General features: G+C 37.4%; 2 protein-coding genes, 1 long non-coding RNA gene and 1 other non-coding gene across 12 annotated transcripts; 3 read left to right on the forward strand and 1 right to left on the reverse strand.

Moving 5' to 3' along the window:
- Positions 1-35,953: 35,953 nt before the first annotated feature.
- Positions 35,954-44,509, forward strand: LOC104093589 (transcription factor EMB1444-like). The gene is made up of 11 exons (XM_009599353.4): positions 35,954-36,249; positions 37,868-38,408; positions 38,955-39,158; positions 40,382-40,475; positions 41,072-41,113; positions 41,213-41,272; positions 41,575-42,810; positions 42,894-42,995; positions 43,571-43,717; positions 43,866-43,991; positions 44,161-44,509. Exons 2-11 carry the CDS (start codon positions 38,311-38,313, stop codon positions 44,248-44,250), a joined length of 2,199 nt encoding a protein of 732 aa, XP_009597648.1. The 5' UTR covers positions 35,954-36,249; positions 37,868-38,310; the 3' UTR covers positions 44,251-44,509.
- Positions 44,510-61,139: 16,630 nt separating this feature from the next.
- LOC138896559 (uncharacterized) lies at positions 61,140-77,805 on the forward strand. Its single transcript, XR_011409919.1, has 2 exons — positions 61,140-61,298; positions 77,277-77,805. It is a non-coding gene; the product is annotated as an uncharacterized lncRNA (long non-coding RNA).
- On the reverse strand, positions 77,358-90,504 carry LOC104086268 (ultraviolet-B receptor UVR8-like). 9 transcript variants are annotated; one of them, XR_011409918.1, is made up of 11 exons: positions 90,142-90,490; positions 80,954-81,030; positions 80,778-80,862; positions 80,464-80,598; positions 80,124-80,357; positions 79,713-79,952; positions 79,382-79,425; positions 78,917-79,105; positions 78,457-78,611; positions 77,882-77,925; positions 77,358-77,808 (listed from the first exon to the last, which is right to left on the reverse strand). XR_011409918.1 is itself a non-coding variant. In XM_070181824.1 (11 exons), exons 1-11 carry the CDS (start codon positions 90,365-90,367, stop codon positions 77,686-77,688), a joined length of 1,485 nt encoding a protein of 494 aa, XP_070037925.1. In that variant the 5' UTR covers positions 90,368-90,504; the 3' UTR covers positions 77,358-77,685. The 9 variants fall into 9 exon arrangements, 8 of the variants coding, with proteins under 8 accessions (XP_070037925.1, XP_070037927.1, XP_070037926.1 ...); XM_070181824.1 differs by having other exon boundaries at positions 78,457-78,547; positions 80,954-81,027; positions 90,142-90,504; XM_070181826.1 differs by having other exon boundaries at positions 78,457-78,547; positions 80,778-80,859; positions 80,954-81,027.
- A 44,807-nt stretch (positions 90,505-135,311) lies between these two features.
- On the forward strand, positions 135,312-135,415 carry LOC117276712 (small nucleolar RNA R71). The gene has a single exon (XR_004506983.1). It is a non-coding gene; the product is annotated as a small nucleolar RNA R71 (small nucleolar RNA).
- The last annotated feature ends 8,764 nt before the right edge of the window (positions 135,416-144,179 follow it).

Raw genomic sequence — 144,179 nt, forward strand, 5'->3', positions numbered from 1 at the left:
ATCATATCCTTCTCTTAAACTATATCTGCTAACTCCTATAGGGCAAAATTAAGATGAGTGTGGCCAATTGTAAATAACTCTATTACTGTTGAAAGTAACTCATAATGCTTGTATTTCTCTGTCTGAATTGAAAATACTGATAATCTTCATTAACTAGGTAACTCGTGCCCTTCTTCATCTTGTTTCTTTTACTTGCCGAACTTGTATCTACCTTATGATTCTCTTATTTCTTTTTACCATATAGATGGATAGATATTATTGCCTTAACGCTCCTTATCAAGAAGCTTACACATCTTAGTACACATATGATCTGCTAAAGACCTCACATTTACTCATCATAAGCATGATGCAAAATCGAATTTCTCTGACTTAACTCTTCCACATCCACATTCAATATCTTACCAACCGTCTTTTTGGATGTAGGTATCGTTGTATTACGAATAAAATAAAATTTAGGAGTTTGAATTCTTACAACTGAGCTCTACCACACGATCTAGAGTAAGAAGAAAGAGTGACAGTCCTAAATGCCCCATAGCCTCCTGCCTATAAGTGTGGTGCACAATACACCCATAAAAAAGACTCTACTAGACAAGACTTGTAGACTCTCTAGGACAGAACTGCTTTGATATCACTTTTGTCACGACCCAAACGGTAGGGCCGCGACGAGCACCCGGTGCCTAACTCAACCGAGTACCAATGTAATGTATCCTTCTTATCATACTATCACGAGTAAATGAACTGGAACGACCGTCATGAGATAACTAAAATTAAACATAAGAGAATACTCGACATGGGATGGCCCAACATGATATAGAAGCTTATGCATGCGACATACGGGCCTATAAGGCCGACATGATCATTTGTATACTCAAAACATAGGCCGACAAGGCCATACAAGTATCAATATACATGACATCTATCTACAAGCCTACGAGTACATAAATGTCATAAAGTTTGAGATATGGCCCTTCCATACCAATCAATATATGTCCAAATCATACTGACCAGATAGGAAACTCCGGAGCAAGTGGAGTGCACCAACACCTTCCGCTGAGCTGATAGCCTACTAGGAGGACTCTCAACCTGTCTATCGGGACCTGCGGGCATGAAACGCAACCTCCCCAGGAAAAAGGGATGTCAGTACAAATAAAGTACCGAGTATGTAAGGCATGACAGTAGTATATAAAAGATATGAAAGAAACATGGAGTAAAGAACTCAACCTGTAATTCTGAATAGCTCTTTGAATCATGAAAAATTTATAATGTCATGTATGTGCATATAAATTCCATACCATGAATAGGTATATGCGTACATAACATCATCAAGCCTCTGAGGGCATCCCATCATATCATCTCAGCCACTATGGGCGAAATCATCAATGTATACTAGCTGATCAGGTGGTGGTGCGCATATAACGCCATAACCTTTTTTCATATCCCATATACATATAATATACGCGTATATAACACCATCTGATCATGGGCCAACGTACATGTATAAATGAATGCAATGCATAATGAAGTAAGTCAATAAAATTTCTCGGAATGTCATAAGATCAATATGCCTTTGGATAAACTTTAGCAACTTACGTATTTTTCTGATACCCATGAAGAAAAGATACATTAATAGGACATATGGGGAATCAAGAACATAGGCACCCCTAGTACTTCTATGAATAGAGTCATTTATGAAAGTTCCGCGTTTGCACGTTTTATTTGTATCATATGGATCATGCTAAAAGGAAAGAATGGATAGCCTTAACATACCTTAACTCCATTGAGTCCTTAATACCTTCCAATTAATTCTTCAAACAACTCAACTCAATCTACCATGGCATAAAGAGATTCAAAATCAATGTTGAGTAAAGGCTAAGTCCGCAACTTAAACTAGTAGCTCGTTTATGTAAATTTGGGCAGCATCTCCCCTGTAACAAGAGCCTACTCCAATACCATATACCAACAACAATGGCCAGAGCAATCCAGCAATACATAATTATTAATAACAAGACACCATATAACAACAACAAGTCACAACTACTTCACGATGAGCGGCAAGTTTCGATTGAAACCCGTATACCCCACATTACCCCTTATAGACTTCTTAACTTAACTTAACAGTATCATTAACATGATAATTAAGTAATTCGTCAATGATTCCAGTCGTATACCATATATTTATAACAAAGAAAATAATTCACAACTCCAACTATCCTCAATTAACAACGTTATTCACTAGTTCATGTCTAGTCCATCCATTTAACTTAATCAACATCAAGATAACCTTAAGCACATGAAAGAACACAATATAATTACCTCCTACATTAGATTCAAGTCGAGATCCATGTTATATATAGCTTACAGCAGCCCAACACACCCCAATCACTTCATACCCAAAACGATAACTATAGTAGTGTCAAACACCCCGAAAATATTACAAAGAACGACTAATCTACCATTTTGCCATTATATGGTGTTTCTCCACACAATTTCTCCTCCAAAACTCCATTAAATAGTAGCAAAATATACAGCCCAAAAGCAACACGAAACAGCCCAGAAAATAGTCCACTACAAGTCAAATAACTCAAACTCACGGCTTTCGATCACCGTCCCATGAGTTCTAACTATTAGGAAACGAATTTATAAATATTCCTTGATATTTAAAAGCTTAAATACAGAAATTAGGAATTTTCTTAACTATTAAATACATTTTACAACTCAAATTACAAAGAAAAAGAGAGGCGATATAGTGATACTTATGTCGTAGGGATCATTTTAATGTTATCTCTTCTTGATTTCGTGCCCGTGATGATAATCTTGTTTAAAGCCCTTGTAGAGAGCTTAAGGGTAAGTTTAGGGGTGTTATTTGGCCGTGCTCCATGGAAAAATGGAGAAAGAGATGAGATAAGGGATGTAAATATCCAGTTTTGTTTAAAGTCAAAAAGGTGCTACTTGGCACCCTTGCATTGGCCCTTCTTCCAACGCTTATATCTTTTTATCTGTATGTCATATGAACAAATGGTTAAAAGCATTGAAAATTAAATTACAAGAACTTCAATTTTTGGTATATAATATATCCCAAAAACACCTCATATAACACACGAAAGGTATTGCTCAAAAAGCTTTAGTGATCCACCTACTTGTCACCTATACAGTCTGCGCAGTCTCGCGAAACTGAAAATATATCTCTACTCCAATGTCGTATATATGAACGGTTTAATGAGTTAAAAACTAGAATAGTATATATTCAATTTGATATGTGGATCATCCTGTAAATCCAAGAATATTAGTAGAAAAGCTCTGCTACATTTGACCTAATATTAAGTACATTATGAATGTAACTTGTGATGACCTTTGCCAACTTTTGTTCCAAAACTCGCTTGACTTCAAAATGTAACACACGACTATCATACGACTAAAATAACTCATAACATAACCTCTTTATCATGTTAAGAACCCTAGTATCACCCCAAAAGTACATGTTATAACACTCCCAACTTGTCGACATTCGACGAAACTTATTTTCTTCAATTTGCTTAGCTCCTAAGCCTTTCAAACCTCATGGTAGTTGTTATCCATGATCTTAAAGATTTGTAACCTCCAAGGTAACATTATTAAATTACTTTATGTACTTTCAAATACGATCTTATTTCTGCACTTACATCAATTGACTTATGATGTACTCTCACGTACGAAAATATAGAGTGTAACACCTGTAAAATCCTCCGGAGCGGATGAGTCCACATCGTCAAAAAAGCCTCGGGGGGGATCATCCGCCCCATGGACCCCTTTATGGGATCGCTCCTTCGTCGTTCGGGCTTCATCAAATATTGATTTGGTGAATGAAGGCGACCCCGAAATATCTATAACGCTGGGTGGGGTAGGGCCGGCGTCTCGCGAGTCTTCGGCCCTTACTTCGGCATTAGCCTCGTGAACTTGAAGGGGATTCCCTTCCTACGTTTTCCCCTAGGCTGCCACCCGTTCCTCGGGGATTGATGGATCATGGGCCATGAAGATTTCATCCTCCCCAGGCTTATCTCTGAGCCGGAGGAGTGATTCCGAGTCAAGCACGCGAGAGCTGGAGGTTTCCTTTAGCTTACGAACCAGCCTCCATCTCATTTTCTTTTTCTTCGAGCTCGGTGAATTCGGGCCCTTTTTCTTTTCTTCTCCCCTGCTGTGGCTCTGGGCTATCCCGAAGCGGAAGAATCGACAGGTAAGTCCTCGTTCCTAACCGAGGGCCTAAGCTCGATGTTCTTTGGCAAACCTGCAAAAGAGAAGTAAATAAATAATAAGAATGTAATACTAAGAGAAGAAACCTAACTCAACCTACTCAGGAAAGAAATCTTACCATGGGAACGGGCCTCCCAACGTCCCTTCGAGAGTTAGCGCCACGAGCGCTCGGAGTAGGGCATTTGTAAGACAATACCTTAGACCCACTCCTTGAGTCGAGGGACGGCATTTGGAACTCGGGTGACACCTGCACCACCACGAATACCAATGAGAAAAATTAGAGATGAACACAAAATTAATATTCGAGGGAAAGTTTTGCTTACGTGATCCATTCCACTTCTCGGGGAATGGCCTGAATTCGGCCGGAATCAAATTTAAGGTCTTCACCGGGACAAAATGACCCTGCCAGCCTCGTTCCTGGTCCTCGTCGATACTCGAAAATGAGACTTTGCTGGCCCGGCGAGCAAGCTTTATCAGCCCCCTCCCCCCGGAATATTTGGGGACTATATAAACGGAGCAGATGATCGAGGGTAAAGGTCCAGGAATCGATTTTATTCACAAAAAATTAGAGGAGGATCACGATCCTCCACATTGAAGGGTGAATTTGGCCGAGACATACCTCGTACCTCTTGTAGAAGTCTATGATGACCGGATCTACCGGGCCCAGTGTAAAGAGATAAGTGTAGACACTTAGGTATCCCTCAACATGTGTAGTAATGGGCTCCTCAGAGTCGGGGACCACTATGTCTTTATCGGCCCAGTTGCAGTCCTTTCGGACTAATGGGGAAATCATCTTCGGTGATCGAGCAAATAAATCTCGATGCCTCCTCATACCGACCCTGCACCAAGGAGGGTTTCTCGACCTTGAAGTCATCAGCAACCGAACAACCCCCGGGAATGAACATCTTCAAGGGAGGTTCAGAAGCCGGTTCATCGATGACCACATTAGCAGCAGATCTCCCGAGGTCGACCACATTAGAAGTGGTTTCATTGGTTCCGGAAGTCGTTTGGAAGGTAGAAGCAACCTTTTGGTGAACATATTTTGAGGTTTTTGCCATTGTTATAAGGGAAAGCTTGAAAGAGATAGAAAAAGGTTGAAATCTGGAAGCTCAGATGTGTTGCCTTGAGTGGATGATGAGTAGAAATTTCAAAGGAATCTCGAATAACGGAGGTAAAAATGCTAGAATGTGAAAAAGAGTAGTGAAATCTTGAGGGTACGAGGGTAGACGGTTTGATGTAAAGTAAAAAAATGAACAAAAGAGGGGCCATTTATAGTGGTTCCGCGACATTTCGCCTCCAGGGACAGCCGATCGGCGGCTGACACGCATTTAATGCCATTATGACATTACTGACGAGACATTTCGGTCTTTTTGTCATTTATGTCACGGTGTATTGAAGAAGGAATAGGGATGCTCATGTCGTTTCTCGTCAGCTTGTTGTCCGAGAAATGAGGGGACTATCTGTATACGGGTAAAAACCGAGCTCGTGATACACTCTGGCCTCCAACAGTGTAAAACGAGCTCGAGATATGATCGCGAAGGATCAGAATCGAAGCAAGGGTCTCATCGAGTCAGAGTCCGGGGGCTGATTGCCTGCCCTCGAGAATATCGGGGTCATGATTCGAGATCGATCCAAACACTGAGAGACTTCGGAGAACATTGTCGGGCAATCAAGCACGACCAATAGAAGGGCATAATATCCGCGACCGGACGGATATCATGGCGTGGATCTCGATACGTATCGATGTAAAACCAGCAATCAGTTAAACAGAAGATTTTTTACCTTTTATAGAGTTGTACTTAGAGTAAGATTCCTCGACTATATAAAGGGGGTCTGATCATTAATTAAACACATTGTAACATGCATTCCAAGGCAATATACTATTATTTTCACTGTTATTCTAAGATTTTTCTTTCATTCATCAATATCGCCCACCATGAGCTCGGATTGAGGGTGAATATTTCAATAAAGCTGGAATTATCCTCCTCTCGTGGTTTGAATTTACTGTATTTCTATTTGTTCATTCTAACCTAATTTATCGTATTGTATTGCATCCTTAAAATTATATACAAATTTAATTGTTATCCGATTTTTAGGGTAAATACTTTTACTGTGCTATTTTTGGTGTCAACTCTCTAAGTAGAACCTCCTTGTTCACAAATAACTATTACTCCCATGTGATAAGGGCAAAAAGAAGGAAACAATAAAACTTAGAAGCATAATATATGTCTGCATATAGATTTCTCTCGTTTAATTATAATTAATTATTATATTTTTTGTCATCAAATTACTTAACTATGATAAATTAATATGATATGATATAATTGATCAATGCCGATAACTTTTTTACTTATAAAATGCTACTAAAAATTATCAGTAATAGAGTACGTGGCACTACTTAAGAAGTTCAGCGGTAGAGTAGGGCCATGGGAGTCCTCGGCAAACATCCAATAATTAAGACATGCTTTTGTTGCACCTAAAATGTCTCTAGGTTTAGAGTCTAGACATAGAATTGAGCTAAGTTGAATTTAATTGAATTTACTGGTAAAAAAATAAGGTAATTAAATTCATTTTCTCTCACCAAAATCTCTGTTTGTCCACATGAACACTAAAAATAAGTGATTAGTCAATACTAGTTTCTTCTTTGTTTTTATTTTCAATTTTCAATTTGGTGATTTTGTCGGTGAACGTAACTATAGGAAACAGAAAAAAGGGGAGAGGGGATAGGGCAAGGAAGGTAGTTTTCTACTTGGTAATCTATTTTTAATTGCTATCGGTCAGTTGCCAATCAGGAAATACGAATTAAATAAATCACATCATTAATTATTGTTTCAATCTATTTTGTCGGTCTAATTCAATTTTATCGAAACAAAGATGATATGAAATTGTTAATAACTTTTTCTCCAGTCTCTTTCTGAGTTTCCGTCTCAGAAACTCAGAAAAGGAAGCAAAATACACGACAATAAGGTAGAAGTGTAAACAATAAATTTTAGTATTTGGTACATTATTTAAGCTGCAAATTGAAATCTAATGACGCCACAACTTAATTATTGACCTTTGGTTATGCTTTAAACAAACTCTGCCTTTTGAGAAAAGGGGATCCGAGGAAAGAGTATAAGAAAATAGAGAAAGAAGAAAAAAGAAATGTAAAACAATTTGGACTGGGTGAAATACATTGAACATGTAGTGATAAGGTCACTTTCACCCAAATATTTAATGGAAAATGGAGTTTTCTCCCTTAATTTTTTATGCCTTTTGGCGATAGCTTTTTGTCATGGTTTTTTGTTAATATTTAGCTTTCAAGAAATGTATTCCGTAGAAATCCCATAAAAAAGAATCATTCAAGTCGTCATCCATTTTAGCATTGAACTAAATTTTTATGTGAATTAGGTCGGGTCAATTGAATGGTTTGTTAAATAACCCAAAATTAAATAAAAAAAACAATTAAAAGAAAAAGAGAGCAGCCCATTAGCTAAAGTGTATGCGCTCAAATGGTCGTAAATCATCGTTTATTTTGAAAAAATATTTTGAAGATCAATTGCGATAAATGTTATGAAAACCTAGTGTGGATAGGGTTTTAGGTTTTGGAAATGGTTTTCAAAATAACTTTTGCAAAGTAGTATTATATCTATCTATCTATCTATACTATATTAAAAGTACGAATTGTTCGCTTTTTTTATCATTTTAAATAGAGTTCACAGTTGACAAAATAGTCATTTTATTATTTTTCTAATATTTAAGATTTAAAAATTAACTAATAATTTTTACTATCAAACATTTCCTTATTTAAATACAATTTTAAGTTTTTAAAAACATTTCCTTATTTGATTTCCTACATAAAAAGGAACCATCCAAGCATTTAAAAAAAAAAAAAAAGGTAACGTGGTGTTGACCACTTTCTTTTTTAACCACTTCTATTTCTTCTAATTTTTTAAATACGAATTATATTTGACACTTTTATATAACTTCTTAATGATCGCATTGTTTTAGAAGATGGTGATAATAACTAAATTCAGTAAGATATTGCAAGAAGATCAAAATGAGATCTCTATTCTTCTTTATATTCACTTAATGATATTAAGGATATTATAACTAATACATAGGACCTTGAATTGGATAGGAATTTTGATAATTGGTCGTTATTTTTTATTGAGCGACAGAGTTTTACTGCTTAGCTATAAAATTTATCTGTCGCAAATTTTCTTTTAGTTGGCATGTCTAGAATATACAGTACCTATAAAATCCTTTTCATACGAAGTTAAGACAAAAGAAGGGGATACATGATAGATCATTAAGCATTTAAAATTATTTGAATTATTTTTAAGCTTGGCTAGGTCATCCGTTATTTTCTTAACTAAATAGGATTAATATTTATCATTTTCAAAAGTTTATATTTTTTAAATTTTAGTTTATAACTCATATATACTATTTAATATTAATTATTAAATTTTTAAAAAGTTATACTAATACATATAAGATATACGCACATCGCGTGTATCCTAAAACTAGTGAAAACTAAACATGCATACATGTCAGTTCGTAGCTGGTTTTGGAAAGGTTTTATCAATAGAAAACACAATTATTAGTACAAGCTAGAGAGTATATACTTTCCCCAGCTAATGGCAAAATATAACATGCAAACCAATTGATTTTACCAAATTCATGTAGCTTATTTGTTGCAGAAGAATGTGTGTTAACTAGCACAAAATCACACACAAAGTTAGGAGAGAAAAAATAACACAAGAATTTAACAAGGTTCGGCTAAGTCTAGTTCTTGGGGAGAAGCAAAGAAAGTTTTTCACTATAAATGAAAAGAAAAACACAGTACAATAAGTTTCCAACTACGACCCCAATTATGTATAGGTTCCAAGTAGTCTAAACTTACAATAGAAAAGTTTTTCCAATCCTACAAGGACAATAAATCTTTTTTCCCCAAATCTATTAGAACAATGGATTTTTTAAACCTATATGGACAATGAATTTCTTAAAAATACAAGAAAAAAATTCAAGACATAATTATCATTATTGTTGTTAGTGATGCATGCTATTAATCTTTTTTCTCCACTTACCCGAACGTTAAAAAAAAATAAAAAAGTCAACTAACATTTGCTCAACAATTGCCAGCCAATTTATTGGTTGGAGTTGTATTACAATGGTCGTAACAATGCCAGCCAATTTACATAAAGCTAAGAACTTGGAATCGAGATTGGAGTTGTATTACAATGGTCGTAACAATGTCAATACCTTGTACTAATTAGGTGGATAGATTTCAACGTTATTGAAGTTCCTTCTTTCATTCATTCCCTAACTGCTTACAATTATATATAAATCACGGCAGATGCAGTTCTTTGGCGACAAGTTCATTCTAATTAAAGATTTTCAATATAAAACACATGTATAGATATGTGAAAACCCGATAAAATTTTAACAAATATTAAATATGAACTCATAATTTTATAAGTATAGTAAATTTGGTGTCACGAACATTAAAAGTTAAACATATCAAATTTAAACTCTTGAATTCACCTCTAATTAAGTGGATCCATAAATTCAAGTCAATTAATGCAATCTGCAGATATCATTGTATACTACTAATTATGTACATGTCTCATATGCATTTGAAAAATTAAAATTGTGTAACCATAGAGTATAGATCCATCAACTATTGTATAGCATCGTAAAAGAAACTAAGCAAACACAAAGAAAATATAAATCACACGCTTGGAAAGATATTAAGCAAGATGAGACTCAAGAATAAAGTTTATAGAACATTAAATATTTAAAAATATAAATTTAAATCATGCGAAAAATTCAATACATTGTAGTTTGCTACTCATAATCGCTAGATTACCTTGTATCTTGCTAGTGAATATGCTGAAAATAATTTAGTTTCAATAGGAGTAATATAATAGGTTTGGGAATTAGAATTTTGGGTTTAATTAATTGTTGGCTTGTAACCGTTTTTATATTTTCAAGGCCCAAGGAAAAATTTAATGCTTTATTATTTTTAATATTAATATATAAATATATTTTTCCCACTAAATTTATTCAGTACGGTTCGGTATTTTTTTAATTTATTTTCATAAAATAAAAAACTTACCCTAATTATCAATACAGTTATAAATTTATATAAAAATCTATGATTTTATTAAAGGAAACCTAAAAATCGATTCGGTTGGTTTATTCTGTTTTTAAATATCCATTGACACTCGTACTTCCTAGTACCGCGTTGGAGCAAAAACAAAGACTACGGAACTGTTATTCCCGGTCAATATTGCTGTGTTTGTAAATATTAATTCTGCAAAATATAAGTTAACGTAATGAAACAATAATAATAAATTCGAGCCCACTGAATTCACAGTGTTTCCTTAAAGAATTTAATCCCCTCCTAGTACCCAAGGTAATGGATTATTTCCTCCCAGGATAGAACGAATAACACACTGGTATAGCGGTACTTCAAACCCCAGTGTTTTGGCGAACACAAAGTTCGGTAGCAAATCACACTTATAGTTGCTTTGTTTGAAGTTAAAAAACAATGCAGAACGAAGGAGTATATACTCAGAAAAATATATGGAAGTTCTGAGAGGAAGGAGTGCAATGTATAGCCAATTTGTTGAGCGAATTGTATGTTGAGTTTAGTATTTCTTCAACATTTGCTGCTCATATATATAGCAGCCAAGAAGGAGTGCAAGACCAAACGTCCACCCTTTATGGTGGATCAAGCATTACATATTTGTGGAGCAAGCACTTCATATTTGTGGAGCAAGCACTTCATGGTGGGAAGACCATTATCCGGCTGCCAAATTATCAATACACGGATTGAAAAATATCCGTTTACAAATACGGATAATCTTACGTTAATATTTACTATTAACAAATAAATTTGGTCCAAAAAATTAATCAATCAATCGATCATTTGACCAAATCCAAATCCAAATCCGAAGCCGAAGCCGAAGCCGAAGCCGAAGCCGTAGCCGAAGCCGAGCCGAGCGAGCGACGACGACGACGGCGCGAGGCTTGCTTTCTTCTTAACTCTTTAAGAGCTACAAGAAGAGCAATTATATATATACCCACCAAAAATATCTTCCACTTCCAATATGGGACAATGTCTCATTGTTAAGAGGGGGAAACTTAAAATTTTACTCAAAATTTCATTTTCCCTCCATTTCCCATTCACCCTCATTTTAAGAATATTACATCTTAAAAATAAAACCTCAACAATCCCCCACATGAATGGGGAATGGCTATATCACGGAAGTATGCATGAAAAACTGTGTGATTTACAAGCAAGGATTAATTGCATCTGGATAAGTAGGTTTCCCTTTGAACTTTCCGTAGTAAACTTATGTCGGATATACTCGGTCAATCGGTAGATTTGATATCTTTGAACCGTCGATCTTTGGTGTATAGCTAGACAACCATAAGTCACACAATCAACCCTTAACCGTCTTTGGTTCTCATTGTTGTGTTCGTTTCAGCCATGAACACCGCCTGGTTTCATAAGTGCGTAGAGAACTGGCCTTACAAAGTTCTCCTTGAAGCGGCTCACACTTCACACTTAAATAGGTGATTCCTAAACGTGTCATCCTGTAGATACACTATTTGATATACCCCGTATCAAATTTAGAAATTATTAAAAAGCCTTAATGCTTTATCCTTGGTACTGAACATTGTCTCATCACGAGAATGGACTAAAATTTTATTTGACAATGTTGAACCGTCATTAATGACTTTGTTTGATCTCTTTGAACCTAGATCTTGGGATCTCCAGTCTTCTAGGTAGAGTTACCGCCACAATGACTTGTTCTCGGCCATAGCCCCATTCCCCTTGATGATTTCTCAACTACCTCTCTAGTTAGGCCTTTTGTAAGTGGATCCGACACATTATCACTTGACTTTACATAGTCAATTGTGATAATTCCTCTAGAGAGTAATTGCCTAACGGTTTTATGTCTTCGTCGTATATGACGAGATTTACCGTTATACATGACGCTCCCAGCCCTTCCAATTGCCGCTTGACTATCACAATGTATGCATATTGGTGCCAACGGTTTGGGCCAAAATGGAATGTCTTCCAAGAAATTCCGGAGCCATTCAGCTTCTTCACCGGCTTTATCTAAGGCTATGAATTCAGCCTCCATTGTAGAGCGGGCAATACATGTTTGTTTGGACGACTTCCAAGATACCGCTCCTCCACCAATAGTGAATACATATCCACTCGTGGACTTAGAATCAGTTGAACTGGTGATCCAATTTGCATCACAGTATCCCTCAATCACCGCAGGGAAATTACTGTAGTGCAATTCAAAGTTCTGGGTATGTTCTAAATATCCCAAAACTCGTTTCATTGCCATCCAATGAGATTGGCCTGGATTGCTCGTATATCGACTCAGTTTACTTATAGCACAAGCTATGTCTGGTCGTGTACAATTCATGATATACATTAAGCATCCCAATACACGAGCATAATCCAATTGTGATATGCTTTGGCCTTTGTTCTTTGCTAATGCAAGATTCACGTCAATTGGAGTCTTTGCAACTTTAAAGCCCAAGTGCTTGAATTTTTCAAGTACTGTCTTAATATAATGAGATTGTGACAATGCCAGACCTTGAGGAGTCTTATTGATCTTAATTCCCAGAATTAAATCAGCAACTCCCAAGTCTTTCATATCAAACTTGCTATTGAGCATACGCTTAGTAGCATTTATGTTGGCAATATCATTACTCATTATCAACATATCATCCACATATAGGCAAACAATGACTATGTGATTTGGAACATTTTTAATGTACACGCATTTATCACATTCATTTATCTTAAAACCATTTGACAACATTGTTTGGTCAAATTTCGCATGCCATTGTTTGGGTGCTTGTTTTAGTCCGTAAAGAGACTTAACAAGTCTACATACCTTCTTTTCTTTACCTGGAACCACAAACCCTTCAGGTTGTTCCATGTAAATTTCTTCCTCCAACTCTCCATTTAAGAAGGCCGTCTTAACATCCATTTGATGAATTTCAAGACCATACACTGCAGCTAATGCTACTAACATCCGTATGGACGTAATTCTTGTAACTGGAGAGTATGTATCAAAGTAGTCTAGACCTTCTCGTTGTCTATACCCTTTGACTACGAGCCTTGCCTTGAATTTATCAATAGTGCCATCATCTTTGATTTTTCTCTTAAAAATCCATTTAGAACCCAAAGGTTTATTTCCAGGAGGAAGATCAACCAATTCCCATGTATGGTTGTTCAATATGGATTCTATTTCACTATTGACTGCCTCTTTCCAAAACAATGATTCCGAAGAAGTCATAGCTTCTTTAAATGTTTGAGGCTCATTCTCCAATAAGAAAGTCACAAAATCTGGTCCAAATGAAGTAGACGTTCTTTGACGTTTACTACGTCTTGGATTCTCCTGATTACATGTACTTTCTTTTGTTTCTTCCCGAGGTCGTTTAGATCCTTCACCAAACGACTCACATTCCTTTTTATACGGATATATATTTTCAAAAAACTCAGCATTATCTGATTCTATAACCGTATTATTATGAATGTCGGGATTTTCTGATTTATGAACCAGAAATCGATATGCTTTACTATTTGTCGCATATCCTATGAAAACACAATCAACGATTTTCGGTCCTATCTTTACCCTTTTGGGTTTAGGAACTTGCACTTTTGCCAAACACCCCCACACTTTAAAATAATTCAAGTTGGGCTTCCTTCCTTTCCATTGTTCATAAGGAATGGAGTGTGTTTTGCTATGGGGCACTCGATTTAATATTCGATTAGCCGTAAGAATGGCTTCCCCCCACAAGTTCTGTGGCAAACCAGAACTTATCAACAACGCATTCATCATCTCCTTTAATGTGCGATTCTTTTTTTCCGCAATCCCATTAGATTGGGGCGTGTAAGGGGCTGTTGTTTGATGAATAATTCCATATTCTAAACATATTTCTTCAAAAGGAGATTCATATTCACCACCCCTATCACTTCTTATCATTTTTACTTTCTTGTTAAGTTGCGTTTCAACTTCATTTTTGTATTGCCTGAATGCGTCTATTGCTTCATCTTTACTATTCAGTAAGTAAACATAGCAATATCGAGTACCATCGTCAATAAAAGTTATGAAATACTTCTTTCCACCGCGAGATGGTATTGACTTCATGTCACAAATATCTGTGTGAATTAAGTCTAAAGGATTTGAATTCCTTTCAACTGACTTATAAGGATGTTTAACATACTTAGATTCCACACATGTTTGACATTTTGATTTTTCGCATTCAAACTTGGGCAGTACTTCCAAGTTAATCATTTTCCGCAAGGTTTTATAATTGACATGACCCAAACGTACATGCCATAAATCATTTGACTCAAGTAAGTAAGAAGAAGCTGAAATATTATTATTATTTTCAACAACCATTACATTTAGGTTGAAAAGGCCCTCGGTGAGGTAACCTTTTCCCACAAATATTTCATTCTTACTAATTACAACCTTGTTGGATACAAAAACGCACTTAAAACCGTGCTTAACAAGAAGTCCAGTAGAGACTAAATTCTTTCTCATTTCGGGAACATGAAGGACATTGTTCAAAGTCATGACCTTGCCAGAAGTCATTTTTAGAAATACCTTCCTATATCCTTCAACTTTTGCTGTTGAAGCATTTCCCATATAAACTGTCTCTCCGGGTTCAGCAAGAGCATAGGTAGCGAAAGCCTCTCTAACTGCACAAACATGGCGAGTGGCTCCTGAATCAAACCACCACAGTTTAGGATTTCCCACCAAGTTACATTCAGAGAGCATGGTACACAAGTTATCAACATCATCATGGTTTACTACCATGTTTGCTTGACCCCTTTTCTTGTCTTTCTTCGGAGCACGACACTCCGTAGATTTGTGTCCGGTTTTCCCACAGTTGTAGCAGTTTCCACTGAACCGCTTCTTACTTGGGTTGTATTTCGGACCAGAAGCCTTCTTCCTCTTTTTGTTAGCTTCAACAATATTTGCTCCCATTATTGTTGAATTTCCACGGCCTCTCCTTTCAGCAGCTTTATTGTCCTCTTCGATTCTCAACCGAACAATGAGATCTTCAAGGGACATTTCCTTTCGTTTGTGTTTCAAAATAATTTTTGAAGTCCTTCCACAACGGAGGCAACTTCTCAATCATTGCTGCTACTTGGAATACTTCGTTGATTACAAGACCTTCAGCAAGTAGATCATGAATAATCACTTGCAATTCCTGGACTTGAGTAATAACAGACTTGCTATCTATCATTTTGTAGTCCAGAAATTTTGCGGCAACGAATTTCTTCATCCCGGCATCTTCAGTCTTATATTTCTTTTCAAGCGCATTCCACAATTCTTTGGATGTCTCCATGCTACTGTATACATTATACAGATTATCATCCAGTCCGCTAAGAATATAATTCTTGCATAAAAAATCAGAATGCTTCCACGCTTCAATCACGAGAAAGCGTTCATTATCTGGAGTTTTATCCGGCAGATCAGGAACATCTTCCTTGATGAACTTCTGTAAACATAACGTAGTTAAGTAGAAGAACATCTTCTGCTGCCAGCGTTTGAAATCAATCCCGGAAAATTTTCCGGGTTTTTCTGCCGGTGCCAACGCCGGTGTTCGGCTTGTCGTTGCGTTGGCAGTCGCCATCGGAACAGCTTGGTTTTCGTTTTCAGTCATCATCTTTTATGTAAAAGAATGACACAAACAAACGTTTAATACACGTTTTCAAACTGGAGTAAAAATCACGTAGATTTTAATATCCAACAAAACGCCACGAAGGCTTAACTCTCCAAAACGGGAGTACACAAACCACAAAGGTTTTAGTTTGCAGAATAATAAGAATAACACAAGTACAGAAATAAATATTAAATTCCTTAAGATTGTTATTCCCGGTCAATATTGCTGTATTTGTAAATATTAATTCTGCAAAATATAAGTTAACGTAATGAAACAATAATAATAAATTCGAGCCCACTGAATTCACAGTGTTTCCTTAAGGAATTTAATCCCCTCCTAGTACCCAAGGTAATGAATTATTTCCTCCCAGGATAGAACGAATAACACACTGGTGTAGCGGTACTTCAAACCCCAGTGTTTCGGCGAACACAAAGTTCGGTAGCAAATCACACTTACAGTTGCTTTGTTTGAAGTTAAAAAACAATGCAGAACGAAGGAGTATATACTCAGAAAAACGTATGGAAGTTCTGAGAGGAAGGAGTGCAATGTATAGCCAATTTGTTGAGCGAATTGTATGTTGAGTTTAGTATTTCTTCAACATTTGCTGCTCATATATATAGTAGCCAAGAAGGAGCGCAAGACCAAACGTCCACCCTTCATGGTGGATCAAACATTACATATTTGTGGAGCAAGCACTTCATATTTGTGGAGCAAGCACTTCATGGTGGGAAGACCATTATCCGGCTGCCAAATTATCAATACACGGATTGGAAAATATCCGTTTACAAATACGGATAATCTTACGTTAATATTTACTATTAACAAATAAATTTGGTCCAAAAAATTAATCAATCAATCGATCATTTGACCAAATCCAAATCCAAATCCAAATCCGAATCCGAATCCGAAGCCGAAGCCGTAGCCGTAGCCGAAGCCGAGCCGAGCGAGCGACGACGACGACGGCGCGAGGCTTGCTTTCTTCTTAACTCTTTAAGAGCTACAAGAAGAGCAATTATATATATACCCACCAAAAATGTCTTCCACTTCCAATATGGGACAATGTCTCATTGTTAAGTGGGGAAAACTTAAAATTTTACTCAAAATTTCATTTTCCCTCCATTTCCCATTCACCCTCATTTTAAGAATATTACATCTTAAAAATAAAACCTCAACAATCCCCCACATGAATGGGGAATGGCTATATCACGGAAGTATGCATGAAAAACTGTGTGATTTACAAGCAAGGATTAATTGCATCTGGATAAGTAGGTTTCCCTTTGAACTTTCCGTAGTAAACTTATGTCGGATATACTCGGTCAATCGGTAGATTTGATATCTTTGAACCGTCGATCTTTGGTGTATAGCTAGACAACCATAAGTCACACAATCAACCCTTAACCGTCTTTGGTTCTCATTGTTGTGTTCGTTTCAGCCATGAACACCGCCTGGTTTCATAAGTGCGTAGAGAACTGGCCTTACAAAGTTCTCCTTGAAGCGGCTCACACTTCACACTTAAATAGGTGATTCCTAAACGTGTCATCCTGTAGATACACTATTTGATATACCCCGTATCAAATTTAGAAATCATTAAAAAGCCTTAATGCTTTATCCTTGGTACTGAACATTGTCTCATCACGAGAATGGACTAAAATTTTATTTGACAATGTTGAACCGTCATTAATGACTTTGTTTGATCTCTTTGAACCTAGATCTTGGGATCTCCAGTCTTCTAGGTAGAGTTACCGCCACAATGACTTGTTCTCGGCCATAGCCCCATTCCCCTTGATGATTTCTCAACTACCTCTCTAGTTAGGCCTTTTGTAAGTGGATCCGACACATTATCACTTGACTTTACATAGTCAATTGTGATAATTCCTATAGAGAGTAATTGCCTAACGGTTTTATGTCTTCGTCGTATATGACGAGATTTACCGTTATACATGACGCTCCCAGCCCTTCCAATTGCCGCTTGACTATCACAATGTATGCATATTGGTGCCAACGGTTTGGGCCAAAATGGAATGTCTTCCAAGAAATTCCGGAGCCATTCAGCTTCTTCACCGGCTTTATCTAAGGCTATGAATTCAGCCTCCATTGTAGAGCGGGCAATACATGTTTGTTTGGACGACTTCCAAGATACCGCTCCTCCACCAATAGTGAATACATATCCACTCGTGGACTTAGAATCAGTTGAACTGGTGATCCAATTTGCATCACAGTATCCCTCAATCACCGCAGGAAAATTACTGTAGTGCAATTCAAAGTTCTGGGTATGTTCTAAATATCCCAAAACTCGTTTCATTGCCATCCAATGAGATTGGCCTGGATTGCTCGTATATCGACTCAGTTTACTTATAGCACAAGCTATGTCTGGTCGTGTACAATTCATGATATACATTAAGCATCCCAATACACGAGCATAATCCAATTGTGATATGCTTTGGCCTTTGTTCTTTGCTAATGCAAGATTCACGTCAATTGGAGTCTTTGCAACTTTAAAGCCCAAGTGCTTGAATTTTTCAAGTACTGTCTTAATATAATGAGATTGTGACAATGCCAGACCTTGAGGAGTCTTATTGATCTTAATTCCCAGAATTAAATCAGCAACTCCCAAGTCTTTCATATCAAACTTGCTATTGAGCATACGCTTAGTAGCATTTATGTTGGCAATATCATTACTCATTATCAACATATCATCCACATATAGGCAAACAATGACTATGTGATTTGGAACATTTTTAATGTACACGCATTTATCACATTCATTTATCTTAAAACCATTTGACAACATTGTTTGGTCAAATTTCGCATGCCATTGTTTGGGTGCTTGTTTTAGTCCGTAAAGAGACTTAACAAGTCTACATACCTTCTTTTCTTTACCTGGAACCACAAACCCTTCAGGTTGTTCCATGTAAATTTCTTCCTCCAACTCTCCATTTAAGAAGGCCGTCTTAACATCCATTTGATGAATTTCAAGACCATACACTGCAGCTAATGCTACTAACATCCGTATGGACGTAATTCTTGTAACTGGAGAGTATGTATCAAAGTAGTCTAGACCTTCTCGTTGTCTATACCCTTTGACTACGAGCCTTGCCTTGAATTTATCAATAGTGCCATCATCTTTGATTTTTCTCTTAAAAATCCATTTAGAACCCAAAGGTTTATTTCCAGGAGGAAGATCAACCAATTCCCATGTATGGTTGTTCAATATGGATTCTATTTCACTATTGACTGCCTCTTTCCAAAACAATGATTCCGAAGAAGTCATAGCTTCTTTAAATGTTTGAGGCTCATTCTCCAATAAGAAAGTCACAAAATCTGATCCAAATGAAGTAGACGTTCTTTGACGTTTACTACGTCTTGGATTCTCCTGATTACATGTACTTTCTTTTGTTTCTTCCCGAGGTCGTTTAGATCCTTCACCAAACGACTCACATTCCTTTTTATACGGATATATATTTTCAAAAAACTCAGCATTATCTGATTCTATAACCGTATTATTATGAATGTCGGGATTTTCTGATTTATGAACCAGAAATCGATATGCTTTACTATTTGTCGCATATCCTATGAAAACACAATCAACGGTTTTCGGTCCTATCTTTACCCTTTTGGGTTTAGGAACTTGCACTTTTGCCAAACACCCCCACACTTTAAAATAATTCAAGTTGGGCTTCCTTCCTTTCCATTGTTCATAAGGAATGGATTGTGTTTTGCTATGGGGCACTCGATTTAATATTCGATTAGCCGTAAGAATGGCTTCCCCCCACAAGTTCTGTGGCAAACCAGAACTTATCAACAACGCATTCATCATCTCCTTTAATGTGCGATTCTTTTTTTCCGCAATCCCATTAGATTGGGGCGTGTAAGGGGCTGTTGTTTGATGAATAATTCCATATTCTAAACATATTTCTTCAAAAGGAGATTCATATTCACCACCCCTATCACTTCTTATCATTTTTACTTTCTTGTTAAGTTGCGTTTCAACTTCATTTTTGTATTGCCTGAATGCGTCTATTGCTTCATCTTTACTATTCAGTAAGTAAACATAGCAATATCGAGTACCATCGTCAATAAAAGTTATGAAATACTTCTTTCCACCGCGAGATGGTATTGACTTCATGTCACAAATATCTGTGTGAATTAAGTCTAAAGGATTTGAATTCCTTTCAACTGACTTATAAGGATGTTTAACATACTTAGATTCCACACATGTTTGACATTTTGATTTTTCGCATTCAAACTTGGGCAGTACTTCCAAGTTAATCATTTTCCGCAAGGTTTTATAATTGACATGACCCAAACGTACATGCCATAAATCATTTGACTCAAGTAAGTAAGAAGAAGCTGAAATATTATTATTATTTTCAACAACCATTACATTTAGGTTGAAAAGGCCCTCGGTGAGGTAACCTTTTCCCACAAATATTTCATTCTTACTAATTACAACCTTGTTGGATACAAAAACGCACTTAAAACCGTGCTTAACAAGAAGTCCAGTAGAGACTAAATTCTTTCTCATTTCGGGAACATGAAGGACATTGTTCAAAGTCATGACCTTGCCAGAAGTCATTTTTAGAAATACCTTCCTATATCCTTCAACTTTTGCTGTTGAAGCATTTCCCATATAAACTGTCTCTCCGGGTTCAGCAAGAGCATAGGTAGCGAAAGCCTCTCTAACTGCACAAACATGGCGAGTGGCTCCTGAATCAAACCACCACAGTTTAGGATTTCCCACCAAGTTACATTCAGAGAGCATGACACACAAGTTATCAACATCATCATGGTTTACTACCATGTTTGCTTGACCCCTTTTCTTGTCTTTCTTCGGAGCACGACACTCCGTAGATTTGTGTCCGGTTTTCCCACAGTTGTAGCAGTTTCCACTGAACCGCTTCTTACTTGGGTTGTATTTCGGACCAGAAGCCTTCTTCCTCTTTTTGTTAGCTTCAACAATATTTGCTCCCATTATTGTTGAATTTCCACGGCCTCTCCTTTCAGCAGCTTTATTGTCCTCTTCGATTCTCAACCGAACAATGAGATCTTCAAGGGACATTTCCTTTCGTTTGTGTTTCAAAATAATTTTTGAAGTCCTTCCACAACGGAGGCAACTTCTCAATCATTGCTGCTACTTGGAATACTTCGTTGATTACAAGACCTTCAGCAAGTAGATCATGAATAATCACTTGCAATTCCTGGACTTGAGTAATAACAGACTTGCTATCTATCATTTTGTAGTCCAGAAATTTTGCGGCAACGAATTTCTTCATCCCGGCATCTTCAGTCTTATATTTCTTTTCAAGCGCATTCCACAATTCTTTGGATGTCTCCATGCTACTGTATACATTATACAGATTATCATCCAGTCCGCTAAGAATATAATTCTTGCATAAAAAATCAGAATGCTTCCACGCTTCAATCACGAGAAAGCGTTCATTATCTGGAGTTTTATCCGGCAGATCAGGAACATCTTCCTTGATGAACTTCTGTAAACATAACGTAGTTAAGTAGAAGAACATCTTCTGCTGCCAGCGTTTGAAATCAATCCCGGAAAATTTTCCGGGTTTTTCTGCCGGTGCCAACGCCGGTGTTCGGCTTGTCGTTGCGTTGGCAGTCGCCATCGGAACAGCTTGGTTTTCGTTTTCAGTCATCATCTTTTATGTAAAAGAATGACACAAACAAACGTTTAATACACGTTTTCAAACTGGAGTAAAAATCACGTAGATTTTAATATCCAACAAAACGCCACGAAGGCTTAACTCTCCAAAACGGGAGTACACAAACCACAAAGGTTTTAGTTTGCAGAATAATAAGAATAACACAAGTACAGAAATAAATATTAAATTCCTTAAGATTGTTATTCCCGGTCAATATTGCTGTATTTGTAAATATTAATTCTGCAAAATATAAGTTAACGTAATGAAACAATAATAATAAATTCGAGCCCACTGAATTCACAGTGTTTCCTTAAGGAATTTAATCCCCTCCTAGTACCCAAGGTAATGGATTATTTCCTCCCAGGATAGAACGAATAACACACTGGTGTAGCGGTACTTCAAACCCCAGTGTTTCGGCGAACACAAAGTTCGGTAGCAAATCACACTTACAGTTGCTTTGTTTGAAGTTAAAAAACAATGCAGAACGAAGGAGTATATACTCAGAAAAACGTATGGAAGTTCTGAGAGGAAGGAGTGCAATGTATAGCCAATTTGTTGAGCGAATTGTATGTTGAGTTTAGTATTTCTTCAACATTTGCTGCTCATATATATAGCAGCCAAGAAGGAGCGCAAGACCAAACGTCCACCCTTCATGGTGGATCAAGCATTACATATTTGTGGAGCAAGCACTTCATATTTGTGGAGCAAGCACTTCATGGTGGGAAGACCATTATCCGGCTGCCAAATTATCAATACACGGATTGGAAAATATCCGTTTACAAATACGGATAATCTTACGTTAATATTTACTATTAACAAATAAATTTGGTCCAAAAAATTAATCAATCAATCGATCATTTGACCAAATCCAAATCCAAATCCAAATCCGAATCCGAATCCGAAGCCGAAGCCGTAGCCGTAGCCGAAGCCGAGCCGAGCGAGCGACGACGACGACGGCGCGAGGCTTGCTTTCTTCTTAACTCTTTAAGAGCTACAAGAAGAGCAATTATATATATACCCACCAAAAATGTCTTCCACTTCCAATATGGGACAATGTCTCATTGTTAAGAGGGAAAAACTTAAAATTTTACTCAAAATTTCATTTTCCCTCCATTTCCCATTCACCCTCATTTTAAGAATATTACATCTTAAAAATAAAACCTCAACAATCCCCCACATGAATGGGGAATGGCTATATCACGGAAGTATGCATGAAAAACTGTGTGATTTACAAGCAAGGATTAATTGCATCTGGATAAGTAGGTTTCCCTTTGAACTTTCCGTAGTAAACTTATGTCGGATATACTCGGTCAATCGGTAGATTTGATATCTTTGAACCGTCGATCTTTGGTGTATACCTAGACAACTATAAGTCACACAATCAACCCTTAACCGTCTTTGGTTCTCATTGTTGTGTTCGTTTCAGCCATGAACACCGCCTGGTTTCATAAGTGCGTAGAGAACTGGCCTTACAAAGTTCTCCTTGAAGCGGCTCACACTTCACACTTAAATAGGTGATTCCTAAACGTGTCATCCTGTAGATACACTATTTGATATACCCCGTATCAAATTTAGAAATCATTAAAAAGCCTTAATGCTTTATCCTTGGTACTGAACATTGTCTCATCACGAGAATGGACTAAAATTTTATTTGACAATGTTGAACCGTCATTAATGACTTTGTTTGATCTCTTTGAACCTAGATCTTGGGATCTCCAGTCTTCTAGGTAGAGTTACCGCCACAATGACTTGTTCTCGGCCATAGCCCCATTCCCCTTGATGATTTCTCAACTACCTCTCTAGTTAGGCCTTTTGTAAGTGGATCCGACACATTATCACTTGACTTTACATAGTCAATTGTGATAATTCCTCTAGAGAGTAATTGCCTAACGGTTTTATGTCTTCGTCGTATATGACGAGATTTACCGTTATACATGACGCTCCCAGCCCTTCCAATTGCCGCTTGACTATCACAATGTATGCATATTGGTGCCAACGGTTTGGGCCAAAATGGAATGTCTTCCAAGAAATTCCGGAGCCATTCAGCTTCTTCACCGGCTTTATCTAAGGCTATGAATTCAGCCTCCATTGTAGAGCGGGCAATACATGTTTGTTTGGACGACTTCCAAGATACCGCTCCTCCACCAATAGTGAATACATATCCACTCGTGGACTTAGAATCAGTTGAACTGGTGATCCAATTTGCATCACAGTATCCCTCAATCACCGCAGGGAAATTACTGTAGTGCAATTCAAAGTTCTGGGTATGTTCTAAATATCCCAAAACTCGTTTCATTGCCATCCAATGAGATTGGCCTGGATTGCTCGTATATCGACTCAGTTTACTTATAGCACAAGCTATGTCTGGTCGTGTACAATTCATGATATACATTAAGCATCCCAATACACGAGCATAATCCAATTGTGATATGCTTTGGCCTTTGTTCTTTGCTAATGCAAGATTCACGTCAATTGGAGTCTTTGCAACTTTAAAGCCCAAGTGCTTGAATTTTTCAAGTACTGTCTTAATATAATGAGATTGTGACAATGCCAGACCTTGAGGAGTCTTATTGATCTTAATTCCCAGAATTAAATCAGCAACTCCCAAGTCTTTCATATCAAACTTGCTATTGAGCATACGCTTAGTAGCATTTATGTTGGCAATATCATTACTCATTATCAACATATCATCCACATATAGGCAAACAATGACTATGTGATTTGGAACATTTTTAATGTACACGCATTTATCACATTCATTTATCTTAAAACCATTTGACAACATTGTTTGGTCAAATTTCGCATGCCATTGTTTGGGTGCTTGTTTTAGTCCGTAAAGAGACTTAACAAGTCTACATACCTTCTTTTCTTTACCTGGAACCACAAACCCTTCAGGTTGTTCCATGTAAATTTCTTCCTCCAACTCTCCATTTAAGAAGGCCGTCTTAACATCCATTTGATGAATTTCAAGACCATACACTGCAGCTAATGCTACTAACATCCGTATGGACGTAATTCTTGTAACTGGAGAGTATGTATCAAAGTAGTCTAGACCTTCTCGTTGTCTATACCCTTTGACTACGAGCCTTGCCTTGAATTTATCAATAGTGCCATCATCTTTGATTTTTCTCTTAAAAATCCATTTAGAACCCAAAGGTTTATTTCCAGGAGGAAGATCAACCAATTCCCATGTATGGTTGTTCAATATGGATTCTATTTCACTATTGACTGCCTCTTTCCAAAACAATGATTCCGAAGAAGTCATAGCTTCTTTAAATGTTTGAGGCTCATTCTCCAATAAGAAAGTCACAAAATCTGATCCAAATGAAGTAGACGTTCTTTGACGTTTACTACGTCTTGGATTCTCCTGATTACATGTACTTTCTTTTGTTTCTTCCCGAGGTCGTTTAGATCCTTCACCAAACGACTCACATTCCTTTTTATACGGATATATATTTTCAAAAAACTCAGCATTATCTGATTCTATAACCGTATTATTATGAATGTCGGGATTTTCTGATTTATGAACCAGAAATCGATATGCTTTACTATTTGTCGCATATCCTATGAAAACACAATCAACGGTTTTCGGTCCTATCTTTACCCTTTTGGGTTTAGGAACTTGCACTTTTGCCAAACACCCCCACACTTTAAAATAATTCAAGTTGGGCTTCCTTCCTTTCCATTGTTCATAAGGAATGGATTGTGTTTTGCTATGGGGCACTCGATTTAATATTCGATTAGCCGTAAGAATGGCTTCCCCCACAAGTTCTGTGGCAAACCAGAACTTATCAACAACGCATTCATCATCTCCTTTAATGTGCGATTCTTTCTTTCCGCAATCCCATTAGATTGGGGCGTGTAAGGGGCTGTTGTTTGATGAATAATTCCATATTCTAAACATATTTCTTCAAAAGGAGATTCATATTCACCACCCCTATCACTTCTTATCATTTTTACTTTCTTGTTAAGTTGCGTTTCAACTTCATTTTTGTATTGCCTGAATGCGTCTATTGCTTCATCTTTACTATTCAGTAAGTAAACATAGCAATATCGAGTACCATCGTCAATAAAAGTTATGAAATACTTCTTTCCACCGCGAGATGGTATTGACTTCATGTCACAAATATCTGTGTGAATTAAGTCTAAAGGATTTGAATTCCTTTCAACTGACTTATAAGGATGTTTAACATACTTAGATTCCACACATGTTTGACATTTTGATTTTTCGCATTCAAACTTGGGCAGTACTTCCAAGTTAATCATTTTCCGCAAGGTTTTATAATTGACATGACCCAAACGTACATGCCATAAATCATTTGACTCAAGTAAGTAAGAAGAAGCTGAAATATTATTATTATTTTCAACAACCATTACATTTAGGTTGAAAAGGCCCTCGGTGAGGTAACCTTTTCCCACAAATATTTCATTCTTACTAATTACAACCTTGTTGGATACAAAAACGCACTTAAAACCGTGCTTAACAAGAAGTCCAGTAGAGACTAAATTCTTTCTCATTTCGGGAACATGAAGGACATTGTTCAAAGTCATGACCTTGCCAGAAGTCATTTTTAGAAATACCTTCCCATATCCTTCAACTTTTGCTGTTGAAGCATTTCCCATATAAACTGTCTCTCCGGGTTCAGCAAGAGCATAGGTAGCAAAAGCCTCTCTAACTGCACAAACATGGCGAGTGGCTCCTGAATCAAACCACCACAGTTTAGGATTTCCCACCAAGTTACATTCAGAGAGCATGGCACACAAGTTATCAACATCATCATGGTTTACTACCATGTTTGCTTGACCCCTTTTCTTGTCTTTCTTCGGAGCACGACACTCCGTAGATTTGTGTCCGGTTTTCCCACAGTTGTAGCAGTTTCCACTGAACCGCTTCTTACTTGGGTTGTATTTCGGACCAGAAGCCTTCTTCCTCTTTTTGTTAGCTTCAACAATATTTGCTCCCATTATTGTTGAATTTCCACGGCCTCTCCTTTCAGCAGCTTTATTGTCCTCTTCGATTCTCAACCGAACAATGAGATCTTCAAGGGACATTTCCTTTCGTTTGTGTTTCAAAATAATTTTTGAAGTCCTTCCACAACGGAGGCAACTTCTCAATCATTGCTGCTACTTGGAATGCTTCGTTGATTACAAGACCTTCAGCAAGTAGATCATGAATAATCACTTGCAATTCCTGGACTTGAGTAATAACAAACTTGCTATCTATCATTTTGTAGTCCAGAAATTTTGCGGCAACGAATTTCTTCATCCCGGCATCTTCAGTCTTATATTTCTTTTCAAGCGCATTCCACAATTCTTTGGATGTCTCCATGCTACTGTATACATTATACAGATTATCATCCAGTCCGCTAAGAATATAATTCTTGCATAAAAAATCAGAATGCTTCCACGCTTCAATCACGAGAAAGCGTTCATTATCTGGAGTTTTATCCGGCAGATCAGGAACATCTTCCTTGATGAACTTCTGTAAACATAACGTAGTTAAGTAGAAGAACATCTTCTGCTGCCAGCGTTTGAAATCAATCCCGGAATATTTTCCGGGTTTTTCTGCCGGTGCCAACGCCGGTGTTCGGCTTGTCGTTGCGTTGGCAGTCGCCATCGGAACAGCTTGGTTTTCGTTTTCAGTCATCATCTTTTATGTAAAAGAATGACACAAACAAACGTTTAATACACGTTTTCAAACTGGAGTAAAAATCACGTAGATTTTAATATCCAACAAAACGCCACGAAGGCTTAACTCTCCAAAACGGGAGTACACAAACCACAAAGGTTTTAGTTTGCAGAATAATAAGAATAACACAAATACAGAAATAAATATTAAATTCCTTAAGATTGTTATTCCCGGTCAATATTGCTGTATTTGTAAATATTAATTCTGCAAAATATAAGTTAACGTAATGAAACAATAATAATAAATTCGAGCCCACTGAATTCACAGTGTTTCCTTAAGGAATTTAATCCCCTCCTAGTACCCAAGGTAATGGATTATTTCCTCCCAGGATAGAACGAATAACACACTGGTGTAGCGGTACTTCAAACCCCAGTGTTTCGGCGAACACAAAATTCGGTAGCAAATCACACTTACAGTTGCTTTGTTTGAAGTTAAAAAACAATGCAGAACGAAGGAGTATATACTCAGAAAAACGTATGGAAGTTCTGAGAGGAAGGAGTGCAATGTATAGCCAATTTGTTGAGCGAATTGTATGTTGAGTTTAGTATTTCTTCAACATTTGCTGCTCATATATATAGCAGCCAAGAAGGAGCGCAAGACCAAACGTCCACCCTTCATGGTGGATCAAGCATTACATATTTGTGGAGCAAGCACTTCATATTTGTGGAGCAAGCACTTCATGGTGGGAAGACCATTATCCGGCTGCCAAATTATCAATACACGGATTGGAAAATATCCGTTTACAAATACGGATAATCTTACGTTAATATTTACTATTAACAAATAAATTTGGTCCAAAAAATTAATCAATCAATCGATCATTTGACCAAATCCAAATCCAAATCCAAATCCGAATCCGAATCCGAATCCGAAGCCGAAGCCGTAGCCGTAGCCGAAGCCGAGCCGAGCGAGCGACGACGACGACGGCGCGAGGCTTGCTTTCTTCTTAACTCTTTAAGAGCTACAAGAAGAGCAATTATATATATACCCACCAAAAATGTCTTCCACTTCCAATATGGGACAATGTCTCATTGTTAAGTGGGGAAAACTTAAAATTTTACTCAAAATTTCATTTTCCCTCCATTTCCCATTCACCCTCATTTTAAGAATATTACATCTTAAAAATAAAACCTCAACAATCCCCCACATGAATGGGGAATGGCTATATCACGGAAGTATGCATGAAAAACTGTGTGATTTACAAGCAAGGATTAATTGCATCTGGATAAGTAGGTTTCCCTTTGAACTTTCCGTAGTAAACTTATGTCGGATATACTCGGTCAATCGGTAGATTTGATATCTTTGAACCGTCGATCTTTGGTGTATAGCTAGACAACCATAAGTCACACAATCAACCCTTAACCGTCTTTGGTTCTCATTGTTGTGTTCGTTTCAGCCATGAACACCGCCTGGTTTCATAAGTGCGTAGAGAACTGGCCTTACAAAGTTCTCCTTGAAGCGGCTCACACTTCACACTTAAATAGGTGATTCCTAAACGTGTCATCCTGTAGATACACTATTTGATATACCCCGTATCAAATTTAGAAATCATTAAAAAGCCTTAATGCTTTATCCTTGGTACTGAACATTGTCTCATCACGAGAATGGACTAAAATTTTATTTGACAATGTTGAACCGTCATTAATGACTTTGTTTGATCTCTTTGAACCTAGATCTTGGGATCTCCAGTCTTCTAGGTAGAGTTACCGCCACAATGACTTGTTCTCGGCCATAGCCCCATTCCCCTTGATGATTTCTCAACTACCTCTCTAGTTAGGCCTTTTGTAAGTGGATCCGACACATTATCACTTGACTTTACATAGTCAATTGTGATAATTCCTATAGAGAGTAATTGCCTAACGGTTTTATGTCTTCGTCGTATATGACGAGATTTACCGTTATACATGACGCTCCCAGCCCTTCCAATTGCCGCTTGACTATCACAATGTATGCATATTGGTGCCAACGGTTTGGGCCAAAATGGAATGTCTTCCAAGAAATTCCGGAGCCATTCAGCTTCTTCACCGGCTTTATCTAAGGCTATGAATTCAGCCTCCATTGTAGAGCGGGCAATACATGTTTGTTTGGACGACTTCCAAGATACCGCTCCTCTACCAATAGTGAATACATATCCACTCGTGGACTTAGAATCAGTTGAACCGGTGATCCAATTTGCATCACAGTATCCCTCAATCACCGCAGGGAAATTACTGTAGTGCAATTCAAAGTTCTGGGTATGTTCTAAATATCCCAAAACTCGTTTCATTGCCATCCAATGAGATTGGCCTGGATTGCTCGTATATCGACTCAGTTTACTTATAGCACAAGCTATGTCTGGTCGTGTACAATTCATGATATACATTAAGCATCCCAATACACGAGCATAATCCAATTGTGATATGCTTTGGCCTTTGTTCTTTGCTAATGCAAGATTCACGTCAATTGGAGTCTTTGCAACTTTAAAGCCCAAGTGCTTGAATTTTTCAAGTACTGTCTTAATATAATGAGATTGTGACAATGCCAGACCTTGAGGAGTCTTATTGATCTTAATTCCCAGAATTAAATCAGCAACTCCCAAGTCTTTCATATCAAACTTGCTATTGAGCATACGCTTAGTAGCATTTATGTTGGCAATATCATTACTCATTATCAACATATCATCCACATATAGGCAAACAATGACTATGTGATTTGGAACATTTTTAATGTACACGCATTTATCACATTCATTTATCTTAAAACCATTTGACAACATTGTTTGGTCAAATTTCGCATGCCATTGTTTGGGTGCTTGTTTTAGTCCGTAAAGAGACTTAACAAGTCTACATACCTTCTTTTCTTTACCTGGAACCACAAACCCTTCAGGTTGTTCCATGTAAATTTCTTCCTCCAACTCTCCATTTAAGAAGGCCGTCTTAACATCCATTTGATGAATTTCAAGACCATACACTGCAGCTAATGCTACTAACATCCGTATGGACGTAATTCTTGTAACTGGAGAGTATGTATCAAAGTAGTCTAGACCTTCTCGTTGTCTATACCCTTTGACTACGAGCCTTGCCTTGAATTTATCAATAGTGCCATCATCTTTGATTTTTCTCTTAAAAATCCATTTAGAACCCAAAGGTTTATTTCCAGGAGGAAGATCAACCAATTCCCATGTATGGTTGTTCAATATGGATTCTATTTCACTATTGACTGCCTCTTTCCAAAACAATGATTCCGAAGAAGTCATAGCTTCTTTAAATGTTTGAGGCTCATTCTCCAATAAGAAAGTCACAAAATCTGATCCAAATGAAGTAGACGTTCTTTGACGTTTACTACGTCTTGGATTCTCCTGATTACATGTACTTTCTTTTGTTTCTTCCCGAGGTCGTTTAGATCCTTCACCAAACGACTCACATTCCTTTTTATACGGATATATATTTTCAAAAAACTCAGCATTATCTGATTCTATAACCGTATTATTATGAATGTCGGGATTTTCTGATTTATGAACCAGAAATCGATATGCTTTACTATTTGTCGCATATCCTATGAAAACACAATCAACGGTTTTCGGTCCTATCTTTACCCTTTTGGATTTAGGAACTTGCACTTTTGCCAAACACCCCCACACTTTAAAATAATTCAAGTTGGGCTTCCTTCCTTTCCATTGTTCATAAGGAATGGATTGTGTTTTGCTATGGGGCACTCGATTTAATATTCGATTAGCCGTAAGAATGGCTTCCCCCACAAGTTCTGTGGCAAACCAGAACTTATCAACAACGCATTCATCATCTCCTTTAATGTGCGATTCTTTCTTTCCGCAATCCCATTAGATTGGGGCGTGTAAGGGGCTGTTGTTTGATGAATAATTCCATATTCTAAACATATTTCTTCAAAAGGAGATTCATATTCACCACCCCTATCACTTCTTATCATTTTTACTTTCTTGTTAAGTTGCGTTTCAACTTCATTTTTGTATTGCCTGAATGCGTCTATTGCTTCATCTTTACTATTCAGTAAGTAAACATAGCAATATCGAGTACCATCGTCAATAAAAGTTATGAAATACTTCTTTCCACCGCGAGATGGTATTGACTTCATGTCACAAATATCTGTGTGAATTAAGTCTAAAGGATTTGAATTCCTTTCAACTGACTTATAAGGATGTTTAACATACTTAGATTCCACACATGTTTGACATTTTGATTTTTCGCATTCAAACTTGGGCAGTACTTCCAAGTTAATCATTTTCCGCAAGGTTTTATAATTGACATGACCCAAACGTACATGCCATAAATCATTTGACTCAAGTAAGTAAGAAGAAGCTGAAATATTATTATTATTTTCAACAACCATTACATTTAGGTTGAAAAGGCCCTCGGTGAGGTAACCTTTTCCCACAAATATTTCATTCTTACTAATTACAACCTTGTTGGATACAAAAACGCACTTAAAACCGTGCTTAACAAGAAGTCCAGTAGAGACTAAATTCTTTCTCATTTCGGGAACATGAAGGACATTGTTCAAAGTCATGACCTTGCCAGAAGTCATTTTTAGAAATACCTTCCCATATCCTTCAACTTTTGCTGTTGAAGCATTTCCCATATAAACTGTCTCTCCGGGTTCAGCAAGAGCATAGGTAGCAAAAGCCTCTCTAACTGCACAAACATGGCGAGTGGCTCCTGAATCAAACCACCACAGTTTAGGATTTCCCACCAAGTTACATTCAGAGAGCATGGCACACAAGTTATCAACATCATCATGGTTTACTACCATGTTTGCTTGACCCCTTTTCTTGTCTTTCTTCGGAGCACGACACTCCGTAGATTTGTGTCCGGTTTTCCCACAGTTGTAGCAGTTTCCACTGAACCGCTTCTTACTTGGGTTGTATTTCGGACCAGAAGCCTTCTTCCTCTTTTTGTTAGCTTCAACAATATTTGCTCCCATTATTGTTGAATTTCCACGGCCTCTCCTTTCAGCAGCTTTATTGTCCTCTTCGATTCTCAACCGAACAATGAGATCTTCAAGGGACATTTCCTTTCGTTTGTGTTTCAAAATAATTTTTGAAGTCCTTCCACAACGGAGGCAACTTCTCAATCATTGCTGCTACTTGGAATGCTTCGTTGATTACAAGACCTTCAGCAAGTAGATCATGAATAATCACTTGCAATTCCTGGACTTGAGTAATAACAGACTTGCTATCTATCATTTTGTAGTCCAGAAATTTTGCGGCAACGAATTTCTTCATCCCGGCATCTTCAGTCTTATATTTCTTTTCAAGCGCATTCCACAATTCTTTGGATGTCTCCATGCTACTGTATACATTATACAGATTATCATCCAGTCCGCTAAGAATATAATTCTTGCATAAAAAATCAGAATGCTTCCACGCTTCAATCACGAGAAAGCGTTCATTATCTGGAGTTTTATCCGGCAGATCAGGAACATCTTCTTTGATGAACTTCTGTAGACATGTTAAGTAGAAGAACATCTTCTGCTGCCAGCGTTTGAAATCAATCCCGGAAAATTTTCCGAGTTTTTCTGCCGGTGCCAACGCCGGTGTTCGGCTTGTCGTTGCGTTGGCAGTCGCCATCGGAACAGCTTGGTTTTCGTTTTCAGTCATCATCTTTTATGTAAAAGAATGACACAAACAAACGTTTAATACACGTTTTCAAACTGGAGTAAAAATCACGTAGATTTTAATATCCAACAAAACGCCACGAAGGCTTAACTCTCCAAAACGGGAGTACACAAACCACAAAGGTTTTAGTTTGCAGAATAATAAGAATAACACAAGTACAGAAATAAATATTAAATTCCTTAAGATTGTTATTCCCGGTCAATATTGCTGTATTTGTAAATATTAATTCTGCAAAATATAAGTTAACGTAATGAAACAATAATAATAAATTCGAGCCCACTGAATTCACAGTGTTTCCTTAAGGAATTTAATCCCCTCCTAGTACCCAAGGTAATGGATTATTTCCTCCCAGGATAGAACGAATAACACACTGGTGTAGCGGTACTTCAAACCCCAGTGTTTCGGCGAACACAAAATTCGGTAGCAAATCACACTTACAGTTGCTTTGTTTGAAGTTAAAAAACAATGCAGAACGAAGGAGTATATACTCAGAAAAACGTATGGAAGTTCTGAGAGGAAGGAGTGCAATGTATAGCCAATTTGTTGAGCGAATTGTATGTTGAGTTTAGTATTTCTTCAACATTTGCTGCTCATATATATAGCAGCCAAGAAGGAGCGCAAGACCAAACGTCCACCCTTCATGGTGGATCAAGCATTACATATTTGTGGAGCAAGCACTTCATATTTGTGGAGCAAGCACTTCATGGTGGGAAGACCATTATCCGGCTGCCAAATTATCAATACACGGATTGGAAAATATCCGTTTACAAATACGGATAATCTTACGTTAATATTTACTATTAACAAATAAATTTGGTCCAAAACATTAATCAATCAATCGGAAGCCGTAGCCGTAGCCGAAGCCGTAGCCGTAGCCGAGCGAGCGACGACGACGACGGCGCGAGGCTTGCTTTCTTCTTAACTCTTTAAGAGCTACAAGAAGAGCAATTATATATATACCCACCAAAAATGTCTTCCACTTCCAATATGGGACAATGTCTCATTGTTAAGTGGGGGAAACTTAAAATTTTACTCAAAATTTCATTTTCCCTCCATTTCCCATTCACCCTCATTTTAAGAATATTACATCTTAAAAATAAAACCTCAACAGGAACTTGATTGCCTTAACGGAAAAAGGTTAAAATTACCCTATTATTTGGTAAATAGTTTAAACTTATCTCCCGTTCATCTTTTGATCCAAAAATATCCTCAACATGATTTGAAGTGAGTCAACACGAAAATTGTAGATATGGCCATATACATTATCAAAAGAGTGCATCTGTGCCTGTCCACAGCCCATGCTAACCCTAATAAAAGTATAAATGAGAATCTAGTTGTTTTCTAACTAGTCAACCAAATAAAAATAAAATTATTAAGTTGACATCAAACCATTATTTAAAATAAAGTATAGATATCTATTACACGTGGTGTTCAACGATAAGAGAACATACGTAGTGTACTGTTTCTCGTGGAGATCAGCTGATTAATTAATTTATCCTTTGCAATTAACAGTTAGAGACTGCGAAAAATAAATTATTTCTATGTTTTGAAGGACTAACAAATGTACATTACAGAATGGTTTCGACGGAAATTAATGTTTATAATATATACTTGGTAAGTTGACTTGATAAAATACTAGCAAGTTGTACCTACAGTATAAGTTCAACTTCTATTGAGCTTGATGTTAATTGTTATATGTTTAATTTGATTTAATTATCAATTTGGTAGTGTTCTTAGCTGGATATACTAATAAAATGCGAATCATGCAAAAAAATTACTTATGAATTCATCTGCATTAATAGTACTGCTTTCTAACTTTGAAATAAACATTTTCTACATTAATGGCTTTGACCAGCCAAACTTTAATCTAAACTATAGCTTTTCTTTTTGCTAGAATATTTGATTTGAATTAATAATTCTAACTCATTTTTATTTTTAATCTCTATGCATTAAGTAGATGAGAATTATCATCTAAAATTTTTGGTTTATAAAAAATTGATCTGTAGTATATTACTAGTTGCAATAATAATTCAAAGTCATTTCAACAAAATTAAATTAGCATTAAATAGCACAAAAGGATATGACAAGGCTAGGAAATAGAGTTTTGACATATTAACCGGTACTAAATAAGTCAGAAATTATTAATAACAAGATTATAATTCCGGGATAATCTTGTCTTCGAACCAAACGACCCCTAAGGGCACTCAGGAGTCAAATATATATAGCCGAACATTGTCGTAGGAAGGTTGAATTTCTTCTCTTTTAATCATAATGTTGAGTTCGAGTTTTGAAGTTAGACGAAATTTTAAATAAAAAGCTCTTTATTATGATTTTATCTAACATTAATCAAAACATAAATAACACAATCAAAAGGGACGTGTGACATGAAGAGGATAGAATTCTAACTTTTGAGATCGTTGGGAATGTTTTTTGTTCATTATAGTAATATAAGGATACAATTTAACTTTGAATATAGTTGAAGAAATATTTTTGGCGAAAAACTCATAAAAGCACATCAAACAAAGACGGTAAAGTACAATAAAAGGAAGAAAAAAAATGAAAAAGAACAAATACGGCTCCACCTATGTATTTTATTTTATATTAACACCTTCTTTCTTATATTGTTAAAAAAATATATATTTTATATATAAAAATATTTTAACTTTAAGCTTCCATTTTATACTTGATGACATATTTTTATAATTATATAAATACACGACATATTTAAGACCACAACTTTTAAAAGATATTTTTTTTCCTCAATTTTTTTTACTTAATCAAACATATTAAGGTGTATAGTCATTTCATATAATCTCCGTATCAGTTTACGTGATATAATTTGATTTAGTACGAAATTTGAGAAAGTGAAAATAACTTTTGAAAACTGTAATCTTGAATTTGGTATAATATTTGTACGACTGTAAAAATATATAATATATAATTTTTAAAAGAGGCTTAAAGTTAAATTAGTACTAGTTTGGATAAATCTTTTTCACCCACTAGTGGGGGTGGGGCTCTTAGCGCCTTTATTTATACACCAAATACTACCCTCGCTCTGAATTCTCAAAAGTCATTTCACGCTTTCCCCAAAGCCATCATCTCTCTCTCTCTCTCTGCTCGTTGTTCTTCGGGTGCAACACAACAGTGTGATTATTACTGCCGGAAAATGAGCTCCGTATCATTCTTCGTCTCTTGAAACTTCGATTCATTTCATTCATTACTTTCTTAATTGCGGAAGGAGTTCAATTCGAAGTGTTGCAGTTATGGACGCTAAACAATTCGAAGTTTACAAAAGTTCTTTCCTTTGAAGCTAACTAAGCTGCTCTTTTTCATCATAACAATTTGTGAGTTTTCACTTACCTTATATTCCTCTCCCTTTTTGTAATTATCGATTTTTTTTCATAGATAAGTATTTACACAATCAGATCACTACTTATTGTATAATTACAAGTTAATCTTCTGATAAACATTAAGTGATAATATGATAAAAAGTAATAATAGGTTAAAATTCACTGATAGCGTTAAAAAAAACTTTAAACTATAAGTGTATATAATTTAAATCCTTTGTTTAAATTTTTTGTATCGATTTTGTTAGACTAGAAGTTTTCATTCGTGTGCCGCAATTGTATACTATCGTTTTGATTGAAACGAAATAGGCATTTGCACAATATTTTGAGTTGAAGCTGACAAAAATAAGTAATTGTTGTTGAGCTTGAAAAATAAGCGGGGATGAAGTTGTGTTTGGACTTGAAGTTCAAAAACGTTATAAGAAAGTTGAAAATTTAAGTGTAGATACCAGTATTTTCACTTAAAATACATCTTAATATCATTATTTTAATGAGTTTAAGTTCTATGCACTGTCAGTGTAAAAGAAAATAATAAAATCAGGTCATTTATTAGGTAATTACAGCTAAATCTCTTGATAAGGTGTAATTCATAATCTGGTAAAAATTGTAACTAACGTGCTGTCACAGGTTAAGTTCACTGAATGTTTTTTACACTGTGTATAGCGTATATAACTTAATCCTATTTTAATATTTTCACATGAAATTCAAATAGTGAAGTATTTGCAAATAATGATTTGTGTTCGATTATTGCACCAAATATTAAAGAGTCTGCTGTCAATCTCTTTAACAGCTTAAATTTTACAAGCTAGTCTGAATTAAATTTTAGAACAATTGGTATATATCCATTAAGGTGCAACGATTTAGTGCAAAATGAGAGAAAGATAGAACTTTAGAAATGCTTTCATGTTTTTTACTTGGTCTAAGTAGGATACAAATTCCAAGAAATTTAAAAAAAAGTATTTTCTTTTGACAAAATTGAGTAAACTTTTTGCTTTGGTTTTTAGCGGTAGATTGTGATTTTCCTTTGTATCGATCTTTGTAAGTCAATTCTTGTTTTTGATTTAGTCCAAAATAAAGTATGTGCAACAAGCTAAATGCCTTTCTGATATTTTTTTTTTTTTTTTTTGATGTAAAATTGGGATGTAAATAATGTACATTTGTACATGAGTTTTTGTATTTTATTACCTCCTTAAGTTTTGTACAACTTCTGGATGCTTTGTTAATAAATTATCATTGTTTCATCCAACAAAAAAGGTGCAGAATTGTTGCAAACCTTCACTTCGAAACTTGATATCTTCAATTAAACTGGAATCTACTTTTTCTGAACAAATGTATTAAATCTCTTTAACCTCCGGCCTTAATTCTTTTACAATCCAAAATAATTTGTCTGTTCTCTATAAATCAACGGGAAGTCGGGAATAAACTAGTAGATTGAAATATTGACTGTATCATAGTTGTTGACCAGAAATAGTTCTGAAGAAAGATATGTCTTAGTTGATATAATCAATTATGCCTCCCTAAAGAGAAAATTGTTATTGTATATTTAATTTTTTGACTTTATGTATTTTGATTATCTGGAGGATTTGTCATAATCGTGTAAATTTTCTCTTTACAGTTTATCCTGTGCCTCTGGCTTTGAGTTTTGGCTTCTCTCTTGATTGTTTAGTGGAAGCACCAAGTTGCTCTGGATAGGATTGGAGGCTTCTTCTCTGCTTTTCTTGTCCTTTGATCAGAATTTACTGCATTATTTGCTTCTCTATCGGTGTTGAAGTGATGGACGCGTTCTCAGCCATGCTTTCTTCTTAATTTCTAGCTTGAAATCCATTTGTTATGCCCTTTGCATCAATTTGCTTTTTGATAGTTGGAGAGATCATTAAAAGAATGGATATGTTACTTTTGACTTCAACCGAGCCCCCAATGAAGCGCAGAGCTGGTTTGTTTATAGTTCAGGCTGGACGAGGATCATATCGTGGAAGTTAGTCAGCGATTTGATGGTAAATTGTGTTGCTATTATCTGAATTTTTGGAGCTTTTGATTTATTATTTAGAATAAAGAAGAATGAGAGCTGCTTCCTTGAGGCATTTGCTGCAAAGTCTCTGCTCCAAACCTCCATGGAACTACGCAGTGTTCTGGAAGCTTCAGCACGGTTATGCTACGTAAGTTGTTTCTTCGCCTATTCCAGTGTGACAGCTCAGTTTCCTATCTAGTAAAACAAGAACAGAAAAAAGAAAATAAGAGAAGTATATTTCCGAGGAAAGCCTATGTTTCTCTGAATTATTTTCTGGTTGGCAAGCCTATGCTTCGCTAGCCAGCTTACTTGATTTGGATCGCATGAAATTCCAACGGAAGAAAATACAAATGCTATACACCTTTTTTATGACATCCATCTTCTTGTATATGCAACGGCTTACTCTCATTCTATTTCTTTTGCAGCCCACAGTATGGGCGTCTCTATGTATTTGTTTAATATTTGTCTTATTTGTCTTTCTACATATTGTTTTCCCTTTGTATCGTATTGTTGGAATTCCTTTTGCCCTTGTTTTTCCATGAACTGAATTAAAAATGTATTGCATTAGCAGCATTTCACTAGAGCAGCTTTTTGTTTTTTCCGAGGACTTGGTCTTAGGTGGTTTGTAATCTGTGTACAAGCTGAATGGTTGAAACTGGTCGCTCACTTACATTGGCTCGACTTATTTTGGCAGGATTTTGACATGGGAAGATGGATATCTGGACATTCCTTGTGCTAGAGAACCTTACAGAAGTCTAATAGGCAATTATTACAGCAAAACCTTGAATGAGTTATTCCCAAACTGTGGATCAAGATCACATATTGGAAATTTGGGTGAACATCCAATTGGCTTAGCCATGGCTGAGATGTCAAGTACTTATCACGTTGCAGGAAAAGGGTAGATCATTGATTTCCATCTCTTTCTGGCTTCTGTTATTTCTTGAATTTGTTATAGTAGCATAATTAGGCATTCATAAAAAATGACTTTAGCTCGCTAACATGTTCGCTAGATGTTGTGGGCTGGAGGTAAAAGATTCAGGCCATTGATATTGTCCTCCAGTTACTTCATAGTGTCACTCTAAGACTGTAAAGTTTCTCTAGGGGAGCTACTGCTCTGAAAGAGCATAATCCCATAAAGTTGTGTTGGCCATTTCATCATCATGTAAATGTGGTTTCTTTAGCTTCATTCTTTGTTTTGTTCGAACAAATGTGTAGCCAATTCCACTTCCAACTTTTCGATCTTTCCATTCATTCCTTGTCTTCCCTTCTTCCCCGATTCTTCCCATTCTACCAACGAATTCTCTATAATATTTTGTAAATTTAGATTAGCTAATTTTCCTCAGATAGCACCTGTGCCAGTGGAGATTTCTCGATTGCAAAATGTACCAAAATCTTGCTTTTCTTGGTGATGGCAAGTGAGTGTATGCCAAAGGGAGTCACAAATTGTTGAATGTATTGTACTGGTACTGTTGAATAAATTATCAAGTGGATAAACACAGAAAACTAGCTCCCTGTAAAAAATAAAAGGAAAAATAAAGTGACTGACTTAGCTTCTCCTAATAAACTGCTAATGTTTGTGATTAAGAAGACATTTGTGACTTATCGAGTGTGCATCATCTTAAAAAAGGTAACCCAATGCTTGTTGGAGGGAAAAGAGAAAGAAGGGTCTAGCCAATAACCATGATCTTTGTCAGAAGCAAATGTGCTTACCATTTATCTCTTATAGACAGATCAAGAATTTACTGGTGCTTGAAGCCTGTTTTATGGAAAGATCAGAGTGGATATAACTACGAAATAACTGTCGCACACATTTCAGATCCGATATGCCACCACATTAGATGAGTGAAATCTATACTGATCTGTGAATTTCTGCAATGATAAACCAACATTTTCTCTCTATTCTTGATGGTTGTTTAAGCTAACAGTTACATAGTTTACCTGGCTTACTCCTAGACGTATGGTCAGGTTTGGATCCCCATTGCATGGTTATCATCTTTATACTTAACCATGATCCTGATAAGCTGAGAGCTACTTTTTGTAGTCCATCTCCTTTGTTTGTATGAGACCAAGAGTCAACTATAATGTTTTTATTATATATGTCTTTTGTTGAAAATGAAACAGGGTGGTTGGTGAAGTGGCTTCTTTGTGCATCCCACACTGGATTTCTTCCGACGGTATAGCACCTGCAGAGCTCAGCTTTGGTTCTGTTGCTGAGGTATATATGACGTTTGACATTTTCGCTTCTGGACAATGTAGTTCATTGATTAACTTTTTTGTCCTTTTCTCAATTGAGAGGAGCCCATGTTACACTTAAACACACTGTTAATGAGGCCAAAATTGATGTAGCTTTGCTGTTAATCCCCCCCCCCCCCCCCCCCCCCCAAAAAAAATTAGCCGGATAAAGTTTTCCGTTTTTTTTATAGTACCGGATAAAGTCTCCGTGTGACCTATAAGTCACGGGTTCGAGCAATGGAATCAGCCACTGATGGTTGCAGTAGGGTAGGCTGCCTATACCACCTTGGTGTGCGGCCCTTCCGGTAACCTGTGTGAACGCGGGATGCTTCGTGCACCGAGCTACCCTTTTTTGATCTCTTTGCATAACCTTTCTTCTTTAATGGTAGTTGTGGATAACTAATTTGGAGCTCTCCTGTTAATGTACAACAAAGTAATTTGGAACCCTTCCCTAGACCCTGCGCATAGCGGGAGCTTAGTGCACCGGGGTGCCCTTTTTTTTATGGATAACTAATTTCTCAAATCTACTTCTTGGATTGAAGCGTAGTTGATAAATTGAATGATTGAAATTTGTTGCAGTGTCCAGATGAGTGGCTGCTTCAGTTTGTTGCTGGCATTAAGGTGAATTTATTTAGCATTCTTAAATTTGAGGCGGTTTTATTCATCTTTTGTGTTTACAGTATTCCTTAAATTAATCATTAACATATCTTTCTTTTTCAGACTATATTGCTGGTACCTTGTATTCCTCACGGTGTTCTGCAACTAGGATCAATGGAAACGGTGTGTCATTTTTGATATCACAATATTTTCAATATTGCAGGCCTTCATTGGATCTGTTTCTGCCAAATGCCAATGTGAATTTTGAAGTTGTGTCTGATACTTATCTAATGGAAACTTAAGCAGCATATGTAACTTTAGCATAATATTTCATCGTGATTTCTAAGCTTTGGGGTGGCCATAGAACTACATGATGCCTCATTTACTTTTTCTTTCCCTTGCATTGTATATGTGCTTACATGTTGTGGTATCTTCTTACAGTCATTCACACGATTGACGATACTGTATTTCTTTCAAAAAATCAGGTAGCTGAAAACGTGGAGATGGTTACCAATCTTGCTGAAGAACTTGATGCCCATTTCAAATTTGTGGAGAACTTTTTACCTGGTGGAGGAAACTGTGAATTTCTTCTACAGTCTAGTCTCTCAGAGAGTTTGAATATACTATCTGAAACTACCACAAATAAGGTTAATGAAGATGATTTAGCTGCTGATATAGCAATTCTGAAAGATCACAAGTTATCAACTGCATTTCCGATGACTTCATTAATTGAGGTTCAACATCCCTTTCAATTATCTGGACAAAACATGCGAAATGTCCTTGAGAATGCCAATGAAAGCAAAATTGGTATGTTCGATGAAAACGTGCTAAATGTCCTAGAAAATGCAAGTGAAAGAAAAATTGAAATGCAACATGCAGACATGATTAATCTAGTGAAGCAACTCAATCATGAATATTCTGATGATAATAAATCAGGGATAACAGAAAACAGCTTGGATAGATCTTCTTGCCATGCAAAAGATGTAGATACCTTTTCTTACTCTAGCTGCAATGTCGTCGGTGGAGTTAATGCTTCCAGTGAGCTAGATTTTTACTTTGACGGAGACGTGCTAGATCCACAATCTCTTGGAATGGATTGCAGTGACACTATTCTCGGAAATCCAACAGAATGTGAACTATACAAAGCCCTTGGAAGTACAATTCACAACAACTTGTCTGGCTTTAGCGAGAATACTGTTAGCAAATCCATCTATACTGCTGATCCTATGTTTAATATTGAGCCATCTTTCGGGGAATCTAATGGATGGCGTCTGAAAGAAGATAATGCAGAGAATCTTCTGGAAGCTGTAGTTGCCAGTTCACTCAACAAAATGACTGGTCTGGAATCGTTAAACATGCCATTAGGAAAGCCTGTTCCTTTCTGCAAAAGGAAAAACCAATCAACAGAAAGTGCTTTGGTTGGAGATAACACAGTTACATGGAGCTCTCTTACATCGGCTTCTGCTGGGGCAGATAGATATGCTTTGACTAACTGTTCGCCTTCTGCTTCTTCATTTGATTGTGTTGTCAGTGCATTTAATGAGGGTCAGCATCAGTCGAAAGTCTTTAGCTCTCTGAGCTGTCGTAAGGAGTCAAAAATATCTAATACCAACAAGAAAAGACGACGGTCTGGTGATAGTCATAGGCCCAGACCACGAGATAGGCAGTTAATTCAGGATCGGCTTAAGGAGTTGCGACAACTTGTCCCTAATGGCGCCAAAGTAAGTGCTAATTTCACCTTAGTTCTATTAGGGTACTTTCCTTGTACCTTGGCTTAAATTAACTTTTTGTTTCCCCATTGCAGTGTAGCATTGATGGTTTACTACATAAAACCATAAAGCACATGCTGTTTCTGCTAAGTGTTACTGATCAGGCTGATAAACTAAGGTGCCAGACTCAGAAAGAGGTAAGCATTCCGTGGTTCATATAGCTACTCCCTCCGTTTCAATTTAGATGATATAGTTTGACTAAGCACGGAGTTTAAGAAAAAGAAGAAGACTTTTAAAACTTGTGGTCTTAAAAACTTAAGGGGTAAAAGCTTTGTGGGGCCATGCCATTTGGGTAGTTATAAAAGCTTCTCATTAAGGGTAAAATGAAGAGTTCAAAGTTTGAATTATTTCCAAATTTTGAAATGTGTCATTTATTTTGGAACAGACTAAAAAGGAAAGTACCTCATCTAATTTGAAACGGAGGGAGTATTTATTATGTACTTAGTTGTTTTTGTTGGGAATTGTTTCTTTTTTGAAGTTTTATCAAAAATATTATGGCAAAATCGCACCCTCTTTCTAGCGCTATTATTATGAGTAAACAACTAGAAAGCAACTACAAGAAGGAATGCAGTGCGGTTTGTCTTCAGATAAATTCATATCCATTAACAATAAGAAAAAGAAACAGGCCATGAATGCAATACCACACTCTCTTTTTCTGCGGGTCCAATATTTCGTCAGGTCTTAATTTCATTGATCCATAAATGCACGGCAGGTAGCCCCTGACAAGAGCCTCCAATCACCTGAAGTAAAAACTAGTGTTCAACGAGGCACCAGTTGGGCTCAAGAATTGGGAAGTGAGGACCAGATATGCCCTATAATGGTCAAAGATTTGGAGTACCCTGGACACATGCTTATAGAGGTATATCATATGGCTTCTTCACTAGTCCTAGTTTCTTTTTACTTTTCGGTGTTCTAAAAGAATCTTCTGATCTGGGACCATAACACGAATCTGAGAGATCAGTATTCTTGACATCCATATTATGAAATTTGACATAAGTTTCAAACAGATGATGTGTGACGACCATGGACGCTTCTTAGAAATCGCTGATGTTATTCACCGTTTGGAGCTGACGATTCTGAAGGGTGTGATGGAAAAGCGTCCAGAGAGCACCTGGGCTCAATTCATCGTTGAGGTAATCCGTCTGTTCATAGATTTTACCTTTCACAACTTCTTAACGCCATTTTCGGAATGGATAAGCAACACTCATTTACTCCATTGTAGTTAATTTTCGAACTTGATTAACAAGATCAGGGAAATGGCAGTATACATGTACCGAAATATTTTTTTATACTTGCTTACAGGTCTCAGGAAGCTGCCATAGACTGGATATCTTCTGGCCGCTGATGCAGCTCTTACAGCAGGTTCCAAGTTCTATTTCGCGCAACATGTAGTTGGTTTATTAAATCACAAAGAGATGTGATGATTGGAGCTATTGAACCTCGTCTATTGTTGATATACCGCTATGAACATGTGATAGATATGCCGTATGCGACATGTGATTTTCGTATCAAGGTTGAGGCCTTGAATTCTATTATTTGTAACTACCAAATTGCATCTGTTAGTTTACCATGAACGTGTGATATTATTATGTAACTATGTGAATTTATGAAGGTTGAACCTCCTGGTTTTAACGAGGCTAGTATTATACTCTCTCCGTCTCCAATTTCTTTAGCACTCCGTTAACTTTTGTCCATCCAAAAATACTAATTTCTCAGTTTAGTTTATATTGACCTATTTTCTTTTAATTATTTTTCAAAAAGAATAAACCTTTATTAAATTTAAAAAGAAATAAAATTTTCATTTTATCCTTAGTGACAAGTTTTTATGATTACACAAATGTTATGTATGTTTAAAACCAAAAGTCTCGTAACACTTAGCTGAGTCTTGTGTTTTTTTTATAAACAATTGCTACCCTCTAGAGAGCACCCCTTCTCCCGAAGTTACAGAATTATTTTGCTCTCAAACGCCCTAATATACTCGACTTGTTCATCTATGTCGGTTTGGGGTATGATCAATTCACCAAAAGTATCATCCTCCCAATTCATAGTTTTTCTTGGAACTTCATCATACAAATCTTATGGCATATTTTTAAGGCCCAAAGTCTTCAAAGTTTTCTTTTCTTTTCTTTCATAGATAATCAAACTGGTTTACATAAACTGAAACAGGATAGTACCACATTTCTATGATTAAAAATAAATTAATTTTTGTTTCCATTTTTTACCATTAATTTAACATTGTAATATGCAGTATGTAAAGACATTTTATGCATATTCATCTTATGTGTTGAAATTCCTTCTTCCTTGGACTCTGTATCCAATCAAACAAGACCAAACAAATTAGAAGATATACTTTTAATAAATATGTGCCACTTCAAACATATGTTAAACAAGTTGTTTAGTTAATTTTTTTAAAGAGATGTTTAAGAATCTGTTAGTTGTTTGGAGGTAGTGGCAGGAGGAGCTGAGGAGCCGGCAGCGGCAAAGGAAGCGACATGTAATGGACTTCAAGGAATTGAATAAAATTCATCCAGCAACTTAACTATATTTCAGCTACTCCGAAACAGAAATTACAATCAGAAGTTCAATAAATTCCAAAACAACACCTTAACTACTAAAGTTTATCTACTGAATTCAACAATTCAAAAATGTAATTAAAAACAACAAAATGTCTACTAATCCAGCCAGACGGATTCAACATTAGCTCCGTGACCCAGTCGAATACTTCCAGAGAACATACATGAAGTAGTCTGATGACCCAATATGTCATCTTTAATTTTAAATATTATTTTTGTGTTCTAAAATCTCAAAAAGCACTATTTAATATTTCTCGACTTGCGTGCGCAGTCAGTATAATTTTTCGAAAAGTTTTTATGTGAAAAATGGATTAAAATGTGAAATAGAGCTTTAAAACTCAACTGAGTTGACTTTGGTCAATATTTTGAGCAAACGAACTCGGATAAGTGTTTTGACAGTCCCGACATGCCCGTATCGTGATTTGGAACTTGGGCATATGCCCGGAATTGGATTCGGAAGTCCCTAGCTCAAATTATCGCCATTTAACGGAAACTAGAAATCTAAAGGCTAAAGATTTCCAAAGTTTGACTGCGCAGTTGACTTTATTGATATCGGACTCAGATTGAGATTCCAAAAATTTGAATAGCTCTGTTAGGTCATTCATGACTTGTATGCCAAATTTGAAGTCATTCCGGATTCATTTAATATGTTTCAGCACGATTTTTGTAAATTGAAAAGTTTGAAATTCATAAGTCCGAATCGAGGTGTAAATTATAATTTCGACGTTGTTAGACGTGATTTGAGACCCCAAGTAAGTCCGTATTATATTTCGGGACTTGTTGGTATATTCGGATGGGGTCCCGAGTACCCCGAGTGTGATTCGGATCGAAATGGAAATAAAAATTGGACTTAAGCAAAATCTGGAATTTTGCTGCTTCTCATGCCTTCGCTTTGCGAAGCCTTGGCCGCAGAAGCGGCTTGGGCAAGCTGGGCAAAAAGCCGCAGGTGCAGAACCTTGAACACACCCGCGCGTCCGCAGAAGCGGAAGGCAGCGCAAATGCGCATTTGGCTCCGCAGAAGCGAGATCGCAGGCACGGTCAAGTTCACCGTAGGAGCGAAAATCCCTCGCAGTGTATCAATCAAAGAGTCCGAAATTTTTTCTTATTTTTAGATATTTCAAGCACGGATTTGAGCGATTTCAAAGGGGTTTTCAAGATTTCGACTTGGGTAAGTATTCTATATCCGAAAGTGATTATATTTCATAAATCCATGTCAATATTCCTCATTTATTTCGGATTTAGATGGAAGAAATTTGAATTTTTGTAAAACTTTTCAAAAACGAAAATTTAGGATTTGAAAGCCAATCTGATGTCGGAATTCGATAATTTTTGTATGGTTGAACTCGTATCGGAACAAGTGTTCGGATTTCGTGAGTTTTTTCGGGATTCGAGACGTGGGCCCTACTGTCGATTTTAAAAATAAATTTCGGATTTTAATCCAGAAAATTAGTAATTTCATATGGATTTTAATGTGAAAAATTTGTGGTTAGATTTGAAGCTTTCGGATACGAATTCGCGAGGAAAAGGTTTATTGGAATCTTGAATTTGGTTGCGAAGCGAGGTAAGTGTCGTGGTTAACCTTGACTTGAGGGAATAGAACCCTTGAATTATTGTTTATGTGAAATTCATGTGAACGACGAATAAGCGAGTTGACGAGTGTCTATACGTCGTCAAATTAATTGTTTGCATAATTATTTGAAAATCATAAATTATTTTAAATTATGAATTAATTATTATATTAATTATTTCTCTCATATTCCTTGCTCAATATTATGCCTTGAATCCATGCTATAATTGCTACATGCTTATTTGATTTATGTGACTTAATTGCTACTTGACATTTAACATGCTAATTATTAAATTGCCTACTTCCTTCTTAATTTTCACAATTAATTGCTACTTGTCATCACTTATTTCTGAATAAATCATAATTATTGTATGCTTGTTATCTTATAATTTCATATTAATTGTTGCATTTATTGGAGTAATTTCTTTTATAAGAATTGGTAAATTATATTATTTGAGGAGCGGGTTGCACGCCGCAACAGAAATGAAAGTGAATATATTGGAGGAGCGGGTTGCACGCCGCAACAGAATTGATTGAAATGAATATATTGGAGGAGCGGGTTGCACGCCGCAACCGAATTGATTGAAAAGATATATTGAGGATCGGGTTGCACGCCGCAACGAGATTAAATGAAATTAATACATTGTGGGATTGGGTTGCACGCTGCAACGGAATTGAATATGAATATATCGTGGGATCGGGTTGCACGCCGCACCGAAAACTGATTGAAATAATAATTGGTTATGACTGTCGAGTTGGCTTCAACTGTTGAATTGAGTTACCTGTTTTATTTTTATTATTGTTATTATTATTATTATTGCGTATAGGTTAATGTAAGTGACCTGCCTTAGCCTCGTCACTACTTCGTCGAGGTTAGGCTCGGCACTTACTAGGTACATGTGGTCGGTTGTACTCATACTATGCTCTGCACTTCTTGTGCAGATACCAGAGTTGGTCCCAGCGGCGTACAATAGATTTGCTCGGATGCAACTATTCACAGGAGACTTGAGGTATAATTGCATGGCGTTCTCAGTTCTGAAGTCTCCTTCCACTTTATCGTAGCTGTGTATTTCTTTCAGACAGTTTTATTTTTATTCAAACCTTTATTTGTATTATTCTAGTAGCTCGTACACTTGTGACACCAGTTCTGGGATGGTAATTAGACATCACTATTTTTATGGATTATTCACTTTATTTCAGACTTTATTTCCGCATTTGTTTCTTTGTTATTAATTAATTTAAAATTATTTAAGAATGGCTAATATTATTCTAACGTTAGTTTGCCTAGCAAGTGAAATGTTATGCGCCATCACGATCCCGAAGGTGAGAATTTTGGGTCGTGACAAGTGGAGATCAATTCGCAGCTCTCAATGAAAGTAGTAAGAAGAATGGTGGACACTGAAAACTACAAATTCACTATGGAAATAATTCATGCAAGGAATTCATTTTTAAAATAATCATCCATCTATCGCTCAATGGACTTCTGGCCAATCTCGAAACTCTATGCAGTATTAAAGAGGAGGTGGATAACAACATATTATGGAGCATTGATGCATGAGATGTGTCCTTTTGGTATGACAAATGGTCCAACTTAGGTTCTCTCTATCTACTCATTCAAAATAGGAATACACAGAACCAAATCAGAGTAAATGAAGTCCTTATCAATGGGACTTGGGACTGGAGCAGACTTCAAGAGCAGCCAGATGAGGAAACTTAAAGGAGGATCAAGGATCTAAACATCAAGTTATGCAGGAATAAGATGGACAAAGCCATATGGATGCCAAGAAATACATGACAGTTCACAGTTAGCTCTGCCTGGGATACCTTTAGATAGAGAAAGGAATTGAACAGATATATCAGTGGTGTATGGCACAATGAAGTTCCTTTCAAGATCTCTTTCCTCACATAGAGAGCTATCCAAGATAAATTGTCTACAGAGGATAGAGTTTCATGATTTGGGATTGATACTGACCCTATATACCACTGTTGCAACAATAACAATCAAAATCTTATTATTGAGAATATTGATCATCTCTTCTGCCTAGGAGAACATGCTAAGAAGACATGGAGATTCTTTATTGGTCTTCTGGGAATAGACTATAACAACATGAACCTCAAAATGCTCTTTCTCAAATGGTGGAACTTCAAGGCTCATAATTGCATTGCTAAACTCATTACCAAAACTCTTCCTTTTATTATTTGTTGGGAGTTATGGAAGTCAAGATGCAGCAAAAATTTTGAGAACATTAGACCCTCCTTTTACAAAAACAATACTAATATTTTATTTACTCTTGTGTAGATACTAAATAACAATTTTGGTAGAGCAAGACTAGGAGAAGATTGACAAATAATATGTGTGGCGTGTGAAGCAGTGATAGAGTAGAGGATATCCAAAATAGTCAAGTGGAACATACACCCCTACAAGTTGTTAAGCTTAACAGTGATGGGAGTGGTATTCAAGGCATGTGTGGCGGAGGAGGCCTAGTCATAAATAACAAGGGAATAGTTATTTTTGCCTACTTTATTCCTCTGGGACTAGGGACTAGCAACTTAGAAGAAGCGTCATCAATGCTCTTTGGAATCAAATGGTGTGCTGCAAATGGATATAGGCTAGCCTTGGGAGAAACTGACTCAATGCTCATCACTAGATGCATTAGAAGAGAGTGGAAAGTCCCCTGGAAGATTCAGAACATCATTACTGAGATCCAGGATTTAGTTGAAGAGCATGGATTTGTTATCAGCTATTGTTTCAGAGAAGAGAACACACCTGCTGATAAACTAGAAAGTCTCATCCATAGTAATGATATGATCCATGTCTTCAACTCTTTTGCTGAACTTCCTAATCAAGTCAAAGGGCTCGTCAACATGGATAGATGGAATCTACGATCATTTAGGATCAAAAGAGCCAAACCAGGGCATGCCATATATGACCCACCATAGATTTTATAAAATCATGTACAATTTTGGTTAGGACTAATAACATATCTCAACGATCATGTACAAAGTTTGGGATACCAAACTCAATATGTAACTTTTTGCACATAAATGATTAATAGAGACAATATTTTAACCAAAATAAAGTAGTAAGAATAACTAAATAGTGTCTTCAATTAGGGAAGAAACGGAGAAAGTATATGAGAAGGAAAGGAGAAAAAAGATTCAGATTGAGATATATAGAGAGAAATAGTGGAGAGCACAGGAGAGGAGTCAACATACCATTTTCCCTGCTATTTCACTCAATCAGATTTTAGTTATGTAATCCTTCTTCGAGTGAACCTAAGCCATCCGATAGAATTAATCAGGACCTTCTACGTCATCCAACTACCATTTGAATAATTTCTATTTTTTGTTAATCGTTTCATTTAATTATTAGCTAAACGATGTTGTTAAAATCCACCATTGTTGTGTGGATATAAAGGTCAGTTGAGATATCGAAGATGAAGTCTAGAGAGAGATGACAACAACAATAACAATAACAAAAAAAATATAGTAAAAACCCACACGTGAGGTCTGGGGAGGATAATGTGTACGCAGACCTTACTCCTACCTTATGAAAGAAAGTCTAGAGAAAGAATTTTTCGGAAATTGTACTGAGCTGTGAAATTGAGAAATGAACTACAAATACTGATCCTTAGTACTGTACACGTATGTGTGTGTGTGTGTATATATATATATATCTAATCAACTATCTTTTAATTATATCTAACCTCCTAACCGACTCTATTAAACTATACTAACTGATAACTAACTCTAGGCCACTAACAGACTGTCACTCAACCTCTCCCTTCACACATCAACTTCTTACATCACCTAACTGTCAACTTAACATTTCAACACCCCCCCCTTTCAAGCTAGGTGGTGAGAAAATATTCAGCAATCCTAGCTTGGATAATATATGATAATGTTGTAAACTACCAAACCCCCTTGTCAATACATCTGCTTCTTTTTCATCAATTGGTACATACTTAGGATGTATCATACATTGCTGCACCTTTTCCCTTATGAAATGGCAATCAATTTCTATATGTTTTATTCTTTCATGAAACACAGGATTGTCGGCTATCTGCATTGCAGCTTTACTATATGTAAATAACTGTATTGGAGTAGGAATCTTGACTTCCAATTCTTTGAGCAGTCCTAAAAATGAGACATGTTTATCTACTGTCAAAGCCATACTTCTGCATTCTGATTCAGCCGAGCTCCTTGCTATCGTGTTTTGTTTCTTTGACTTCCAAGCTATCAAGTAACTATCAAGTTTCACCAAATAACCGGTTATTAACTTTCTTGAGTTTGGACAACTTGCCCAGTCTGCATCACAGAACGCCTTCAAAGTTCTGTCCCTTTATGCACTCATTAATACACCAAGGTCTAACTCATTTTCACATATCTCACCACTCTATAGGTTGCTTCTATATGTGAATTCTTGGGTGATTGCATGAACTAACTCAAAGTCTACACACTGTATGCTATATCCGACTTGGATAAGGTCAAATAAAGCAATTTCCCAACCAACCTTTGGTATTCCTTCAAATTTACTAGTGTTGTATCATCACTGATGATGCAGTGTTGATTATACTCAACTGCTGTAAGCTTTCTGTTATGCTCCATTGGAGTTAGTGCAGGATTAGATCCTGCCAAGCCTAGTTCTGTAATCAGCTCTAAGGCATATTTTCTTTGGCATAACAATATTCCCTTTTGTGACCTACACACTTCAATCCCCAAGAGGTACTTTAGTGTTCCTAAATCCTTCATTTTGAAGGCTTTTTGCAGGGTGTCTTTGGCTTCCTGAATTAGGCCAGCATCATCACCTGGGAATAGGGGTGTTCGTCGGTCGGTACGGTATTTAGATATTTTGGTTCGGTATTTTCGGTATTCGATTTTGTAAAATGCTATACCAATACCGTATCTAATTAAATTCGGTATGGTTCGGTTTTTCTCTTTTCGATTTCGGTTTATTCGGTTTGACAACTTTGGTTTATTCGATTTGAATACTAACTAGTGCATAGATTCATAGATGGTAAATATTCTTAATTAAAGTACTCAAAAGTACAAAATAAAAAACGTTTGTTGACAAAAATTTTGTCAAAAACCAGCAAATACCAACCTAGAGAGAGAAAACTTAGAGAAATATCTTGTTACTTGCTTAGAGTTATTTTATGAACTTAGAGAATAAAGGAAAGTAAAATTTTAGATTTCTTACATTTATATTATAATTAATAAAATATATATTGTGTAATATAATATATATTTCGGTATGGTATTGGTATTTCGGTATTTTATTTTAAAATATCAAATACCATATCTAATACCAATTTTTTTTAAAACTTAAACCAAATACCAGACCGAATACCAAAATTTTCAGTTTCGGTACAGTAATTCGGTATTTACCAAATTATGCACAGACCTACCTGGGATGAGAAGATCATCCACATACACAAGTATTATGATTTGGCTGTTGTGTTTCTTCAGAATGAACAGGGGATAATCATGTTTACTTTGCATAAAACCAGCCTTCAGAAGAGCATCAGTGAGCTTTAGATTCCATTGCCTAGATGCTTGCTTGAGGCCATATAATGATTTGAGTAGTCTACACCTTTTGTTCCCCTCCTGGCAGCCAAATCCAGGTGGCATTTGCATATAAACATCTTGTTCAAGATCACCTTGAAGAAAGGCATTGTAGACATCCATTTGGAACAAGTCCCATTGATTCATGGCTGCCAAGGCAATCACAGTCCTAATTGTCACCATTTTTACTACATGAGAAAAGGTCCCCTAATAGTCCAAACCTTCTTGTTGGCTATATCCCTTGGTAACCAACTTTGCTTTCTACCTCTCTATTGTACCATCTAACTTGTGCTTGATTTTGTATACCCACTTGCACCCAATGGGAACCTTTCCTTTGGGAATAGTAACTACTTCCCATGTGTTATTAATTACCGAAGATCTATCTCAGCCTACATAGCTTCAATCCACTTCTGATCCTTCATTGCCTCATTATAGGATTTAGGTTCAATAGTTGTGGATACTATATCAAGGTAGGATTGATAGGTACTACTCAGAGAGTCATAGCTTAAGTAGCTTGATATGGGATACATACATGTTGAAGATGATGCCTTCATAGTTGGGCAAACATTGTCCTTGGACCAAAGTGGTGGCCTTGATCCTCTCCTAGTCCTTATGAGCTGCAAATCTGAAATTCCCTTATTGGTAATGTCAGCGTCCTGCTCCAATTGTTGGACTGGAATCTCCTCACCACCAGTGTCTGGTAGTTGTTCTAATATTTGAGCTTGGTCATGATTGACTGCTTCTTGATTTTCAGCAGGTGGTTATTCCATTCCTTGAACTGGAGCATGATGTTTCTGAGTTGAGGTTTGATCTGTTGGCTGAGTCAAAAAATAGAGGAGGACTTCTTCCTTCCTTCATCAACTGGAATGGAAAAGTATCTTCTCTAAATATTACATCCTTGCTAACAAAGAAGTTTTTGTCCTTCAGGTTGTATAGTTATATATCCTTTCTGATATGTTGAGTAACCCATATGTATTGTTTCTATGGCCCTAGGAAGGAACTTATTATTTTTGTCAGTGACGGTGGCAAAGCAACCAATGGTCCTTAAGTGAAGTAGTGAGGGGGGTGATTTATGGAAGATTTCATATGGTGATTTACCACCCAAAAAAGAAGATGATAGTCTATTTATCTGTCACGATCCGAAATTACGTGACCGGTACCCGGTATACTATGCAACTCGGGCGAACCAAACCGTATAAGAATGCCCATCTATATGCAAAATAAAGACACGCGGAATCCTCTTTGAAAAAACAATCATTTTAAATGATAAAACAATACATGAATCAAAATCTTTAAATCTATTATTTTTCAGTAATTGAAAAATACAAAAGAATAACAATATTTCCTTCATGCATGCTATATGAATAACTCTCGATTACAACTCCAATAGAATAATACCTGTCTATGGAATCTCTAAGACATAAGAATGAAATAAATACTTGGGACAACCCCCAACCAAAAGTAAGTAAGATCAACATGAAGGCTACCATAGAATAGAAGTGATGCTTTACTCTATGCCTCGGAAAGAGTCATCCTAGCCTCATCCCCTTATAACGTACCACGTCTCATCCTGAAAATATGTAAAGTAAGCGGGACCCTGGAGAGGGGCCCCTGAGGGCTGAGTACACCATCACGGTACTCAATAAGTGTCATAAACTCTCTCTAACTCAAGTTTTTGGGACAAGGTTTTACAAAAATAATGCAACCAACATTTGATATAAAATGCTAACAATTATATCAATTCATTGTTCTTTATCATTTCAAAAGAAAAGACTTGAAAAATATAAATCATGATACAAACTTTTAAAATATTTATATCGACCCATGATTCTAATAAGAATCATGCAAAACCATTTCAACTTCATTAAGTCATTGAAATCCCTTTCGGCTCCTTAGGCCTAAACATAACAAAGTTTTCTTGTATCTTTTCACCGGGAGTCCTATATCGATACCGACATAATAAACAACTACTAGTAATCGACCTAGCAACAAGTATTTGACCCTACTTGTTTGGACAACTTCCCGCAATGCCATACAAGTCGACTTAACCTCGTTACTTTAAGTAATGATCATTTGCCCTAACAATGGGGGACTTTATCCTACAAACCTTGGCTTAACCTTGTAATATGTCCCTACACTGGCACATGTAGTTCTATTGTAACGAACTCAACATTGGTAGTCTCCACTAGTGACTCCCAAAATATTTGATATTTCAAAATAGATTCGTAGCATATAGACTCAAAGTATCTATTTTATCAACCATGACATTTATAGTCAATTCAAACTGTTTGAACAAAATCAAATGAAATCCTTTCTCATTTCATATTAAGAAATTAGCAAAATAGATTCCAATCCTTAAAAATATAACAAGTGGTATTTCGAAATATAAAGATTTTAAAAATACTATATTTCTCATTTTATAAAACAAAGGTAACAATAGAACTCAAATATTTAATTCCTTTATCATCAACATAAGTTCTTTAATAAAACTTATAACGTTAGTCTCAAGTATCATCTTTAAAATAAGGCTTTTTTAAAAATAATATGATACTTCATATGCAATATAATATTTAGTACATGGAGATATCCGCACCCGCTTGTCCCCACAAGTACGAACACACATTTATAAAAACTCATATCTTAACCCAAATCATGTTCTTAGAGAAAGTCCCTCGAAAAAAGTAAGTTTAATCAACTTACCTCCATTCCAAGTTTCAAATTGATTAAAATGCTCAAACGTCGCCAAACAAGCCAATATCTACATAATTAAAATCTACATACTTAATCCATAATTGTATGCAAGTATAGAGTAGAGAAATTACCTCTTGAAGTCAAAATCCAAACTAGGGTTCATTTGGTGTTCTTGAAGATTTGGACCGATTTCTATGGATTTTAACCCATGTAGATGTTAATACTAGTATTAAACAATATTAATCCATCATAAAAATATCATAAAACTTACCTTTGAAGTATATTTGGTTTGGGGATGCTCCACCTTCTCTCTAGAACCCAAGACTTAGCCAAAAATATCATCTCTTTCTCTCTCCTCGAACTCCCCCTATTTTATAACACAGGGGTCTGCAGGGTGACTGCGTGGGCCATGCATTCTGGTCACGCTGCCTGCATGGGCCACGTAACCTAGCCACGCAGCTTTATCCCTTTCTCCTCCTCTTCATCCCTTTTTTTGGAATGGGCCACGTAGCATGCTTGGGCCACGCATCTTGGACGCGCAGACTTCATTGATTTTTCTAATCTTCTTTATTCAATTTTCCAAAGTTATTTCCTTAGACACTTATCTTAGGGACCTCCGAGTTTCATGACCTTCATGTCCAAGTATTGTGATGATCCCGATACTCTTGTGTGGGCCCGCACATACTTTGAGGACGCACTAAATATTCTCTTAAGCTCGAATTAGGCTTAGTCTTGCTAGAAAAATTTCTGGGGCTTTACATTATCAACTACACAGCTGTCAACACACAATCTCCCCCAAAATATAGTGGAACACTTCCCTGAAACTTTAGTGCTTTTTCTACCTCTAAAATGTGCCTTTGTCTCTTCTTCAACACTCCATTTTGCTGTGGAGTGTGTGGACAACTACTCTGGTGCAGTATACCATTTTCTAACAAGAAGTTTGCACATTCAGGGCTAAAAGATTCAGCACCATTATCGGTTCTGAAAGTTTTGACATTATGATTAAATTATACATACACCATTTTCACAAAAGCTTTCAGAAGCACAAATATATCACTTTTCAATTTCATTAAGAAGACTCAAATCATCTTAGAATGATCATCCAAAAGTATCAAGAAATATATGTTTCCATTGTAAGTAAGTACCTTATAAAGTCCCCAAATATCTACATGCACTAGCTGAAAAACAACTTATGCTCTAGTGGTGCTAAGGGGAAAAAGTTTCCTAGTCTGTCTTGCCAATGGACAGACCGTACAATTATTGAAATTGCAATTAACAGACATCTTATTCTTCATAAAGACTAGCTGCGTCATTACTCTAACTAGTACATGTCCAAGCCTTCTGTGCCACATATGAATATTTGTAGTTGCATCCTCTGCTAAACAAATCTTAATCTACTGTGTGAACTTGTTTGTGTTTGATCCATTTGAGAGGAGATAAATTCCACCCTTTTCCTTACCAATCCCCTTCACCTTCATAGTGCATAGGTTCCGGAACACACAGAACGATGGAAAGAAAAGCATGGAGCAATACAACTCTTTAGTCAATTTTGAAATTGACAATAAGTTGTATTTGAAATCAGGTACACACAGAATATTGTGAATTGAATCACCACCTGTAATGCTACATTTTCCTTGATAAGCAACTGGTACTGACTTACCATCTGGTAGATGAACACTATATTTTTTTAGAACTAAACAATCTAGTTATATCAGTCAGCAAATTAATATTTGAGGTCATATGGTTTGTTCCCTAGTATCAATGATTTAGGGATTTTCACATGTTTGAATCAACTGTAAATCAACATTACCTGCGATGTTTGTTGCAAACTCCTCTCATTTGTCCTGATTCAGCAAATTCATTATCTGATTGTACTGCTCATCAGTGAACTAGTTGTACATCCCTTGCTTTGCTCCATAGTGATTAACATTCTTGGTTGCCTGAAACACATCATCCTTTGCATAAAAGTTGTTACTCATAGCTGCATTGGCCTGTTGATATTCATGCTTCTTCTTCCCTTTAAAGCCAGGTGGATAGCCTACCAACTTGTAGCAGGTTTCATTAGTGTGGACTTTGTTTCTGCAGTATTCACAGTATAAATTACCATATCTTTTGAATTTCTGTGGAATATCCCTAGAACTCATCAAGGCGGAGGAGTCATTCACTGATGTACTAGACAAGCAAACTTTCCTTTGGCTTTTCTCATGTATGAGCATAGCATATGCGCGACTCACATTTGGTGATGGGGACATGAGTAGTATCTGGCTTCTAATGGCACTATAACTCTCATTTAACCCTATTAGAAATTTAAAAAGCTTCTGTTGTTCTAGGTGAGTTATGAAATCCTTAGTCCAAGAGTCACATGAAGAGTTGGAATTAGGGCACTATACTCATGCCACAATAACTTGAGCCTTGAATGATAGACATAGATATTAGAAGTGCCTTAGAGACTGTGGCAATTTCTCGATGAAGATTATAGATATCAATTAATCTTGTGGAAGCGATCCTTTAGATCCATCCACACCTCATGAGCATTATTGGCATAAACTATCCCATTCACTAATTCCGGCGACACAATATTCATAATTCAAGTCAAAACTGTAGCATTGATACACTCCCATTCCTAGCCTATATCAGTAGTAAATTGAGCTTTGGTGCATATTTAGCTTATAAACCTAGCTTGCATTTAGCTTGTAATGCAATCTTCACGGTCGTGTTCCAAACTGAATAATTCTCACATCATGTTAGTCAAACTAAGATTATCACATTTCTTGGTGCGTCTGACAATTATAGATACATCGAATGTTGAGGATTGTCAATATCCAGAGCAGCCATTGTAGATTTGCTTCGAAATATTGGGGATTTCAGAAGATACATGAATCAATTGAGAGATTTTCTCAGCACTTCACAGAAACAACTCTAAAACCAAAATTCTAGCTTCGATTGATCCACTAGAGCTCTGATACCACGTTAAAATCCACCATTGTTGTGTGGAGTCAGCTGAGATATAGAAGATGAAGTCTAGAGAGAAATTTTTTTGGAAATTATATTGAGCTGTGAAATTGAGAAATGAATTACAAAGACTGGTCCTCAGTACACTACAGGTGTGTATATATATAGCTAATCAATTAAGTTTTAATTATATCTAACCTTCTAACCGACTTTGTTAAACTATAATAACAGATACTAACTGATAACTAACTCTAGGCTACATTAACAGTCACTCAACCTCTCCCTTCACTCCTCAGCTTCTTATATCACCTAACTGTCAACTTAACATTTCAACAAACGACGCGTTCCTTAGTGAACTCATGTCCAGTTCATTACATGACAGTGGAGGAGAATAATGGGGGTAGGAGAGGCGGAGGGGGGGAGAAAGAGGAGTACGTCATTTTGTATAAAATAAAAAACTTTAGAAAATTAATGTGTCATTAATCATCATCATACTATATTATAAGTAGGAGACCCTAAGTCTAAAGTTGAATTACGCAAATACCCATTAAAAATTGAATAACCATCTTACCCTTCCAAAAAATAAAGATGAAAACAAAACCTTCGGCTGAATGCATCGATGGAGCAAATTGGAAGGATTTGTTTCATCTGCCATCAGTTATTGCATGCTGCAGGTGTGAATGTTTTGCTTAATAAATGCCATTAGATGTAATATTGAAATTTCTCCTAAAGAATAGAACTTTTAATTCCACTATTTTTCTCTCCATTTTGACTAGGCGGAAGGTACAGGATATCTATATTCATATTTATTTTTATTCTGGATTTTTGCTTTTTTCCTCAAAAATTTCATGTTTTAACTTATTTTTAAAAATCTAAAAATGTTTAGCTTCAGTTTTTAGATCAATAACTGTTCATTGTCTAAAACTTATTACGTGCCTTTCATCTTCTCCTATGTTCTTCTTCCTAGCTTCCTCTTTCTGCATTGTATTGTACTGTCCCATCTTTTTCCATCAATATATACAAAATGTGGCTGGTGCGTTTGATGCGAGCAAATTAATTAAAATTTCTTTGTGATAAATTTAATTCATTCTCCAGTTATGGTTTCGAGTGCAAAAGAACTAATTTATAAAAGCAATTCACAAAGAGAATACTATATATTGGACAGTAAATGGTTCACAATATATATCAATAACGTATTATGTCCGTATCCTAAGATGGTGCAGTAAGAGGCGGAGTTAGGATTTGAACCTTATGGGTTAGAGCTGGGTTCTAAATTAATGATTTGTACATATTTATTGAATTTCTTAATACAAATACAGGATTTGAACAAAAGCTACTGGTTCAACCGAATCCGGAAACAGGCATTGTGGCTCCGCCCCGGGTGTAGTGATATATATGTTAAATAGGAGCAGTATGATATTTTTTTTCTGATTTTTTATAGTAGAATTCAAAGAATGTGATGTTGGGACGTCGGATGCACTAATTTTCGAAGCATGCACACTTGTATTCGTTGTCGTTCAATTAGATGTGATTCTTAGCTTATGTAAATAGAATTATTTCTACTTTGTTAGGAATGAAGTGCAAAGTGAGATCTTTTTTGAGTCTAAATTTATATGATCCTCTGTTTTCGTCATTACCTTTTAATATTGAACAATTCCTACCTTATTATTTTTCTTTACTTCCATTTATTATATTTTTTTGGTTAAGCTTCATATAAAAGCTAGTGTCGTCCTTATTTTTTTTTTTTTTTTTTGTGTGTCCTTAAGGGTTGCACTATGCAATTAAAGTAAAAAAAAACTTTTCTCTGATTTGACAAGGTATTAAATTTTGAAAGGAAAAGTGAATAAAATTGCAGGGAATATAGTTGCACACTAATTGTTTATGTAATTTAGTTTCTTTTTAAAACTCCAGACAAATATTTCTAAATATTTATTCTCCTAAAATTCATTATTGTTTATACAAATATTTTAATAGTTTCCTAAAGGTATTTATAATGTGGTAGTGATTATTACAACAATTTATGATTGACATGTACATTAAAACAAAAAATAATTAGGCTTACATAGTTTAGAAAGAGAAGTTTTAATTGATGGGTAACGATTGAAAAATATAATGTAGAACGACTTTTGACTTCATTCATAAGGGTAGTATTAAGGATATGCATTAATACAACCTTTGTATAATTTAATTTCTAATGTATAACTCAATCAAATATTTTTAAGTATATTAAAAATGTGGATATATTAGACTCACAAGTTTTGAGATTTTTTGGAATTCTAAATTGTAACAAGCTTGACTTAATTCTACTTAGGTAACTTTAATCTCTTTGCGTTTTTACCTTCTTTTAGAGTACTTTCATATATTTGATTGTTTATTTCATGTTACGATGCACCAAGTACTTCATTTTATTTACTATCATGTACTACATAACTTTCCCTCTTTTGGAGCACTTCTATACGGAGAGAATAATATACTCTTTGATTGTCCATTACATATCTTGAGCACCAATTACTTGATTTTATTTACTTTCATGCACTAAATTATTGAATAATTGGTTGTTATTATCTTTTCGTGATTCGATATTATTTTAAACATGAAATGGCTAAACAAAATATGGGTATATTATAATGAAAATTAAGTTAGCCTATGACTGGCATTTTAGACCATTCAATTTGAGTTTGTCTCTATTTATCGTAAAATACTAACTTTCATGACAATCTTGAAATAGGAAATGATTTATTTATTTTTCTTATAGTTTTAATTCTTATAACTCGAAACGCATTTTTCATCATGTTCTTTTTAAAAAATTTGTACAAATTGATATGGAACCACATGCAATGTGCGTATATAAAAATTAGTAATAATTAAAAAAGAGTATCATATCCAATTTTTAAAACTCCGAGTCTCTGACTCTTAAATAAAAGCTTCAAACGGCTCTTCTAATTCAACACCCCTATGCAGCTTTAAATGCTTCTCTTCGACCCAGTCATCGTCTTCCCCTGCAGCCACGTTGAAGCGTTACATGATTCTTCATATCGCCACATTTTTCTTTAACATGCTAAGATAATCATCCATATTATCTACGATTAAGGGTGGCATGTGGGCCGGTTAGAACTAGGACTGTAGGGAGGTGGGCTGGGTAGTAGGCCGGTCCAATAGACGAGACCCGCGAGACCGGGACCGTTTGAGACCGGGACCGGTTGAGAAGTGGGCCGGTTCAAGCGGTCCTAAACGGACCTATCCGGGCCCAACGGATAAATTTTAAAAAAAATAAAAAAATTGACCGTTTGACCATTTAAAAACTAGTCATTTGGTCTGCCAAAATAGCCGTTGGCTATTTGCAAAATAGCCATTTAACCCCTCAAACTTTGTTTTAACCCCAAACTTTTTATAATTATACTTTTTCCCTATTTTCAACTATAAATACCCCCTCATTCTTTTATTTTTCTCATAAAATCATCAAACTCTCTCAATCTCTCTCTAATATTCTTCTATAATTGCTTACTTAATTGTTACAATTTGTGCAAAATTATGAAGTTGGTGAATTGAAGTCTTCAAGTCTTCAACGATAATTAATTTTCAACAAGTTGTTCGTCAATTCGGTAAACTCGTTCCAACTCTTAAGTTTTAGTATTATAGTTTTGTTTGTTTTATTTACTTTGCTTGATGGCTTATTCCTTAAAAAAATATTTAGTAAAAATAAGGAAAAATCCAAGAGTGGTGAATCTAGTGGCCAATCTGTTTCTCCTCCACTTTTCCCGACTCCCCGACCCAAACCTGTTACCCGTCCTACACCTCCTATTCTTGATAGCGATAATAGTTTATTACAGTTTATCGAGAGTCAATTTTGCCATAATATTGCACCCGGTGAATAATTAAACCATGAATATATGAATGCTCTTTATGGTAATCCAACTATTGATGAAAATGATGATGAAGAAATAGATTTTGATGAAACGCAATCGGATGACGATACACCCACTAGTCCTGCTCCTGAAGTTAACCCAACTAATAATAATCCAAATGATGCCCCGTCTGACCCTCCTGTTAATGCCTCTACTTTTTCTAGACAACCTTCTAAACGGGCAGAAACATCTGTTGTTTGGCCATTTTTTACTCAACTAAGAGAAAAAAATAGGGCTAAATATAAAACTTGTGATAAAGAGTTAGTTTTTAAATATGTTGGAAGTCGGGGGGAGGGGGAGGGGGGGGGGGAGGGGTTGACTAGACACATATTGCTACACCCTTAAGATAAAGCTAGATATTTTCGTATGAAAGCTTTGGCCGAGGGGACAAGTGCACCTAGTCAGGCTGACTTTAGTACTGGGTCAAATCAATTTCAACCGGGAATTAACACTATTACCGGTAGTATTTTATATTATGATCCAAAAAGAAATCGGGAAGAATTGGCAAAAATGATTACTGTTATGTGCTTACCCTATAGTTTTCCTTCTAACCCTCACTTTGTGCATTATATTAGAAAAGTTTATAATCCTACTTATAAAGGTTTTCCTCGCACAACCGTAAAGGGCGATATTTATAAATATAAACATGAATATGAACAATATTTGCGCTATTTATTTACTCATATAAATTATCGTGTTGCTATTACAACTGATATTGGTAGAAGTGGTAATGATTGTGATTACCTTACTGTTACCAGTCATTGGATTGATGAGGATTGGATAATGCAAAAGCACATTATTGCTTATAGAATAATTAATTCACGTCACACAGGGCAGTTTATTTCTAGCACGATTACGGATATTTGGATATATTTTTGTATTAGTGATAAAATAATGTCAGTTTCAATGTATAATGCTACTAGTAACACAAATATTGTAACCTTGCTTACCACTACACTAAGTCCTGCATTTAGTAACATTTTTCATGTTAGATGTATTTGTCATATTTACCATTTAATTGTGGGTGATGGTATGCGAATTTTAAATGTTGAAATTGAAAGGTTAAAATGGCTCTTAATTGGCTTTTTTATTCAAACCGTAGAAGTAGACTTAGAGAATATTTTAAAAGATGCGATGAATTTAGCCTAAGAGAAAGAAATGTTACTAAACCTTGTCCAACTAGATAGAATTACATGTATGAAAGTTTAGTTGTTGCATATGAATATAGAAACCCCATAAACTCAACGTTTAATGCTCATGTAAGTGATGGTGATGAGCACCTTACAAATGCGGATTGGGCTAATGTTAAAATCCTTGTAGATGTTTTAGAAAAATTTCATATTGCTACAAATGAATTTTCTGGGTAATATTATCCTACTATTTCTAACTATTTAGTTTATATTGCAGAACTTGCAAATTTGTTTGATCATTTTTCAAAGGGTGGGTGTCACGACCCCAAAATTCCTCCGTAGGATGTCGTGATGGCACCTAGTCTCTAAGACTAGTTAAGCCTATCAATGCGGAATAATAATAAATATCTTAAATAAATAAACTACAATTCAAATAATTTTAACTCCCAAAACCCGATAGAAATAAGCCACAAGCTTCTAAGAATTTATTCTCAATGTCTCTATATGTCAAGGTCTAAATAAAATATAAGGAAGCAACATAAAATGATAGAAGGGGACTCCGGAGTCTGCGGACGCTGGCAAATATACCTCGAAGTCTCCGTGCGCAAGTAACTCACTGACGTCTAGGCTGATAAAATGTACCTGGATCTGCACAAAAAGATGTGCAGAAGCATAGTATGAATACACCACAGTGGTACCCAGTAAGTGCCAAGCCTAACCTCGGTAGAGTAGTGACGAGGTCAGGTGAGGCCCTACTGGAATATAATAATGGCATGGTAAAATGTTTATCAATGTAGTAAAACAAAATGACATTAAAAATGAATCAAATAGTATGTCATATTTAATGACATTAAATAATTACAAATAATATCTCGTGGAATCAAAACAGAATTTCCTTCAACTTTATGAAAATCACAACAATTAATCGAAAGCAACTATGGCTATAAATCAATATCAACAAGGGCACTCACGAGGTACCGCCTCGTAGTCCCAAATCATAAATAAATTCACAATATCTCATTTTCTTATATCACCGCGGGAGCCTTCACAATTTATTTAAAGAAAATATTTTTTTTTCCGAAATAGCATCCCGCATTTTAGCCACCCTTATCACACCGCATGACTTCTAGTAGTTTTCCTACTAGCCACGCGTATCAAGCCACCCTTATCTCACCGCATGCGTTTCAACACCCAGACCGTATACCACCGCATGCGTATCAATATCACAATATATCACAATTTGCACCTCAAGTGCTCAAATAATTTAACTTGCTAAAATAATTCAACAACAATATTTTTCCACAATAAAGAGGTCATGGCTCATGCCAAAATAAATCATCAATAATACTTTTCCACAATAAAGAGCTCACGGCTCCCTCACAATGAGTATAAAAATATTCAGGAGTAAATAATTTAGGAAAATAATATTTCAAAATTTTTACTACGTTGCTTCAATATCAAGTTTAAAAATGTCAAATACTTCATATTAATAATATTTAATTTAAAGAAAATCAACCTTCAAATAATGCACAGAATAAAAGAAACCAAGTTTTAACTAAACAGGTAAAACAATTAGTAAGAAAAGATCAAACAAATTTGAAGTATATATCTCAGATCAATGATGAAGAATATATCAAGATAAAATAATTTAATAAATGCGCAACAGTGATCTACACAATTTAAAAATATAATCTTTCGTAATTTAGCCCGTGTACACACTCGTCATCTCGTGCACACGACTTTCAACACATTTTAATAATCACATCAATACCAATCCTAGGGGAAATTTTTCCCACACAAGGTTAGACAAGTCACTTACCTCGACTTGCTCCAATTTAACCAAATATTATGCTTTTTCCTCGAATTTTCGACTTCGATCGACTCGTATCTAGTCATAATTAATTCGATACAGTCAACAAAAATTATAGTAATCACTTTCATAAGAAAATATTACATTTTCATTAAAAATCCGAAATTAGCTCAAAATTTGCCCGTGGGGCCCACATTTCAGAATCCGACAAAACTTATAAAATCCGATAACCCATTAAATTACGAGTCCACCCATACTAATTTTACCAAAATCCGATAACAACTCGACCTCCAAATTTTAAATTTTCGTTTTTGGAAGATTTTGCAAAAATCTTGATTTCTTCCATTTAAATCCGAAATAAATGATGAATATGACCATGGATTTATGAGATATAATCACATTTGGATATAGGACACTTACCCAAGTTGAAGTCTTGAAGAAATCCTCAAAATCGCCCAAGAACCGTGCTCCAAAACTCCAAAACGAAATGAAGGAAATGACCATTTTTGGTCCTTAAGTTTCTGCCCCAAAGACACTATTCCGGTCACTAAAAGTCCAATCCAGTCGCTAAAAGTGTCACATCTAGTCGCTAAAGGTGCACACCAGGACTATTTACACCAGCAGTTTTATTTCACTAAAAAGGCTCTAACTCCATCATACGAACTCGGAATTCGACGATTCTTATTCCTATGAGTCACAAATAAAACTACGAACCTATTCATTCAACCGAAACTCAATTCGGAGCTCATTTGCTCAATGTGATACCAATTTCGCTCGTTCAATAATTAACTCATATTTCGCGCTTAAAACTCAATCGCGACTTGATGAAATTAGACCAAACTTTTCAGATCACTCCTATAATTCATTATCAAAATGTCGAAAGTCTCGAAATCGAATTTCAATCTCTAGAACTAAAAATGGACTTTTGGATCATTACATGCTTATGTTGAAAACATCAAACTCTTCCTCGACAGCCTGTAGTGTATCAATCATAACTTCTTGTACTCAACTCCAACTACCAAACGGTTTAAAGTTCTGCAAACTAGATACAAAGTACTACAACTTTTATGTTTTTTTCATCGCCCAACACCTTATAGATTGCGAGATATAAGCTCCCAAAGTCAGCTCTGTGCAGCAGAAATTTCTGGCGATGCACACTGCTGTAGCCAAAATCTGCAGTACCAGCTTCAGTCAATCGATCATAACATTTTGTATAAATGTCTGAATAATAAATGGTTTATCATTCTGAAAACTAGAATCAAAGAGCTACAACTTTCATGTTTTGATAATGTTCAGATTCCTTATAGATTTCGAGATATAAGCTTCCAAAATCAGCTCTGCGATTGCACAGGTTGCTGTCCAAAAATAGTTTCTGCAGCAGAAATATTCCAGCAGTTCCTTTTTGTCCGAAATTCATTTCGTTAACCTTCCGAAATCCACCCGAGGCCCTCGGGACCTTAACCAAATATACCAACATGTCCCAAAATACAATATGAACTTAGTTGAGGCTTCAAACCATGCCAAACAACGTCGAAATTACGAATCGCGCATCGAATCGAATTATGAGTTTTCTATTCTTCCAACTTATATATTTTGCGCTGAAACATACCAAATCAATTCCGATTGAACTCAAATTTTGCACACAAGTCATAAATGACATAACTGAGTTATGAAAATTTTCAGAATCGGATTTCGACCCCGATATCAAAAAGTCAACCCCTCGGTCAAACTTCTCAAAATTCAACTTTCGGCATTTCAAGCCTAATTCTACTACGGACTTCCAAATAAAATTCTGATCACGCTCCTAAGTCCAAAATCACTATACGGAGCTGTTGGAATTATCAAAATTCTATTCCGGGGTCATTTGCACATAATTCGACATCCGGTCACTATTTGAACTTAAACTTTAAATTTTTCATCAAAATTCCATATCTCGGGCTAGGGACCTCGGAATTTGATTCCGGGCATACGCCTAAGTCCCAAATAACGATACGAACCTACCGGAACTGTCAAAACACTTATCCGAGTCCGTTTTCTCAAAATATTGACCAAAGTCAACTCCAAATTTATTAAGGGAAAGATGCTGAAAATTAGATAAACATCTGAAAATAGAACAGCTGTCCATTTTGGTTGAAAAAAAAGATGCCTCATCCCCTGATTTTCAGCTGACATTCCAGCTCTAATTCACATTTTAATCCATTTTTCACCTGAAAACTTTTCCGAAATTTTTTTACGGACTGCACACTCAAGTTGAGTAATGGTAAATAATGCTTAGATCACATAATAAATCATTAAATTTAAAGATGACATTTTGGGTCATCACATTCTCCACCTCTAAAACAAACGTTCGTCCTCGAACGGAGTTAGAAAAAGTACCTGAGCTGGTGAATAAGTGTGGATAACAGCTGCATAAATCATTCTCGACCTCCCAAGTCGCCTCCTCGACCGGATAACCCCTCCACTGAACCTTTACAGAAGCAATGTTCTTTGACCTCAGCTTTGGAACCTGCCTATCTAAAATAGCCACTGGTTCCTCAACGTAAGATAGATCCTTGTCCAACTGAACCGAACTGAAGTTTAACACATGAGACAGATCGCCGTGATATTTTCGAAGCATAGAAACATGGAATACCGGATGAACCGCAGAAAGACTAGGTGGTAGTGCAAGTCTGTAAGCCACCTCTCCAACTCTCTCAAGAATCTGAAAAGGCCCAATATACCTAGGGCTCAACTTGCCCTTCTTCCCGAACCTCATCACACCCTTCATAGGCGAAACCCGGAACAATACCTGCTCACCAACCATGAATGCAACATCATGAACCTTCCGATTCGCATAACTCTTCTGTCAAGATTGGGCTGTACGAAGTCAATCCTGAATCAACTTAACCTTTTCCAAGGCATCCTGAACCAAGTCTGTACCCAAAAGTCTAGCCTCGCCTGGTTCGAACTAACCCACTGGGGACTGGCACCACCTACCATACAAGCCTCATACGGAGCCATCTGAATGCTTGACTGACAACTGTTGTTGTAAGCAAGCTACGAAAGTGGTAAGAACTGATCCCAAGCACCCCCAAAATCTAACACACACGCACGAATCATATCCTCTAGTATTTGAATAGTGCGTTCGAACTGCTCGTCCGTCTGAGGGTGAAATGTTGTACTGAACTCTACCTGAGTACCCAACTCATGTTGTACTACCCTCTAGAACCGTGTTGTAAACTGCATACCCCGGTCAAAGATGATAGATACCGGTATGCCGTGAAATCTGGCAATCTCGCGAATATATACCTGAGCCAGCTGCTCTGAAGAGTAAGTAGTAATCACAGGAATAAAATGAGCTGATTTGGTCAGCCTATCCACAATCACCCAAACTACGTCCAACTTTCGCTGAGTCCGTGGGAGCCCAACAATGAAATCCATAGTGATCCGCTCCCATTTCCATTCTGGAATCTCTAACTTCTGAAGAAATCCACCCTGTCGTTGATGCTCATATTTTACCTGTTGACAATTTAAACACCGAGATACATACCCCACTATGTCCTTCTTCATCCGCCTCCACCAATAGTGTTGTCTCAAGTCTTGATACATCTTCGCAGCACCTGGATGAATGGAGTACCGCAAACTGTGAGCCTCCTGGAGAATCAACTCATGCAAACCGTCCACATTAGGCACACATAGCCTGCCCTGCATCCGTAGTACATCGTCTTCTCCAATAGTGACTTCCTTGGCATCACCGTGCTGAACTGTATCCTTAAGGACAAACAGATAGGGTCATCATACTGACGTTCCCTGATACGATCATAAAGTGAAGACTGGGAAACCACGCAAGCCAAAACTCGGCTCGACTCGAAAACATCCAGTCTAACAAACTGGTTGGCCAAGGCCTGAACATCCAAGGCTAGAGGCCTCTCTGCTACCGGTAAATATGCTAAGCTGCCCAAACTCTCTGTCTTATGACTCAAGGTATCGGCCACTACATTGGCCTTCCCAAGATGATAGAGAATGGTGATATAATAATCCTTAAGTAACTCCAACCATCTCCGCTGCCGCAAATTAAGATCCTTCTGTTTAAACAGATATTGTAGATTTTGGTGATCGGTGTAGACCTCACAATGGACACCGTACAAATAATGGAGCCAAATTCTTCAAGGCACGAACAATAGCTGCTAACTCAAGGTCGTGGACCGAATTTTTTTTATTTTTATTTTTTACCTTTAACTGTCTAGACGCGTAGGCAATCACCCTACCGTCTTGCATCAACATCGCGCCGAGACCAATACGCGACGCGTCACAATACACAGTATAAGACCTTGAACATGTAAGTAATACCAACGCTTGTGTCAGAGTCAAAGTGATCTTGAGCTTCTAAAAGCTTAACTCACACTCGTCTGACCCTGTAAATGGGGCACCCTCTTGGATAAATTTGGTCTTAATAGTTGTTCATAATCAATTACAGAATCGTCATTTAACCTCATGTTAACAAAAATCTCGTTGCAAACCTTCACAATACTAATAACTAGATGCGAGGCATGAAGACTTCATAATTATTTACCCGAATTAACGAGTCACATTTAACGCCACCTAGGCGGACACCTACCTCGTAGGTTAAAAATTAATAATTACAACATGAATTTGACAACTATGCACAGAGAATTTCATATAAGAATTTTTAAATAAGCCTAACAGGCATGACTCCCTATTAGTACTATAGTACAAATTTAATTTCACAAAGGAGAACTTAAACACAAGAATTTTTCTCACAAGGATCTCGTCCTTATATAACTTCCACCGCAGCTCGTAGCCCGGTTTAAACATATCAATTTATATAAAAATGTGAGGATCTCGTCATCAGTTCTAAATCACAAGTAATATGCACATCGTGCCAATTGAAAATTTCTATTTTCTCCTTTTAAATAATTTCGGTTATACCAAATCACAACACATAATGAACCCCACACCGGTAGGGCATATAATTCATAATTTGTAATTAATTATTCGGAATTTACATCAAAATTTACCGAAATGAGTAACAGAAAGCTACATTTAGACTTGCAGCTCTTATTAGTGACCAACACGAAATGATAGGCGTAGTTATCTCCATAAAATCTCCCAACAGGGGTAAACACATAAGTAAATTATAGAATTATGAAGCTCACTCATAAGTGAAGCACAATAAGAAGACTCGTTTCGATATTGAGAACCGAATCAACTTAAGGAAATTATTCCTTTATATTAAATCGAGGTCGTACCTGTAACGACACCATCTGATGTAGCAACCTCCGCCATACCGTAAAATAAATATATCAACAGCTGGGTCTCCACCTCTAGGACGCTTTTTACCCGTCTGTCCTTCACCCCTAACTGGTCATGTGGGTGGTGTAGTAACTGCAATAGGGCACGTAGCCTGAGTGCTTTGATGAAATAAGTCTCACCCAAGTTTTTGACAATTTTTCTCATGATGTGCCTAGTATCACCGTATTCATAACAACTCCTTTGCGGGTTAGGCTGCTCATATTGAGTCTGTGCCAGATAACTGGAATAACCATTGTAGGAACTCATGTCGGTGGTGCATTAAAAGAACTTACTGGAGCACCCCGAGTAATCCGATGTGCAGACTGTGCTGGACGACTGCCTGAGCCCCCGCCATAATGATTTATACTCGTAGAGTAGAATCCACTGAATCCCCTAGAACCTCGAGACGTCTTGGTCTCCTCAGTTTCCTTTTTCCTTACCCCGAACACGTTCTAATATCTTGGCAATTTGTACAACTAGCAGAAATGAAGTATTAACTTGTAGCTCCCGAGTCGTACAAAATTTTACGATCATAATTAAGTTCTTTAATGAGTCTATGGACTCACCCTCTGGATGTAGGAAGCAAAGTAGGAGTATGACGGGCTAACTTATTGAACTTGATGGCATATTCTGACATCGTCAATGGTGACATGACGTAACCGTTCAAACCTTATGCGCCACGCATTACGGAGAGTCTAGAAAACAAACTCTTTCAAAAGTGTTTCTGAGAACTGAGCCAAGTGGGCGGTGTTGCATTGGCTGGTCTGCCCTCTTCATAGGCTTGCCACGAACACTGGTGGAGAATTATCTCTCCCAAGGCAAATTTCTTCTTTTGTTATGCTGATTCAACACTGTTGAGCTGACCAATTTCTTAACAAACTCTTCGATTCTTCTTTGGTTTAACCCTTACCCCTATTTATACACAACGATCACGAAAGTAGAGCTCCATACAGACAAATCTTATCACGAACCACATAGTCCAGACTCTCGTCAACAAGTGTACTTACTCCGAAGCACCCCAAAATTCGCAATAGTGACGTCCACGCTAAGTAGACCTTCTATAAATTTAGAGTTGTTTCTATAACTCCTTTGGTATTGAAGTATAGGATTATTAAGGAGGCGGACATACCGCAAGTCTCAACCTTATCCTCTACGAAATCTCAGGTCTTAAACATGTATAAATTTTAGGGAACCTTTCAGTACCACATATATACATTTCAGGCCCAAAACTGATATAATACATGACCCCACAATCCACCCATTGATAGTGGACGGCGTGAAGTCATAGGTCACAACGTCCGATGATCCACAATAATAACCTTCACAGCTCGTATAAATCAACCTGACGCCAATGTCCGTTGCACCCCGCACATGATTCACTAGGTGATCTCTCAATACGCCCACATCTTCAGTCGGAACCACACGTTAAGGCAATGTTTGAGCATCTCTGGCTCCCTCGTAGTCCATCTGCAGCATCACGAACCGTCGACGCACAACTGATATTGAGTGCGCAATGTCATACACGAGTGGATACAAAGGAATATGAGATATATGTTTCAAGCTAAATCAATGCCGCACGATAAGGAATCAAAGAAGTGAATATTTTTCTAACAGTTCCATAGCCTCCCGAAGATAAGTACAGATGTCTCCGTACCGATCCACAAGACTCTACTAAACCTGCTTGTGACTTATAACACCTATGAACCTAGTGCCCTGATACCAAGTTGTCTCGACCCCAAAATCCCTCTGTAAGATGTCGTGATGGCACCTAGTCTCTAAGACTAGGTAAGCCTATCAATGCGGAATAATAATAAATATCTTAAATAAATAAACTACAATTCAAACAATTTTAACTCCCAAAACCCGGTAGAAATAAGTCACAAGCTTCTAAGAAATTATTCTCAATGTCTCTATATGTCAAGATCTAAATAAAATATAAGGAAGCAACATAAAATGATAGAAGGGGACTCCGGAGTCTGTGGACGCTGGCAGATATACCTCGAAATCTCCGTGCGCAAGTAACTCACTGACGTCTAGGCTGGTAAAATGTACCTGGATCTGCACAAAAAGATGTGCAGAAGCGTAGTATGAGTACACCACAGCGGTACTCAATAAGTGTCAAGCCTAACCTCGGTAGAGTAGTGACGAGGTCAAGTGAGGCCCTACTGGAATATAACAATGGCATGGTAAAATGTTTATCAATGTAGTAAAATAAAATGACATTGAAAATGAATCAAATAGTATGTCACATTTAATGACATTAAATAATTACAAATAATATCTCGTGGAATCAAAACAGAATTTCCTTCAACTTTATGAAAATCACAACAATTAATCGAAAGCAACTATGGCCATAAATCAATATCAACAAGGGCACTCACGAGGTACCGCCTCGTAGTCCCAAATCATAAATAAATTCACAATATCTCATTTTCTTATATCACCGCGGGAGCCTTCACAATTTATTTAAAGAAAATATTTTTTTTCCGAAATAGCATCCCGCATTTTAGCCACCCTTATCACACCGCATGACTTCTAGTAGTTCCCCTACTAGCCATGCGTATCAAGCCACCCTTATCTCACCGCATGCGTTTCAAAACCCAGACCGTATACCACCGCATGCGTATCAATATCACAATATATCACAATTTATACCTCAAGTGCTCAAATAATTTAACTTGCCAAAATAATTCAACAACAATATTTTTCCACAATAAAGAGCTCACGGCTCATGCCAAAATAAATCATCAATAATAGTTTTCCAAAATAAAGAGCTCACGGCTCCCTCACAATGAGTATAAAAATATTCAGGAGTAAATAATTTAGGAAAATAATATTTCAAAATCTTTACTACGTTGCTTCAATATCAAGTTTAAAAATGTCAAATACTTCATATTAATAATATTTAATTTAAAGAAAATCAACCTTCAAATAATGCACAGAATAAAAGAAACCAAGTTTCAACTAAACAGGTAAAACAATTAGTAAGAAAAGATCAAACAAATTTGAAGTATATATCTCAGATCAATGATGAAGAATATATCAAGATAAAATAATTTAATAAATGCGCAACAGTGATCTACACAATTTAAAAATATAATCTTTCGCAATTTAACCCGTGTACACACTCGTCACCTCGTGCACACGACTTTCAACACATTTCAATAATCACATCAATACCAATCCTAGGGGAAATTTCCCCACACAAGGTTAGACAAGTCACTTACCTCGACTTGCTCCAATTTAACCAAGTATTATGCTTTTTCCTCGAATTTCCGACTCCGATCGACTTGTATCTAGTCATAATTAATTCGATACAGTCAACAAAAATTATAGTAATCACTTTCATAAGAAAATATTACATTTTCATTAAAAATCTGAAATTAGCTCAAAATTTGCCCGTGGGGCCCACATCTCGGAATCCGGCAAAACTTATAAAATCCGACAACCCATTCAATTACGAGTCCACCCATACCAATTTTACCAAAATCCGATAACAACTCGACCTCCAAATCTTAAATTTTTATTTTTGGAAGATTTTGCAAAAATCTTGATTTCTTCCATTTAAATCCGAAATAAATAATGAATATGACCATGGATTTATGAGATATAATCACATTTGGATATAGGACACTTACCCAAGTTGAAGTCTTGAAGAAATCCTCAAAATCGCCCAAGAACCGTGCTCCAAAACTCCAAAAGGAAATGAAGGAAATGACCATTTTTGGTCCTTAAGTTTCTGCCCCAAAAACACTATTCCGGTCGCTAAAAGTCCAATCCAGTCGCTAAAAGTGTCACATCTGGTCGCTAAAGGTGCACACCAGGACTATTTACACCAGCAGTTTTATTTCACTAAAAAGGCTCTAACTCCATCATACGAACTCGGAATTCGACGATTCTTGTTCCTATGAGTCACAAATAAAACTACGAACCCATTCGTTTAATCGAAACTCAATTCGGAGCTCATTTTCTCAATGTGATACCAATTTTTCTCGTTAAACAATTAACTCATATTTCGCGCTTAAAACTCAATCGCGACTTGATGAAATTAGACCAAACTTTTCAGATCACTCCTATAATTCATTATCAAAATGTCGAAAGTCTCGAAATCGAATTTCGATCTCTAGAACTAAAAATGGACTTTTGGATCATTACATGCTTATGTTGAAAACATCAAACTCTTCCTCGACAGCCTGTAGTGTATCAATCATAATTTCTTGTACTCAACTCCAGCTGCCAAACGGTTTAAAGTTCTGCAAACTAGATACAAAGTACTACAACTTTTATGTTTTTCTCATCGCCCAACTCCTTATAGATTGCGAGATATAAGCTCCCAAAGTCAGCCCTGTGCAGCAGAAATTTCTGGCGATGCACGCTGCTGTAGCCAAAATCTGCAGTACCAGCTTCAGTCAATTGATCATACCATTTTGTATAAATGTCTGAATGATAAATGGTTTATCATTCTGGAAACTAGAATCAAAGGGCTACAACTTTCATGTTTTGATAATGTTCAGATTCCTTATAGATTTCGAGATATAAGCTTCCAAAATCAGCTCTGCGATTGCACCGGTTGCTGTCCAAAAATAGCTTCTGCAGCAGAAATATTCCAGCAGTTCCTTTTTGTCCGAAATCCATTTCGTTAACCTTCCGAAATCCACCCGAGGCCCTCGGGACCTTAACCAAATATACCAATATGTCCCAAAATACAATATGAACTTAGTTGAGGCTTCAAACCATGCCAAACAACGCCAAATTACGAATCGCGCATCGAATCGAATTATGAGTTTTCAATTCTTCCAACTTCTATATTTTGCGCCGAAACATATCAAATCAATTCCGATTGAACTCAAATTTTGCACACAAGTCATAAATGACATAACTGAGTTATGAAAATTTTCAGAATCGGATTTCGACCCCGATATCAAAAAGTCAACCCCTCGGTCAAACTTCTCAAAAATTCAACTTTCGGCATTTCAAGCCTAATTCCACTACGGACTTCCAAATAAAATTCCGATCACGCTCCTAAGTCCAAAATCACCATACGGAGTTGTTGGAATCATCAAAATTCTATTCCGGGGTCATTTGCACATAATTCGACATCCGGTCACTATTTGAACTTAAACTTTAAATTCTTTATCAAAATTCCATATCTCGGGCTAGGAACCTCGGAATTTGATTCCGGGCATACGCCTAAGTCCCAAATAACGATACGGACCTACCGGAAATGTCAAAACACTTATCCGAGTCCGTTTGCTCAAAATGTTGACCAAAGTCAACTCAGTTGAGTTTTAAAGCTCTAATTCACATTTTAATCCATTTTTCACCTGAAAACTTTTTCGAAAATTTTTTACGGACTGCACACTCAAGTCGAGTAATGGTAAATAGTGCTTAGATCACATAATAAATTATTAAATTTAAGGATGACATTTTGGGTCATCACAGTGGGAAAATTTATCAACTTGCTATTGATTCTATGAGAAAAAAGTTTAAAAAATATATTTTCCCTATTCCCCCTATTTATGGTGTTGCTGCATTGTTAAATACTACTATGAAATTAGGAGGTCCTCAATTTTGGTATGAAATTGTTTATAATGGTTTAGCACTTGAAGATGTGGAGTTGTCTAAACTTCTGGACGCAATAGCCTCAATTAAAATAAATATTCAAACTATTTATAATGCTTATCAAGTTGCATTAGATCATGCTAGACCAAATGTTCCAACTCCTTCTTCTTCTAGTTCTCAATCATCTAAAAGAAATACGGGAGTAAGAGCACTTAGTGCTTGGGCGGGGTTCACGGGTTCTAGTACTAGTAATTTTTCACAACTAAATGAGCTTAAAGTTTATTTGTCACAGAAAATTGAGAAAGTGAATCCTAACAGCTCCTTTAATATTTTGGAATGGTGGAAGGACTAAGAAAAACACTTTACGATTCTTTCAAGGATGGCCCGAGACATTTTAACTATTCAAGTTTCAACAGTGGCATCAGAGAGCGCTTTCAGTCAAGCAAGACCTCAACTCGGTGATTATAGAGCGTCTATGAGGGAGAGCTTGGAAAAATCAGTACTTTTCAGAGATTGGATCCGTTCGGAAAGAAGAAATTTTGGACTTGCTGAATCACAACCAGAGGTAGACGAAGCTTACGAAGAAATGCTAGCTGAACTTCCGGAGGATGATGCTTCGCCTGGAAGCAATGATGACCAAGCTTCTTTTCCGCCACCACCAACGGAAATTCCACCAGACCTTGAAGGATTTATGAAATTTGTAAGAGATACCATGTAAATTAATATGTAACTTGTATTTTGGCACATCTTGATTAGTTTCTTTTTCTTCTCAATGGTGGTATTAGCACCTTGTTGTGCTCATTCCATAGGGGGAGGAAGACTAAGAAAGATATTGCCATAATTTTTTAATGCTATAATAAAAATATAACGCATTGCTTTGAATATCTCTTTACAATATTTTTGTCTTTTTATATATCTTAAGCTATACATATAGTATAATATAGTATATACTATACTATATATACATCTATATATATATATATATATATATATATATATATATATATATATATATATATATATATAACGTATTACTTTGAATATCTCTTTACAATATTTGTCTTTAAATTTGAATTAAAATATTTAGGTGACAATTCTATAATATAATTTACAAGAAATTGCCTTAGATATTTTTATTACAATTTTTTTTCTCTAACTTGTATAAAAAAAATTTAAAAAATAGAAAGTATCCATTGGGCCCGCTTAGGCCCGAGACCGGCCCACTTAAACCCGGGACCGTTAGTTCGTGGTCCCGGTCCCGGGCCGGTTCCAACAAGAAGCCCGTGAAGCCCGAGACTGCTTAGAACTGGGCCCGCAAAGCCCACTTAGGACCAGGCCCGACCCACATGCCACCCTTATCTACGACTCTAGAAAAATTACACCTGTCTAAGATAACTTGTCCAAGGTAGTCATTGTCTAAACATGCAACTTGAGAATAGGTCACACCAGGTCTATACCAAAAGAGGATAAAGAGCTACATAAAATAAGTCTATTGAAACTATGAAATACATCAGATTTAAACTCGAAGAGAATAGGTCAGTTAAATATATGTTACATTCAACATACTGTACATTGGTTCAACAAATACTGCAGCTCTAAAACAATTGTCTCCAAATGTCTCTGGAATCCTGAAAATGAACCTGAGACTTGAGAGAGAGATCCAGGTGACCACATGTCACGCCCTGATGCTGATCTTGTGCAAATTCACTGTCAGTGGGTTACTGGGCAGATCACGCCCTGATGCTGATACAACAGAAGTTCTCTCCAAATACTGGGCAGATCACTGATGGCTTTGAGCAAGTAATAGTGTGTGCCACCACCCACACGCTACATTTTTTGGTGTACAATCATCGATGGGTACTTCACAAGGATTGTTACGGTCAATTGTATCACTTAGGCCAAGCTGGAATGAAAAGCAAAAGGTTAGATTGAATACTCATGTAAATTTTTTTAATGAATAATAATCTCTCACATACCTGACCATACTTGTTCCATCCCCAGCTATACACTTTGCTATCCTCTAAAGGTTAAAGCAAAAAGTATCTTTAGATACTAACATATAGCAAACGGATAATAGAGATATTAACGTGTTACCCTACTAGTGACAGTTTAGCAATAGTAGACATTATTGTTTTACTAGTAATAGTTTCACAATAATAGACATATTTAAGTGCTGGTTGCTTCCTATTGTTTAATTCTTGCCGCAGCTGATCGATTTAACACACATTAGATAATGACCAACAGGAAATATGGTGTACCACATGGGTAAGACACAAGTATATTCAAACTCACCATCAAAAGTATACTTTGCTACTCATAAAATTCCAAAGATTCAGATATGTACTTGGACAAGACTAATTAGTCATAGTTATGTAAACAATTGCATGTACTGAACAATATCTCCACCACAGATCACCACAAATGGAATAGGTGTGTGAGATCAAACTAAGTGAACTAAAGTTGTCCTCTATGAAGAAAAAAAAGAACTCAGGTTGTCCGGTGGATTAGAGGCCGAAATGCACTTCATCTTCTTGATAGTCTCGACACTTACCTGTCATTATGGCACTATGACGAGCTCCACAAGACACTACTTTGGCATTCTTGTTTTCCAGTATTGAGGCATCCACAAGCCTAGGTGATGTCTGTAACAGAAATCTCCTGTTGAGTTTCTAGTGCCCTCAAACAATAAGGTTTAGAATAATGCATCTGCAAAACTGCCAATATATAAGGAATTATATGGTCTAACTAATTGGCTGTCAGAAATTGACAATTATCTCTTATCCCTCAAGTGCTAGGTATATTTAAAGCCACCACTTCTGGTTGAAAGTTTCTGGACTGTGATTTCAACAAATCCTACTTCTTGGCACATCTCATGGTACGACTAGCCAAACTCTTAGATGACATCATAATTCAGCCTCAACTAGATATTACTATTGGACATTGAAACTGTTGAGTCCACAAACAAGAGTTTATTAGAAAGACACGAAACAAGTGATAAATCTTGGACGCACCTCTGCATGGTCCGCGCCTGTACCTACACCCAATTGGCCAAACTGATTTCCCCCAAAAGTATACACACGGCCATGATCACATAAGCACACAGAATGCCATAGTCCACCTGCCACAGCTTCTATTCTAGTGTTCAATAGAGAAGAGACACAAGTTGGCCTCAGCACGTCATTTGTATTACCTAGTCCACACTGAATACAACGAATGAGACTAGAGGACTTACAAAGAAAAGCAGTGCTTGTTTGAAAAAAAAAAATGATATCAAGTGGTGGACATTCTATTCCGGCAACAAAACATATATCGACAACGCTATAAGCAAGATGCGACCTGGCTATGATATTTCCTTGCTCAAGATTAATCAATCTTTTTAATGCTGAAATTGTAGAGAATAGCATGTGAAGAGTTCTTTTATGGATAAGAGGACAAGACATGCATCGCATTTGAAGTGTGATGATAAAAACACTCACCTGCCCATACAATCCCCAGCCAAATGTAAGCAGCACCCCAGCATCTGACAATTGAAACAAATACCCAGGTGAGCAGAAAGATAATCCAGGATGAAGTATCATTTTAACTTCAAGGAGCAAAAAGTAAAGACAATGATTTGAGATGGAGTCTGACTTTGTTGCAAAACGGAGTAACTCAAAGCCATTCAAACTTGAAAACCTTAAACATATTTCCAAAAGCATTCTTCTTTTCTTCTCACAATGTGAAACTTAAATTTGTAAAGTGTCCTTATTAAAAGATATTGGACCCTATGTGGTCAGCAGAAGTACTAAAACTGAACTCAGTGCTAACCTGTGATTACTGCACTATGCCGACCACCACAAGCAATTCTCTTTATGTAGCTCCCCAAAGCTTTATGTGTCTGACTCCCTGGGGTAAGGCTTCCTTGAGGATTCCCAAGACTCCGGTCTGCTCCATGTGAAGACGTATCCAGACATGGTATAAGATGAGGGGTAGCCACTATTTTAATCCTGGAGCCTACGCCAAGCTGCCCTTCACCTCCATAGCCCCAACCCCATACCTGTCCCACATCTAAATCCGGCAAAAATATGATGCATCAGGTGTCTTGCTTTACATTAAAGTTCTTCCATGTCTTCGTACTTCATAAGACCTACAAAACTATATGGCGTAACCACAAAGTAACCGACTTCACTTCCAAAATGACAGTAACAGGCTACAACATGCATGGAGGAGTGAAGTTACCTGACAATGCTAATGTGTGGCGCCCTCCTGCAGCAACTGAGGTTATCTTCACCCCAGGATCCAGTTCTACAATACAAGGTGGTGCAGAAAGTGATTCGTCAGCAGGTGGTGGGCTTTCGAGTTCTTGTTTAGCTGTCACTGTTCTTCTCCTCTTTGCAGTTTCTTCAGCCTTTTTATTATCTTGGTGAGCGACTGAACTACCAGTTAACTTGGAGCCTTGAGACTGAGGGCTCTCTGCAAAAATTAGTCTTTGTAGTATTAGTTAACTCTCCAGAGATAAACATGCAGATGAACTTGCCAAAATCTTAACTGGTTCAAATTGGAAACCAACTTCCATTACCTTGCTCAGTTAATACTGAACTTTCTTTCCGAAAAGCATCCCCCCCTTCAACACTTCCTCCAGCAGCGAAATTTAAAACAAGCTTGGAAGAAGGCACACATTCTTTCCAGCCCCACGTGTATACATCATTCTTTTCTGTACAGAAATATAAATATTTTATAACCATATGTCTCCGCTTATCTTTCTTATGGTTTGAAGTAGAAAAAAAGAGAAGAAAAGAAAAGAAATGAGATTGAGAAGGCTCCTGCAAATAACATTCTGAATTAGCTGAAGGGTGACTGACAGCTCAGAAAGACTGGGCAACAGTACATCACCTGTAACAGATACAATATGTGCCCAACCAGCTGCAGCTTTCACGACTGGATCATCAGTTGGAAGCGGAAATGGCTCTGGAGTCTCCTTGATAAATGCAGTAATGAAAGAAGATAGCAACATCAATTTTAAGTGATCGATATAAACGAGTCCACACAAGAAAGATTTGCCACAATACCCCATGTTTTCCTGAAGTCAAGTAGCTTTGGCCTTGATCATCTGCAGAACCCCACGTGATAAGTTTTCCAGACCCTGCTGCCAATTCATCAAACTGTTAGAATTATGTATATAAGTATGCTTAGTCCCACATTGAAATACGAGTAGTATGTATTGTGTAGAGTATAATTATAAATAGGGATCCTTGTATTAACTATTTGACGCTACTTTTTTTCCTATTTGCTTATCGCCTTTCTCCCCCCTCTGCCCTCCTCTTCTTCTCCCCTATTCTTCCTTTCCATCTTTTCTTGAGCCGAGGGTCTATCGGAAACAGCCTCTCTACCTCTCCAGGTAGGGGTAAGGTCTGCGTACTCACTACCCTCCCCGGACCCCACCCGTGGGATTATACTGGGTATGTTGTTGTTGTTGGATCCTTGTATTATAGTATGTACATTAATAATATAGTTTTCCCGTGCTAGTTCTCACACAAATAATACATAGTTAAACCACATAAAATCAACGGTCGCGGAGCTGTCGTCATTTTCAAGATGGAAACCATCTGCAGAACCCCACGTGATAAGTTTTCCAGACCCTGCTGCCAATTCATCAAACTGTTAGAATTATGTATATAAGTATGCTTAGTCCCACATTGAAATACGAGTAGTATGTATTGTGTAGAGTATAATTATAAATAGGGATCCTTGTATTAACTATTTGACGCTACTTTTTTTCCTATTTGCTTATCGCCTTTCTCCCCCCTCTGCCCTCCTCTTCTTCTCGCGGAGCTGTCGTCATTTTCAAGATGGAAATCACTGAGAAGATGTGGAAAAAGGAATGAGATTGGAATGGACGGAGAGATCCAGTGTGGAACCTTTCATTTTTTATTCTCAAGATGATGTCCTTTGCCCCATGTTAAATATACCAAAACAGTGATCAATGGAGGCTGGAAAATCAATCAAGGCCCTGTAACTCAAACATAAGTGTTCATGATGGAACACTAATCTCAAAGCACAAGGATTAGTTGTTTTCCCTTGGTAGGTGCAATTTCAACTGTCTCTTATAGCTTGTGTATATTCATAGACAGCTTACAAAGAAGCATCTCTCTCTTCTGACAAGCAACAATGCTCTGCTGAGTTGTGCTTATGTGAACTACAATTCTTATCTTATGATAGTAGACATTCATGACTCAACGCACAAGGCTTAGTTGGTTAGTGTTGGTCAGATGCAATTCCGACTGTCTGATTTGGTATTATAACTAGTATCTCTTCATCAACACCTTGAACAAAAATGCATCTCTTCAATTTTTACCTCAATTATTTTGCTAGCATTCCTTATCACATACTTATCGTAATACAGCATGTACAGCAGTAATTGATTGGGAGGGTGATCAGATGTCATGATGTATACATGTTATAATCATGATGCATACATTATAATTATTATGTATCAATGACACTTGGGTGCCAAGACGAGTCACCAAGGCTTACAAGCTCACTTATGTTTTGAACATTCTTCAAACAATGCTTTGCATGTTTATGTTATATGAAGCATTACATTGAAAATGCGAAATTTTATTTAAAAAACTTGATTCAACTTTTAGAGGCATTTTATTTGAAAAACTGAATTTTATACTTGCCCCATGCTATGTCATACAGATTCTGTCAGTCTCGAACACCAGAGTTGAGCACCACATCCATAATTTCAGCGGCAAGCCCCATACTTGACCCATTGTGGCACCTTTTGTTCTTCCTTTCTTTGACATTGTAAGGTTATGTTCTGTCTCGAATTCATATTATTGTAGTCTTAAGAAGCTCCATGACCACTTACGGGTAGATATTAGTTTTGGAATGAACACATATGTCGCCTCATGATGACACCTCTCTTGATATGGTTAAGAGGGTGTTTGGCTAAGCTTATAAGCTGGTCAAACTGGCTTATAAGTACATTTTGATTTATCTATGCGCTTGGTAAACACATAAAGTGCTTATAAGCTAAGTACTTAAAAAGTCCAAAACAACCAAAAGCCAATATTTGGTCACCCCAACATAACGGTTTTCAGCTTATAAGCACTTTTGGTTTGACCGTAATTTTTACTATTTTATCCTTACAAAACAACAACAACAATAACTACGCCTCAATCCCAAACAAGTTGACGTCGTTTATATGAATCCTCGCTTCTAAGTTCAACTAATATCATTATCATACCAAATAAAGTAAAAGTAATAATAATAATAATAATAATAATAATAACGGAAAAGGGCCAAAAATACCCCTAACGTATTGAAAATGGCTCAAAAATGCCCCCCGTTAATCTTTTGGTCTAAAAATACCCTTAACGTTTTATTTTTGGCTCACATATATACCCTTAACGTTTTATTTTTGGCTCACAGATACCCTTGAAATTAACAAAACATGAATGGTAAATTTTTGGCTCACCTTCCATCAATATACCATATATTTTTTATATGTATTTTATACCACATATATAAATTATGTATATACAACATATTTTCGTTTTTTATTATAGCTAATTTTACTTTTTCATTTATTTATTTTTTAATATATTTTTAAAACTCCAACTTGAAACTACTCCCCAATTTGAATGAGTAGTTATTGTTTTTATATTTTTGTTTTTTTAATATAGCTAATTATAAGATATCTATATTTATTAATTATTAATTCAAATAGAGTAACCAATTAATTCAAAATTTAAAAAGATTTTTTTTAGTTAAAAAGGTACTAGTTTGTTTTGTCTTAATAATGCCACTTGGTTTTTTTTGTGGTTATGCCACTTGTCTTAATAATGTACTTTAGCCTCTCCTTTTATTATATATAGATATGTGATAAATTAGATAATAGTGGTATATATAAAGTATAAAATACACAACTTTAAAGAATATGTATGGTATATTTTGTTTGTTTACATGTATTATGATGTATATACATAATTTATATATGTGGTATAAAATACATATAAAAAATATATGGTATATTGATGGAAGGTGAGCCAAAAATTTACCATCCATGTTTTGTTAGTTTCAAGGGTATATGTGATCCAAAAATAAAACGTTAAGGGTATTTTTAGACCAAAAGGTTAACGGAGGGCATTTTTGAGCCATTTTCAATACGTTAGGGGTATTTTTGGCCCTTTTCCGTAATAATAATAATAATAATAATAATAATAATAGTAGTAGTAGTAGGAGTAGTAGAAATTCCCTAAGTCTATACCCTAATAATAATAATAATAATAATAATAATAGTAGTAGTAGTAATAATAATAATAATAATAGTAGAAATTCCCTAACAAGTCTATACAATACTCTCAATTAGTAGATATCACCTAGATGGATCTTTTTCTTCCATAGTTCCATTGTGTCCTATCTTTAGCAAAATTTGCATTGATTCTAAGAATTGGTAAGTCTCTCAGGACAATTATCTTCCATGTGATTTTAGCTCTATCCCATTCCCTTTAAACATCTTCAACAATAACCCAGTATAATCCCACTAGTGGGGTATGAGGAGGGTAGTTTGTACGCAGACCTTACCCCTACCCTAGGGTAAAGAGGCTGTTTCCGATAGACCCTCGGCTCCCTCCCTCCAAGAACTCCCCACCTTGCTCTTGGGGTGACTCGAATTCACAACCTCTTGGTTGGAAGTGGAGGGTGCTCACTACTACAGCAACCCACTCTTGTCCCTTTTAAACATCTTCATTCACCATTATTCCAAACCTACAAACCGGTAATGTTATCAAAGGTTAAAGCACGCTTAAGCCCTAAAGCGAGGCTCAAAACATGTTGAGCGCTTCGCCTCGCTTAGCGGGCGCTTCAATGTTTTTCCTTGCCAATGAACGTAATCCTGAAGAGGCAACAATCAACAATTGATATTTTATTTATTGTAAATTTTCTTCAATTTCTTTGTCCATATATATGGTATTCATACTTATAGATATTAGTCTTGGACTGCACATACATATAATTTTTTTTTCATTTGCGCCTTTCTTCATTAAAGCTCACACTTTATTTGTGCTTTGAGCTTAAAGGCCAATAGACCTTAGAGCTTTTTTACGCTTTTCACCTTTGATAACACAGCGAATCGGTGCATTTATAAGTCGACGCAAGATATGACTAAACCATCTCAAGCGGCCTTTTCTAATTTTATCCTCAATGCATCCTGCTTGCACCTTCTGGCAACTGTGGTCATTCTTTATCTTATCTAATCTTTTTATGATTACATATTCATCTAATCATCCGCATCTCTGCAACATTCATATTGTGAATATGTTAAACTTTAGCGGCCCAACAATCACTACCATATATCATGGTCGGTCTTATAGCTATTCTATAGAACTTACCAAAGTGAAAGATGCATTCTTTCATTACATGACACCCTAATAGCAGTTTTGCATTTCAACCATTTTATTTTAATCCTACGAACATCTTCATCATCATTCCCTTCTCTTGAAACGATGAATCTAGATATCCAAATTGTTTGCATTTTGGGACAGCAAAACCTTCTAGTCCCACCTTAACTTCACTCTTTTCATGCTGACTAAACTTGCAATGCAAGTGTTCGGTCTTACTTTTACTTGTTCTAAAACTCTTACTTAGTAAGGTACTTCTATGTACTTCAAGCTTTTGGTTGACACCCTCACTAGTTTCATCAATTGACACAATATCATCAGCAAATAGAAAACATTAAAGTGGAAGCGAAGAAGGTGGCGTACCTGAAGTTTGTAGGGAGCACAGGCGAGAAGAAGAAAGGAGAGCGAATAGAGAGAGGTATAAGGTAACTAGGAAGGAGGCGAAGTTGGCAGTCACGGAGGCTAAGACTGCGGTATTTGGTTGTCTGTACAAAGGCGGGGAGAAGAAGTTATTCCGGCTGGCCAAGGCAAGAGAGAGGAAGGCTCAGGATCTGGACCAAGTGAGGTGCATCAAAGACGAGAACGGTAGAGTATTGATGGGAGAGGCTCGGATTAAGCACAAATGACAAACTTACTTTCATAAGCTTCTGAATGAAGAGGGGGACTGGGATATTGTGCTAGGTGAATTGGGACATTCCGAGAGTCACCAAAACTTTAGGTATTGTAGGTGCATTAAGGTTGAGGAGGTCGTGGGGGCTATGCGTAAGATGAGTACGGGCAGAGCAACCGGGCCAAACGAAATTCGGGTAGTATTTTAGAGGTGTGTGTGTAGAGCAGGCTTGGAGTGGTTGATTGGGTTGTTTAATGCTATTTTAAAGACAAAGAGGATGCCAGATGAAGATGGTGAAAGAGAGGGTGATGAGGATGGTGTCTATATCCGACAACCAGTTCGGGTTCATGCCGGGTCGTTCTACTACGGAAGCTATCCACCTTATTAGGAGGCTGGTGGAACAGTACAGGTATAAGAAAAAGGATCTGCAATGCAATAGTGTTTATTGACCTGGAGAAAGCGTATGACAAGGTCCCTAGCGAGGTTCTTTGGAGATGTCATAAGGCAAAAGGTGCCCCGGTTGCTTACATTAGGGCGATTAAGGACATGTATGATAGAGCTAAGACTCGTGTTAGGGCATTGGGGGGCGACTCAGAACAATTTTCAGTTGTTATGGGGTTACACCAAGGATCTGTGCTCAGTTCGTTCTTATTTGCCCCAGTGATGGACACACTGACACACCATTTCCAAAGGGAGGTGCCATAATGTCTGTTATTCGCTGACAACATAGTTCTGATTGATGAGACGCAAGACGGCGTTTACGAGAGACTAGAGGTTTGGAGATAGGCCCTTGAGTCTAAGGGTTTCAAGTTGAGCAGGACTAACACAGAATACCTGGAGTCAGAGGCGGAGCTAGGATTTGATGTGTGTGGGTTCTAAATTTTAAAATAAAACATTGCTTTCAGAGGGAATCGAACCCCATCTTTCCCAGCTAACCCACAACCCTTACCATTGAACCAAGACCCCTTTTGTTACTGGGTTCGGCAGTATATATTTATATAGATTTAGTAAATATTTCAATACAAATATAGGGTTCCGGAAAAAGTTACTAGGTTAGCCCGAACCCGCAACAACTACTGTAGCTCCGCCCCTGCCTGGAGTGCAAGTTCAGTGCCGAGTCGAGGGAAGCGGGCATGGACGTGAGGCTTGAATCACAGGTCGTCCGCAAGAAAGGCATTTTCAAGTACCTTGGGTCGGTTATCCAGAGGAATGGGGAGATCGACAAGGATGACACACATCGTATAGGGATAGAGTGGATGAAATGAAGGTTAGCATATGAAGTCATGTGTGACAAAAAAGTACCACCGATACTCAAAGGTAAGTTTATAGAGCGGTGGTTAAACCGTCCATGTTGTATGGGGCTGAGCATTGGCCAGTTAAGAAATCACATATCCAGAATATGAAAGTAGCATAAATGAGAATGTTGAGGTGGATGTGCGCGCACACTAGGATGAATAAGATTAGGAATGAAGATATTCGGGAGAAGGTGGGCGTGGCTCTTATGGATGACAAGATGTGGGAAGCGAGACCCAGATAGTTCGGGCACGTGCGGAGGAAAAGCCTGAATGCCCTGAAAAGGATGTGTGAGCAATTGGCTTTGACGGGTACAAGAGAGGCCGAGGGCGGCCTAAAAAATATTGGGGAGAGGTGATCAGGCAGGACATAGCGTGGCTTTAGACGGTTGTAAATAGCGCTCGCCTCAACACTAATAGCGTGAGGCGTAGCGATGCGAGCCTCCATCGCTTTTCTGCTATGTTGCGCTGCGTTTTACAAATAGAACTCGCCTCTGCCTGTGTAGCGAGAAGCGACAATGTGGCGAGATGCAACTGTAGCGTCGCTTTTTTAAAAAAAACAAAAAAAAGTGCAGAGATTAAAGAAAAAGGTCGTGATTTGGGCTATGAGCTTTCAGACGTTTCTTTCTTCTTCAAGCTTCAAACAGCAGAGCAGCCACAATGATTTCGACCCAGCCACATTTGAAAGCTTCAAGTTTTTGCCATCTTCTTCTTCATCTATGTCGACCCAGGTATGCTTCTCTTCTTCTTCTTCGAGTTTCCTTTTTTTTTTCTTTCTTCTTCATCTTTCATCTTTCTTCTTTCTCCTTTCTTTTTTTTGTTTGTTTTGGCTCTGTTTTTTATCGAGCAATAGTGCAGCACTCAATAGAACAAAGAGTGTTCTTGCTCTGATTTCTCTTCGTTTTTTTTCTTCTCTTTTTTTTTTTTTGGCTCTGTTGTTTTTGATCGAGCAGCTCAGCAGAGAGATTTTTCTTCTTTCTTTCTTTCTTCTTTCTTCTTTTTTTTGGCTCTGTTTTTTCAATTCTTTTACTGTTGGGCACAGACAGAGTGTTTCTTCAAAGTTTCAAACCTGAAATTTCCTCCTTTTTTTTAGTTATAGAGCAGAATTAATTGCATATTGACTGATAATTTTTTCCTATAAAACAATATTGAAATGGCGTCATCCGATGGTAATAAAAGAAATGAAATAGCTTGGAATCTACTATGACCATCTATTGAGTTTTTAATTTTTGAATTGATATATTTATTAATATATTATTGCTATTGAGTTTTTAGTTATATATATAATATTTTATATTTTATTTTTTGTATAAATTGTCGCTTCACATAAAAAAGGCGAGCGTTACGCTTCTCGCCTCTCGCCTCAGTGAAGCGGGCCCTCGTCGCTATCTGTCACCGCACTCTATCCAAAACACTGACTTCAGATTTTCGAGTACATGGCCCTTGATAGGAAGGTGTGGAGGTTGAGCATTAAGGTTGTAATTTATGAGGTAGTTGATCATTTTTCCACTTCATACCGGTGTGAGGCTAGTATAATAGGGTTTTGTCTTAGACTGCTAGTGGTTAATGTTGTGTTCACACTATTCTTCCGTTGTTCATTGTGCCAGGCCTTATTTACTAGTTATTGTTATTGCTTTCATCCATTTTTCTGGTTCTTATGATATTATTATTTCAATGATTTCGTACTGATATATATTGTCTCTTTTCGTATTCTTGAGCCGAGGGTCTATCGGAAACAATCTCTCTACTCCCTCGGGGTAAGGGTAAGGTCTGCGTACACACTACCCTCCCCAGACCCCGCTTGTAGGATTTTACTGGGTTGTTGTTGTATAGTTCTCATCTTGTGTTGTGTTGGTTAGCTCATCCATAACTTGGGTAAAAAATAGGGGCTCAATGTCGACCCTTAATGTAGACCCACTAGTGCGAGAAACTCCTTTGTATCTCGTATTATGGTTTTTACACTAGTAACGACCCCTTTATACATATCCTTTATGGCATGTATATATTTATTATGAATTGTTTTCTTCTCCATCACCCACCAACGGACCTTTCGTGATACTCTACCATATGTTTCCTCTAAGTCAATGAACACCATATTTTGTCCTTCATATTATTTTTTAATTGTCAAAATATCTTTTCTAACTTTATTTAGGACTGAGGCATAGTTGTTGTTGTTGTATCAAAATATCTTTCCCGAAACAAAATTCCCAAATTCCTCTCCACTCTATGTTTGTCAGATCCTCAAAAAGTAGTGCATTTTTGGAGGATCCAATACGATTAAGACAATATTTTAGGAAAGTTCGAGCAACATAACTCCTACGTCTAACTTCAAAGATGTATTTATTGTCCTATGGAAAAAAATATTTGAATTTGGCAAGAACCTTATTAAAAAATCTACCCTAATACCGAGGAATTGACCAAGTATATATTACTTCTATTTAGGGGTTCTACAACACCAGTAGGTTTGGATCAAACCATGTATTTGTGTTAGGATCAAACCCTATATATATGTTAAAAAATCTACTTAATATGTAGAAATAATTTATCTAGAACCCAATAAGCCGCATTGTCTAGAACTCAGACCCGTAAACTTAACTCTGCCGAGGCCTCATACCCTCAACCAATGTGACGCTGTTACAAATAAAATGAAATTACACATAGGCAGGCGTCTTCCTAATCGTCACATTTAGCTATACCAAATTAACTTACTTTTTTTTTATTCACTTCATTAATATGAGGAAAAACTCACGTCTAACCTGCTAAGATCTAAGTCAAACTTGCTACCTACATTCATAGTCGCAGATCTCACTATATGAATATCAATGAAAAGCTTGCCACACAAAGCTAGAAGAAGTAAGAGATTTACTTTTTCTAATTCATAAAAATCCGTAAACATAGAGAAAAATTCGCGTAGGAACACAAATTCAAAGAGAAAATAAGTATATAACCTGAAATGGCCATGGCGAACCCACAACCTCCACCACAAACATCCTTCCATGATTGAACATCGATGCCGGTCTCCGGCGACTGAACGGCCACCGGAGAATTTAACGGCGACTTATGAGTGAATACTCCGGGAAGATATCCCCACATTAACACCTTATACCTCTTCTCCTCATCATTCTCTTCCTCCATTTTCTCCACTTCCTTTTCTCTTTCACCATTTCCGTTCATTACTTCGGAAAATCGAAATTCACAAAATCGAAATACAATATTCTCTGTAAAAATTTTGGTTCCAGAAGCAACTGGAAGCTACTAGAAGTCGAAGTTTTAAAAATTGAATTAATCGAAGGTGGTGGAAATAAAATAATGCGACAAATCCGGGGCGTATCATTAACAGGTTAATTCATAGTGCCACGTCGGATCTTATTGGTCCCAGAAGGACACGTGTTCGATGGTGGAGGCTCTTCTGTTGTAAGCCACGAATTCATTAGAAGTTTCTGGAAATCTAGGGGGTTAATACCTACCCCAGATATAGCCGTCCCTCGCGTGCGTGCCACGTGATGTATCTTGAACTGACGTGGCATAATGTCATCCGTACGATGTGAGATGCTCGCCACATCAACGGACAGCGTGCCAGTAGCCAACTTGAGAGTTGATTTAGATTATCGTTAGATTGGGATGATATTCTTTGTAATTAATTGATGGGCAAAGGGTCAAATATTCTCTTATACCTTCGAAATTTTTTTAAGAATATCCCTTATTATATTATTGAGTTATTTATACCTCTTCAATCATATTTTGGGTTAAAATATATCACTCATTTAAACGGAAGGACACGTGTCATCGTCCTGTTGGTCACTTCTAAATAGCTCCTAATTAATTAAAAAGTAATTTTCTGAAATAATTATTTTTTGTAAAAACTGGAAAAACTGAATTTTTTTACTAAAAACTGAAAAAAACAAAAATATTTTTTTTTCCAGTTTTTACAAAAATATTGCTTTAAAAAAACTGAAAATATTTTCTAAAATAATATTTTTTTAAAAACTGAAAAAAAAAACTGAAAAGCAATTTTTTAAAATAATATTTTTGTAAAAACTGAAAAAAATGAATGTTTTTTACTAAAAAATAAAAAAATCAAAAATAATTTTTTGTAGTTTTTAGAACAGTATTGCTTTACAAAAAACTAAAAAATAGTTTTTAAAGCAGTATTTTTTGTAAAAACTAAAAAAAAAACTGAAAAGTAATTTTCTAAAGTAAAGTTTTTGTAAAAACTGTAAAAATAATTTTTTTTCATTTTTTAGTTTAAAAAATTTCAATTTCGTCCACTTTTTAATTTTTTTAGAAAATTGCTTTTCAGTTATTTTTCCAGTTTTTTACAAAAATATTTTTTTAAAGTAGTTTTTTTGTAAAAAGTGAAATTTTTTTATTATTTTTTTTCAGTTTTTTAGTAAAAAAAATTCAGTTTTTTCTAGTTTTTACAAAAAAAATTGCTTTAGAAAATTACTTTTTAATTAATTATGAGATATTTAGAAGTGACCAACAGGGCGATGACACGTGTCCTCCGTTTAAATGAGGTGTATATTTGAACCCAAAATATGATTGCATGAATATAGATAATCCAATAGTATAACAAGAGATATTTTTAGACCATTTTCGAAAATACAAAGGTATATTTGACCCTTTGCTGTTAATTGATTATAGTCTGTCTTTCACAAGTTGAAGATATTGTCACACGTACAAAGTTGGGGGAACAATTCGAGGACTTTATTGGCATTTGCGTTTTTGTTTTTTTTGAGTATGTGAAAGTGTATCATTTTTCAAGCTTGTAAATGATGTTGTATCGTCTCAGTTTCCGATGCCTCGAGCGGACTTAAAGTCTTAAACATAGTATTTGAATTCATTTTAAATAATGGAATTTAATGAATACAAAACTTTTTTAAAAATATATTATTGCACTAAATAACATAGTAACATATTTTTAAAAAGAAAACTTAGTGACTTATTGTCTGGAAAAAAAAAAAGTTTCCTTTCGGTTCATATAATTTGGTGCTTTTAAGAAACTAACTACTCCTAAAAAATAAGAAGAATTTTAACAAAATTAACGTACATATCTAGTGTAAAAGCAATATGGTATAACATTATGTACATATTAAATGCCTTTGACGAAGTAGTAAGAGTACCTATTTAATGTACTTATAGGAAATTATAATTGAGAAAGACTTCTTGAAAAGCAGGGTAAATAAGAGTAAACTTGATAAAATTAATATTTTTTTGATTATATAAAATACCCGTTTCAATTTAGATAAGTTAGTTTGACTCGGCACGGAATTTAAGAAAAATAAACTTTTAAAATTTGTGATCTTAAAAATTCAAGGGGTAAAAGCATTGTAGAATCATGACATTTGTGTGGTTGTAAAAGTTTCTCATTAAAAGTATAATGGTAAAATGAAGAGTTTGAAGTTAAATTATTTTTATTTATAGAAATATATCATTATTTTTTTAATGGACTAATAAAAAAAGTATGTCATCTAAATTGAAACAGAGGGAATACTTATTTTAGAATAAAATAAAAAATAAAAAACTAAATAATATGGACTAGAGAGGATAATATTTGTAAATAAGGCAATCATGAAAGCTAGCAGGAACTTAGCTTTCTATGAATAAAAACAAAGCGAGTTAATTGTAGCAATTAATTAAAATAATGTGAAAAATCAGTGCGTATCATTAACGGGATAATAATAGTGCCACGTTGGATGCGAACTGTTCCTGGAGGACACGTATCTGATTCCTACCAAACATAAAGTTTTCCCTCGTTCAAAATTCCTTCTAATTGCGTGCAAGGTGGTGGGTCTAACGTTCAATCGTCTCTTCATTTAAATAATATTTAAATTTGTCACTAGTTGGCATTTACAAAATGTTATTGGTTGAATGCATAACATACATTTAAAGGTTGTGTTTTATCGACACTGTAATTAGATTTTGTTTCGATTGAACATGTTTAAAGTATACAAATCAAACACATTTTGCGTTTAAATTATACAAATCAAACACATTTTGCACTGATCAAAAATATCTTAAGCGCATGCAAACGCTCCTTATGTGAAATAATTAGCTAATTAAAGCGTTGATTACACGGGAACAAGTTTTTTTCGCTAACTCTTTTGAAAAGCATCTTCAAACTTCTTCTTAGGTTCATCTCTCACACCATATGTGTTACATGTCTGTATAAGCTCTTTACGTGAAATAATTAGCCAATTAAAATGTTGATTTCTTTTGGAGAGTTTTTCAAACTTCTTCTTAGGTTCATCTTTAACACCAAAATATGATAGCACATTGTATACGGTTAAAATTGGTCCCATTCGATTTTATTATTTGACCGAGACCAAAAGTTTACATCGAAGGGCGACTCCGAAGTGGATCGGATCGAGGCACGAAGACAAGGTGTCGAGGTCAGGATACGAGGCACCTGTCAAGATCGAGGCCGACAACAATCGAGACCAAACAAGACAGACATCGGGCAATACCGAAAATAGCGTAGTAACAGAAAAGCGAGATATCCGCGACTGATCGAAGATCATGACGAAAATCTCGGAACAGATCGAATCAAGAGCGGTTGTTTAGTTAATCATGGGATTTTCCTCTGTAATTAGAAGTGTACCATATTTAGAATTCTTCTACTATATAAAGGGGAGTTCTAACCATTTGTAGGGAGAGAACTGATACAAAAGATATATAATTTTCTTTCTTGCTCACGCTCTTGTTCTTCAGCTTATCGTATTTGTATTATCCTTGCATCAACCAGTTCGAGAGTGCTCCAACTCAATGGCTGAGTTCTATTCAAACACTGGTTTGGTTTGCCTTATAGTTCAATTCTGACTTTAATCTTTATATCTATCAATCAGTATTAAGTGAAATCACGTATCCTTAAATTCACATTATAAATTTAATTATTATCCAATTTTGAGGGTAAATAGTTTGGCGCCCACCGTAGGGCTAAGGATAATAGTGATTAGTTAATATTGATTCCGATAACACATACTACTTTACGCTTGTTCTTGTAAGTGTTTTTATTTTCAGGGAAAAACATGTCAAACTCACAAACAACACCCGCACATGGTGACAACTGTCACGACCTAAATTTTTCCTCCGTATAACGTCGTGACGGCACCTAGTCTCTACGACTAGGTAAGCCTACCATTCGCGGAATAATAAAATGAAAACATAATTTTAACACCTAACCGTTCAAAAATACACAGCAAATCCCAAAATCCGGAACATCGTGAATCACAAACTACAGAAGAAAAAATCTAGTGTCTTTATATATTAGAATCTAACAAGGAAAATACAGAAGATAATGGACATGAGAAAGAGTAGAAGGGGACTTCGAGGTCTGCGGACGCGACAGATATACCTTGAAGTCTCCAAAGCTGTCCCGCTCACTGATAGTGCAGCTGATAAGGTGCACCTAGATCTGCACACGAAAAAAAATATGTGGAGAGAGTAGCATGAGTACACCACAATCGGTACGCAGTAAGTACCAAGCCTAACCTCGGTCGAGTAGTGACAAGGTCAGATCAGGGCCCTACTGACAAATATATAATAAAAACAATATAGAGTGTAATACCGCAATAAAATAAAGGCTGAAATTTAACAACAATGAAATCATAGAAGGTAACAGCTCAGTACACAGAAATCACAACATGGGATCTCCCGAGATACCGTCTCGTAGTCCCAAACGTAAATGTACATGGGGATCTCGCGGAATACCGTTCTGTAGTCCCAAAGTAAATATGCAGTACATGGGAATCTTCCGAAATACCATTCCGTAGTCCCAAAGTAAATATGCAGTACATGTGGATCTCCCGGAATATCGTTCTGTAGTCCCAAAGTAAATATGCAGTACAAGGGGATCTCCCGGAATATCGTTCCGTAGTCCCAAAGTAAATATGAAGCGCGAATGATAGAAATACAACTACATCACGAAATTCTTACAATTTAGACTAAGTACCAGTCAGGGAAGAAGCGGAAAATTCACTAAGCATGCTGCACAGAATTCACATAAACAATTAAGACACGTAGACATGTTGTATTAGACTAAATATGATAGCTACACATATTGGAATAAATCAATTAAGAATGAAAATAGATTAGTACTCATTAAAATGGTATAACTCAAAATAACAGGAAAACAAGTTATTGTTCAGTAAGAAAAATCGGGTTTTACCACAACTAGCCTGTGTACGTACTCGTCACCTCACGTACACGGCGCTCACATATCACAATAGTTCCAAATCTTAAGGGGATCCCCCCTCTCTTCCTCTCCCCCTCCCACAAAGTTAGGCAAGCCACTAACCTCGAACCAAGCTCAATCAATCGGTCACAATGCCTTTTCTACGAATATTCGGCTCCGAATGACCCAAATCTAGCCAAAAGCAATTACATATCATAAATACAACAATAATAAACTCTTCTAATTAACGAAATCAACAATTTAACGAAAATTCCGAAATTAACTCAAAAATCACCCGCGGGACCCATGTCTCGGAATTGGGTACACTACTAGAAATTCGCAAAAAACCGACCAAAAATACCGACCAACGTTGGTCGGTTATGGCAAATTACCGACCAAAACGCGACCTTTACGGTGTGGACGGTATTTTGATGGTCGGAACGGCTTACCGACCAAAGTTGGTCGGAAATTACCGACCAGCTTTGGTCGGTATATTAAAACGACCATCTGACAAGTTTAATTACTTACCGACCAACTTTGGTCGGAAACATATTTTATTAATTTAATTTTACCGACCAAAGTTGGTCGGATTATCTTTTTTTATTAATTATTAAAATTAAAAAAAACCGACCAACTTTGGTCGGTAATTGAAAATATATATTTTTTAAAACTAATTAAAATTAAACATTACCGACCAACTATGGTCGGTAATCTCAACAATGCAAGCAAAATACCGACCAAAGTTGGACGGTAGTCTTGAATTCTGGGAATTCAACGTTCATTAACCGACCAACTTTGGTCGGTATTTTGGAATAAATTTTTTTTTTTTTATTAAAAATCGACCAACGTTGGTCGGTTTTTCTAGGATTAATTTTAGCATAAAATGCCTGTTTTGGCAGCTAAACCACCTGCCAGCATACAATACAACAACACAACAACACAACAACAACAACAAAAACACAACAACAACAACAACACAACAACAACAACAACACAACAACAATAATAACAATAACAACAACAACAAAACAACAACAACAACAAAAACAAAAACACAACAACAACAACAACAACAACAACAACACAACAACAACAACAACAACACAACAACAACAACAACAACAACAACACAACAACAACAATACAACAACAACAACAACAACAACAACAACAACAACAACAACAACACAACAACAACAACCAAAACATTCAATAAATACTTTAAAACTAACAAATTAAAGTTCAATTGAACATAAAAATCCAAAACCAAGTTAAAACTAATTACAACTAGTTCAAAACTGATTCTATTTGTCTAGTTCAAAGTATATAAAAGTCAAGGGGTATTTTGTACAACATCATCATCACCGTCTGATGAACTTTCATCTACAAGACGATATAGAGAATGGTCTTGTGGAAGACGGGAAGCACGATCACGGGGAGGACAGGAGGAACGATCACGAGCAGGGCGGGAGGAACGATCACGTAGAGGTCGACCCTCTGGAGATGACTCACGAGATCGGGGCAACAGAAAAGCTCCACTAGATAGGAGAGTTCTGATCTGAGCTTGCATGCCAAGGAATTGAGCATCTCTAAGCCTTTCTCTTTCCTTGGCCGCTTCTAGCTCTGATGTGAGCTTTGTCACTGTCTCCCGCATAGCGGAGAGGCTCTCCCTATTAAGTTGCTCGCCATGCGAGGAAGTCCCTATTCCTCGCATTCCACACTTATAGCGATGGAAGTTTTTAGTAGGAAGCCCGTATACCTTCCCCATTTTGGACCGCCAACAGACTCCAACCATATTCTTTCAGCATCCTCGTCCGAAGGTTGGGTTGGCTCACCCGATTCACCAGCTGGATGACTACGGATGAATTCCTCTACGTTACTTTGGTAGCGACCCTATATTATTTTAAATTAAATGAGTATTTCAAGTTGTTTATAAAAGTAAATTATAATACTTAAATAAATTTGAAAGCTTACATATGCAGTCGAGGCCCGGTCCTCGACCCACCTATCTTGATCCCCCTCTTTCTTCTTCTTCACAATATGTGTCTCCTTGAATAGCTCATCATGACTCATTGGATGCCCATACTTCTTTTCCTGAAAACAAATTAATTTAGTTAATAAACAGAATAGATATACTTAGAAAAGTAAAATAATTTAAGCAATTACGTACCAATCTTCTTTTTATTGTCCCTAGGCTGATCGCACCTCCAGTGTGCAAGGAGCCTCCCTTCTCGGATGCACGAGCTTTCTTTCCTTTTTCGCTCCTCTCTAAGAACTCTGCGGTAAGCCATTGCCTTTGTAAATCATTCCACAAATTCTCAAGTAACCAGCCAGGCCTCTTGTTCTTCTTTCTAGCATTCGAGAAAGCATCCGCCAATCTCTTGCGAGCTTTATGATGAAAATTTGTAGCCACTTCCGCGCTATAGCGGTCTTCCCATACACACTTGCTCTGTATTTCAAAAGTTAAATATTAGATGGAAACGTCATAAATATAAATTATTAAACTGTTTAAAAGAACATTTATACCTTACATTGATTGAAAATTTGCTCCTTCAGTGAGAATGGGCAATCAGTCCAAGTCGCATAAGGGCCATCATAAAGCTTTCTGATGGCATTGGTGATTATCCTCGTAGTTTTATTACCCGGCCTGAACCTGTAATTTAACAACAAAAATACATTAATATCTTAGTAAAAATGTTACAAATCAATAGACGCAAAAATAATGAATAACACTTACCCATCACCCTCAGGGACTATGATGATCCTGCCATATCGATCATAATGCACTACCTCGTCATCACCATCCGAAGCATGTGTATCAGATACATGTGAAGACGGTGTAGGCAGGTCAGAGCTAATGCCTCCCAGGCGAAGGCCTGCAATAGATGGAGTCGATGATGAAGATGGTTGCGATCCCTGTGACTGCGACATAGCTGGATGCGACCCAAGTGGATGTGATACCGATGGCTGTGACCCGAGTGGCTGTGACCCGAGTGGCTGTGACATGGGTGGATGCGATCCATGTGGCTGTGATATGTAGGGATGTGATCCATGTGGATGTGATGCAGATGGCTGTGAGGCAGCTGGACTGTATGTCGGACGTATAGTCCTGTGACCCTGTGATGGAAGACTGGGTGTCTGAATGAAGGTGTACGGCTCGTGATGCTGTGGCAGCTCAGTATAGCCGTGTGGTGGAGGATAAGACATAGGCATCTCTGAAAAAGGTGGACAAGAGGGAGTATTATTTTCTACCCTCCTCTTTCCCTTCCTACCCTTTTCTCGACCCCGAGAACTAGTAGGGTCATTGTTACCTTGACCCTTGCCTGCCATCTGCATAATATAATACACATTTAGATTGAAACATATAAGAAACTAGCTATAAAACGAGAGTGCTTTAAAAAACCAACTTTTTAATCCTCATCGACGTATTGTTCCTCGTCCGAGAATTCTTCGTCCTCACTTGTTTGAGCTTCATCAGTTGATTCCTCGTCCTCATTTTCTATAATTGTTACTTCATTTATATCAACTTCTTCCAATATGCGTTCAGGATGTTCCAAATCATTTTCTAACTGATCGTCCACTATTTGGTGAATATTGGAGATATCGTTTTGATATGCAACATCTAACACATTCTCGACTTCCACCCTACCTACAGGCTTAGTTTTTATTACAACCCACCAATCGGACTTATTCCGCCGCAATGGATAAGGAGCATAATACACTTGCCTAACGTTATGTGCAATTATGAAAGGATCATAGCGATCATACTCCCTCGTATGATTAACCTCAATTATGTTGTATTGGTTGTGTACTCTTGTACCTCTTGTTGGATTTGGGTCAAACCACTTGCATCTAAAGAGTATCAATTTCTTATATGGCCAACCTGTATATTCTAGTTGTAATATTTCTTTGACCACACCATAATAATCAATATCTCCAACTTGGTTGCCATCACCACCTAGAACCCACACCCCGCTGTTGTTGCTATTTTTATTTTTAGAGCAATCCTCTGTATGAAACTTATAACCATTCACTACGTACTTAGACATTGTTGTGACCTGAAGCCCAGGTCCCCAAGATATATCTTTCAAAAATTGATTTACACCATTATTTGGATTATTTACCTACATAGAGTTAAAAAAAGTCATAAGTTAGCACAACTTATGAATCAATTTTTATACATTCACTACATATATATATATATATATATATATATATATATATATATATATATATATATATATATATATATATATATAGTACACACTTACAAACTGTTTGAACCACGTATCAAATCTCGTATATACAGCATCATAGCCAAATTGACCCACGAAGTGACTGTGACATATCAAATATTTTTAGTAGTTGCATCAATATGTAGTCACAGTAAATTTTACATTTTGATAACTAATAAATCAATACTTACTTGAGAAATGGTACAACTTCGGGACAATTTAGCAACACATGAAGTGTAGCTGACTTGTACTCCATATCACTCAAACTTCTCTTTCTAACATCCTTAGAACATCGGCCTGGTTGATTGAATATGGACATTGGTGGATATAATGGATCATTCACACATTCGACCGTGTGCCTATTGGGCCTATTCCTAGAACATGGCACGTTACTCTCAAAATAATAAGAACAAAAATATGCAGTTTCCTTTGCAAGATAGGCTTCGCATATAGATCCTTCAATCTTATTCCTCTGCTTAACAAATTGTTTGCATTTGCCAATTGTCCTACATAATCTCATGTTAGCCAATAACATTCAAATAAAATAGAATAGTACATCAAACTTATAATATTACCTCTCAAAGGGATACATCCATCTGCATTGAACAGGCCCTCCAAGTCGTGCCTCGTGTACAAGGTGTATTGGAAGGTGTTCCATCACATCAAAGAAACCACATGGGAATATTTTTTCCATCTTACTTAGAAATTACAGGGATGTTCTGGTCCATCCGAAGTAGGTTTTCTTCCCTTAATGTGGTAGAACACAAGTCTTTGAAAAACAAACTAATCTCTGTGATGGGTTTCCAGATTCTTTCAGGCAAACCACAAAATGCAATAGGCACTAAGGTCTCCATGAAAACATGGCAGTCATGACTTTTCAAATGGCTCAACTTCCCTACCTCCATATCTACTTTTTTTCCAAGATTCGACGCATAACCCTCAGGCATCTTTAATTTCGTAACCCAATCACAAATTTGTCGTCTTTCCTCCAAAGTGAATGTGTAACTTGCTTTGGGCTTGAACACCTTACCATTGTTTGCTGTCTGCAAGTATAATTCAGGCCGCCTGCAATATTCTTGTAAGTCCATTCTAGCCTTCGGGTTATCTTTTGTCTTACCTTTAACATCCATCACTGTGTTGAACAAATTATCAAAATAATTCTTCTCAATATGCATGACATCAAGGTTGTGTCGGAGAAGATTATCCTTCCAATAAGGCAACTCCCAAAATATACTCTGTTTCGTCCAATTATGATTAACACCATATCCGGGGAATCTATAAGGTGGAGCCTCAGTAACTTTACTGAAGTTCTGGACCCTCTCCCAAATTTCCTCACCTGAAAGTATCGGAGGTGGAGAATCATATTCCACTTTATTCTTTTTGAATGCATTTTTCATCCTTCTAAACTCATGATCATCAGGCAAGAATTGACGGTGACAATCAAACCATGATTGCTTTCGGCCATGTTTCAAAGTGAACGTTTTACTATTTTCCATGCAGTAAGGACAAGCTAGCTTCCCGGCAGTCATCCACCCAGACAACATTCCATACGCAGGAAAATCATTAATAGTCCACATTAAATTAGCACGCATATTAAAATTCTGCTTGGTTGATATGTCATATGTTTCAACACCATCATACCACAATTGTTTTAGCTCATCAATCAAAGGTTGCAAATATACATCAATCAAACTTTTCGGATTACGTGGACCGGGGATAATACAATTTAAGAATATATATGGACTAGTCATACACAACTCAGGTGGTAGATTATAAGGTGTAAGAAAGACAGGCCAACATGAATATGGTGTCGCAGATATAGAAAAAGGCGTGAAGCCATCGGCACACAGACCTAACCGAATGTTCCTTGGTTCACTAGCAAAATCTGGATATGTCCTATCAAAGTGCTTCCAAGCTTCTCCATCTGAAGGATGACACATAACACCAGGTGGTCTTCTATTTTCAAAATGCCATCTCATATGAGGAGCAGAACTCATCGACGCATATAACCTCTTTAACCTAGGTATAAGAGGTAAATAATGCATTGCCTTGACAGCGACCATATTCCCGCTGGAAAGCCTCTTGAAACGAGGCTTTTCGCAAAATTTACAACTGTCTAAAGTTGCATCATCTTTATAATATAACATGCAACCATCTTCACAACAATCAATTCTCATTGATGAAAGTCCTAACTTAGAAACCAATCTCTTTGCCTTATAGAAATCACTAGGTAAGTTGATATTAGGGTCAACTAGTTCACTCATAAGGTCAATGAAACAGTCCATGGCTGCTTGAGAAATATTCCAATTAGATTTGATACTTAGTAATCTAACTGCAACAGACAACTCAGAGTGCGGACTTCCTTCACGTAGTGGACGACTAGCTTCCTCTAACTGTTCATAAAAACGTTTTGCGTCATCATTAGGAGTTTGTTCAACATTTTCATTGGGCTCACCCCCAAAAGCATCCGCAACCATATCCTGAATTCTAGAATCAAAATTTGTATTCTCCACCGACCTACTACTTTCACCAATAACCATGTTATGAAATATCTCACGGCTACCATCGATCTCTCCATGATTAGTCCACACAAAGTAATTCTCTATAAACCCCTTCCTATAAAGATGAAGCTTAACTTCCTCCGATTTTTTAAACTTCATACAATCGCACCTGACACAAGGGCACCTAATTACTCCTTCACTTTGGTATGGTGGAAGTGACATTGCATGTCTAATAAAGTCATCAACCCCTTCTACAAAATCCTCCCGCAATCCCCGCCGATTAGGATAATTTCTATTGTACATCCAAGTACGATGTTCCATCTATACAAATAAAATAAGAACAAATTAATTTATTCTACAATTATAAATTAATTATATCTTTTTTAGTTAATTCAAGATAATTATTTTTTTTTAATTACACCAATTTATATCCTAAAAGTTCAATTCATATCCAAAAGGTCCAATTCATATCTTAAAAGTTCAAATCATATCCTAAAAGTTCAATTCACAAGAACAAATCCTAAAAACTAAAATTTCAATTCATATCCTACGAGTTTAAACATAAACTAACTAAACTAAAGAAATTCAACTCATACCCTAAAAGTTCGATTCACAAGAACAAATTAATTTATTCTACAATTATAAATTAATTATATCTTTTTTAGTTAATTCAAGATAATTATTTTTTTCTAATTACACCAATTTATATCCTAAAAGTTCAATTCATATCCAAAAGGTCCAATTCATATCTTAAAAGTTCAAATCATATCCTAAAAGTTCAATTCACAAGAACAAATCCTAAAAACTAAAATTTCAATTCATATCCTACGAGTTTAAACATAAACTAACTAAACTAAAGAAATTTAACCCATACCCTAAAAGTTCGATTCACAAGAACAAATTAATTTATTCTATAATTATAAATTAATTATATCTTTTTTAGTTAATTCAAGATAATTATTTTTTTCTAATTACACCAATTTATATCCTAAAAGTTCAATTCATATCCAAAAGGTCCAATTCATATCTTAAAAGTTTAAATCATATCCTAAAAGTTCAATTCACAAGAACAAATCCTAAAAACTAAAATTTCAATTCATATCCTACGAGTTTAAACATAAACTAACTAAACTAAAGAAATTCAACCCATACCCTAAACTAAACTAATTCATAAATAATTGACTAATTAACAAAACTAATTAGTTAATAAAATTAATTAACAAAACTAATTAAAACAAGACCTAAACCCTAATCCTCAATAAAATGCAATGTTCAAATAATTAAAACACTAATCAATTGAAACTAATTCATAACTAATTAATAAAACCTGAAAATAATAAATAAATGGGTTGTAATTCAAACCTAGAATTTGTAGGAGATGGAGAAGGAGATCGAGGGGCGGCAGTGGCAGTGGCAGAGGCGACGGCGACGACGCGGCAACGGCTGGACGGCGAGGGGAGGCCTGGACGGTGAGGGGGAGGGGCTGGGAGAAGGAGAGAAGGGAAGGAAGAAGAGGGAAAATTTTTAGAGAAATGGGGGTTTCCCCCGTTTTTCACTTCTCTGATTTTAGAATTACCGACCAAAGTTGGTCGGTAATTTTGGTCGGTACATTAAGTGCTGACCGTTTGACCAAAAACCGACCAACTTTGGTCGATTTTTTTTAAAAAAAATTAAAATCTTTAACCGACCAACGTTGGTCGGTAATTTTAAATATAAATTCTTAAATATTATAAAATATTTAAGAATAATAAAATAATTATTAAAATTTAAAAAATTGGATCCAAATTACCGACCAACGTTGGTCGGTAATCCAAAATTTTCTTGTCTGACCAGCTATTGACCAATTTACCGACCAACGTTGGTCGGTATTTTGTTTAAAAAAATGTAAATGTTTTTTTTCCCAGTTTGCGTCCAACCTGAACGGTTTTTGGTCGCATTTTTGACCGACCAACGTTGGTCGGAAATAGTTGGTCGGTTTTTAGCAGATTTTTAGTAGTGGTAAAAGTCATAAAATACGAAAGCTCGTTCACTCACGAGTCTAACCATATCAAATTTACTAAAAATTCGACCACAAAACCCCTTCAAAACTCGAAATCTTTGTTGAAGAAGTTCTTCCAAATTTTTCCCAATTTCAACCCCAAAAATCCGAAATTAAAGAGGAAATTAATGATAGATTAGTGGGATATAACCATAAAGGAGTTAAGAATCATTAACCAATCGATATCTCTGAAAATCACTCAAAATCTCGTCCAAATTCGAGCTCCCTATCTCAAGTTTTTTGGTAAAATGGAAAAACCCCCGTTTTTGGAAACTTTAACACTGCCCAGCGATTCCTTAATCGCGATCGCGGAAATAGCCTCGCGATCGCGAAGAACAACTTTACTGCCCCAGAAATTACTCTACGCGATCGCGTAAAACACCACGCGAACGCGATGCTCTGGCTCCCCTATTCACGCGATCGCGAACATCCGTACGCGTTCGCGATGAGCAAAGCGCGTGGTCCAACTTTGGTACACTTAACCCTTCGCGATCGTGACCCTGTCTCTGCGTTCGTGAAGCACCACCTCACATCACTATGCGTTCGCATACCAATGTCCGCGAACGCGAAGAACAATTCCATCCTCTACCAGCTAAGCCTACGCGATCGCGGATCACCCCACGCGACCGCGTATAAGGAAACCAGAACTCAGGCACCAGAAAACTTTAGCTACCTCCTAAGTCCAAAAATTGATCCGTTGGGCGTCTGAAACTCACCCGAGGCCCCCGAGACCTCAACCAAACATACCAACCAATCCTAAAACACCATACGAATTTAGTCGAGCTCTTAAATCACATCAAATAATGCTAAAATCACGAATCACCCTCCAATTCAAACTTAAAGAACTTGAAACTTCAAAATTTCACAACCGATGCTGAAACCTATCAAATCACGTCCGATTGACCTCAAATTTTACGCACAAGTCATAATCAATATTACGAACCTACTCTAACTTCCGGAATCGGAAAACGACCCCGATATAAAAAATTCTACTACTGGCCCCAAAACTCCAAAAATTCGACTTTCGCCATTTCAAGCCTAAATGAGCTACAGACCTCCAAAACACAATCCGGACACGCCCCTAAACCCAAAATTACCTAACGGAGCTAACGAAACCGAAAAATTCCATTTCGAAGTCATTTTCGCACAGTTCCGACTATGGTCCAAATCCTAAGGCTTAAGCTCTCATTTAGGAACTAAGTGTCCCAAAACACTCCGAAACTCTAAACCAATCATCCCGGCAAGTCACAATAGAAGAAATAGATATGGGGAAAGCAGTTAATAGGGGTTCAGGGCTCTAACTCTCAAAATGACCGACCGAATCGTTACATCCTCCCCCTCTTAAAATAATCGTTCGTCCTCGAACGAGCATAGAGACATACCTGAAGTGGTGAAAAGATGAGGATAACGGCTGCGCATATCCTGCTCGATCTCCCAAGTCGCCTCCTCGACCGGCTGTCCCCTCCAATGAACCTTTACGAAAGCAATGTTCTTTGATCTTATCTTTCTCACATGCCTGTCTAAAATAGCTACTGGCTCCTCAACATAAGATAGATCCTTGTCTAATTGAACTGAGTTGAAATCCAACACATGGGACGGATCATCGTGATACTTCCAGAGCATAGAAACATAGGATACCGGATGAACTCCTGTTAGACTAGGAGGCAAGACAAGCTCATAAGCAACCTCCCCAACTCGACGCAACACCTCAAATGGACTAATAAACCTTGGGCTCAGTTTGCCCTTCTTTCCAAACCTCATAACGCCCTTCATAGGCGAAACCCGGAGCAAGATTCACTCTCTAACCATGAATGCCATATCGCGAACCTTCCGGTCCACATAACTCTTCTGTCTGGACTGGGCTGTGCGAAGTCTATCCTGAATCACCTTCACTTTTTCCAAGGCATCCTGAACCAAGTCCGTACCCAATAATCTGGCCTCGCCGGGTTCGAACCAACCCACTGAGGACCGACACCGCCTACCGTACAGAGCCTCATACGGTGCCATATGAATGCTGGACTGATAACTGTTATTATAAGCAAACTCCGCAAGTGGCAAGAACTGGTCCCAAGCACCCCTAAAATCTATCACACACGTACGGAGCATATCCTCTAATATCTGAATAGTGCACTCGGACTGCTCGTCCGTCTAAGGGTGAAATGTTGTGCTCAACTCAACCCGAATACCCAACTCATGTTGTACAGCTCTCCAGAACCGTGATGTAAACTGCGTACCCTGGCCAGATATAATAGATACTGGTACGCCATGTAGCATGACGATATCACGGATGTAGATTCGAGCTAGCTGCTCGGAAGAATAGGTAGTCAACACAAGAATGAAATGAGCTGACTTGGTAATCTTGTCCACAATTACCCAAACTGCATCAAACTTCCGCTGAGTCTGTGGGAGACCAACAACGAAGTCTATAGTGATCCGCTCCCATTTTCACTCCGGAATCTCTATCTTCTGAAGTAACCCACCCGGTCGCTGATGCTCATACTTCACCTGCTGGCAATTTAGACATCTAGCCGCATACTCTACTATGTCCTTCTTCATCCCCCTCCACCAATAATGCTGCCTCAGGTCCTGATACATCTTCGCGGCACCCGGATGAATGGAGTACCACGAGCTGTGAGCCTCCTGAAGAATCAACTCACGCAAACCATCTACATTGGGAACACATAGCCTGCCCTGCATCCTCAATGCACCATCATCTCCAATAGTGACCTCCTTAGTATCGCCGTGCTGGACCGTGTCCTTAAGGACAAGCAGATGGGGGTCATCATATTGACGCTCCCTGATACGATCATAAAGAGAAGACCAAGAGACCACACAAGCCAATACTCGACTCGGCTCAGAAATATCCAATCTCACAAACTGGCTGGCAAAGGCCTGAACATCCAATGCCAATGGCCTCTCTGCTGCTGGTAGATATGCCTAACTTACGTCAGCGGAGGTGGTAGATATGCCTAACTCAAAGCATCGGCCACCACATTGTCCTTCCCAGGGTAGTACAAAATAGTGATATCATAATCCATATGTAGCTCCAACCACCTCCGCTGACGTAAGTTAAGATCCTTCTGCTTAAAAAGATGCTGCAAACTCCGAATGGCCCAAGTCTAGCCAAAAGCAATTACATATCATAAATACAACAATAATAGACTCTTCTAATTAACGAAATCAACAATTTAACAAAAATTCCGAAATTAACTAAAAAATCGCCCATGAGACCCACATCTCGAAATCGGGTAAAAATCATGAAATACAAAAGCCCGTTCACTCACGAGTCTAACCATATCAAATTTACTAAAACTCTGACCACAAAAACCCTTCAAAACTCAAAATCTTTGTTGAAGAAGTTCTTCCAATTGTTTCCCAATTTCAACCCCAAAAATCCGAAATTAAAGAGGAAATTAATGATAGATTAGTGGGATATAACCATAAAGGAGCTAAGAATCGTTACCCAATCAATATCTCTGAAAATCCCTCAAAATCGCGTCCAAATCCGAGCTCCCTATCTCAAGTTTTTTGGTAAAACGGCAAAACCTCCGTTTTTGGAAACTTTAACACTGCCGAACGATTCCTTAATCGCGATGGCGGAAATAGCCTCGCGACCGTGAAGAACAACTTTGCTGCCCCAGAAATTACTCTACGTGATTGCGTAAAACACTACACGAATGCGATGCTCTGGCTCCCCTACTCACGCGATCGCGAACATCCGTATGCGTTCGCGATGAGCAAAGCGCGTGGTCACCCCACGAGTTCGCATGCCCTTGTCTGCGAATGTGAAGATCAATTTCATCCTCTGCCCAACTAAGCCTACGCGATCGCGGATCACCCCATGCGATCGCGTATAAGGAAACCAGAACTCAGACACCAGAAAACTTCAGCAACCTCCTAAGTCTAAAAATCGATTCGTTGGGCGTCCGAAACTCACCCGAGGCCCCCGGGACCTCGACCAAACATACCAACCAATTCTAAAACACCATACGAACTTAGTCGAGCTCTCAAATCACATCAAACAATGCTAAAATCATGAATCACCCTCCAATTCAAACTTAAAGAACTTAAAAACTTTAAAATTCCACAACCGATGCCGAAACCTATCAAATCATGTCCAATTGACCTCAAATTTTGCGCATAAGTGATAATCAATATTACGGACCTACTCCAACTTCCGGAATCGAAAAATGACCCCGATATAAAAAATTCCACTACCGGCCCCAAAACTCCAAAAATTCGACTTTTGCCATTTCAAGCCTAAATGAGCTACGGACCTCCAAAATACAATCCGGACACGCCCATAAATCCAAAATTACCTAACGGAGCTAACAGAACCGACGTAATTCCATTCCGGAGTCGTCTTCACACAGATCCGACTACAGTCCAAATTCTAAGGCTTAAGCTCTTATTTAGGGACTAAGTTTCCCAAAACACACCGAAACTCAAAACCAATCATCCCGACAAGTCACAATAGCAGAAATAGATATGGGGAAAGCAGTTATTAGGGGTTCGGGGCTCTAACTCTCAAAACGACCGACCGGGTCGTTACAACAACGGTCTCAGATTTCACTAGGAGAACGACAATATAGCCGCCCCAGGAATCAAGGTGCCTTAGGATGATATCGAGGGAGTACCAATTGCAAATCCCATCAATGTCAGTTCACATATCGCCCTAAATACAAATTTGGGCGTTGATCCCGAAGGTAGAATACACAGGGAAGGTCGATCTGGTGGTCGAGGTACGTAAGGCAGAGAAGATAGTAGAGTCAGCCTCCAATTGATATTTGAAATGTTATAGGCTCAACAAGCCGCTAAAGAGCAACTACAAAATCAACATCAAGCGCCGAGTGGGGTAGAACCAGAGGTCGTCCACAGGACCGAGCTAGTGCCGGAAAGGTCAAATGCCAATGAATCGGTGACTGACCCCATGATTATGAAAATACTCGAGGAGTTCGCTAAACGAATTGAAATGGGAGAAAAGAGAATAGAGGAAAATGACAAGAAAGTAAAGACATATAACTCTCAGGTTGACCAAATACCGGGGGCACCACCAATTTTAAAAGGTATAGACTTGAAGAAGGTTGTACAGAAGCCGTTTCCCCCAAGTGAGTCTCTGAAGCCCATTCCGAAGAAATTTCGCATGCCGAAAATACCCATTCCAAGTGACTATGTCACCTCTTATACATGTGCGATAAAAGGAAATGATTTAGAAGATGATGAGATCGAATCGGATCTACTAAAGAAATTTAGAGAAACTTTATCGAAGGGGGCACTGATATGGTATCACAATCTGCCACCTAATTCCATCGATTCCTTCGCCATGCTTGCAAACTCTTTCGTAAAGGCACACGCCGAAGCAATAAAAATTGCGACCAGGAAGTCAGACCTCTTCAAGGTAAAGCAGAGAGACAACGAAATATTGAGGGATTTCGTATCTTGGTTCCAGATGGAACGCATGGAACTACCACCAGTCACAGACGATTGGGTTGTTCAAGCTTTTACTCAAGGTTTGAACGATCGGAGTTCGGTGGCCTCACGACAGCTAAAGCAGAATTTAATTAAATACCCAGCGGTAACCTGGGCCAATGTACATAATCGATACAAGTCAAAAATTAGGGTCGAGGATAATCAATTAGGGACCTCTTCCGGCTCCGCTTATCCAATCAAGCCCGTTGGAAGAACTCATAGAGATATCGATAGAGAACCTTGGTTGAACAAAGACCGATATCAACCATACAATGCAGATAGAAGAAATGGCGACCCAGGACGCAATCCCATCCGAAATGATTGAAGGAACAATCGAGGACAGAGCTCTCGAGAGATCATGAGTAAAAATGATTTCGATAATCGTGCCTATCCCACAGAGGCACCACGATTATCATAATACAACTCTAACATCGACGCATCAGGTATTGTGTCATCCATTGGGAGAATCAAAGATACTAGATAGCCCAGGCCCCTACAGACCGATCCATCCCAAAGGAACCCCAATCAAATATGTAAATACCATGGTACGCATGGTCACAGAATCGAAGACTGCAGACAACTAAGGGAGGAAGTGGCCCGTCTATTCAATGAGGGTCACCTTCGAGAGTTCTTGAGCGACCGAGCTAAAAATCATTTTAAAGACAGGAATGCAAATAGGAAAAATGAGCAGGAAGAACCACAACACGTGATTCACATGATCGTTGGTGGGATCGATATTCCACAAGGGCCCGTTTTCAAACTCACTAAGGTATCGATCACCAGGGAAAAACGAACTCGAGACTATGTACCAGAAGGCACTTTATCATTCAACGATGAGGAAGTAGAAGGGATCTCACAACCCCACAATGATGAATTGATAATCTCTATCCTTGTGAATAAAATTCAGGTTAAACGTGTTTTAATTGATCCAAGAAGCTCGGACAATATTATTCGATCAAGGATTGTGGAGCAGCTCGGCCTACAAGATCAGATCATGCCCGTAGCTCGAGTTCTCAATGGTTTCAACATGGCAAGCGAAACAACTAAAGGAGAAATCATTTTACCAATAAATATAGCTGGGAATATTCAAGAAACCAAGTTCCATGTTCGGAAGACCCTGGATTCACAATATGAGGGCAGTCCCTTCAACACTTCACCAAATGCTGAAGTTCCCAACACCGGATGGAGTAAAAATGGTGTACGGGGAACAACATGCTGCCAAAGAGATGTTCGCGGTCGACGAAGTGATACCGATATCGGCACTTTTGTCAATAAAAGGATCGGAGTCTAAAGGAAAACAAGAAGCTAAATAGCAACCGCAGCTGCCAGCCTTGACTCAATCGAAGAAGCAGGGAATAGATAAGGACGGTGACTATTGGATCCCTCGATCCTTCATAATCCCTGAGGATTCCGATGCCACCAAATCGATGGTCAAGGAGCTGGAGCAATTCATACTGATCGGGCATCTGCCCGATCGAAAGGTATGCATGTGAACGGGATTAACCCCCGAGTTTAGGGAAAAACTCATTAAAATTCTTGTCAATAATATGGATTATTTTTCTTGGTCCCACTTAGATATGACAGAGATCCTGCCAGAAATTGCTACACATCGACTGAGCTTAGACCCGAAGTTCCGCCTGGTAAAACAAAAGAGAAGACCTCAGTTCGAGGTAAAACATGCATTCATCAAGGAAGAGGTAACCAAACATCTCAAAATAGGATCCATTCGGGAGGTAAAATATCCTAAATGGTTAGCAAACATAGTCGTAGTCCCTAAAAAGGGAAATAAACTTAGGATGTTCATAGATTATAAAGATTTAAACAAAGCATGTCCTAAAGACTCTTTTCCTCTGCCGAATATCAATCGCATGATCGATGCCACGGCCGACCACGAGATCCTTAGTTTTCTCGATGCCTACTCCGGGTACAATCAAATACAAATGAACCCGGAGGATTAGGAAAAGACTTCGTTCATCACTAAGTACGACACCTATTATTATAATGTAATGCCGTTTAGATTAAAAAATGCTAATGCCACTTATCAACGCTTAGTAAATCGAATGTTCAAAGAACAAATAGGTAAGTCAATGGAAGTTTATATTGATGATATGCTAGTTATGTCCTTGCGAGCAGAGGACCATTTGACACATTTGCAGGAGACCTTCGATATACTAAGGAAATACAACATGAAACTCAACACGGAGAAATGTGCATTCAGCGTCGGCTAGGGCAATTTCCTTAGCTTTATGGTATCAAATCGGGGTATCGAAATCAACCCCGATAAGATCAAGGAGATCGAAGACATCACAGTTGTGGATAATGTTAAGGTCGTACAAAGATTAACAGGGCGTATAACCGCCTTAGGCCGATTCATCTCAAAGTCTTCAGATAGAAGTCACAAGTTCTTCTCGCTGCTAAAAAAGAAGAAAATTTTTACATGGACCACGGAATGCCAACAGGCATTGGAAGAGTTAAAGCGGTACCTCTCAAGCCCACTACTGCTTTAACTCCGAAAGCAGACGAGCAACTCTACCTGTACTTAGCAGTCTCAGAAATTGCGGTAAGTGGAGTTCTAGTTCAAGAAGATCAAGGTACGCAATTTCCTATTTACTATGTTAGTCAAACTTTAGGCGAAGCCAAGACCCGGTACCCACACTTAGAAAAATTGGCGCTTGCCCTAATAAGCGCCTCTAGAAAATTAAAACCATATTTTCAATGTCACCCAATTTGTGTGGTGACCACTTATCCTCTTCGCAATATTTTGCATAAGCCCGAACTCTCGGGCCGATTGGCCAAATGGGCCGTCGAAATCATCGGGTACAATATCGAGTATCAATCCCGAACGACCATCAAGTCTCAAATCTTAGCAGACTTCGTGGCCGACTTTACGCCAGCCCTCGTACTTGAGGTCAAAAAATAACTATTACTAAAATCGAGTATAGCATCGGGTGTGTGTACCCTATTCACACACGGTGCTTCGAACGTGAAAGGGCCCGAGCTAGGTATCGTTTTGAAGCCGCCCACATGTAATACAATTAGAGAGTCTATCAAAACTTCCAAATTAACTAACAACGAGGCCGAGTGTGAGGCCATGATTACAGGTCTCGAGCTAGCTAAGAGTTTGGGAGCAGAGGTCATCGAAGCCAAATGTGACTCCTTACTTGTGGTAAACCAAGTCAACGGAACCTTCGAGGTTCGATATGATCGAATGCAGAGATACTTGGATAAATTACAGGTGACACTACATCAGTTTCAAGAATGGACCCTACGGCATGTACCTCGAGAGCAAAACAGCGAAGCCGATGCCCTTGTAAATTTGGGGTCATCGGTCGAAGACGACGAAATTAGCGCGGGGACTATTGTGCAACTTTCAAGGTCAGTGATCGAAGAAGGCCACGCCGAAATAAACTCCACAAGTCTGACCTGGAATTGGAGGAATAAATATATCGAGTACCTAAAGAACGGAAAGCTTCCATCGGATTCTAAGGAATCGAGGACTCTACGTATGAAGGCCGCACGATTCACATTGGCCGAAGATAGAACACTATATATAAGGATGTTTGATGGACCATTGGCAATATGTTTGGGTTCCAGAGACACCGACTACGTCCTACGGGAAATTCACGAGGGAACTTGCGGAAATCATTTTGGTGCCAAATCATTGGTTCACAAAGTCATCAAAGCAGGATACTACTGGGCCAATATGGAAAAAGGAATTCGTTCGAAAGTGCGACAAGTGTCAAATATATACACCGATGATCCACCAACCCGAGGAGCGACTCCATTTGGTCCTATCCCCATGGCCGTTCATGAAATGGGGGATGGATATCGTCGGCCCTCTACCATCGGCCCCAGGTAAAGCTAAATTCATTTTTTATGACTGACTATTTCTCTAAATGGGTTGAAGCACAGGCCTTCGAAAAAGTCAGGGAAAAAGAAGTTATCGACTTCATCTGGGACCACATAATATGTCGATTCGGAATGCCTGCTGAGATCGTGTGTGACAATGAAAAGAAATTCATCGGCAGTAAAGTAACAAAGTTTCTTGAAAACCACAAAATCAAAAGGATCTTGTGAACGCCATATCACCCCATTGGGAACGGACAGGCAGAATCAACGAATAAAACCATCATTCAAAATCTAAAGAAAAAGTCGAACGACGCTAAGAGAAAATGGAGAGAAATGTTGCCCGAGGTCCTTTAGGCTTATCGAACAACGTCAAAATCCAGTACGGGGTCAACACCGTTCTCTATAGTATACGGTGCCGAAGCTCTGATCTCGGTCGAAGTCGGGGAACCTGGCATCAGGTTTCGATATGCAACGGAAGAATCGAATTATGAGGCTATGAATACAAGTCTCGAATTGCTAGATGAAAAAGGGGAAAGCCCCCTTATTCGAATGGCCACACATAAGCAAAGGATCGAAAGGTAATACAACCGAAGAGCTAATTTTTGACATTTTAGAACCGGGGACTTAATACTGAGAAAAGTCACCCTCAATACTCGAGACCCAAACGAAGGAAAATTTGGCCCAAATTAGGAGGGACCGTATCAGATCCTCGATATCGTCGGAAAAGGATCTTACAAACTCGGCACGATGAAGGACGAACAATTGTCAAATAATTAGAACGTGTCACTCCTCAAATGATATTATTGCTAAGGTACGACCTTCTCCATTTTCATTAAAGTTTTATGCTAACCAATTGTAGGCGTTCTATCGGAGACATCGGAGCATCCTTCAACTTGAAGCCCTTAGGTCTGAAAGAATGCATTGCACTCTTTTTCCCTTCGACCGGGTTTTGTCCGAAATGGGTTTTTCCGGCAAGAGTTTTAACGAGACAACCATTGTTCGTGCTAAATAAGAGCAATTCAATAGTATCCGAGGCTCTTTTACAATCAACCTCGAATATTGGGGGGCATCACCCTCGGATAGTTACAAGGAAAATACTTTGTGTCGACAGGGTCTCGATAGATAAATTTTGTAGAGGACCAAACAGTCAAATGAACCGTGTCTGTGTAGATTACTCGAGCCCTAAATGGAAAGACATTTACGCATGTATAAATCTATTTGAAGAAGTATTTTCTCCTTACCAGATGCTCCATGCTTTAGAAAAATTTATACTTTACAATTTCATACATGATCTATAGTGGAAACTAGCTCAAGGACCGATCACAACTGAAGATCAAACAACTTACCCGATACTCGGGGACTGTCTTCCAAAAAAATCGACAAGATCAATTCACTAAACCTCGAGATCGTAAGACCTTAAAAAGGCAATCCTCGATATAGGCCACGGCCACCCCACTCGGGGACTAATACTTCGAACAAGTTCGAAGTATAAGGGGTACAAGCCCAAAAGGCAAATCCCAAGTTAAAGGCTACGGCTAAATCATCACGGCTCTGAGATGTTTTCCGTTATTAAATAGGCCTTCGAATATTTTCACAAACCGGTTAAAAAGGCTACCCTCGGCTAAATTTCTAAGGGTATTGATAATATTGACCCTCAAAAACCCTAATGGATATAAAGTAGTTCAAACTCTCGAACAAATCCTTTATTTTATGCTAAGGCATTGCGAAACAAAGGGTCTCGATAATATAAACCCTTGAAAATCCTAATGGGTACGAAATCGTTCGAACTCTCGAGCAAATCCTTTATTTTATGTTAAGGCACAACAAAATTTATATAATTAAATGATAAACATTTCAAGCCGAAAAGAGGAGAAATCCATTCTTTTTACCATGGCCGTATCGACCTAATTCAAGAGCCTAAAGGGCCGTTTATTTTTTGAGTTCGAAAAAATCATCCTCACTCAAATCTAAGGGTCATCCTATTACGAGTTTGAGAAAGTACTCACTCGATTATAAAAACTACACTAGTTCGGTTTCAATCAAAATGCCCAAGCCTCGAACTTATGGACAAAACTTTCACAAGGCATAAATGAAATAAAGACAAAGTCAGAAAGAAAAGAGATCTTTATATATATGAATATTTATAAGGTCCGATCAGGATCCTATACAAAATATCAATAGTGAAAAATCCTAAGGTTCCTGATCTCCTCCGTGGGAAGCTTCTTCTACGTCGAGGTCCTCCCCATTCTCGGACCCACTCTTGTTGCCATCATCATCATCGGAAGAGTCCTGCACCCCAGCTTTGACTTCATGCTCTCTAGCTTTTGATATTTCGTTGGTAAGATCGAAACCTCGAGCATGAATCTCCTCGAGGGTTTCCCTCTGAGATTGGCATTTGGCATGTTTAACAATCCAATATGCTCGAGTTTGAGCGGTCTCGGATGCCTCTCTCGCTTGTACTTGAGCGGCTTCAGCATCGGCCCGATAGACATCCACGATCGCATCCGCCTCGGCCTTTGCTTTTTCTGCTTCAGATTTGGCCTTGACAAGTTCGAAAGCCAATCGAACCTCGAGCTCCTTCATGCCTTGAAGCTAACTTTCGACCGATGATAATTGGGCTCGAGCAGTCTCTTTTTCTGCAGCAAAGTGGTCCATACCTTCTTTTTATCCCAAGGACTTCGCCTTTATCGTGTCGACCTCCTCACGGAACTGCTTAATCCTCTCGATCTTCTGCTGCAGCTGTGAGATTGAAATGTTAGCCACCGTTCCCGAGTCGAGACCATGAGCTTTTAAAATTTTCCTTACCTGCTCGATCAGGCCTGTCTGATCTTGGTGAGCCTTGGCCAACTCGGCTCAAAGATCTTTGATCTCTTCCTCTTTCTGCCCACTAAGAAGTTTGAGGGCATTTCTCTCATCCAAAAGCCCTCGGAAGTCAACCTCACATCAACTCAGCTCTGCCCGAGACTTGGAAAATGCCTCTTGATGAAGAGCTAAAGCCTATATGAAAAAGAGAAAATGTTAGGTAGAAAATGGAAGAATATGACATCAACAAATGGAATCGAGACTTACCCGATTCAGGGCTCGTTGAGCCTCGAAGAAAAGACCTGATGTGTCACTCGGGCCAGCAGCATCCTCGATACCGGTAAACAAATCACAGAAGGGGTCCTCTCCCTCATGAGCTCCATCTACCTCGAGGGTCCCCAAAGCTCGGGCTTCCCGAATCGCCCTTTCGAAAAAAGTAGGGAGAGTGGGCGAGTCTCCAATTACTATTGCCCCAAGTGAGTCACTTGGGGCGTTCTCCTCAGTTCAAAGAGCTTCAGGGCCTGTCCCTTCAGATATACCCACTGTTTGTTCACTTCGGTGGGAGGCATCCTCGATCTCCAACAACTCGGGGACTTTGCCCGAGTCCTTCTCCGATATCCCCTCAGTTCGAGGCGGAGCCTCATCAACCACCATCGATCCAGCTGCCTTTGGGGCATCGATGGTTTCCTTCACTCGGGCCACCAGTATGGAGCCATCATTTTCTTCATCTTCATCTTCATCCCTTAGATGCCAAACAGATTCTTCGGTCAGAGGGATGGTGTTCTTCCTCGGTTTATGAGCCGTCCTTGTCTTAAGTTATGGATCTTTGAAAGTAGAGGCCCTTTTTATCTTGTTGTCCTTCGCCGGTTTCGAAACCGGGGCCGAAGTCTATGCCTCGCCAGACGAGGGCCTCATGACCGCATATTTTCCCAGGCCTACACGCAAGAAAATTGGTTAAGTATAAGAAATACATTTTGATCTAATTATCAAAGACATGGGAAAAGGGGCTTACCATGAGTTTTGGCCTACCATCGGCCATTTGATAAATCGCGCCATGAGCGCTCAGCTTATGTAGAGGTTGAGGACAGGTCCCGAACCCAGTTCTTGAGGTTAGGAATTGCACCTCACATCCAAGTAACCGCTACTCACGGAAAAGGATATCGATAAGAAGAAGCAAAGGGGAAAAACAATAAATAAGAACTAACAGTGGGATTATACTTACGCTTCATATTCCATTTCTCATGAAATGGCATCTTATCAGTCAGGATTAGGTCGGAAGTCCTCACTCAAACGAACCGGCCCATCCAGCCTCGGTCCCTGTCCCCGTCTATGCTCGAGAACAGTACTTTGGTGGCCCGGCGTTGGAGTTTTGTTAACCAGCCTCGATAGAGGCGGGGACTATATAACCTGATGAGGTGGTCGAGGGTGAAAGACATCCCCTCGATTTTGCTCACGAAGAATCGGAGCAGAATAATAATTCGTCAAAAAGAAGGATGGATATGGCCTAGGGTTATTTGGTACTGACGACAAAAATCAACGACGACGGGGTCAAGGGGGCCCAGTGTGAAAGGATATGTGTAAACACTTAGAAACCCTTCCACATGGGTGGTAATGTCTTCTTCTGGGGTCGGGATCACCACTTCTTTTCCTTTCCAGTTATAATCTTTCCTTACCTACTTAAGGTACCCTTCAGTTATCGAGCATGTGTACCTCGACACTAGCTCGCATCGACCAGGAATCGACGAGGCTTTATCGATTTTGAAGTCAGAAGTGATAACAAACCCCCCTCTCCCGGGAACACACTCTTCTAGTCGTGGCTTTACCAGTGTTTTGTCTCCGGCCGGCCGCGATGAAGAAGCGTTTTCCTTTTGAGGAACAGTCTTTGATGTTTTGGCCATTATTTGTATGAATTTAAAGTTAAAAATAAGTTAAGATGATAATATTTGGTGTTTTGAGAAGATGGTAACTGTGACAATCGTAGATTTGCAGATGAAGAGGTTAGAAGATATAAAAAGCTTTGGAGATTAAGAATTTGAAAGTAAAAGTTTGAAATGGTGGAGAGAGGGGGTATTTATAAAATTCACAATGACGGTTCAATATTGGCGGTGGTCTACCATTGACTGACGCGCATTTAATGCCTAGGAAACTGTATGGACGAGACGTTTCAGTCACTTTCGTCGCTTACATCACAAGGTAGAAAATCTGTATACGGTTAAAACCAGGCCTACCCGATTTTACTATTTGACTGAGACCGGAAGTTTGCATCGAAGGGCGACTCCAAAGTGGATCGGATCGAGGCACGAAGACAAGGTGCCGAGCTCAGGATATGAGGCACCTGCCAAGATCGAGGCCGACAAAAATCGAAACCAAACAAGATAGGCATCGAGCAATACCGAAGATAGCGTAGTAACGGAAAAGCGAGATATCCACGACTGATCGAAGATCATGGTAGAAATTTCGGAACAGATCGAATCAAGAGCGATGGTTTAGTTAATCATGGGATTTTCCTCTGTAATTAGAAGTGTACCATATTTAGAATTCCTCTACTATATAAAGGGGAATTCTAACCATTTGGAGGGAGAGAACTGATACAAAAGATATATAATTTTCTTTCTTGCTCATGCTCTTTTTCTTCAGCTTATCGTATTTGTATTATCCTTGCATTAACCAGTTCGAGAGTGCTCAAACTCAAGGGCTGAGTTCTATTCAAACACTTGTTTGGTTTGCCTTATAGTTCAATTCTGACTTTAATCTTTATATCTATCAATGGGTATTAAGTGAAATCATTTGTCCTTAAATTCATATTATTATTTATCAATTTTGAGGATAAACACACATGTGTGCATGAGCTCCTTATGTGGAATAATTAGCCAATTAAAGCGTTGATTATATTTGGAACAAGTTATTTTCACAACTCTTTTAGACAACTTTTCAAGCTTCTTCTTGGGTTCATCCTTCACACCAAAATGATTTAATTGGCTTATTATTCTGCATAAGAAGCGCTTGCAGATACGAGCTTGAGATATTTCCAAGCCAGTGCGGAATATGCCTAATCAGTACACTTTAGGCCTACTGCAGGTGTCCAATCGGATCAAGGATTAGTTATGTCTAAATGAAAAATCATAGCAACTTTAAGTGTCTCCATATATATTCAACCAAATAATATTCCAATGCTATGAATCACTAGTTTTACCACCAAAGGTTTTAGTTGAATTATAACTACTTCTTAGCCTTAACTAGATATCTCGGATTCGAGTTCCGCCTTTTGGTATAGAGTAAATCCGAATTAATCGGGCCCCAAAACTGATATTTTTTACCAGATGAAAAACTGAAAAAAGAACAACTAAATCTGATATGTGAAATATATTCTTCAAGAACGATGGTACGTATATCATTTCAGTTCATGATGCTAACGATATATTTAAAATAATGAAGCTTAATTCTAGGCAATCATAATTACGATTTATTTAAAAAAGAGAAGGCTTAATTCTGGTCAGTAGTTACATAGAGTTAGTTAATGCGGAATATCAATAGGCCAAATAGTCATCACTTTTTAGCGAGTTTCTATATAAACCTAGTCAATGATATTTTTTGAAAACTTAATTTTGCCAAATTACCTTGTAAATGAAACTCAAGACCCCTTTGATGTGGTGGTCTTACAAATAAAATGCTGGTTTATGATAAAAAAAAAAAAATGATAGTAACATAAAAGTTGAAATAGCACAGAAATTTGTAGTATTTGAAACATGAAAGAAGATAAATATTTTTATTACATAGAAATCAAATATTTTTATTACATAGAAATCAAAGGGAGGTATGCTTGATTCACCATTATTTTAATCATACCTTCCAAAATATTGTAGCTTGATGATAGTATACGGCTATGCAATGCAACTACACTCAATTGTTGGAAAGCGTGTCATGCTAATAAAAGAAAAAATATTATTTAAAGGAAAAAAATAATAAATTGCACAAGACAAGATACGTGGTTCGGCAATTTTTGCCTACTCCACTGCTAGACAAAGAATAACTCTTTCCCATCAATCTCCCGCTAAAACTCATGTGCATAAAAAAATAACTACTCCCTCCGTTTCAATTTACATGATGTAGTTTGGCTCGACGTGAAATTTTTTTTTTAAAAAAACTTTTAAAACTTGTGGTCTTAAAAGTTTAACGGGTAAAAGATTAAAAGGTCAATAACATTTGTGTGGTTATAAAAGTTCCACATTAAGGATAAAATAGATAAAATAAAGAATTTAAAGTTGAATTATTTTTAATTGTAGAAATGTGTCATTCTTTTATCGAACGAACTAATAAGGAAATTGTGTCATCTAAATTGGAACAAAGGGAGTATTGTTTAGTGTGATGCCTTCACATTATTAGTCTTGAAGGCCAATTGAGGCAGTGCATAGCATCAGTTTGTCAATACCAATAACTTTGGTTAACATATTTGACGGATTTTCGATCCTGGTTACTTTTGTAGGGAAAGAGTTCTATTATTTATCTACTCTCATATATGATGATTAGGGGTATACAAACCGAATCGGAAAATCACACCAAACCAAAACATCAAACTAAACCTATTAAAAACCCGACTAGGTTTGGTTTGATTTGATTTAGTATTGAGTAGAATAACCCGAACCAAATCGACATATAAATATATAATTTTAAGACTTTATATGAATTATATTTAAAAGATGTCTAGAAATATTTGAGATCCTCTCATAGGATATAATATTTAATAGAACTATAATGTGCATTTATTTTTATTTACTTTAAATAATAGATTGTATCACTTTGTTATTATGTGTTATTGAAATGATTCAATCATCTCTTTATTCTTTCATATTCATATATCAATATTTATTATATATTTTTCGAATTTGAAGTGGTATTTCGATAATCTGAAATTACATAGAACATATTATTATTTAGGTATCATATTGATTTGTATGTTTAATTATTAAATTTGGTTAACCCTAAAAGCGTACATCAACCAAAAATTATTAGTAGACGAATAAGAAAATAAACTATTATGTGTTACTAAAAATATTCTCCCATGAGATCACTTTAATAGATCATATGTTTGTTATTTGTTTTTAATTTTTAGTAAGCATATATTCACTTATCAAAATTTTATCTATAACTTTAATAATGCAAGATTGAAATAATATTCATGTAACAAAAAAACTCGAAAACCCCAAAAAATCTGACAAAACCGAACCAATTGAAACCGATATAATTGGTTTGATTTGGTTTTGATAAAATCCGAACCAACCCTGTCCATGTACACCCCTAATGATGATACCTCAACTGGATATGCTTTGATCTTACATGAAACACTGGATTCTTGGCAAGATGAATTGGACGTTGGCTATCGTTAAAAAATACACAATTGACCTGTTCTTTACCTAGATCTTTAACAAAATTCGTGAGCCAAATCATCTCCTTTCTAGCTTCTTAGATTTCCATGTACTCTGCTTTAGTGGTAGATAGAGCAATACTTTTCTGAAGTCTGGACATCCAACTAACAGCAGTACCACCCAAGGTGAACACGTAGCCCGTGGTACCTTTTAGACTATCGAGATTGCCGCCTAAATTTGCATAAGAAAAACCTTGTAAGATAATATTGCTCATTTTAAAATAAAGGGTCACACCTCAGGTGACTTTGAGGTATCGCAACATCCATTTTACACCTTCCCAATGTTCCTTTCCTGGATCTGACATGTATCTACTGACAAGTCCAACTGCATGAGCTATGTCATGTCTAGTACAAACCATAACATCATCAAACTTCCTAAAGCTGAGGCATATGGAACTTTAGACATGTACTTTCTTTCTTCATCTGTCATAGGTGATTGGTCATTCGACATATTAAGATGGCTTCCGAGTGGAGTACTTCTAGTCTTTACATCATGAAAACTGAACCTGCTTAGTACCTTATGTATGTATTTTTTCTGAGGCAACTTTAAGGTTCCTTTAGACCTATTTATGCTATTCCTCATCCCAAGTATTTTCTTAGTTGGTCCTATGTCTTTCATTTCAAATTCCTACGCTAGTTGTTGCTCAACCTTGTTGATCTCATTTATGGTAGATCCTGCAATTAGCATATCATCGACGTATAATAGTAAAATGATATAGGATTCATCAATTTTTTTGATATAACAACAATGGTCCATCTCACATCATGTGAAACCAATATTATGCATGAAATCCATCAAATCTCTTGCACCATTGTCGGGGTGCTTATTTCAAATCGTACAAACTCTTCTTCAACTTACACATAAGGTTTTCTTTACCAAAAATTTGAAAACCTTCTGGTTGCTTCACGCAGATGTCTTCTTCAAGGTCACCATGCAAGAAAGCAGTTTTAACATCTAGCTGATTCAAATAAATTTTTTTGCAGCTATGATACTTAGCACCAATCTGATAGTAGTTAATTTGACTACAGGAGAGAAGATCTCGGTGTAGTCAATTCCTTCCTTCTACTGGAAGCCTTTTACTACTAATCGTACTTTGTATCTCTTCTTATCGCCACTCTCTTCCTTGACCCTGTACACCCACTTCTTCTGCAATGCCTTGTTTACTTTTGGTAACTATATAAGTATCTATATTTTATTCTTTTGAAGAGAATTCATCTCTTCTTTCATGGCTAGCTTCCACTTATCAGAGTTTATTACTTGAATTGATTCAACAAATTGTTCTGGTTCTCCAGCATCAATCAGAAGTAAATAGTAGAGAGAAAAAGTTAACCTATCTGGAGCATTCGTGACTCTTTTAGATCTCCTTAATGTAGGTTTAGGAGTAACTAATCCCGAATTTGATTCAAGTTCTTACTCCAGATTTGGTTCTGCATCTGATTCTATCTCTGGTTCTGATTCGACTTTTGGTTCTTCATCTTCAATTTTAGAATCAGTTTCAATCCCTTTAGCCACTTTATTTTCTAAGATTTCTTCTAACTCTACTGTTTCAGATGTCTGTCTGATGGTGTTGGTTAGTTCTAATCCATGCTTCTCCTTGTACATCACATTTTCATTGAATGTGATATTCCTGTGTCTTAAGATCTTCCTATTCTGATCATCCCAAAATTGATAACAAAAGTTATCATCACCATAGCCAATAAAGAAATATTTCTTGACTTTAGGATCAAGCTTAAATCTATCATTAGAGTTTACATGCACATAAGCAACACAACTAAAGATTTTCAAATGTGGGAGAGTACCTCCTTTCATGTCCATACCTCCTCAGGAATTTTGAAAATTAAGCGGTACAGAGGATCCCCTGTTTATGAGGTAAGCTGCCGTGTGAACAACCTCGGCCCAAAAATACTTCGGCAACCCAGAATGTATTCTCATACTTTTGGTTCGTTCATTCAGGGTTCTGTTAATCCTCTCAGCAATACTATTTTGTTCTGGTGTTCCAGGAACTGTCTTGATCATTCTGATCCCATTCTCCGAGCATAATGCTTTGAACTCTTGACTATCATACTCTCCTCCATTGTCATACTTCAGACATTTTAACTTTAGGCTTGTCTGATTTTCAACTTCAGCTTTCCATCTTTTAGAGATAACAAACACATCAGATTTTATTTTTCAGAAAATAAACTCATATCTTTCTCGTGGAATCATCAATGAAGATGACATAATAGTGTGATCCTTCCAGAGAAGTTACAGAAGCTGGTCCCCACACATCTCTATGCACTACTTCTAGCTTCTCTTTCTTTGGCATTCTTCAAACATTTAAGGAACTAACTATATTTTGTTTCCCATAAATGCAATCTTCGCACAAACCTAATTCAACATGCTTTAGGTTTGACAACTTTTCTTTGGATGCCAACAACTTATCCCTTCTCACTCATATCCCCAAACCTCCGGTGCCACAATATTGTGTCATGACCATGGTCAACTATTACTATAGTATTTCTCTGTATTGCGGTTGCATACAATATTTCTTTCTTAAAGCCTCGTGCCACAACCAAATTTCCTTTGGTTATCTTCCACGATACGTCACCGAATATTGTTGTGTATCCTTAACTATCAATCTGACCCATGGATATTAGATTTTTCTTGAGGCCAGGAACATGTCGGACATTTTATAATTTCCATAAGCGTCCCTTATGAAATCTTTATATGAACTTTACCTTTTTCGACAATATCCAAACGCTCCCCGTCTGCTAGATAAACCTTCCCGAATTTTCCAACAATATAATTATATAATAATATTTTGCATGAGGTAGAGTGAAAGGATGCACATGCGTCCAAAATACAAGATTCAACTGGACTATCTGCACAACAAATTAGTGCATTACCGACTTGTTCAGCAATTGCATTTACTGAATTATCTTCCTTGTATTGATCATTCTTCCTTTTCTTTGGCCTTTAACAATTGCATTTACTGAATTATCATCCTTGTATTGATCATTCTTCTTCTTCTTTGGCTCTCTACACTGAGTACTATAGTGACCCTTTTTATCGCATTTCCAACAAGTAATGTCTTGCGATTTTTGGATTGCCCTCTTCTCCTTGACTTTGATTTGCCACGACCATGACTTTGTCCTCTTTGGCTTTTTCTCCCCTGCTTTCGATATTAAAAGCAGATACTGGGGAATGACTTAATTCTCTCCGACAAATATCTTCACTTAGAACCAAGTCTCTAATATAATCCAATTTGAGTTTGCTACTTCCCAATGAACTCCTAACTGCAGTTACTGTTGCAGACCAATGTCACGACCCCAATTTTCCTCCGTAGGATGTCGTGACGGCACCTAGTCCCTAGGACTAGGTAAGCCTAACACTTACTAAATAATTAGAATAATTCAACCATTAAATAAAAAATACGAGATAAGAATCTCATAAAAATTATAATTCCCAAAACTAGTAGTACAAGTCATAAGCTTTACTGAGTTCGCTAAGAGGATCCTTAAGTACAACAATTCAGAATGGAAGTCAAACAGTACAAAAACGAAATAAGAAGATGACTCTGAGGCCTGCAAACTCGATGATAGGTTTACCTTGAGTCTCCACAGCTCGACCAGCTAGCTAATAATCAACACCAACCGTGGCACATGGATCTGCACAAAATATGCATAAGCGTAATATGAGTATACCACAGCGGTACCCAGTAAGTACCAAGACTAACATCGGTGAAGTAGTGATGAGGGACAGTCAAGATACCTACTGGACTAAACAACCTGAACAAGTGTGAAGGTGAACTAACATAGAAGACAATATTAATATAAAGCTAAGCAGGATAAGGAACACAGATTAATACTTGCAATGATACACTAATAACAACAATATTTAACAGGAAACAGTCAGGTAATAATGTTGTAGAGTAAACTGAACACAGTCTAAGTTAGTGAAACCAAATAAAAGAAAAATAGTAATAACTCAATAAGAACAACCGCTTTCATACCAGATTTGTTCAAGCATTTCCATGAGGTACCGAACCTCATAATCACAACTCACGGGTCCCAATTCTTGAACCCTAATCACTTGGAACCTTGTGCCCGTATTTCAATCCATGACCGCATGGACGAATAAAGTTCCAAGAGGACAACTCTCACACAAAAGGCAAGTAGACATGAGTATATGTAATGGTCAATAACGTCAGGACTCATCTCCTTAAACCGATATGGGTGATTCATCTACGTGTATGCTTGTGCAAGTGTTCTACCACAATTCAAATCTACAATTAAGAGTGGAGATAAGGAATGACACATAAGAAACGATCACCACGAAATATACAGTGTAAATAAGACAACAATGAAGTGGACGTAACGACAAACATAACAAGATTAGCTACATAGAATTGAGCAAATAGAGCAACACAGAGGAAAACATGCTAAGGAAAAACAACAATCAAAGACAATTGCTCAGAAAAAGGGAAATGACAACAAAGCCCTCCTAAGGTACTGCCCCGTAGTCTCAAATCGTAAAATGAATCACAACGGCACGATAGAAACCTCGTGCAACAATGATGACCGCACAACAGAAACCTCGTGCCACAATAACAACCGCACGGTAGAAACCTCGTGCAACAATAACAACCATACGACCGAAACCTCATACCATAATAACAACCGCACGACAGAAACCTCGTGCCACAATAATAACCGTACGGCAGAAACCTCATGCCACAATAACAACCGCATGGTAGAAATCTCGTGCCAAAATAAAAACCGCATGACAGAAACCTCGTGCCACAATAATAACCGCATGTCAGACCTCGTGCTACAATAACAACCGCATGGCAGAAACCTCATGCCAACACATAAACAATTGTTTCAACAAAAAATACATGCCAAAAACATAACAACTTAAATAAACAACTTTCACAATATGTGCCAACATACCACAACATTTCCTCAAAACAATTGCAATATCACAACCACGTATAGCCCTCAGCTCAACAACACTGAATACAATAGCAAAAACAACAATAACACGAGAATACGACAAGTAAATTAATACAGGGACTTCAGAACACAAAGAAACGGAAGAACGAACTAACAGAGAAAGACACAACAAGGAAATAATAGTCTCAACAAGAATAGTTCAACAAGGGAGAGGTAATGTGTAACAATAATCCCACGAAAGTGTAATTCGACGACAAGAGAGATAGCATGAATCAATGACCCCAAATAAGAATACGTTAACAATGAAAGGGATAACAAACTTCAATTAAGGCTAAGTAATTACGAAAGAGATAAAAATAACTTCAATTAAGGTTAATCAATTACGGAAAGGATAGCATGGCGATAAAAAGGGCAATAACTTCAGTTAAATCACATAGAATTTAATCAGCAATAAGGGTAGAACATGAAGCAATTAATTCCAGTTAAGACATGCAAGGGTGAATTTAGTAAATGAGAAATTTAACATGACAAAACAACTTCATATTTAATGGACATAAGAACCTAAGAGCACTAGACGGTCAAATTTACACAAATAAGTCTGAGCACGTACTTGTCACCTCAAATAAACTAGATTGTTACTCTAAAATGACTTTCTCGAGTGAAACACCCTCCGGATGGCTCAAATCTAACGAAAATAACTTCAATTCATAAATAAAACTCATAGAAAACAATTGCGGATAATAAAGCTTCAATCTTTAACAAGAACTAAAAGTCAACCCCAAAGTCAAACCCTAGGCCCGTACCTCGGAACCCAACCAAAATTATAAAATTCGAACACCCATTCGATAACGAGTCCAACCACATAAGAAATACCACATTCTGATAACGAATCGCCCTTCAAATCTCCATTTTACATTTTTGAAAGATTATGCAAATTTCTCAATTTCTTCCATTTGATTCACTAATAAATGATAAAAATAACCATATAATCATGAAATACAACCAATTTCTGATATAGAATACTTACCCAAATCAAAATTGTGAAAAATCCCTCCAGAATCTCCTAAAATCGAGGCTTCCATCTCATCCAAAATAATGAAAAATGTCTGACTTCAATCCTTTATGTTTCTGCCCACCCGTGAAATAATTTGCGCGCCTGCGATGTTGCTCTGTGACACAAGTGTTGCTTTTGTGGAGTCCACTGCCAGTTGAACCCATCCCACCTATGCCAGAAAGTTTGCTTCTCCGCAAATGCAGGTGCGAGCTACAAATGTGCTTCTACGCTAACCTCACTTCTGCATCCCCAGGCACCGCTTCTGCGACCACGCAGGTGCGGAGATTAACATTGCACCTATGACCTCTGCCCTGATCCTTTCCATCTGCTTCTGTGGATACTTCCTCGCTTATCGACTGTGCACCTACGACCAAATCCATCGCAGGTGCTATGACACCAGTCCAGAACTCCTTAGCATTTCTAAAGTCCAAAAATATGATCCGTTAATCATCCGAAATCCACCTGAGGCCTCCGGGACCTCAACCAGACATACCAATACATCCTAAAACATGACAAGAACTTAGTCGAGGCCTCAAATTACATCAAAAAACGTCGAAACTATGAATCACACCATGAATCGAACTTATGAACTTCCAAATCTTCCAACTTTCAAAACTCGTACCGAAACATATCAAATTAACATGGAATGACGTCAAATTTTGCACACAAGTTCCAAATGACATAACATAGCTAATCCAACTCTCGAAATCGTATTCTAACCCCGATATCACCAAGGTCAACTCTCTGTCAAACCTCTCAACCTTCTAAAACTTCAACTTTCCAATTTTTGCTGAAATGCTTCAAATTACCCTACGGACCTCCGAATCCAAATTCGGATGCACGCCTAAGTCCAAAATCACCATACGAAGCTATTGAAATCATCAAAATTCCATTCTGGAGTCATTTGCTCAAAGGTCAAACTCCGATCAGCTCTTTTCATTCAAGCTTAAAAAATAAGACTTGTTCTTTCTATTAAATCCTGAATCATCTGAAAACAAATCTCGACCACACATTCATGTCATAATACACATTGTGTAGCTTATCGAGACCTTAAGCCGCCAAACGAGGCGCTAATCCCCAAAGTGATCGGTCGAGTCGTTACAACCAACTCTCCGTTAGAGATGATAGTAGAATCAACTCCCTAACTTCGGCATATTATATTAATATAATTCAGTTGAGTTAATATTACATTAAACTCATTGATATGTTCCATAACAGATCCACCTTCTCTCATCTTTAAGTTGAACAATCGACGAATCAAATAGACTTTATTTGAAGCAGATGGCTTCTAGTACATATTTGATAATGCCTTCATTAGACTTGCAATGGTATTCTCGTTAATGATATTGAATGCTACATTTTGTGTTAGCGCCAAACGAATCACACCAAGAGCTTGACGATCTAATAGATCCCAATCCGCTTTGGCCATATTCTCTAGTTTTACCCCTGTTAGAGGTAAGTGTAATTTTATTTGGGTACAAATAATCTTCTATTTGCATTTTTCAGAACTCAAAATCTTTTCCATTGAACTTATCAATCTTAATCTTCCCTTCTTCCGACGATATTTCTTCAAAAATTTGTTTTTACGTGAATATTACCTATGAATAGTAACCGCGAATAATACTCTGTGTAGAAAAAATGTCCCAACCGTATAAGGTAGACAACGCTCACTATTGGTAAATAGTACTTTAACTATTAATAAATAGTGTTGCACTATTGTGAATAGTGTTAGTATTAATAAGCACTATTCCTGTGAATAGTATACGTCAACAATACCATGCTTTCTACGAGAATTACACTGTCTGTGCTCTGATACCAGTTGTTGGGAAGCGTATCAAGCTAATAGAAGGAAAAAAATATTTAAAGAATAAAAGCAATAAATTGCACAAGACAAGACAAGATTTGCGTGGGTCGTCAATTTTTTTCTACTCCACTGTCACACAAAGAATAGCTCTTTATTAATTGAAGAGAAAGAAGAAGTTGATGGATGATCTGCAAATAAAAAGGCAGATGCCCCTCTTATAGGCATTTGAATGCCCTGCTGAAGTAATCACTTACGTCATAAAAAAATAATTCGAAGATGAATTCTTCCGCCTAACATTCTGCTTACTACTTTTTCTTCTCTTTGACTTTTCTTTCTTTATTTTACATGTGCAGGATTTTCTTTCCAATCATCAACTATACTTGGGAGTTCGTAAAGTTCTTCTATAACCTAGTAGAAGATGAGTTAGATTTCAATATTCAAAATCTTTATTCTTTATGAATATATACTAAATTTATCCAAAGTTATAACCACAACAAGAATAACAACATACCCTTCCCATTTATTAAAAAGAAAAAGAAATTTACTCATGCCCTCACCTTATCAATTGTTTTGTAAATTTTCCGTTTTAAAACAATATCCCTGGAAGACATTTCCATTATACTACATGCTAGATGATAAGTATGGATTTTGACTACTTATTAGCACATTTTTGCTTTTTATTTTAGTGCGAAAGTATTGATTTATGTTCCCGAAACAAATGAAAGTGTGCAAATTGCAGGAATGTCGGAAGTTTGGGCTCCCATGATGAATTCCGACTCAAAAAGGAGTGTTCTGAATCAATAGGCAAGAAGCGACGCAAAACTTAAGATGTGTGGTCTGCAGATGGATTTCTGCGGCCGCAGAATAAAGTGCGGACCGTAGAATTTTATTTGCGGCCGCAGGACAAGTGAAAGAGCCCAACAGAGTTCTAGATAATGTATAGACCGCACATGAATTGTGTGGCCGCAGAACAAGGTTTGCACTGACAAGTGATTCAAAGTTCAGTGAGTGTGCAAATGACCAAGACCTAATCCTGGCCTAAAGTGCGGACCACATAAGAAATGTGTGGCCGCAGAAGATGCTTTACAGCCGCAGACCAGAATTGTGCGGCAGCATAATCCAAGACCCTGCTACCTGAAGAAATATGCGGACCGCACATGGAATTGTGCGGCTGCAGAACCTCCCAAGAGGCATTTTTGTCGGCGAATTTTGGGCCACTATAAATAGACGAGATTCACATTATTAGGTCAAGTTTCGAAGTTTGAGCTGTTGTAGCCATTATATTTTGCTATTTTAGGAAGTTTATGATTATTTTAGGTTTCAAACATCATGTTTTATCATTTTAATCTTAGATTATGAGTTTAATTAGCATTTCTTATTTGTTTTTTTCATTTCTCACTATGAGTAGATAGATTCTTACTAGGGTTGTAACCCAACCCTAGTGTGTAAACCTTATGGTTATTTAATTTAATGCTTGTTTATGATTGAGTGTTGATTATTTAGCTTAGTTTATGCTTCGATTTTAGAATTAATTGTTGCAAACATTGATTCATGCCTTGTTGACTTGGTCTCTACTTGAGAAAGAGAGACCTAGTCTATGATAATTTGACTAATAAGGAATTGGGCTAATTGAGGGTCTGATTAGCCTATTAAAGGATTCAAACTAGATATAGTGAGAACCCGACATGAGATCATATCAACTATTTAGTTTGATTACCATTTGGGCTTAAGAAAGCCAAATTGGGCAAAATCATTCTTTGACCGAGAGTTGTTGAGTGGGTAACATAGAGTTGAGAGCTATAATACACCCCAATAAACAAATAAATGTTAATGTATTTAACCCATTAGGCGAACACCTAGGTTACGGTCACATCCCTAAGCTTTTTAACTATTTGGAAAAATACCAAAAACACTCATTCACTTCTAGTTTCTTTTCTTAGCGTATAATTACTATTGTAAAATTAGAATTAGAAATCAAAACCTTTTGTTGGAAGAGCAATTTAGTTATTCCATTCGCTTTCATCAAGTGTATACTTCTAACATCCATAGTAACTCCCTGTGGAAATCAACCCCGACTCTTGTTGGGTACTGTTCTTCCAACGACAGTTTCCACTCACTATTGAGTGTGTATTGGACGTGGATCAATTTTTGGCATCATTGCCGGAGAGTTAAAACAATGTTAGCTATATATTTGGGTTTGTTTTTGAAATATCTTCTTTTCCTTCCATGTTACTAACTTGTGTAAGAAATCTAAGGTACAACCATGGCGAACAATGAGCTCGGAAATTTCCTTTGGGGGATTTGGATGTGGATGAGGAGAAAGTAGATGAGGTAACTAATGAGCCACAAGCCAATCGGAAAGGTCGGGTACCTCATGACAATGTGCCAATTCCACCACCACATCCATCACGAGCGGCTCCACACCGGATATTGCCCAACGAAGGTTATGCTAGTACAATAGTCCCTCCCTGTATTAGGACGGGCAACTTTCAAATCACCAATGTGATGCTCACTTTGCTTGAGCAACGGGGTTTCTTCACCGGTGCTCCAACACAAAATGCTTATAAACATTTGAAGGGGTTTGTGGATACTTGTTGGGGGAGCAAGAAAATGAATGTTTTTGAGGATGCATTGAGGATAAGGCCTTTTCCATTCTCTCTACGGGGAAAATCTTTAGATTGGTTGGAACGATTACCGAACCATTCAATTCACACTTGGGATAAGTTGGCGGAAAAGTTCATTGCTAAGTTTTTCTCTCCCGGACACATGGTTACACTTCGAGATGAGATCTTGGCATTCAAGCAAGAGCCGAATGAACCACTATACGAGATATGAGAGAGCTATAGAACTATGGTCAAAGAATGTCCCAACAACGATATGACGGAAAACATGATTCAACAAACCTTTTATGGTGGGATTAACATAACCAACCAATGTGTAGTGAATCAACTAGCCGGTGGGAACTTTATGACTACGCCTTATATGAAGGGTTGTGAAATTTTGGATGACATGGTGGACACATCGTCGGCTTGGCAATATCGGGCCAATGTTCCACAAGGTGACCCGAATATGATCCACCTTCATAAAGAATTGCAAGACCATGGGCAAGCCATTGCCGAATTGACAACTACCATGACTTAACTAGAAAAGGCCTAACTAATTCAAGTGCAAACTCTTAAGCAAGTCAATGCTATGGTAGGAGTAAACATGATGGTGAACAAGAGGAGGACCAAGGGTCTACAAGTGCAAAATTCAGTGGAGAACTATGTGCAAGAAGATGGTGGTTTTGAGCAAGATGATTCCTTTAATGAACAAGAAGAGGAGGTGCAATATGTGAATAATTTTTAAGGGTAAAGAAACAACTTTCAAATCCCAAGCCAACAACAATGGCGACCACAAAACAATCAACACAATTGGAATTCTAACAATCAAAGAAATTGGAGTGGAGGCAACAATCAAGGAAATTGGCATAACAACAACAATCAAGGAAATTGGCATAACAACAACAATCAAGGAAATTGGGAAGACAATAATCAAGGTGGGTGGAGCAACAATCAAGGAAACCGGGGGTCGGGTTTTTAAAGGCCCCCAATGTACCAACAACCAAGCAACCCACCTCCTTATCCTTCCTATGGTTCAAGTTATTCAAAAAATAAGATGGGAAGTATTGAAAATATGTTCAAGCAAATTGTTACATCTCGTACGTTAGTATTAGGATGAGTCGTAGTAATCCATATGAGCTTGAATAGATTAAGACCATTCATGAGATTATAGAGGATTTGTGACTATGTTATTGTAAGACCCCGTAAGTTTAACAACCTTGATACCGTTATATATATTTGATATGGTATTTTGAGTGGAACATTTTTTTTGCAAAAATAGTTTAAAAAATATGATTTTATATAGTTATTAATATTACTACTTTCGAACATGCTTTAAATTATACACATAATATGAGAAAGTTTATGATATTTTCTTTATTGTAAAGATAGAAATTATTTTCTCACAAGAAAATAAGGTTATCTTTTACCATTTTAAGAATTAAGCGTACGAAAATTTGTACTCTTTATATGAGATTACGAAAATTAAAAGTTGAGAAAATATATGTATTTTTACATGGATGTTTTAATGAAATGCTAGTGTATATATTGATTTTATATGGTATCATGGTTTATTAATATTTTAATAGTAGTCCTTTAGGATGAGGACAAGACTATATTCGAGGTTATAAGTATTTATGATATGTCAAACAAGTGATAAGTAAGTGTTATAAAGGTCGGAGGATAAACAAATCGAAGAAATTGAGTATCGCCGAAGTTTGACACAAATGATGTAAAAGAATGTCAATTCGGATGCCCAACTTGCCTCACACAACACATCAATCCGCAACCTCGAAGTTCAAATGGGGCAATTCTCTCAAGCTTTAAATTCTCATCCTAAGGGGACACTATCAAGTGACATAGTGGTAAACCCAAAGGGTGGTAACAATACGGGTCATACCATGGCGGTTATCATAAGAAGTGGAAGAAGCGTGAATGCACCCACCTCAAGGCAAATTCAACTTGTTGATGATGATCAAGTGACACAAGAAGAAGAGATCCTGACAAATGTGGTGCAACCTAATGATGAAGTTGGGATTCATATTGATGATAGTGTGGAAGAGGCTCAAGAGGAGGTGAACCCCTCTAGGGAACACATTACTGACACACCATAGTTGGTAGTGAAAAAGGCTAAGCACCATTGCCTAAACCCCCGCATCCATACCCTCAAAGACTTGCCAAGAACAATGGTGAGAATCAATTCAATAAGTTCATTCAAATGATGAAGAATCTTTCGATCAATGTGCAATTGTTGAAGCATTGGAACAAATGTCCGGTTATGCAAAGTTTATGAAGGATCACGTGACAAAGATGCAGTCAATGAATTTTGAGACCATCAAAGTCATTCATCAAGTGAGAGCAATTGTGCATTCAATGGCTCCTAAGTTGGAGGATCCCAGTGCTTTCATGATTCCTTGTACAATTGGAAGTGCCGAGTTTGCTAAAGCTCTTTGTGATCTTGGGGCAAGTATCAATTTGATGCCAAGGTCACAACATTCACTGTTTCTTTGGGATTCTTTTCTGTATCAGAGGGGAGAGTGCCTGGAACCCGCTCAAATAATATTGTTGCAATATGTTCCACTTGTCTCTCCAGGTTTCGCAAACCAATGCCCAATTCTTTGATAGCTGCTCCATGAGCGTCTAGTCTCTCATCTATCTTGATAATGAAACCCTTGATTAGATCCTCTAGACCAGGCTGAATGGGCTGTTGAGGCTGAAATTGCTGCCTCTGCTGATTTTGGTATGTTGGAGCTCCTTGTCCCTGCGGTCTAGAGTTATTTTGCTGCCAAGCATTCGTAGTACCTCCAGGTGAACTCCATGAAAAACCGGGGTGCCTCTGACCCATTTCATTGAAATTGTAGTTTCCCATAACATTTACTTCCTTAGTTGAGGCTTGACACTTACGAGTAAGGTGTCCTCTTCCACATATATCACAAGCTACATGAGGCTCATTTTGTATCGAGGCTAAGGTCAGCTTCCTTATCTCTTTGGCCATAACACCAAGTTGTACCTGCACAGATGTGTTAGCATCAACCTGGTGACCACCAGTTAATCTTGTTATTTCCGCGCTCTCAGAGGGCCACTGATTAGCATCTTCAGATAACTCATCAAGAATTGTAACTATCTTCTCTAGAGTCTTTTTTATCAATGGGCCTGCAGCTGCACTGCTTAATGTTCTACGTGAGGCCGGTGTCAATCCATCCCAAAAGTTTTGGAGTTGTATCCAGAGTTCAATTCCGTTATGTTGACACTTTCTAACAATCTCCTTAAACCTCTCTCATGCTTCAAAAACAATTTCATTCTCTTTCTGGCAGAATTTATGGATTTCTCTTTTAAACTTGACCATCTTAAGTGAGAAGAAATATTTATCAAGGAATTTCCTGGTCATCTCCTCCCATGTTCTAATTGATCCCGTGTATAAGCTTCGAAGCCTCTGCTTTGCATCATCTTTAAGAGAAAAAGAGAATGCCCTTAGATACACTGCATCTTATGATATACCATTGTATTGAAAGGTGTTCATAATCTCCTCGAAGTCCATTAAATATGTGTTTGGAACTTCGTTTTGCTTCCCTCTGAAGACACATCAATTCTGAAGGATTTGAAGCAACCCTTGATTTAACTCGAAATTGTTTGTTGCAATTGGAGGTGGTCTTACACTTGATAATCCTTGATTGTAGACCGGTATAGCATAATCGCCAAGTGGTGTCCCAGGCGTGAGAGCTATATTTCCGAACTAGTCTGCACCCAAGGGTTGAATTTGAGCAATTCTACGACCCCTATCTTCTTTGTAGATAATTTGTGCATCTCTAATAGTTGCTTCTTCAGCATCCCATGCAGCTTGTTCTCATCGTTGGGCTGCTTCTCTCGCAGCCAAATCTATATTATCATCACCGTTTCCAGCCATATCTTCTTTGGTTGAGGATTGCCCAACCTTTTCTAATGCTTTGGTGATATTTCTTTCATTCCTCATTTGTCGTAGTTATTTTTCAATTTCTGGCTTGTATGGTAGCACTTCCTTCGTAGAAATTCTAGTAATGCACCACTTTGAACCTGTAAACTACGCACAATCAAAGAACACCAAACGTAAAAAGAGAAATATAAAATAAAAATAAAAGAAAAATTCTTGCATTAGCACTACAAACTATTTCCAACAATATTGATTGCCAATCCCCGGCAACGATGCCAAAATTTGACGAGCGCAACACACACACTTAAATTATACTCGCTAATCAAATATAGTATAGTATAATATCGTATTCACAAGGATTGGATTTAAAAAGTATTCTTGTAGTTTCTAGCTTGGTTGTATCCAAGATAATCAAAAGTTGAGATTTATAAGATGTCTAACTAAAATTAACTAAGAATCTAAAGCTATTGACTAATGACAATCGAAACAAGGAATAATCTAAGAAGGTTATCAGTGTGAGACAACTTTAGATAATTCACTTCTAATGTTCAAGCGAGTCTCTTGAATTCACTCAATTATTAGTTCAAACGTTCAACAGAAACTCCTCTCTCGATTAATTCTCATCATCGCAAGATGAACCAATTTAAGCTCTATGAAGATATGCAAGATTTCGTAGTGGATTAGTCTTTAGGATAACCTCTCTCGATTATCCTCCTAACTAGGTTTAATCAATGATTCAACTAGCCTATTCCGATTACTAAGAAGAATTAATGAACTCACCCAACAATATAATGCAAAGATATCACAAGTTATGCCTCTCTCGATTCCCTGAACAAGTGAATATGGATGCAACAATTAAATCATCCAAAAATAATTCAATACATAAAACTAGAGTTATAATACACAAACAATAATCAAAACACCAAATCCATCAAACCTTAAAAGGGAACTACTCCATAGACATGGAGAAATTCATCACAAATATAATTAAAATGTAGGAAAACATAGATTCGATCCAAACTCGGGTCTTGAGTGAGGAAGGAATGATGAAATCCTTGTGCTTGTCTTCTTCCCCGTCCTCCTTAGCCACCTTAGGTCTACAATATGTCAAAGGTCCAAAAAATAATATTTTTCTATGTATTTATACCAAGTAGGGTCGAGCCCAAACGAAATCACCATTTCCTAGCCGAAATAGGAAAACTTGTCAACTTATTGCTTTTCATGTGTCACACTATACGTAGCAGGGTGCGTAGCATTAATGCCTTTTCTTGTCAGACCACAAAAACCCAGCCTCTGAACTTTGTCAATTTCTGACACAAAATTACACTGCTGCATCACCCAGTGCGTCACACTAGTGCATTTCTTCAGCTGTTGCTTCTTCCTTGATTTTTGACGTCCAGAAGTGATCCTCTGTCATGCCCCAAAAATCGAGGAGCACGACCGGTGCTCAACCGAGTGAACCCGACCGAGCAAGCCTATTAGATTCCTTCTACCCAAACTCATTCATGAATAAAGAGAATATATGTTTTCCTTAATTAAACAATAAAGTGGTCATGTCTGCAATTACCAATTTCTTACCAATAGTTTCATCATTTTTAAAGTCTCAAATAGACAAGTAATACAATCACAACATAACATAGTTAGTCTTTCCCCAGCACCAATACACAACCTGCACTATGTGTACCGAACCTCTATGGATAAAGAAGAGTACAATGATAATGCCGGCAACAAGGCCCCGCCTATACCTCAACCATAATACATAAAGATCAAAAGATACATGACCCCGAGATGAAGTGGGGCTCACCAAGTCAGCTGGGAAGAAGGCATACTGCTATCACTGATCAATGTCTCCTGCTGTGGAACCACCTGCATCCATTTAAAGATGCAGCGCCCCCGGCAAAAGGGACGTTAGTACCGTCGAATAGTAGTAGTATAAAAACTAAACACCAATTTAAGAATTTATAAATACAAGATAATTATGATGAACCAGTGCGGCAATAGAATAATATAGATAACTGTCTCAACCATAGCAAGCTTATTAAAAGCTATCAACAACATTTATAGGATTTAAGATGAGATCCTATGTAACCATCTTCACACAAAGCGGCCCCGCCGCCTCACCCGATGTATGCAGGTGGATGTGTACGTACAATACCACAACTCTAATCAAGCGGCCCTTCCGCCTCACCCCAGTGTATGCAGGTGGATATATAACCACAGTACTAAGAACTTACACAAAGCGGCTATGCCGCCTTACCCCAATATATACGGGTAGTGGTGCCACAACAATACCAAAACTATAAACAAAGCGGTCGTACCGCCTCACCCTAATGTAAGCAGGTAGAGGTGCAGTCCCACAATATCATAATCCCTACACAAAGAGGTCATGCCGCCTCACCCCAATGTAAGCGGGTGGAGGTGCAGTCCCACAATATCATAATCCCTACACAAAGCGGTCATGCCGCCTTACCCCAATATATATGTGGGTGGAGGTGTATCACAATCACAATCTCTATACCATAATCCCCACACAAAGCGGTCATGCCACCTCACCCTTATGTATGCGGGTAGAGGTGTATCACAATCACAATCTCTACACAACTTGGCATAATACCTTTCACATAAATCACAACTAGAAATTATAACACGTGGATACGTAATCCATAGTTTGGGACACATCCTCAATTTATAATGCAATATAATAAGAGCATTTAAAATACAAATTGAATATATATCTTCATCACAAACTTATCAGAATACTCGATTTATAATCAACATCTCGGAACTCACAAGGATAATGAGAATTCCAACTCTTAAAGAAGAGTTTAGCCAACATACCTCAATTGAGCTTCCTTAAACTCTAAAGCGTTCTGAAATTCTTAGCAACTTCAATCTATTTTAGAAATATAACATATTGAACCACAATTAGGAAGATGATTATGGTTCTAGCTCATTTGAGCATTTTATCAAACACTAGGTATGCATTAAGGTTCAAGGTCCTTTTATGGAGGATTCCATCATCCCACAACCCAACCTTTACCATTTTTAGCTCAAGAATCTTTCTACACCCTTTGATAACACATGCATGTAAGATAACCAACCCTCTTGCCCAAAAATTATCTTGCTTATTATCCATTTCCACATAAAATTCAAAATTGAGGGTTAGGGTGTAGAATCTTACCTCTAGGATGAAGACCTAGTGAGTTTCCCTTCTCAATCTTCCAAAACTTGGGCAAGAATTGAAGAACAATTATTGGATAACACCTTCTCACTCTAGGGCACCTTCTCTCACTCTAAAATGTCATATTATCTCTCAAAAATGGCCCAAAACGTGTATTTAACGAAGTAGGGTCGGGTTTTAAAAACCCAAAAATGAAGCTCTGGAACAGGTTTTGCGGTCGCATATGGGACCGCATAATAGTTATGCGGACCGCATATCGGTCGCATAATTGGTTACAAAATAGCCAAAAGAACTGCCTGTGTATGCGGTCACTATGCGGTCCGCATAACTATTATGCGGTAGCATAATGCACCGCATAATAGTCATGCGGTCGCATAGTCGACCGCATAGCTATTTCCAGAATAGCCCTCTCCTGCTCATTTCTGCGGCCATTATGCGACCCGCAGAGTGATCGGTCGCATAATGGACCGCATAAATGTAATTTTTCGACAAACATTTTCCTTTACTTTCCTGTGCACTGTTCAACCCAAAAGATCCGAGCCGCGGCGAGATTTTCTATAATCCTCAAACACGTAAGCATAGTCCGGCACCATGAAATATTATTTTCTTTGCAAATTTTACCAGGCCTTATACTTAAGTACTTTAAAATTTTTCGGGGTGTTACATACTCCTCCGTTTAGGATCTTTCGTCCTCGAATGAGGGTCAAATTCTGTTATTAGCATCTTATGCAACTCAGTCTTTCATACCATACACCAGCAACCCCAAATTTGACTAACTCCCTAAATTTCCAAAAATTTTGCCAGAGTTTCCTTTGTAATTAGGCCTATCCACCTGTCAGAGAGCCCCAGAAACACATCCGAACAACATATACATATTCCAAAGACGTAACATAATACAAAACAACACCAACTGTGGCCACATAAGCAATATATTTTCAGAAAGGAACACCCTTAACGCCAATTGTTTAAACGATACAAAATTCATAAAAAGTAAGTCTTATAATTTTCCTAGATCACAACTTTATAAATACATTGTCATTCAAACAAATAAGGATACTTTTTCTTCATTTCTTGCTCAGCCTCCTAAGTAGCCTCTTCAACCTGTTGGTTTTGCCATAGCACTTTTACGGATGTAATTTCTTTATTTCTCAACTTTCGGACTTGCCTATCAAGAATGGCAACTGGAATTTCTTCATAAGTCAATTTCTCATTTACCTCAATAGTCTCAACCGGAACAATGAGTGTCGGATCTCCAACTACTTTCTTTAACATAGACACATGAAACACCGGGTGTACTAATGACATCTCGCAAGCTCGCCGCGAAGAATTTCTATAATCCTCAAACACGTAAGCATAGTCCGGCACCATGAAATATTATTTTCTTTGCAAATTTTACCAGGCCTTACACTTAAGTACTTTGAAATTTTTCGGGGTGTTACATCCTCCCCCGCTTAGGATCATTCGTCCTCGAATGAGGGTCAAATTCTATTATTAGCATCTTATGCAACTCAGTCTTTCATACCACGCACCAGCAACCCCAAATTTGACTAACTCCCTAAATTTCCAAAATTCGCTAGAGTTTCCTTTGTAATTAGGCCTATCCACCTGTCAGAGAGCCCCAGAAACACATCCGAACAACATATACATATTCCAAAGACGTAACATAATACAAAACAACACCAACTGTGGCTACATAAGCAATATATTTTCAGAAAGGAACACCCTTAACGCCAATTGTTTAAATGATACAAAATTCATAAAAAGTAAGTCTTATAATTTTCCTAGATCACAACTTTATAAATACATGGTCATTCAAATAAATAAGGATACTTTTTCTTCATTTCTTCCTCAGCCTCCCAAGTAGCCTCTTCAACCTGTTGGTTTTGCCATAGCACTTTTACGGATGTAATTTCTTTATTTCTCAACTTTCGGACTTGCCTATCAAGAATGGCAACTGAAATTTCTTTATAAGTCAATTTCTCATTTACCTCAATAGTCTCAACCGGAACAATGAGTGTCGGATCTCCAACTACTTTCTTTAATATAGACACATGAAACACCGGGTGTACTAATGACATCTCCCAAGCTCGTCGCGAAGAATTTCTATAATCCTCAAACACGTAAGCATAGTCCGGCACCATGAAACATTATTATCTTTGCAAATTTTACCAGGCCTTACACTTAAGTACTTTAAAATTTTTTGGGGTGTTACATCCTCGACCCCCGAACACGATCCCGGCTTAGTCCTTTGGGCTTCTACTCAGACTTCAAAGCTTCAAATAGCTCCAATTAGTTCCACAACCTCTACATAACTCGGAATCACTCTTACAAGGCATAAAACACATAATAAGTACAAAATACTAGCAATTAAAGCTCAACACAAGTAAAGTGTAGTGAATTAGAGTGCCATAAGAGATTAAATACGGGATTATAGCCTACCATCATGCATGACGGTGGTCACTAATGACAAGAATCAGTATAGTGACCAATTGGAGGGTGTGTATGGACTATCGCAAGCTCAACAAAGTCACAAGGAAGGATCACTTTTCACTTCCTTTCTTAGATCAAATGCTTGATAGATTGGCCGACCGTGATTTTTATTGCTTTTTTGATGGGTACTCGGGCTACAACCAAATTCTCATTACTCTGGAAGATCAAGAGAAAATAACCTTTACATGTCCCTATGTTACTTTTTCTTTCAAACGGATGCCATTTGGTTTATGCAATGCATTGACGACTTTTCAAAGGTGTATGATGGCTATTTTCACGGACATGGTGGAGGACTACCCTGAAGACTTCATGGGTGACTTCTCGGTAGTTAGAGATGCTTTTGATGGCTGTCTTGCAAATTTGGACAAAGTGTTGACTAGATGTGAAGAAACAAATTTGCGGCTCAATTGGGAGAAATGTTATTTCATGGTCGAGGAAGGTATTGTCCTTGGCCACGAAATCTCAAGGAATGGAATTGAAGTTGACAAGGCAAAGATTGAGGTGATTTCTAAGATTCCACCCCCTTCTTCGGTGAAGGGTGTGTGGAGTTTCTTAGGCCATGCGGGTTTTTACTAGCGCTTCACCAAAGACTTATCTAAGGTGGTGAACCCATTGTGTAAGCTTCTTGAGAAGGATGCTAAGTTTAATTTCAATGATGATTGCATGAGTGCTTTTGAATTGTTGAAGCTCAAGTTGACAACTACTCCCATCATCACCGCTCCAAATTGGAGTGTGCCTTTTGAACTCATGTGTGATGCAAGTGACGTAGAGGTTGGGGACTATTTTGGGGAAACACATCAATAATATTTTTCATCCGGTCTACTATGCTAGTAAGACCATGAATATTTCCCAAGTCAACTATATCATTACATAGAAAGAGCTCCTTGCTATTATGTTTGCAATTGAGAAGTTCCGCCAGTTGTCACGACCCAAAATTTCCCACCGACGGGACCGTGATAGCGCCTAACATTTTACTTGCCAGGCAAGCCAATGTTAGAAAATCATTAAACCAATTCCTTATTTCCATTCAGTAAATAACAATAATTAACTAAAATAAAATATAATAAGTGTGAAATATCATAAAACTGTATTAATTTCTACCACCCGGATCTGGAGTCACAATTCACGAGCATTCTAGAATTTAATACAAGTAATAGTCTGAAAGAAATACAACTGTCTGAATGAAAGAAAACAGTAGGACATAAAAAGATAGACGGGGACTTCAAGGTCTGTGAACGCTGACAGATATACCTTGAGTCTCCGGACAACGGACTAATAGCAAATCGCGATCAACTTGAGCTGGTATCAAAATCTGCACAGAAAGTGCAGAGTGCGGCATCAGTACAACCGACCCCATGTACTGGTAAGTGTCGAGCCTAACCTCGACGGAGTAGTGACGAGGCTAAGGCAAGGCACCTATAATCAACCTGTACAATTTAACAGTGTATACGCAAATAACAGGAATGAAGAACTAATCAGGAAATGTCGGGAGGGGAGACATACTGAGGGGAATACAGATAAAGAACTACAACAGAATGATTACCGGAGCAGTCAATATACCATGAATCAACAGGAATAGTGAATACAGTAAAGAAAAATACACGGCATCACCCTTCGTGCTTTTACTCCCAATCTCACCATAAAATTAATAGAAATTGCACGGCATCACCCTTCGTGCTTTTACTCTCATATCATGGCACGACATCACCCTTCGTGCATTAACACTTACAATATGGCACGGCATCACCCTTCGTGCATTAACACTCACAATATGGCACGGCATCACCCCTCGTGCATTAATACTCATATTATGGCACGGCATCACCCTTCGTGCATTAACACTCACAATATGGCACGGCATCACCCTTCGTGCATTAACACTCTCCCTTACTATAATGCAATGCATAAATAACAACAGGAAGATAGAATAACAAGTACAAACCTTACTTCAACATTTGGTTCCATAATATCAATCTCAACTTTGAAATAAAAACTCAATTATCACCAGAAAATTCCGTAAACATGATAAGAACGATAATTTGAACAACACTAGAAGAACACGTAGCAATTTGGCATAGGAATGAGACAATATAAGAAAAATAGAGAAACATGGAAAATAATTAAATTGGCGGTGCATAAGTACTCGTCACCTCACATATACGCCGCTCACATAAATTTCACTTAGCAAATAATCTAAGGTTCCTAATTCCTTCAAGTCAGGGTTAGACACAACACTTACCTCGCTCCGAAGGCCACTTAATTCTCAATCACAGCTTTCCCTTTGGAATTCACCTCCAAACCACTCGTATCTATTCAAAAATGACTTAATAATATCAAATATTGCTAAAGGAATCAATTATATTGCATAAATTAAATTTTTCAATTTTTTCCTCCAAAAAGTCGAAAAATCGACCCCGGGCCTGCTTGGTCAAAATTCGAGGTTTGGACCAAAATCTTTTTACCCATTCACCCCGAGCCCGAATATGTAATTAGTTTTGGAATCCAACCTCAAATTGAGGTCTAAAT

This window comes from Nicotiana tomentosiformis, chromosome 7 (assembly GCF_000390325.3).
Source record: "Nicotiana tomentosiformis chromosome 7, ASM39032v3, whole genome shotgun sequence".
NCBI classification, from domain to species: domain Eukaryota; kingdom Viridiplantae; phylum Streptophyta; class Magnoliopsida; order Solanales; family Solanaceae; genus Nicotiana; species Nicotiana tomentosiformis.

Coding starts and splice junctions, on each gene's coding strand:
- LOC104093589 (XM_009599353.4), top strand. CDS start 38,311: ATGAGAGCTGCTTCCTTGAGGCATTTGCTGCAAAGTCTCTGCTCCAAA. Junction 40,476..41,071: donor GCTTTGGTTCTGTTGCTGAG/GTATATATGACG, acceptor AATTTGTTGCAG/TGTCCAGATGAGTGGCTGCT. Junction 41,114..41,212: donor AGTTTGTTGCTGGCATTAAG/GTGAATTTATTT, acceptor TTTCTTTTTCAG/ACTATATTGCTGGTACCTTG.
- LOC104086268 (XM_070181823.1), bottom strand. CDS start 90,367: ATGAACGGAAATGGTGAAAGAGAAAAGGAAGTGGAGAAAATGGAGGAA. Junction 80,358..80,463: donor TTCAGTATTAACTGAGCAAG/GTAATGGAAGTT, acceptor TAATTTTTGCAG/AGAGCCCTCAGTCTCAAGGC. Junction 78,548..78,916: donor CAGGCGCGGACCATGCAGAG/GTGCGTCCAAGA, acceptor TTTCTGTTACAG/ACATCACCTAGGCTTGTGGA.